The 120,268-nt window shown below is 40.4% G+C and overlaps 3 protein-coding genes and 2 non-coding genes across 7 annotated transcripts; 2 read left to right on the top strand and 3 right to left on the bottom strand.

Annotated features, from left to right (window-relative positions):
- Nucleotides 1-41,110: 41,110 nt before the first annotated feature.
- NANOS1 (nanos C2HC-type zinc finger 1) lies at nucleotides 41,111-45,169 on the top strand. Its single transcript, XM_067561310.1, has one exon. It carries the CDS (start codon nucleotides 41,394-41,396, stop codon nucleotides 42,177-42,179), a length of 786 nt encoding a protein of 261 aa, XP_067417411.1. The 5' UTR covers nucleotides 41,111-41,393; the 3' UTR covers nucleotides 42,180-45,169.
- A 2,222-nt stretch (nucleotides 45,170-47,391) lies between these two features.
- On the bottom strand, nucleotides 47,392-94,712 carry EIF3A (eukaryotic translation initiation factor 3 subunit A). Its single transcript, XM_067561309.1, is given in 23 exon segments — nucleotides 47,392-48,976; nucleotides 50,508-50,695; nucleotides 51,173-51,347; nucleotides 52,749-53,297; nucleotides 53,300-53,784; nucleotides 58,288-58,379; nucleotides 59,338-59,522; nucleotides 60,908-61,061; nucleotides 64,083-64,205; nucleotides 64,551-64,664; nucleotides 65,072-65,176; nucleotides 65,697-66,044; nucleotides 70,811-70,996; nucleotides 72,832-72,948; nucleotides 73,676-73,774; nucleotides 74,618-74,722; nucleotides 76,644-76,815; nucleotides 77,903-78,111; nucleotides 79,539-79,738; nucleotides 81,162-81,325; nucleotides 83,283-83,419; nucleotides 83,791-83,981; nucleotides 94,257-94,712. Coding segments are annotated over 23 exon segments (4,425 nt in total). The 5' UTR covers nucleotides 94,306-94,712; the 3' UTR covers nucleotides 47,392-48,698.
- LOC137161842 (small nucleolar RNA SNORA19) lies at nucleotides 70,567-70,698 on the bottom strand. The gene has a single exon (XR_010922193.1). It is a non-coding gene; the product is annotated as a small nucleolar RNA SNORA19 (small nucleolar RNA).
- Nucleotides 73,169-73,299, bottom strand: LOC137161843 (small nucleolar RNA SNORA19). The gene has a single exon (XR_010922194.1). It is a non-coding gene; the product is annotated as a small nucleolar RNA SNORA19 (small nucleolar RNA).
- Nucleotides 94,713-98,990: 4,278 nt separating the features above from the next.
- Nucleotides 98,991-112,430, top strand: DENND10 (DENN domain containing 10). 3 transcript variants are annotated; one of them, XM_067561314.1, is made up of 9 exons: nucleotides 98,991-99,203; nucleotides 101,640-101,856; nucleotides 104,037-104,116; nucleotides 105,236-105,384; nucleotides 105,639-105,750; nucleotides 106,118-106,218; nucleotides 108,217-108,324; nucleotides 109,487-109,581; nucleotides 110,393-112,430. In XM_067561314.1, the coding sequence occupies exons 2-9, from the start codon at nucleotides 101,719-101,721 to the stop codon at nucleotides 110,567-110,569; spliced, it is 960 nt and encodes a 319-aa protein (XP_067417415.1). In that variant the 5' UTR covers nucleotides 98,991-99,203; nucleotides 101,640-101,718; the 3' UTR covers nucleotides 110,570-112,430. The 3 variants fall into 3 exon arrangements, with proteins under 3 accessions (XP_067417415.1, XP_067417412.1, XP_067417414.1); XM_067561311.1 differs by having other exon boundaries at nucleotides 99,031-99,203; nucleotides 101,660-101,856; nucleotides 105,639-105,756; XM_067561313.1 differs by having other exon boundaries at nucleotides 99,033-99,203; nucleotides 101,660-101,856.
- The last annotated feature ends 7,838 nt before the right edge of the window (nucleotides 112,431-120,268 follow it).

Here is a 120,268-nt window from a genome sequence, read left to right on the forward strand (position 1 = left end):
TAATTAAAGAAATTAATCAGAAATGGACTTGATGAAATCTCAGTTTGGAAGATATGCAATTTCCTGCTGTGAATATGGATTAGGGGTGGGTGGTCATACCCACATGGGCCAGACAGGTTAGAGATAGCCAAGCCAAACACAAAAGTGCAAATTCAGTCACAGTCAGCACTGAAAAAGGAAGGGGAAGCCAAGATGTAGTCCCAATGCATGAGCAACTTCATGGAGGAAGCATGAAGAGTCCCATTTCATTGCTGCCTGAAGAGCATATACTGGGGAAGGTGGTGGAAGTTGACTTTAGGTCTCAGGCAATTTTTAGCTACTGCAAGTTAGCTGTGAGTTCAAAGGAAACAGGAGCAATTAGGTTTTGTCAGTTGTAAGCCCTTTCACAAGCCTGCTACCACAATTAATCACAACTGGAGCTAAACCCAGCCCAAATGGCAAGATCAGGTTAACCCTCAATTTTGTGGTTCCAAGTCTGTCTCCAGAACCAAGTTTTGTGACCATCTCTAATGATCACTTACTTTTATAGAGCAGCTTTCATCCCAAAAGGCTCCCGTCCTGCTCCCGCTGAAGTCAATTAACTCAACTTGGATACCTAATGCTGGGCTTTTAAATCAGTCTGTAGCTACCCAGATAAAAGTGTCCTAATTTTCTGAGGCGGTGAAGAGTGCTGCTGGGGAAAAATGGGACAATTTCTTTTTGCAAAATTCAGTCAACGGGAGTTGTGTGGTCTAGCTCTAATGCGGAGCCACATAACTCTCATTGACTTTACTTGGAGTTGAGGGTGCTTTTATGTGACAATAGTAATGAATCAGAGGAGTCATTTTTTATAACAAGGAACCACAGTATTATTGGTAAAGCTTATCTTTCTGTTTCAGTGTAGACGTCTGCCTAGACCCTTCCATTATTCTCCCTCATGCCTGGTTGTTCTGCTACAGTTTTAAAGAAACAGAATACATCTTCACATGTGCCCTTCACCTCTGAAAATCCACATCTGCAGAGACATAGTCATGAAGCAATATGGCAATACTCCTCTGTGCTTGCTTATTATTATTATTTATTATATATCTGGGGTTGCAATATATGCTCAGAAATATTTAGGCACCTTATTAAGGATTTAGATGCTGATATTTAGGCACACACATTTTAAAGTTTGTGTCATGTTTTGATATTACTCACTTTCCTAAGATTCAAAAAAGTTTTAAAAAGCAGGAGTGTTTACATGATAAATAAAATCAGTTGCAGAAACTAATTCTGAGAAAAGATGTTATGTGCAAAATAGATTCCACAATAACATGTATGGAAGTCAGTTGTATTGTGCACAGGTAACTACTACCTATCTCACTTGTAACAAGTTTTATTGATGTCTGCAAGATAATACATTTAATTTGCTGGCTGAGTGTGCATGTAAAAGAAAAGGCTTTCGTAAGCAATTCCATGTATTTTGCACCTGGCTGTGCTAGACTGTGGTTGAATGAAACTGCATAAAGGATATAAATACCTTGAAAGCAGTGACACACCTCTCTGGATGTTTAATCTGAGACAAGGACTGAATTTACATCAGCTGCTACATATTAAAAGCAATATTTTGTTAACAGTTACATTACAACCTCTTGGTAAACACATTGTAAACATAACCACAGACCCTACAGCATTGTCTGATGAATATTAAATCAAAAGAGCCCAAGGATCTTCAATACAGACAAGAAAAAAACCATACATCTTGATTTAAAGATTTTGAATGCATCTCCTCTAATATGTTTTTTAGTTTCTTTCCAAAATATTTCCTTACGTTTTCCACTACAATGTATGCTGTTAAATGGCTAATACAATGAAGGCATAGTTTATTTGTTACATCAGTTTAATCAGGTTTTGCACGTTCCACAAACCCAGGTTATGGTTCAGAAATGACATTGTGCACGTCCATCTCAATTTCTCAACAATCCTCTTTCTCCACTAGCAGAAACGTTTAGTCAATAAAATGTAATGACATTATTGTGGTAAACTTATTTTAGAGTTAAGTGCATGGCTCTCTGTCTCTGGAATTTTACCAAGAGTGAGGCCTTCCTGTGTGGAAAAAAAGGCTGCAATTTTGTTTTGTCTTTCATTAAAAGGAGGAGAAAAGCTGTATTTAATTTTTTTTTTCGTCTAACGACCCAATCCACATCTCCCACTCAGTGAGATTCTATTGATTCTAGTGGGACTTGGATCAGATGCCAAAGAACTAGACTCTCTCTTCACATAGAAAGAACTTTCATTCCTTTTTCAATCCTTCTTTCCACTAAATACAGGGTAGGAAAGGGAACACAAGGCCCAGATCCTCCAAAGTATTTAAGCTCCTAACTTCCATGGAAATCAGTGGATGTTAGGAACTTAGGTAGATTGGAGAATCTGGGCCAAAATGTCTTACCCACGCTTGCTCGCCAGGTCAGTGGCAAAACCAGGAACAAATCCCAGCGCTCTTGACTTCCAGGCCAGCGCCTTATGCCTCACATCAGAGCAAAGTGTTCTGAAATATTAGCTGTGAGACTGACAGTTAAACCTGTGAACCTTGAACAAACCTCATTCATTGTTTAAAGGCAGACTCTAGTTCACATGGTGATAGATAGTTTAGGTCAGGAGAAGCCTGTAGACCTGACAGCTAAACTCAGAAAAATTATAGGGGGAAACACCACCATGCATAGCTAGAAACCAAATGCTTCTGCTCTTTCTCAGTGAGATCCTGTTTACCAGCAGCAAACTAGATTTGAAAAAAGGGATTTATGCAAACATTCTTCATTTAATAACTTTGATCAGATATGGTGCTTCGACCATGTAATTTGTGTAATACAAATACAGCACAAGGGTTTTTTCCACCGTAGGAAATGAGAATTATTAAACATGTCACTGAAAAACAAAGGAATGTGTTTATTGACATGAAAAATGATCCTGCAGATACAAAAGCCTTTGTATGTTAATTGTTAGATGCAAATGCAATTTAGAGACTGGCTACAGAAGGAAAAAATTCTTTTCCAAGAAGCACTGGTTTTTCCTCAACCACCAATCTGATTCAAGACTACATCTTGAAAGTATTTATGGCTGTGTTTTGAACTGTGACACTGGGTCAATACCCAAAAGCATCCTCACTTCATATTGATGTGGTTACTAGCTAGGAGGCATAAAGGAAGTAAAGGATTTCCTCCCAGCTTTATTATTGAATGCTCAAAATGTTTCCTGAAGTAAACAACACTAAAGCCATCTGGTTTTTCTAAAACAAAAAAAGGGCAAAACCAGTAGCAGCCGGTGAATGGAAAAATACAGGTTTGTAGCCATATAATGAAACTTGTCTTCATCTGAAAGGAAAAAAATATATACACACTAAACAGGATTAGAAGCCTTTAAGTGTTATGTCTCTGGTATTGTATATCTCACCTCATAAAAGAGAAGAGAAAAAGAGAGCATGACTTAGTTGCCAGCTAGTTAGAGGCACTTTAGAGAAGCGTCATTGTATGCCAATTTAAAGTACAATTTACTATGTTCTTTAGCCACAGCCTATTGAAGAGAATCTTTACACTCCTAAAAGAGAGAGGGAAGTCAATGTAATCAAGATTTCTTAGGTTTGCATCCCTGTGACTGTGGAACTATGAAACATTTCCTTAAAGAGGTGACTGTCTTTCACCCCAAAGCCCTTCAAAATTTAGTATATATAGAAACGAAGTACAGCAGCCAACTGGCACACTCCACTAAGCCAAAAGGAAGAGGAAGTGTTTGGCCCCCAGAAAGGCTGATCCCATTATGAACTGTGCTATGGGGTTTTTACTGTCCATACAACACAGATGGAACATCAACGTTTAAGGTCAAATCCTGAAGAAACGCAGTTGCTTAGACTCAGTTTATCTACTTCAAAAGAACGGTGGCTCGACACACCTAAGGTTCCTGATCCAGCGAACACAAGGCCGGTAAGCCATCCTTTCACATATTAAAGAAGGGTGATAACTCTCACTAACAAGCCATGTCAAACATTACCTTCAAAGGCTTATTTCAAAGATGGTACAAAACAGCCTTTGGGGAAGTTAATGGTGGAGGATTCTTGTTTGAAATCATAAATAAAGACAAACATAACATCCGAGACAACAAAGGTGAGAGCCAGAGGGGAAAGAGGTTGGCCCTTTCCTCTTGAATCTCTTTTAAAATGATTCCAGGGCTTCTGCAACAATAGGAAAAGAAACCTGGGTGCTGAGAAGCAGACATGAAACCCAGTGGTTGATGAGAACAATTTGCTGATCTGTTCCAAACTGAGCATTGCTGTCCAGGAGAGGAGAAAATATCGGCCCACAGTTTAGTGAGCCGTCCTGCAAAAAGCACCCAACTGCAGCTGGTTGAGCGATTAACCTAAATTCAGGATTATGTAAAGGGGAAAAAACATCTTACTATGATGGATTTTGGCTTCTCACCAACTGAATAAGATTCACATAACACTGAGGAGGACTGAAAAACAGGTTTTGGCTGAAATTTTGTACAGCATGTGGTATCCCTGCTAATGTTTGTGGCTCTTCCTATTGTTGGAGAATTAGTTCAATTTTCTGTTTTCTTTGGAATTACTGTTATGTTCTGAATTGTTGGAATCTAAATTTGGTTGAAAAACAACATTGTTTCATGGAGCATTATTACATTTATGCATATGACAGACTCGAGAGTTGTTCATATGTTTTTTCACTCTTAGGTTATTGCTAGAGGTGCTTGGGAAGTGATTCCTCCTCTCTTCCCCCCACAAAATGTTGACATTAAAAAAAGTTTGTCATAATTTTGAGGTTTTTTATTAAAAAAACAAAAGCGAAACATTTTTGTTTTCAGCAACCGTAAACCAAAAATGTTTTGATTTAAAACAGAGAGATTTGGGGTTTAGTTGCCAGAAAAACAAAGAACAAAAATTGATTTGACAAAAGTTTGTGTGCAAAAACATCCATTTTCTTGTAAAGCCATTTTTTCAACAACAAAAAATAGTTTTGATGAAAGATTTTTTGAGTAGCTGAAGCTGGGGTACCATTTTTGAGCTCTAGATATGTGGGTGTAACAATTTAGGTGGCTGACTTATTTCAGTGAAAAGAAAAGATTTGTAATTAAAGCAAAGAACTGGGAAAGGGAGGCGTTTTTCCTGGCTTTACCACAGATTGCTTGTATGACCTTGGACAAGACACCTACCCTCCCTGTCTGTGGAAGCAGAGTAAGATTTTAACCCTGGAAGGTAAGTTTTTTGTGATTTAGTTCCTTTGTATTTGTAATGGAATTTCCAGTGGATGGAAGGTCAAGTATATAATATGAGGAGTTGAAATATTTTTTCGTTTAGTAGCTTGAGAAAAACAGTTAAGGTTATTGAACAAAGTCCCTTGATCTGGAATAACTGTGGCTGTGATTTTCAGAGGAGCGTAAGGCAATTAAACTCCTCTTGAAATTCAATGGAACACAGGCACCTAAGTCTCTTGGGCCCTTTTGAGAACTCTAGCCTATGTGTTCTTATACAATACCCCATATTCACCTGGTCATGAAGGGTATGCTTAGGGCTAAATGACTGTACCGTTACTATGTGTTTCTATTTGTCTTTACCTCCTCCTTCTCTAAGCATGGGTTTGTTGTTGCTGTCTAGCATTTGTCCTTTTCCTTCCTACTCTCACCATATTGGTAGATAAATAGGTGGTAAGTGGATTGAATAGCTGTATCTCCCTCTCCACCTGCACTTCTTGCTTATTAGATCCATGCACCCAAATCTAATATAAGGCAACTGTAAATTCATCTCAGCATTAAGGGAAGTAGGGGAGGTGAAATATAACACAGGTCTTATTTTCTCTATTGGTTTAAATCAGTAAAAGATTTGAAAGTGGAAAGAAACAAATAAAGAGAAAGTTAGTTATTGTGTCCTGTAGCAAAGACAGCAATTTCATGAGCACCTGGAAGTTAAGACTCTTAGACAGGGTGTAAAAAATAGAGCTTTTCCTGTATTAGCACTATAACGTGCTAATAAAAGAAAGACAGTAGTTAAGAAACCGAAACACTAGTCATTAGGCAACATGACTTTCATTAATGGAATAAGAATACTTTTATCTTAGATGAGTTGGTCTCAGAAAAAAAAAAAAAAAGATTATTTGCTTACGGTGACGTTATTTTTACTTCTATTAAATAGCCACATTGATGCATTGAAATCCAATAAAAGTAAAGCACAGAACAAGGAAGCGCTTAATCTAAGCACTTTTGAGAAACTCACTATAAGTGAGTGGGACACAGAAGTCTTACTGAAAGTCAGCCACTTTGGAAAATCCCACCTCTAATTTTTTGGCTAATTATACAGGAAGCCATTCATCTAGATATGATGGTGTTGTGCACCTCTACATTCTATAGCATGCTACCAATAGTTTGCAAGTTGCCGATCAAAATACTGGTGTTTGGACTTATTCATGCTAATGGAATATGAAATTCAATTTCATGTTATCATCAATGTCCAAGCAGTCTCAAGTTCTTGTTGTTTGCAGTGTCGTTCTGAACGATTTTGAACACCTTCAGTTTGTTTACTCAGTATTAAGTTAGAAAAGGGTTATGCCCACCTGTCTGTATGTCTTCATAGCCAGGTTTCGGTGTGGAATTCAAAAATAATGTATTTACATTGAAAGCTTTAAGGGGGCTAGGGTGGGATGAGCATTATGAACTTCTGGAAGACTATGAATACATTCATAAACAGGACAAGTGATCTTGCTTATGTATCTTATTTAGCATATCAATTTGGTGACCTGGAAAGGCACCAGCCTGACAGTCCCATAGCAGCATAGACTTTGCTCTGTAGTGCCTCAACTAGGGCATAAAGGGAGGATCTAGCAGTATGGAGAAGTTCAGGTTCCATATCAATTTACTCCTTAGCCTTAATGGATTTGGCCAATGAGGATGCCAATTCATGCTCATTTTTTCTGGTTTTACATTGCCAGCACTTGTCCACTAGGAACTGGATAGAGACCAACTACTCAACTGATCATCATTTAATGACATTCAGTAATTCAGGGTGAAGTCTCTCATTTCCTTTAAGCACAAAAGTTTAGAAGACAGAATCAGTCCATTTTACTTCATCTAAGGCCAAATTATGACCAGACGCTGGCTCCATGCATGTCACAAATGGGAGGAATGAGTTATGCTGAAAAGTAGTAAGTCTCCAGAACCTATGGGCCTTTATAAATGCACTCTATTTCACACCAGCTGAAAAGCCAATGAACATGTCTATTTGCCACTCATCTATAATTTCTGGGATGCATGCAGAAGAGAGACATGCAGGTCTTCCCAAAATTGGACATGTAATGCCCACTTCCCCTTTCCTCCTATTCAGCTTTCACACGAGAGCTTGCTGAAAAAATCTTAAATGGAACCATTTTCTGTTGGAAACTGCAATTCCATTGAAATATGTCATGAGATCATGTCAATTGGGTCCAAATTTCATTCTGGAAAAACTGGAAAAAGCTCCAACAAGGTCAAAACATCCTGTTTTGACATTTTTGGTAAAGAAAGTTTTGATTTTTTGGTTTGAAACGATTTTTTTGTTTGAAAAAATATTTATTTCATCTTACTATAATTTGATCAATCCAAAAACAAAACTTTTTTTGGAATTCTTCACAAAACAGAATTCCCAATATCCACACAGCTCTAATGGAAACATATTAAAGCAGGTGCAGAGCTTATTCCAGCAATAAGCCAGCAGACAGGGTGCCTTTGATTCTGTTCTGGCAAGCAGAGATGGGGGTGCAGAGGGTGGGTATCTTTGTGTGTACTGTGCAGCCAAGAAAGGGAGGAAGTGATACAGGATAATACCTCTCTTCTTTTTGCTGGCATAATAAAGAAAACTCAGTCCATACTGAGTCTGTTGTCTCTTGTATCCCCTGCCACAAGCACTTTGAAACAAGTACTTCCTTCTCTATCCACCCACAACCAGCCCTGTTCCTATTCCAGTGCATGTATGCCTCCTCAATCTCTGGTGCCTTCAGGCCAGATGATGGACTGTCTTTTAGTGCAGAGCTTTCCATCTGTGTTTTGCAGACACAGGAACTTGAGAATTTGGCCCATTAGTCTTTCTCTCCAACATGCAATTTACAGACTACACCTCACTTAAACACTACCAGCAGAAGCTAGGAAGCCTCTCCCTTCATTTAGTATCTAATGATCTTTTCAATTATTCTCTCAATTGCTTAAGAAATTGCTTCACAAATTTGTTTCTTACGAAAATAAAGTATGTTAGAGCATTTTCCACTAATGTTTGGAATTATTACATTTTCTACAGTTCTACCTGATTGTTAGGTACGGTTGAGTATTTGATGTGTAAAAATATTTATTGAAAGGGTAAGTGGAGATATTGGGAGTGGGAGGGGGGACAAGAGATCCAAACCTCAAATGTATACCCTACATTTACATAGCATTTCAGTTATTTATGTTACAGTAGCACCAGGATGCCTCCACTGAGGACAGGATTCCACTGGGCTAGACATACAGTGAGAATTCTTGCCCCAAGAGTTTACAGTCTAAATAGATAAGACTGACAAAGGAAGTATAGCCTCATTTAACAAATGGGAAACTGAGGCATAGCAAGATTAAGTAATTTGCCCAAGATCACACAGCTAGTCCATGCTAGGAACTTAATCAAGCTCTCATGAATCTCAGTCCAGTCCTTTCACCACAAGATCATCCTTCTTCCTACCCACCAAGTTCATCTAACTGAGAATTACTACAGTAAGCGTCCTACCTCGCAGATAAGGAGAGAAATCCATGTCGTTAGTGTTAAATCACAGTCACTGGATTTCATGTTATAGTGGTTGTGCCAGCATCTGCATTGCCTTTTCTGAGAAAGGCCTGAAAGAAAAACCCATAAGTGGGATCGAAGATCATCTATGTTTGAGACAGAACAAACAGTTGTCATTCTCGCCACATTCCCAATAATGGGATGACAATCATCCCAGCTGGTGAGGAGGAGGGGAGAGGAGTAAAATAGAGCAGAGAAAGAGGTCTGCCTAAAGAGGCTGTGCTAAAATCTCTTTTCTCTCCCCTCCTCTACATCTTCAGCCTTGTTATCATTTAAAATGCTCTACATATTCTTGACACCATGGACCTGAGCTCCCCACACCACATCCCAGAGACAGCATTTTGCAGCTAGGGGAAGGAGAGGCATTCCAGAAGCCCCTCACTGGAGACAACCCCCGGCAGCCATTTATACAAATTGCCCAAGCCAGAGCTGAAACAAGCAGTCTCCGCCCCTCTCCTCCAAATATGCTGAGAAAAACAAACTGGATTTTTGCCGGTTGGCAGAACAGCTCCACATGGTCTCTACAGCTGCGGCAATAGGATTCTTTCCACTCCCCGCCTCTCCCAGAGAAGCTGAGCGCACAGCATAGTTCCCAGTGCAGTAGAGAGACAGGTCACATGGGCTGCCTTAGGCCCTGCTGAAAGTTCCTTTCATTGTCTAAGTGGGAGTCCATTTTAAAGAGGTGCAAAGCCAGGTTATGCGTCAAAGTGCTTGCAGAGTGCTTTGAGACCTTGGATCAAAGGCACAGACTGGAAACTCAGAGGATTATTATACAGCTACTTTCTCTTTGGCTCGTAGCAGTCACCTTCAACACAGAAAAATGCACTGGCAACCTGCCATATCCACAAATACCACTTGAGCAAAATTATTACGAGGGGTGTAGCCAGAACTGAAAGTCAAATATTTATTGGGAAATGCGGCTATTCAGTAGGTAGGAGGTGGGAGGAGGGTGCAAAGCAAAACTTTTAGCCTCTCTCCCTGCCCTCACTAAGACTACATCTGAGCCTAAGAATTCTTCTCTCTCAGGCTTACCTTAGTGCTGTGGTGGTTACCTCATTATCCAGCTTTTTGTCTTCAGGCTTTGCTGATGCTTTGTTTCCCCATCCATAATGCTGCATTGGAAATCGTCATGCTTCCGTGAGAGAATAATGAAGAAAAAATTGCAGTCTGTGGCTTCTGTGGAGCCCCTTTTGCTTGCATGGGCCATGCTTGTTTTGCTCTTGGTTAACTCTTGTAGCACTTCCCTCTGCAGAATGAAAACAGAAAACCGTTGTTGAGTCAGGGGCATCAAGCAACAGAGTCAGGCAATGCTAGCCAGGAATCGGCGTTGTTACCATGCAGCACATTTTTACACTGAAATCGGGAATGTACAAGAAGCCACTGGGACTAGCCTGGCATGTGTCTGCCATCACCGTGATCACTTCTCTCTACATACAAATAAGTGAGGATGTTTGCCTCACGACCTTTTGTCAGTTTTGTCTGTTTGAACTGCAAGCTCTATGGGGCAGAGATCGTGGCTTCCAAAGTGGTTGTATGGCACCAAGGAAGGATGGTCAGTGGGAAGGCACTAGCCTAGGATTTAGGAGACCTCAGTTCACATCCCTGCTTTGCCACAAACTCCTTGTGTGTTCTGGGACAAGTAAAGTAAGACTGGGAGAGAAGAGCTTTTAGGCTAAGATTTTCAGATGAATATTTAACTTTCCCTTTGTGGTTACAGCTCTCTCTGTCCCTCAGGATCCCATCTGTAAAATAGGGATAATAGCCTCACAGGGGTATCTCTGAATTTATGTGGTAAAGGTTGAGGCACTCAGTTACTGTTTTAATGGGGGGGCATACGTGTCTCTCTCTCTCTCACACACACACACACACACACACACACACACACACACACACACACACACACACACACACACACACACACACACACACACACACACACACACACACACACACACACACACACACACACACACACACACACACACACACAAAGGAATCCAATCCTGATCAGAAGCTTTGTCTGCTAGCACAATTCACATAACTGAATTTTCTGCCTCTAATGTGATTTTGTGAGCAATGTTAGTTCACCTGATCCCTCACTGACCGTGCAGAGAAGTCATATATCAGGCAGGACATGCCAGAAAAGCTCTAGTAATAAGAACTTCCTGTGATACTCACAAAGCAGGGCTGCAGACAGCAATTTCACTGATCACTAAAGCAGTAACTAAGAATGCCAAGCATGCACAACACCAAATACCAGCTGAAGCTGATCTGAGAAACCAGTTCATGTACCTGCGGAGTCAAGCCTGAATCCAGGGCTTTTGGTTGAAGCGTGGATTCCCGTAAACACTATGAAAATGGATTTATTTTATTTATGGGAGCAACCTAAAGAAGCCTCTCAAGAAGCAGTCACCTCATCAGTGAGCTCTTGCTGAGAGCAAAATACAGTAACATAGTTATATTCCTGAATTGATAGTTCTTATGCATTTTGTGGGCACATCAGTAAACATCTTTTCTCCCTTTCACCTCTCTATTTGAGAACTCCTTCATAACTGCCTGTCTTTTCTCTATTCAGCTAACATGTTTACATATAGAGATTACGTACGCCTTCCCCTTCACTCCATGAAGCCACCAAAAATGGCTATGCAGAAATTTCACAGCTTCAGTGCAGACTTCCAGCTTCAAGCCACAAGCAAGTGAAACTGACTATATGCTTTGCTTTTGGCAGGTCTTATAAGCAGGCAGTGTATGACAGGTTCAAGCTTTCAATAATGTAATTAGGAAAAAGGAGAGTTTTTCCCCCTATCCATTTTGCTTCTTTCCATTGCAACAAGATTTCTCTATTCCTGGAAAGACAAACTGGTAGGCAATTTGCAATACGGCTACTGACCCTTGTACTTCAGCATAATTATAACTATTAGCACAAAGTATTCTTCCTGCTTGGTCAGTCTGTACAAGCCTTTCACATATGGTGATGGCATAGAATATAAGGCCCAATACTGATCTTTTTTAAACAAGTCTAACTCCATCAACTTCAATGGAATTACACCTGATATACAACAGTATATAGTAAGTAAGTAACTAAGTAAGTAAGAACAGACAGGACCATATCTATCTTCAGGTAAGTATCTTAAAAATAGCTCTAAGCTTTTTTCTCTTTAACGATTTCACATGCTTAATTGGCAGAACTTGAGGCACTATCTGTTCTAGTAGGAACACTTCAAGTCACACTCATGTTGAAGAGATAGATCGAGCCCTGGTCTACACTTAAAATTTAGATTGACCTAGTTATGTCTCTCAAGTGTGTGAAAAAAATCACACCCTTGAAAGCCAGAATTACACCGACCTAACCCCCAGTGCGAATGTGGCTAGGTCAATGGAAGAATTTTTCCATCAACCTAGCTATTGCAACTCGGGAAGGTGGATTACCTAAATCAATGGAAAAACCCCATCCGTCAATGTAGGAAGCATCTACACTACAGTGGCATAGCTGCAGCCCTGGCAGCGTAGCACGCATTGTGTAAATATGCCCCAAGACTAATCATGGTTCATCCCTACTAACTCATCGGTCTAAGGCCCAAATTCTGGTTTACAACTCAAAGTGAGTAAAGATCTAAATTTATTTTGTTTATTCTGCAAATTGTAACCTTGAAATCAATGGGACTACTCACAGATTAAGGCACTACTCTGGATTATGTGAGTATGGGTACCAAAATCTGGCTCTAAATTTGGGGCCCTAACAAATTCTTACGACCATCACCCCTTAGGTGGTCTCTTCTTCCAAGGCCTCATCCTCACATACATGTCGCTATTTCCCTCTCTCTAGGCTCAGGTCTGACCTGTATCTAAATGACTTTAATCCATTTCAGATGATTTGGCTAGTAGAGGGAGGGGACATTTGCTTTGTTCCTCTCACTCAGCCTCAATAGCCTCAAAGATTAATGGGACAAAAACATGGACTAAAACTGTATTTTCATAGTTGAGCAAGTTGCCTACTTCTGATTATCTTAGACAGACCCAGCAGTCTTGTGTGACAACCCTCCACTGAAGTCAGTGAGGTTACAATAGGGATAATTTCAGACCCATCATAAACTAAGGGTTCACACACTTCATAGCTTCTGCAGACCAAGGTCATTGAACACAACGCATCCCTCCATTTCCACCCTAAAAAAAGTTCCCTGTGTGCCACCCTCCTATCCCCCTCTACAGCAGGGACTCCCTGCAACCTTACATACCACCTCTTTATTGCAAAGACCATTCCCCATGAATCCAGGGGTTCTCTGTGCCCTCCCCCCACACACACTCTCACTGCCACCAATTATTATATCTTCTCCTTCTACCTGGGAGCGGTCATTCAGGGTGCCAACATTTTAAACTATTTTGGGACAATGGGCAGAGCTGAGATGGGGATGTTGTTATGTTGGAAGGCATTAATGGCAGCCATCAGCGTGTTCTTTGATCCATAGACAATTACAGACTGGATTGAAGCTGCTGAGTCTGCTAACCAGATGCCAGTTGTTCCATATGCCCCCTTTCCCCTCTCCAGACATTCTGATTTTCATCAAAGTCAATAGGATTCCTTTCTTTGGTGTCTAGAAGAGTCCCTGAAATTTTGCAATTGATCAGATGTGATGTTCAAATGTTATCACATTACACCCAAACAGAGAAATGCCACCAAGTTGTTGAAGGACCTCACTTCATACTATGGAAAGATGGATGTAAGAAAGAGAAAGAGGACATTGAGCATGAATCTGGGGAAGAGACTAAAATAAAGTAGTCTAAAAATTTGGCCCAAGTAGTTTGAATAATTATCTACGTGCTCTTAAATAGAAGATCATTAATTTTCGGGATTTTGCTCTTATTAATGAGGAAATAGCTCACAAAAGTGCATTTCCCTATTTACATGCAGTCATGTAACAATTCTACATAGCAGTCCATCCATCCATCCACCAACCAGCATAATAGTCCCATTTTTAGAGGGGTGTTATTTGGGAAGATGAGAGAGGTATGTGAATCGGTAGTGAGATATTTAACATTTCTGCTATGGTATATTATTGGTGTTATCATGCATGACTACAAGGCTTTAGCATAAGCAAAGGTACCATAAACAAACAGCCAAGCCTGCTGGTTTTTGCTAACAATATACCATGGCATTAAAACTCTTCATATGAATCCAGTAGTTATGGAAGGAAGCAGGAAATTATTCGAGACTGCAGAAAATGGGCTGTGCTAAATGCTGAAGCAGAATCTGCAATGTTCAACTATGCAAGTAATCATTACATCTGCCTCTAGCTAATTAACTCTTTCTCATCAACTCACCCAATGAAATCTTAGAAGTCACCACTACTATGGAACCAGTAACATTTCACAGTAAGACATCCTCAAATTAACTAGCATTTATGTTGCCTTTAGGAGAATTAACATCATCTGCTAGATAAGGAACAGGACAGCCAGAAGAGCCTCAAGACACGATGGACTTTGTGCAATCCTTTATTCAGTTTAGGATCAGCAGTGTTCAAAACCAACCACAAAGTTTCTCATGTATATTTCCTCAAGCCATAAGTCACTGCAGGGTGGCTCTTTGCTTAGCTCAGGCTCCCAAAACCCAGAAAAGTTTGCAGCAAGATTTGTTTCAGAACAAAACTCTAAGCTAGGCAACTTTCACCTGGCTTTGAGTTGAATTACTGCCCCAAAATTGGCACTCACCAATCTTCCTCTCTTCTCTAGAGGAAATACACTCCTTTTCAAAGGAAGCTGTTAGGAGCTATGTGAAGAGCTACCCAAAGGAAGCCACTTGCTGTGCACAACGCCATATTTTACTGGTCCTACACAATCTAGGAACTATGCTACATATTCTTGAGCACCATCTACCGCCACCTTATCTATTCACTATTTACAGATATAGAGCACTCTCATAACAGAAGATCTCCTCTGTGCAGGAACAAACAATCATAAACTAGGTATGTTCATGGTGGGAGATGGGACACTGGTCAGTGAAGGCCAGGTCTTTGAGATGGGACCAAACATTCTCTCTCTCAGGGCTTGGGCTGGCTGGTTTTGCTCAGATGCTCACAGCCAACTGATCACCATGTAGGGTCAGGAAGAAATTTCCACCCCCCCAGTCAGATTGGTAGTGGCCTTGGGGGTTTTCACCTTCCTCTGCAGCATGTGGGTGCAACTTACTTGACAAGATTATCTGGGTATATCTCACTCACTTCCCTGCTATTGCAAGGGCCATGGACACGGATGTATCTTGGTCCCTCCTATTCTCTGCCTGTGGCACATGACAGTTAAGTCTCCTGTGGGACGTGATACTTTGGTCTTATTTTGGTTGTTGGGTGGTGTTGGTGGCCTGTGATATACAGAAGGTGGGTCATGCTACATGATCACAATGGTCCCTTCTGGTCTTAAAATCTATGAATCTAGGGATCAGTATCAGTTCTTTTCTAGAACTTAAATAATGTGTATACACATGTATGTATGTTATATACACTCAGTCACACATAAGCCCCAATCCTGGAAACACATCTATCTTAAGCATGTGTGGTGCTTGCAGGAACAGGGCCTTATATTATATATAATATATTGCAAAGAGTTGGGGTTATATCCACAAAAAGCAAGATACTTGAAGGACAAAGTTCTGTTTTTAACTCACTGCATTTTTGCCTAAATTCAGATGCTCTGTATGATATTATGTGGCAATGTCAGGATTGCCAGCACTGTAAAATTTAAATGATGGTTTTTAATTGAAAAGGAAAGTTAGAAGCTAGTACGCTACTGAAGTCTGTGGCTGTCCTGCAGTCCTAATTTTAAGATTGATGGGAAAGAGTACAGCAGGGATGCGGGGGCTGCGAGTACACCAGGAGACGACCTGTAGAAGTGAGACAGATTTAACTTTATACCTATTTTATACATATTAAAATGCCCACAGTTGTGCCTGAAATTCCTTCCCTCAGAACTTCTATAAAAAGAGATTTCCTGTCATTTTAACAACAGATTATTCCATTGATTTCAGGGAATGATACCGTTCTCTACACTGGGGCCATTGTCTGTCCCTTGAAATTGGTATTTGCTGAGAGCCAGAGAATCCCTAGTGCCATGGGGTCGGATTCCCCATATCCAGCTCACCCTCATTGAAGGCTCTTCAGGAATGTGTTTATAATGCGCCCGTCATCTAGCCAGGCTGTGGTGATGCCGTATCACTTAGACCCTGATCCTGCAATGGACTGCATGTGGATGGAAACTCATTGACATTAATGGGGGCTCCATGAAAATGCAAGGATCTGCCTAAGTAGAATCAACCAAACAAAAACAAAACAAAAAAAAAATCCATGCATCTGTCATGCTCAGATCTCAAACTCAGATGATAGGAATCAGAATCAGATTTACAAAATAACAAGCCCTTTTGCCTCTGGGCTGAGAGTAAGCATGAAAAATGTCATCCCAAAGAGTAATTTTCATAAAGATATAAGCATCTGAAACCAGAGACTTAAATGGAAGCACGTCCTCCACTATAACTATAACATCATTAATACATATGTGCTGTTGGGAGAGAGATACACACACATATAGCTATATCCAGTTCCTTTTAACCTTCATTAAATTCTAGTAAAAAATAAACAAAATAAATGTCATTTGCATTTATGATGTGAATTAGACGAGCCTGCCAGATGGGTAGCCATACTCTGGCAGGGCTGTTGTTTTCAAGGAGAGAAAAGAACTAGCATATCCCAGCTGTTTGGGGCCTGTGATGTTCCCACACTTAGAAAACCACAGCCCTTGGCTTTTCCCTATAATTAGTTAGTGTTAATACCCTTGGTTAGTCCAGGGAAAAGTCACATTCTGAAAGATCACCCTTGTGAACAGCTGTAATCACGAGAGGAAACGTCACCACTCCAAGCTGTCAGCAATTCATCTCCAGCAAAAGTCAACTGGGCCATAAATTGGGAGTTCTTTATCTCAGGACAGCAGACAGAGCTTGATTTAATTGCTGAGGTATGGTAATGAGCTTTGTTTGAGACACAAGGTGCTTCATGGTGGCTCTGTTTGAAAACATGCTATTGTAACCCCCCTGAGGGCATACACAATCAGGCTAAAAACACTGCCATTTGGATACAGAAAAGAAATCGTGTAGCAGTCCCTTCAGCATGGCACATTATCAAAGGCATCATTAACAGCTGCTTCATGTAATGGCCAGAGGCCCTCCTGGGTGTGCTTTGTTCATTTAACTTTTTTTTTTTTTTTTTAAAGCCATGAGTTTTGGAAACATGGTCATCAAATCAGCTACCAGAGAAACATGAAGAAATCAAGATGTGTATCTTTCCCAGCAGAGAAGGACACCTCGGTTTTTAAAAGGAGACAAAAAAATCAAAACATAGAAGAGAAAGAAACAGAGGCAAATTGTCACTCTACTGACTTCTTCAAAACAAAATCAATCGCAGCTCAGATTTAGCTTTGTCAATTTAGAGTTAGGAGCTGTAGTTTATCTTTCAAATTTAGGGAACAAATAACCTGGAAGGACATGATGCTACAGATTTTCCTGTCCAGTTATCAGCTGTTATTTGGCAACACTGTTTGAAAAGGAATGTGTGTTAATCACTGCTTTTGGCAAAATAAATAAATAAAATCACAGGACAGGTTTTCCACTGGGAGCTCAGCATCTTTAAAATCAGACTACTTATTGACATGCTTCAGACATTTTCCCTGATGATGATAGGGAACACCTGGTAGCTGGACTTTGTCCTGACCCACAACTACTTCAGATTTGGAGGCAATCTATACCTTCAAGTCAGTGGCACAGCTTTGGGCACCCTCATGGCCCCACAGTGTGCCAACATTTTTATGGTTGACCTAGAACACCGCTTCCTCCAAACTCGTCCCCAAGCACCTCTTCTTTACCTATGCTACATTGATGACATTTTCATCATCTGGACCCACGGGAAAGAGTCCCTCGAAGAATTCCACCGGGATTTCAATCATTTCCACCTCACCATCAACCTCAGCCTGGACCAGTCCACACAAGAAATCCACTTCCTGGACACTACAATACAAATAAAGGATGGTCACATTAATACCACCCTATACTGAAAACCAACTGACCGTAATACATACCTTCATGCCTCCAGCTTCCACCCTGGACACATTACACGATCCATTGTCTATAGCCAAGCCCTAAGATACAACCGGATTTGCTCCGATCCTTCAGACAGAGACAAACACCTGCAGAATCTCCATAAAACATTCTTAAAACTACAATACCCACCTGGGGAGGTGAAGAAACAAATTGACAGAGCCAGACGGGTACCCAGAAGTCACCTACTACAGGACAGACCCAACAAAGACAACAACAGAACACCACTGGCCATCACCTACAGCCCCCAGCTAAAAGCTTTCCCAACACATCATTAAGGATCTACAACCTATCCTAACAGATGATCCCTCACTCGCTCAAGCCGTAGGAGGCTGACTTATCCTTACTTACAGACAGCCCCAACCTGAAGCAAATACTCACCAGCAACCATACACCATACAACAAGAACACTAACCCAGGAACCTCTCCCTGCAACAAACCCAGTTGCCAGCTCTGCCCACACATCGACTCTAGTGACACCTAACCACATCAGCCACACCAACAGGAGCTCATTCACCTGCATGTGTACAATGTGATATATGCCATCATGTGCCAGCAATGCCCCTCTGCCATGTACATTGGCCAAACCGGACTGTCACTACACAAAAGAATAAATGGACACAAATCAGACATAACAAATGGTAACAGCTATAAGCCAGTAGGAGAGCACTTCAATCTCCCAGGACACTCTGTAGCTGACTTGAAAGTTGCCATACTTCTACAAAAAACTTCAAAAACAGACTTCAGCGAGAAACTGCAGAGCTGGAACTCATACGCAAACTTGACACAATCAGACTTGGGTCTGAATAAGGACTTGGAATGGATCTCTCATTACAAGAAGTAATTGTCGCTGTTCACACATTCTCCCCTTCTAATCAACAGTTGTGAATAGGCCTCATCTACTCTAACTGAATGGACTTTGTTAGCACTTGCCCTCCCATTGTTGTTTCTTACCCTTGGATGTATATATATATATACACACACCTCCTATCTGTGATTACCATTTCATGCATCTGACGAAGTGGGTTGCAGCCCACGAAAGCGTATGCCCGCAGAAATTTGTTAGTCTTTAAGGTGCTACAGGACTCTCCTTGTTTATGCTTCAGTATGGAACTGTTATTACAGCAGTGCCTCAGGGCTGCGGTCAGGGATCATGGGCCTTTGTGCTAGATACTGCACAAACATTCAACAAAAAGACAGGCTCTCCCCTAGGGTCTTACACCACAGGGCCCCAACCCTGCAGATATTCGCACACCTGAGTAACTTTAGGCATCTGAGAGGCACCATTGAAATGAATGAAACTGCTGAATGCTATGAACTCAGTAATTATCCATGTGCTTCATTATTTGCAGGACAGGGGACTCAGTGCTTAATTTTAAGTTTCATGCTTCAAACTGTTGGCTTTAATCCTTCTGAGCCTCACTTTGAGCTCAGTCCTGCAAGGTGCTGAGCGCTCTGGTCTGATTAAGCAAAGCACTTAAGCAAGTGCAAAACTTTAAGCACACGAGTAGTTCTGTTGACTTTAGTGTCATGTGCTTAAAGTGAAGCATATACTTAAATGTTTTGTTTGATGGGTTCTCAGCACCTGGCCAGGATAGAGCTCTTTATCCCTGCCCTCCCTTTAATATGGGTATAATAATACCTACTTGATGAGGTTGTTGTGAAGTGCAATTAAATCCTCTGGTGAAAAGAGACACTATGCAAAGGATTTTTTCCCCCCATCAGTAAAGGGGTTCCAGCGTTGTGCCTTTTTTTACTTGTTTCTCAGTTTCTATTTCTGGATAACTTTCTAGTTTGCACCCATTCTCCAGAGCTGGAGAATTAGAATTGAAAGATGAGCTGCAAATATTTCTTAATGAACAAACTAAAAAAATTTATGCCCAAGAGACGGGGAAGGTGGCTCTTTCAGCACATCACTCCTTTCACATCGATTTGTTTTCCCTTCATTTTAGCTGTCCTGAAGTTGTGCTGGCCACAAATCCTGCTCCGCTGTGATGAAATAATCCTGAGAAACCACAAATACCACTGGAGTTCTACTGGAGTATGGATCTTGCCAGTGGGTAGGAGGTAAAGGGACCTTCCTTTTTATTACGTAGCTATGCTGAGTGGCAGTATTGTCTAGGACTCTGGATTGGAACTCAGGAGATTCTGTTGTACAGCCTTAGACTTGACACTCCTCTGGATCTCTCTCCCCACTTGTGAACAAGTTTCCACTGCCCCATACCACCCCGGGGGCCTACAAGCAGTCCCTCACTTCAGTTTCCCCTCTTGGTTTCTCAGATTAATTCTCTGCATGCAGACATTTGGGGGCCAAAAAATACACCTCCTTGAGGTCTGGGCTTATGACCATAAAAATAAACACCAAATAAAACTCTAAACCCCAAATTAAAGTCCACACAAAATGAAAGTTTAATTTCCTATTCCTGGGGTACCTCGTCCTGTTACACCCTTTCTGGTCTTTTTCTATTTAGATTTTAAACTCATTGAGACCAAGACTATGTATATGTACAATGTAGAGCCCAATGGGGCCCTGATCTTAGATAAGGCCTCTGGGGTGCTGCTATAATACCACCAAGAATAGCTTGGTTTTGCAAAGTGTTATTTTTATGACCTTCAGAATATCAAATAATGAACACACCCCTTATGGAAAAAAAAATCCCGCTGGATTAGTTCAAAATTGCTGATTGCCCCACTTACTTCCTATGTGGGGCAGCCAGTGCATAAAAATACACTGGGCTCATTTCAGAGTCATTTGCTGTTCCCTTTAAAGGAGCCAGTGGGGAGACAGCTAGTTCCTTGCGAGACAGCTGGTGGGTGTTTGTGCTCAAATTTCCAGCTGAACCCTCCCCAAGGTGCTGAGTAGTAGCACGTTTTGTGGAGTTTTTTCTGAGTGCGTAGGCAGAAGGAAGTTTGTGGAAGAAGGCAAAAGGGGCCCTCCCTTTTTTTGGGAAAGGACCAGCCACATTGCCAGTGCTTGTGCTCCCTGATTACAAGGATGGGAGAGGTGAACGACAACGCTAGCCTCTCCACATGGAGAAGATAGGACTAGTTCGCCTCCACTCAGCAGAGCATGAGGCACCTGGTTAAGAGGAGTTGCAGTGACAGGTCACACCCACACCCTGCCTGTCCAGGACAGATAGGCACTGAGATGCCTGCTGCAATCCACACACAAACGCCTCAAAAGGAAATACATTGTGAGAGCAAAACTCCCCCTCAAGTGTGACATTATTACCATAATCTAATATTAGTATAAAACCTGACCTCTACACAGAAGCTCAGAGGAGAATGCTCCCCTGGAGACCTGTTATCAGCCCAGGTGAAAACCTGCTGTAATAACTCATTAGAACTTAGAGGGGAATGTTACAGTTACAATGAGATTTTTCCCAACTGAAATAACATTTTCTGACATTGCAGGCTAAGCAATTGCTGGGAGAGATGAAGAAGTAAGGTACTTTCACCCCCCCCCCCAAATTGCTGATGTAATTTTAGCCATTACAGAAGCCATTCCTAGATTAGAAGATAATCTCTTTTAAGGGAACAAAGATTCAAAATACTCTCTTTCCATAGACCCAGCACATACATTTTTTTTTAATGCTGCGCTGTATTCCTATTTTTCAACTCAAAGCCATTTTTTGCCCACACTAATAGATTGTTCATTATTTTGTAGTTCATGATGGGCTTTGAAGGGTTCCAATTCTGACAGCATCTTCCCCACTGATGTATAAACTCCTCTGAAAACTGTATTGGTTTTGACTAAAAAATGTAATGCGTGGATGAACTGGCTGGAAAAGGAAATATTCACTAAATCTGAACGCATACCCAAAACGAGAGGAGAAATAAAGTTGCCCTTGTAACATGGAATAAAGCCCTAAGAAATGAAGCAACAATCTATTTCAGTAAACAAAATTTACAGGAGTGACTGTTTCCCTGTACAGATTTTTCCCCCCCTAGGGGCATGAAGTTGTGTTGTTTTTTCACATGGCATGTTATTCCATTTAAGTGCTTGTGCATGTTTATTAATCGGGAAAAAATGAGTGAACAATGAGCTACTCCAGGGCAGCTGAAAGCCTGCACAACAGCAGTGGATGAAAGGAGCAAAATCCATTTAGCAAAATGCTTTTTAAGAGGTGTTCTTTTTCCCACTTGAGCTGTCTTTCCCCTGCACCCCAAACTTAATTATAACCTTGCACCTCAGGCACCGAATGCATCTGTCTGATCTGTTCCTCTCTACCATTTATTGATAAACTCCATGTATATTGGCGTACATTGAACAAACAGAACCTCCAAGACACACACTGCCAGATACTAGCATTGGGTAGGCAGCAGGGGACTAGACTACACAAGATTCAAGGCAGTGGAAAACTAGGCCCAATATAGTCTACCACTGTTGGTCCTGAAAAATGAGTCAGAAGAAGGCAATAGAAAGCAACAGTAATTCAAGGAATGACCGAGGGAGAGTAAAACCTGTGTATTGCTTACCTGCTATTAAAATGAACAAACACAAGGGAGGACATTTTCCAAGGGAGATTTCACCCTCATCTCACCATTACACCACAACCCAGTTGAGAGCATCTTTATCCCAGTCTCCCACAAGTCCCATTCAGCTATATTACAGATACCTAGGGCTATTCATTTAACATTTCCAAAAGGGTTTCTTATCCATGAGCTGATAATGGCTGCTCATCCATCAGTCTCAGTTCTCTGGTGGACTTGCTTACCCAATCTTCCCAAGCTTTCGGCCTGGTCCTGCATCATTGCAGTCAATGGGAGCTTTGCCATGGATTTCAACAAGCAAGGATCAGGCTCTGCTGTACAAAAAAATGTGCAGAAGGCATATGTCCTATCAAAGCAGCTCTCTAGCACCGGATTTTGGCTGCTTACCCGAGAACAGTTTCTGTATTCATCCCAATGGGATTAGCCAATTTCAAACAGCTCCCAATGAAAGCGGAGTTTTTCTAAGCCAACATTCCACTTTCCAATGAACAAACACAAATCTGGAAAATTGGACTGGCATTTGGATTGGATCATGTGACTATTTTATGCAGGAGGCCTGTGAACTAGAGGACTAAGCAGTGAGTCACAGAAAGTTATCTGATGTGATTTCAAATGATTTTTTTTCTTTAAAGAGGAAGGACGGTCTGGTGACTAAGGTACAAGACAGGGAACCGAATATGGGCTGTATTTTTGACTCTGCCAAAGTTTTACTACGGGACAGCAGGAAAATCACTTACCCACTCTGTGCCTCAGTTTCCCCATTTGTAAAATAGAGATAATACTCCTTTGCCTTGTGGGTGCTGTGAGGTGCTGATGGGGGTGAAGGTTGTACCGATGCCTATAGAACAAACAAATATCCTAGGCTTGAGAGACCTGCTGCTCTAGCTTTCAACGCCTGGGTGCAATAGCTGGGATTTAAAGTTATTGTGGGAAATATATTATGGCACTTTATCTTGTAAATAGGAAGTAGGTGGTGAGTTTGTTTCAATGCCCTCCACCATTCTGACAAACAGCAGTTATTTGCCTGATGTAGAGAAGTTGTCTCTACTACAAATACAGCAGCTGTGTTAGAGAAATATGTAGGGCTGGTTTGTGACATGGATTTCCCCCCCAAGGCCCTAAGGGAGGTAAGCCCTGCATTGAGGACCTGCACTTTGGCCTTATGGGAAGAGGTGCAAAAGGTGCTTCAGACTCACTACTCCACCATGTGGAGCAGGGGGATGGGGTGGGGCATGTGTGCAGCCTTGGCTCCACACACTTAGTGGCAGGCTGACCAGCACAGCTGAGCTGGCCAAGACAGGCTAGCAGCAAACCACCGTCCTTTGGGAGCACTGAGCAGCCGGGGTGGGGGACACTGTACAGCAGAGGGGGTGGCTCTGAGGCATGGTTAGGCTCCTCCTTTGCTCAGAGCTATGCTGACAGGCACAGTCCTGCCCTCTCTAGTTAATGAAGTAAGACAATCGCATGAAAAGGTGCCATCACACAGCCCTGAGGACTAGAAGTATGAGTGTTTCATTTTGACCTGCATGTTTCCCTAAATGCCAGCCTGCCAGCAAGGGAATTTGGGCAGACTCGGCATGTATTAAACCTTCAGATTTACCATCAGTACTGTGTCAGCAGGGCAATAGTGGGAAATACCAGGGGTACCAAAAGGGTGAACTGACCTCCTCAGAGAGATTTTTCAACAGATGCTTTCAAACTCCAGCTCCTTATTTTCTTATGCACGCAGGGGCGTCATCCTGTGAATTCTGTGTACGTTCCAATGCACTGAAAGCATCAGAGCTGATTCCACTATGCTGGGCTAGAGATTAAGTGGTGTGGTCCAATTTGTTAGTTGTGGGGTGGGATTTTTGTTTGTTTGTTTTTTACTGCATTTTTAACCTTCGATTGTTTCTACCAAAGGAATCCAGCATGGTTTTGCATTATAATCAGTAGGGAACTGAACCTGCTGAGTACTCTGACACTCAGCAGAAAATTACTTAAGTGCTTAACTTCAAGCCTCTGAGTAGTCCCACTGAAGTCTGGGGGAGTCTTTCCATTCATTTCAATGGACTTTGGATCAGGCTCTAAAAGATCTCTCGCCCATGGAATTTACCAAAACGGCCTGCACTATCCACCAAAGAGAGGCCAATCTGGTACTCCTTGCACAAGACTCTCTCTGGTTGGCCCATGCAATTGGGCCCCACGAGTGGCTAGGCAGGGCACCTTAGCCCCAGGCAGTCCTCCATCTTGACCCCTTTCCCCTTCACGGTGCACAGAGCACAGGGAAAGGAGGCCAGAGGCCATGCAGTGTGGCAGGGAGTTTTCCATGTACATGGTTTTATTGTTTGCACTTTTTCATGCATTTTTGGTTTGTTCTGGAAGGGTTCTGTTGTAACTGAGGTTTCGGTGGGGTAATGGCAGCAGGCCAGAATGTTGCACTGGTTTAATACACGTTTATAAATAAGGCTTTTTATGTCATCAAGAAACATTGGTGCTATCACTGCATCTCATCTTGCAGTCTGTATTTGAAATCACAGAGGTAAACACATGATCAAGAACAATGAGGAATTAGTAAGCAAACACTATTCCTCTAAAGAGTTAGGTACAGCAATCCACACTTCAATCACTGCCTTATATGAATCCATCCGGCTAATCACCCCACCACCACCCCACATTTCATAATGTGTCATGTCATTCACAAGTACGCTGCATGTCAATCAAGCCCCCTCTCCCCAGGCACATTCAGAAAAGTCTTATTCCCCCTTCTTCCACTGGGCCGTGCAAGTCCCTACGGTGACAGCACAAAGCATCTCTGACTTCTGCTGCCCAGACACATCCAGCTCCAGCTGTAGGGTTTGCACTTTCTGGCTGATTGTACCGATTTAGCAGCCCTGCACTATCATAGGCCCATTCAGCCATTCCCAAGCAAGATATGCCAGCAAAACTTAACGCTGGTGCGGTCAGTGCCGTGTTGGTGAGGCCAACATAGCTACTGCCAGTCGTTTAGGTGGTTTTATGATGTCGGCAGTAAAGCACTCTTCTGTCGACAGAACGTAGTTACCCAAACGCTCTTACAGAGGCACTGCTGTCCCAATACAGCTGTGCCTTTTAAGTATAGACTAGGCCTTAGTGGGTGAACTTCAGTGCTAAAGTTGGGCAGGAACGCTGTCCCCCAACAAGTGATTTCAGCTCTAATGATCACTTAACAAAATAAAAGACTCCGAAGGGAGCTTTAATTAGCTCTATCTTTGACCCATGGGGAGAGGCAGGTTAAACCATGCCCCACTTCCTCTGTCTTTCACAGGGGTCTGGTCTCCGACCCCCGACTTCTTATCGAGTTCAGTTCAGCTGACTGTGACCCACTCAATCAGGACAGACCGAGCACAGTTCTGCTGCCCTTTGCTCATACAATGAGGACACAACATTTCATTACTCCTGCATTCAACTGAAATGAATTTGTAAAGTGATGTGTAACCCAAACAGCAGCCAAAGTCAATCACTTCGACAACACAGCTCTGTCTGCTGGATACCTGTGCAGAGTGGGTGTGTTCATGTAAATACAGTTTGGGCCTGAAGCCTTCCCCCAGTTCGCTCAGCGGAGGCTCATTCAGAGCCTGCTTACATGAATTTAGCCTGTCTGTTGTTTCCAAATTGCCTTTGCTTTTATTAATAAAATGGCTAAAATATATATGAGAACAGCAAAACAAGGACACTGAACTTCAGAAAGGCAGGTTTCAACCAACACAGAGAAATAGCAGTCAAGATCCCATGGAAAGACCAATTAGGAAGAAAAGGAATCGAAAGCGGCTGGCAGTTCCTAAAAGAGGCTCAACCCCAAACTATTCCGATGCAGAGGAAAGATAAGAAGAGCCCCAGGAGGCCAATGGGGCTGCACAAGGAGCTTTTTAGCTATCTAAAAACCAAAAGGGATGCACACAGGAAATGCAAGGAGGGGAAATGCAAGTGACCAAGGAAGTATACATGGGAATAGCACGAGCATGTAGGGAGAAAAATCAGGAAAGCCAAGGCAAAGAATGAGTTACAGATGGCAAGAAATGTTAGAGATAACAAGAAGGGGTTCTACAAGTATATCAGATAAAAAAGAAAGATCAGCGACTGTGTGGGTCCGCTGCTCTATGCAAAAGGTGAGCTGGTAATGGAAGATGATAGGAAGGCAGAGCTGCTCAATGCCTACTTTGCTTCAGTCTTCACACAAAAAATAACGTGACTGGATGACTACCGAAGTTACCATAGACAATTAAGGGGAAGGGATGCAGACTGGGATAAGTAGAGAACACGTCAGAGATCTTCTGACTAATCTGAATGAATTCAAGTCAGCAGGGTCTGATGCTATCGCCCGAGGGTGCTGAAGGAATTAGCTGAAGAAATCTCAGCATCACTGGCAATAATATTTGCAAACTCATGGATGATAGAAGAGGTTCCAGAAGACTGGAGAAGGGCTAATGTAGTGCCTGTCTTTAAAAATGGGGGGGAGGGGAGGAGGAGCTGGGGAACTATAGACCACTCACCCTGAACTTGATACCTGGGAAGCTACTAGAGCAACAGGGCAAGGTGGGGGCAAGCCAGGGCACAGGCCCCCAGTAATCAGTGGGGGCACAGACAGCTCCTCCCGCCTGGGACTGCAGCAGGAGAGCTGACGCCAGGGCGGCAGGGGGGAGAGCGAGCTCCTCCGGCCCTGGGGCCACAGTGAGAGAGGCAGCTCCTCTGGCTGTGGGGAGAAAGCCGGCCACAGGGTGATAGCCGGCCCCTCTGGCCGCGGGGGAAGCTGACAGCTCCTCATGGACTGAGGGGGATGAAGCTGACAGTTCCTCCAGCTCTGTGGCCTCGGCCATGGCATAGATTGTGGCCCTCCAAAAGATGTCAAATTTTTATTCCTGTGCACACCCCTGGAGAGCAATGTATAAAACATTCAATTTGCAGATACCTGGAGGGTGAAGGGTACTCACTAGCAGCCGGCATGCATTTACTAAGAACAAATCATGCCAAACCAGCTTGATTTCCTTCTTTGACAAAGTCCAAATGAGTGGAGATTTCCCATTTAAAGTGTCACCCCTACTTGGAGAAGGTGTGATGGACCACACAAGCTGCAAGGCAGTGGAAAATCAAACTTAAAGGCTAATCTGTTCAAGAGCGCCCTCTGATATTAAGCAACTCCATTTGGGGGATCCACAATTTGTAACACCATGTGGGGACCCCAAAAAGGTCTCCAAACAAAAATTAGCAAGCACATGAAAATTGTGGCTGAAATGACATGCCCAAAAGAGTAAAAGAAGTTTGTCACACAGCTGGAAAGGAAGCCAAGTTCCCTGACTCCTGCTTCTGGGTCTCCTCTTTTCTAAATGTAGGTCCATTTTTTAACATGGTTGGCAGCATCCCTAGAGTATCTGTAATGCTTTCCATAGAACTTCATGTCTTTATAATATGATAAAATGTGTCTGCTGATATGAGTTTGAGCATCCTAGCAAGTAGTCAAAGAAAACTGTCGCAGGAGATATACTGGGAAAATCTTTACACTTGCTGCTGTTTTTGCATAGGCATCAAAATTAGCAATATAAAAATGAATATGTAACTAATACTGTAAAACAGCTTAAACTCAAGGGCCAGATTGTGTAAAGTACTATTCACTAAGAATGGCATTTTACACAATCAGCAATCCCATTCAAGTCAATGGGACTACTTGTGGAGTAAAGTGCTACTCCATGTGAGAAAGGATATAACACTCTGGCCCTATACTGACGTATCTCACTTACAAGGTTGAGTTTCAGATAGCATTTAATACAATTCAAAGGTTCCAGTAGCATTTGACACAATATGCACTATTTATAGGAGACAGTCTCCCAAATGACTTATGGGAGGTGAGTTGAATTTTTAACCAAGTATGTTCTTTTAAAAAAAAAAAAAAAAAAAGTTGCGGGTGATATTTTATCTTTGTGATTCCAGGAGGAGAATGACCAACTGAAGTGGGAACACAGGGTAGGGTTTCAGAAAATTGAGTGCTCTAATAAAAAAATAAATGTAAATAAACCAGAAACATCCTCCATGCACAAAATGTTGGACTGATCACATAGCCAAAAGGGGGAACTCATGTTGATCCCTTATATATTAAAATATTAATAGCAGGGTCTCTGTGGCACTCTCAAAGCAGATACGAATTCCAGCTAAATTACACGCAAAGGCACCGAGTTCCATTCACTGGGCTAGATTTAAGGACAGTTAATGAAATTCTTATTTGTTTCAGTCCATGGTAACTCTAACCCTCAGATATTATTTGATTTCTATTTATAAGATCATGCTGTAAAACGTGCTGAATAATCTTACATCTTTGAATTCCTGTGCCATGATGGTTTGTGACATTTCCCAGGCCTCCCGCAGCAATGCAAACAGCTAGTTTAATCTGCTGTTTGAAACAGCAGTGGTGGAAAGCAGAACTTGTGGCAACTATTAAATCAAACGAGTTGTGAGACATCTCTGTTCCACAATGGATTTTCAACTTCCCTTTCATTATCAGATGAATGAAATCTGTCATTGCTGCCATCCTCATCCTTCCCCCACAATTCATCTGCATCTACAAAGACAATGAATAAGCCTTAATATTCAGACACAGTGTAAGTAGCTGAATGAGCCTATTATTATTCTGCAATGGTGAACTGATGAAAGTTCACATTAAACTCATATGTTCATCTCAACTATGATGTATTAACAGGTGACAACACAAAATTCCTGCTCGAAAGTCAGAATTTCCATTTTGGGGGAAACTTTGAAATTCCTTTATCCCGTATCAGAAGAAAAAGTCAAAATTCCAATAAAATACATTTTCTAAAGATTTTTGGTTTTGAAATATTGAAGAGAGCTTATTGAAGTGCTGCATTTCAACAACATCAAACCCCCCTTTTGTTCTGACTTTATTGCCTGAATGTTTATAATATATGTATGTTGAAACCAAGTTGAAATGAAGGGCTTTAACCTTATCAAAACAAAACATTGATAATTTTTGTCAAAAGTTTCAATGAAATAAATATGTTCCCATGAAATGTTTTGATTTATATTTCACATTATGCATTTGATTATTTTTCAAGGGACACAGTCACCTTAAATATTACATATTTCTTTACCTATGCTACCAATACCACCAGAGATTGTTAAAAAGGAAATTTTTTAAAAATCCAATTAATCATCACTTTTTTTGTTTGCTTTTTACATTTTTCTGATTTTGGGTAAATGAAAATCAGTTCATTCAGCTTCATTTTTATTGATAGTCGGTTTTACTTTCAGGCTCTTAGTGCTGTAACATTTGGGTTTCAGACTTGGCTGGGAGCTGTTTATTTGTTTAAAACACAAACGTGTTTATTGGAGCTCTTTTTTTAAAAGGGGGGGAAGTGCATATTTTTATTAGTCTTAAAAGCTATAAAAGTTTGTGTTTAAAAAAATGTAAAGCTGGAGCCAAATTTAAGTGGACACTCCAGACACTTGCAAAGGGATCTTCTCAAATATGCATGAATAAACCATCTTTGCTTTCTACAAACATTTTTGTAAACCAAAAATTTGCCAATACAGATTTTCCACAGAAAATAAAATTCTGCGGTGCATGGGCCATGTGAATTTTCTCAAAAGCAACTAAAGGAAGCCATGAAACACCAGCAAAATGGAGGCACAGTTTCTGTTCAAAAATATATTCATGAAAGCTTCTTTGCCACATTCACCCACCTCTAAACAAGAGCTAAACAACAGTTCACATGGAAGAGAATAGCCACTGCCAGCACATTCCTGAGAATGTGCATCAGAGCCTCACCATGAAAGACCTCTCAAGCTTGTCACACAAGGCTTTGGGTATATCTACACTGGAATCAGAGGTGTGATTGCAGTTTGGGTTGGCATGCCCCTACTAGCTTTATGCTAGCTAGCACAGCTACAAATACCAATAAAGATGCAGTGGCATGGAGCCTGACATGGACAAGCAAGGGTCCTGGGTGGGCTTGTACAGCCTGCACTCAAGCCTATGTTGCTGCATCTTCGTGGCTGCATGTAGCTGTGCTAGCTAAAGCATGTATGCCCCGGGAACTGTAATCACACCTCCGACTGCTATGTAGACCTACCATTTGAGACAACAGACTGTAATGCTAATACAAAGCTCTGTGGATGATTCTCTGCTTCGTTATTAGTTTCAACTGATTCTTCCTCTTGCCTGGGTCGTAACTCAGCCCAAAGTGCTATGTCCCCCTTTCTCTTCCCTCTCTAATGCCTCGGTTGTCATTTTCTTCAGCACAATCAAGATCTTGTTCTGACATCTCCAGAGGAGCATAGACTTCCTTCCCCTATTACCAAGCAGTGGGTGTTGTTTAGTGGCACTAGCCCTTCTGTAGCAGCTCGCAGTTATTGTTCTGGTTAGGTCCATTTTCCCCTTTGCATGTGTAACAAAACAAAAAGAGTGAAATGTTTTGGCAGTATGGCCATAATTTGCCTTGGCTTGTATTAATTACATTGATAGTCTGATAAAAAGAATAAGGTGACATCTTGGCTCCATTGAACTCAATGGGAGTTTTGCCATTGACTTCAATGGGGCCAGCATTTCACGCAGCTCGCTTCTTCAATGTGTCAGGGCTTCATGGGATCTGTTGGTAGGTGGGAAATTAAATTTTATGTTTGTATGTTTTTTATTATCTGCATCTGCTGTGCAGGTAGCACATGACATCCAACTTTCTGCCTATTTAAAGAAAACTGCCTAATGTTGCATACAAACAAATCTTCCATATTTCTCATCTGTACATTCTTGCTGGCTTCATTCAGCAGCAGTCTTAAAGCAGCCTTTAAGTCTTACTTGTTCCTATAACAGTGGGATCCATTTTCTCGTTGCCATCCCTGTTCACTCGTAGCATTACTATGTCTTACGTGATCTGTGCCCGAGCAACATCTTGGAATGTAAACGTTAATATTCCACACAGATGACATATTTCCATTCCTTTATCTCTAGCACTGAATATATCTTTTGCAGACTTGTTTTTTCCTCATGAATTCCAGAGGAGCTTCCGTAACCCAGCATTCTGGAACACAGTCATCCACATCTTTACTCTTGCTATGCTGCTCCTTGAACTATAGAAAATATCTATCCTTCCATCTTTCTAGCAACCCACTGGTTATAGTGAAATCTGGAATGCCTAACTTACAAACTAAACTCTCAATTTTCTCCATCAATTGCCTGCCAGTGAGATCTTGCCAACTTTCTGCCCAGATAAACCAACATAGTAGGGCATCTTCCACAACCCCTCCCCTTCAAATTCACCTTTTCCATTCATTCCATCAAAAATTCTGGAGATTTGGCTCTAATTTTGTTCCAATCTCTTTGGAATTTGTTCAGGCAAAATTCTGGTCTCAGATCTGGTCTATGTGTTTGTAAAGCACCATGCACGTCTGTGACCCAGTATATTATATAAAAGTATATATAATTATCAATAGTCTGCTACCACTGCATATGCAAATATACACTGAATCAGTGTGTCGTCCATGCTTCCAGAATCTCAAAATCTATCATGCATATTTGACTGGAGAGTTTTGCCCATTTTTTAAAAATCACATCTACTTTCTCAGCCACACAACATTTTGCATGTTCTTAACACAATCCTGAAAGTTTCCGGTCCTAAAGAGATTCCATTGCATACACGCCAAGAAACCTCAGTGTAGGTTGTGCTAACTACATTAACAGAATGCTTATTAATGGCTGAAAGGTGCAATCATGCATGTAATCTTACCACCATTACCAGTCATTTCTTAATTGCATTTATATTGTTAAGAACACAATTTGAGAGACAATTTTGGTGTGTAATTAGTGCTTTGTGTCATTAGGTGCTTTTGAAAATTTCCTCCTAAGAGATTTAGGAGCACAATTCTTATTGAAAATCAAAGGGACTTGTGCTCCAAATCCCTTAGGCACTTTTGAAAATCTCCTCATAAATCAGAATGCATTTAACCTTAGGAGAAAAATATTTAATTAATTAGACAGAGACAGACTGGGAAAGGCTATCTGCCTTCCACATGACAGGCAAAACTGAAGCCCTAAGAAGCTATAGTTATTAAGATCCAGTCTCAGATGCCAGAGTAGGAGATGCCAGACCAGGTGCACTGATCTCGCCTGGTTTTGCTGGAGGGCCTATTAGGGTATGTCTACCCAGCAAAGAAAACCCCACAGCTGCCTTGTACCAGCTGACTTGGGCTCACGGGGCTCGAGCTGCAGGGCTGTTTCATTGCTGTGTAGACTGTGGGCTTGGGCTGGAGCCTGAACTGTGGGACCCTCCCAGCCACAGGGTCCTACAGCATGGGCTCCAGCCTGAGCCCACAGTCTACATAGCAATGAAACAATCCCATCGCTCGATCCCTGCAAGCCAGAGTTGGCTGGTATGGGCCAGCCACAGGTATCTAGTTGCTGTGTAGATTTACCCTGAGATTAGAATGACTAGATAGCAAATGTGAAAAATTGGGACATGGGATAGGGTGTAATAGGTGTCTATATAAGACTAAGCCCAGAATATCAGGACTGTCCCTATAAAATTGGGACATCTGGTCACTCTGCCGTAGATGTCCCAGAACATGTTTACAATGAACTCTTAGGGTGGTGGTATTGAAGCATTAACAAAGGCTTCCTTTATCCAAAGTGTTCATTAATCTTTGAAGTTTAATGTCTGTTAAAAACAACACCATGAGAAACAAGAAAATAAATGCAAATCATGGTCTGGTTGAAAATGCCTTCCCTCTCAGTTTCATAACTTGAACTCTCTTGACCTCTGCGATGTAATCATTTCACTAGTTTTCCCATCAGTCTTCCATGACTGACAAGACTTGCATTTGTAATGTAAAAACAAACAAACAAATAAAGAAATCTTACTTTTTACACCATAAAGAAGCAAAAAAGTGGGGCATAAATTTATTTCCTTTGCAGGTTATCTTTATCCTGAAATGTCCTCAATTGCCAGTGAGTTTGGGAGGTTGGTTTTTTGGTTTTTTTTTTAATTTCAGTGTTTTTCCCTCTTAATAATATGTTTACCCATAGCTAATGATTTAATAAAACTTGGTGTGGGACTTTTCATATGATTTTAAAGAAGTTGTAATGGAAAAATACCAATATAAATTGTAAGTTAGATTGCTTCTCTATATGGCAGCTCAGTTAATTAATTAGCATATATTGGTCACCTGCCTGTTAGAATTGCACCAAAAATTCTTCAAAGCTAAATATGCAGACTTCCTGAAGTCTTTTAACCTGGCCGATTCTGCTGAGGGGCACTGCAGGAATGCCCTTTGCATGTAAGCAGCCATACAGTACTCTAGAAAAATTACAGGAGTCCTTACAGACATTAGAAATATACATCAGTATTCAGTGAAGTTCAGAAACTAGCAGCAATAAATCCAAATATATGCATCAGACTTTCCCAGAAACTCTCCAGGGCACTAATTTTCACAGCAGACAGTTGAATAAAAGGAATGTGGAGTTTCTAAGCTAAACATTATTTGCAAAGAATATATCAGACAAGACATCCAAAGACTTAAAAAACTGAAACCCCTCCGTTTTTTTCTAACTCCCTTAACAAAAACACATCAGGCTTGATTTGCCATTTCCTTGAACTTTGTATTGTCATTTAGGCCCCTCTTCAACAAAGCATAAGCATATGCTTAAATCCCTTTGAAATAAATAGATAGATGAAATCCTGGCCCCACTGGAATCGAGAGTTTTTTTCCATTTACTTCAATGGAGCTAAGATTTCACTCAGGATCGCAAATCAACATTGTATCCCTCTATGCCTGAGAAATTCTGCAAACTTCTGAAACCAAACAGCTTTATGAATCTGCCAGACTTATCCCCAGTTCAGCAAAACACTTAAGCATGTACTTAAAATGATTTGCTGCACTGGGGTCCTCCCTTCTATCCCAGAGCTAAAAGTAGAAGTGAAATGTCCATGACATGCTGATAAGTCACGCTGACATTCCTAGTTCAGAAACTTGAAACTTCCAAAATATGGCAACCTCTCTTACCAAAAATTCCAAAAAGGCACTAACGGTTGCTAAGATGCAAAGCTTCCTAGCCCTCCCTGTTGCAACATTGAGTCTGACAGCTGATCATCATAATCATTCTGCCAGGATAAACTCTCTGAAGATGAAATCCTGGTTTCACTGAAGTCAATGGCAGAACTCTAACTGACTTCAGTGAAGATATTATTTTACCCTGACATTTTTATATTCTCATGGGCCAGATCCTCAGAGGGAGTCAATTGGCATAGTTACATGGTCTTCAGTGGAGCTATACTGACCTACAACATTAGCTGAGGATATGTCAATTGTATCTCCTCATTGGCTTAGCCAGTTCACCCCAAGTATCCCTTCTGGGCCCCAACTTGCAAACCAATTTGTATGATGAAAGGACTGTCTGTAAGCATTATAGAGCGGTAACATTGTGTCTTCATAATGGAAAGGCTGTTGTGTCCTTACAGTCCAGATAAATATAAACACCTTTTGAAAACCAGAGCTATATATAAAAAACGGAAAATGAAAAAGCCTTGCTATATCCTTGTAATGTTATAGCATACAGAAATACATCATTGTAATAATATATGGTTTTATTGCCATTAATTTTAAACTTGTAAAATGTACAGCAATATTATGCTATTTCTAATTAATGGGACCTCTACAAAGGACTATTTTTTAAATTTCAAACTAAACTCATTTTCTTTAAAACTAAAACCATATTCTACATTTAAGAACTGACATGCTTATAGAATTTGTCATGTTTTTGCACCTCTGCAAAACGCATAAAACACAAATTGCTCTGAAATAAGAGATCCTTTTCAATTTCCATAAAGACTGTTTGATTTTCATTAGAACAGAATATATGAATTTCTATGCTACTTTCATATTCTCCCCCCTCATCCCCAAGCTATCAATGTGAGTTATAATAACCTCAGGAAAACATACTTCTGATGATAAACATTAGCTTGTTGGGTTGCATTTATGTTGTGCTGTAGCTCAGGTGGATAAATCTGAAATTCTGTTAGTTTTAATAACCTATGCTTTCTTCTTTATAGTCAATCTATATGAAGGAGCAGGAAAAAGAAGTTAGTGCGTGTGTGTTATGGGGGGGCTGGTAATAGTTCCTATATTTAAGCTCACTAATACTTTCCATTATAAAGGATTTTTGTGACCTTTTATTTGACTAGTGCTACATCTCCATTGTTTGCAGAAGGCCTTTGAATTTTGGCAGGGAGAAAGCCATGGGGGCAGAGAAGCGCCTTTTCTTTGTCCCATGAACTTCCATTCCGGTTTAGCTGAGCAATAAATTTTTGAAAATCACCATGTCCCTCTGTGTTGCCACTTGTGTTGCCAACAAATTTTTGGCATCATGCCAGAATAAGTGAAGGTGAACGTTCTAATCTAAGGTCATGCCCACACCACCGTGAAAACAGTGACAACAGAAGCATACACAGTACCGGGAACCCCAGGAGCAGACAGGCTCTCCAGAAGGAGGTTATGAGAAAGCCAGTCGAAGCTCCTCCATCAACCTCTCCTGGATCCGTCACATGGCCCCAGTAGCCCAACCACCCACTATGGGGGCACCAAATGGGGAAGGGAGCTCCCCCAACCTTCTGAGAGAATGAAAGAGAGTCCCCCGGGACCCACCTTGTAGCCTCAGAAATCCAGCCTCATAGTAATAACCTTCTGATGCATGCTAATGCTATTACTTCCCTAGCTCAGGCTGGGCAGCACTGCTAAAGACTCAAGTTCAAACCCTGTGCATGATGTGAGCAACCTCAATTCTGACATATACTCACTGTCAAGTGCTTGACTTCACATTTCTGTCTGAATTGCTGTTTAGGTTGCAATTTTCAAGTTGAAGCTGTCACTTCTCCTAAACACAGGTAATTGTTTAAAGCATCAATTTTCTCAGATCTTTTCTGTTTTGCAGTGTGTAAAGCAAAGGCGTTCAGACTGTGCTCTGTAGAAAGCTGGCTGGTCATATGGTGCTGTGCTCTGCTCCATGTTTCCAGCTGCTGAATAAAATTAAAAGCTAGCTAAAAATACATTTAATTTCTTATTGGTGTTGCTCATGCATGTTAGCGATTGCTTCAGGTGCAACAGAGTTGTTATGCAGTTGCAAGTGGGAGTCCAGGTGGATTCAAATGATTGAGTGAGATGGGTATGGTCCACGCTAAGAAAAAGTTTGAGAATCCCTGGCATAGAAAGCTCAGCATCTGACCTTTTTCATCACCTTCCTTGTCTATAAAGAAATAATACCATTGTTCAAACATGAGTGAGAAAAAGCCTAGGAGTACTGTTAATGTTTCTGTTCCAATCAATTGATTTGATGGGAAAATGACTCTTCAAAGGCATGCGAAATAAGACTCTTGGAGCAGGGACTGTCTTTTTGTTCTGTGTTTGTACCGCTTCTAGCATAATGGGGTCCTGGTCTATAATGGGAACTCAGGGGTACTACAGTAATACAAACAATATATCTACAGAGAAATTTTAGTCAAGAATGAAGATTGTTTACAAGGGCCTGTATTATAAGTTAAAAGCCAACTGCAAAAAAATCACTATTTCTGTAGAGAAAGAGACATTTAAATAGGGTCTATTCTTTACCCAAATATTTAATATTAGAACTGGAGCAATTGAAAATATTCCAATCATTGAGTCCTTGCTTTCATTGCTCTTCTGTTTATGTCTTTTATAATAAATCTAACCTATCTATTTTTGTCACACCAGCTGTTTCCAATCTCTTAAACAGAAAGGTAACTTCTCCATGTCCAAACAATGCATGATCTGTTAAACCAAAGGCTTTAAACAGGGTCACTAAATGCTACCCCAGCAATCCTATCAACAATATTATATGGACACCTAATATATTATTAATTGCTGACAGAAACATCTCCCTTGATCCTTGGGGGGTGGAGAGAGGTGGGGGAAATCATCAAAAAGTGTCAGTGAATCTAATATTTTAAAATATCCTTTCAAGAGATCTCCAGTCTCTTGGGTGTGCTTGTCAACATCTCCCACATTAAATAAAAGCAGCTTCATCATCCATGGAGGTTTCAAAGAAAAGCCTGAACATATCAAAGTTGCCAGGACTGCAGACTTCATAAGATACACAATATATCACCTTGTACAGACACTAAATCCTCACAAGCCAATCCCCTCCAAACAATCCCCTGGGGTAAGATCTCTCCCCCAAATGAATCTCCAACTTGACAGTTCTCCTGGATGTGCTCCAAATATATGTATATATCTCCTTCAATCATTCTAATTAAAAGAATTATTAGATCATTTTTGCTTTCTGATATAAAGATTTCATTGACCAATTATACAGGACTGCAAGATCCCACCGGCAGTGATATTGAATCTTTGTAGGATGGAAAGAACTCATGGACTGCCAGCAGTGCATGGGCATTCTTCTCTCACTGCATGCTGGAAAACACTGGTCCAAGAGGATTCTCTCCCTGGCAGAACAAAGTGTGATTTGGTGCTGGAATGTGTCCAGTGGATCTAAAATTAGTTGGTTCACCCTGTGGTGGGGCATTTAGCAGGCTCTGGTTATTACTACAGGCTAGGCTGTGCAGCTGCTCCTGGCACCGACTCTGAGTCAAGGAAAGGGGGAAGAGAGTTCCATCTCCCCAGTCCTTGTGTTAATGTGATGATCCCAGATGGATTTGTGAATGGAACCCAGGACCTCTGGATCTAAAAGCAATGGGCAGCTATTCCCTGAGCTAAATAAATACATCTATTAGCTGCACATGTATGAATTAAATACCAGACCTCTTATAGTGCCAAGGTTTGGCTGACTGCACATACGCACTTGCTGGCAGAGTAAATGTACTTGCCTACTATTTTATTGTACCATATGTTGAAAGATCTCCATTCCAATCCCAGCTATGATAGATGAGAGTATGCCAGGATGGGGCTTAGAAGTCAAAGGACACGTTTATGTGCACATGCTCCCGCACCCAGCAATGACTTCTCTGCACAACCTCCCAGGCAGATTACTCATGCCCCTTTCAGGAATAATCCACTCTCTGTGCATGGAGCCAGAATATGAAATCTCTCTGCTTTTAGGGGACGAATAAACCACCCTTCTATGCATTAGTTAGAATTTGGCCCATGGGGTTACATTCACAATATCGAGGGCCACTTCCTCTGCAGTCTCCAATGTTTCAGGGTTTCTGTGCGCTCAGCCACTATAAATCACATGAAGATGAACCAAGGCACCCCAAAAATCCCCCTATTGTCTTACATTGATTAAGCCCTTCCAGGGCTGTCAAGGAGGCGTTTTGGGGTGGGTTCAGATATAGGCTTCAATCTACATTTAAAAATGGGGGCAGGGATGATTCATTTTAAAAATGGAATTTTGAAGGCCCCTTTTGTCCTTAGTGTCTGTTGGTTTCATGTTATCAGGCAATGTTAAGCTGCCAATTTTTCATTTTGATTTCAAGCTGTAGCTCCTCATCCAGCAGCTACTCTTCACCACATTGTTTGTTTGCAGCATGAAAATGTCCAATGAAACTGTTAGTTCCACTGACACACTAAGTCTTCCAGTGCCAATAGAGAGGTTTCCTATACTCGGAGTGACCAGACTTCCTGATTATTGGTTCTGTCCCAGTATTAGGGGCTTTGTCTTATATAGGCAACTATACACGCCCATGCCCCCCACCCAGAAAAAAAAAGTCCCAATTTTTAACACTTACTATCTGAACACCCTACCTACGTTTGCACTGGCATAGTAACATGGCACCCAACAATCCAATCCAAGGTCTATAGAGAAAGCGATTCTAACGGTTCTGAAGTTGTATACCCATTGATCTCAAGGGGTTCTACATCAGACCCTAGCTCCTGTCTCTCTTAGACTTTGTTATAGCACCAGTCAAAGCAGCACCCTACACCAACCTGACACAGCTGATTGTGAAGCAGATGCTCTGAATCTGCACATACCCAGCTTACTGAGGTGACACCCTTTTCCAGACCAGTCCCACCCACTTTCAAAACTGCACTGCTTTTAGGTTCCTTGATGTAAGGAAAGTTACAGCTGTTTTCTGCAGATGCCACGATTTCTTCTCCCTGCAGACTTTCTTCTTGCTTCAGTACATTCTGCCAGGGTCCAGGCGGGCACTAATGAAGCACAGAGTACATAGATAAAGTCCCAGGCTGCTTACAAAGAACGTCATTGTTCTGTATTTTAACCAAATGTTATTTTTCTTCCCATGGAAGAGTTTTTTCTTTAATGGTCACGCTAGTATTAAGAAAGATTGGAAACTAACTTGAGCTGTTGCAAGTGACGTCTCTTCTGCAAGATGGCTATCAACAGCAGGCAGTCAAAAAAAGGCCAACTGTAATTAAAAACGTTATTTTCAAAGCGATTTCATAGTTTCTTCATGGCCAGATGGGTTCCTGACCACTCCAAAGTTGTAGAAAGCTACATTGCATAATCTGGGAGGAAGAGTTTCTCAGTTCTACAAACTTCTTATTCCCTTTGTCTGTCTTCCTTATAGTTTATATAACAGACACAGACTCTAGCACTATTTATAGGGTTTGTTTAAAAAATTGGAATGCACCTTTCAGCTGCTCAGACAGTGGGCCCAAGAAAGGGGGGGAAATAGTGATCTTGATTTGTTTCTCATGCTGAATTAAAACTAATGTCATACTGTTGATTTCAGGGAATTGATCCTCATTTGCACCAGTGTAAGTGAAGTCAAAAGCTAGCTAGCTTAGGGTTTTATACTGTCACCCATCACCATAGTATCTGAGTGTCTTCCATGTAAAATCAGTAACAGTAGTGAAGTCCCTAGCAGGTTTCATGGAGTCTCTGGCACTTCTCCCTTTCTGGTGTAATATCTCAGTTTGTGATAGAATCAGACCACATATTTTTCTACCTTTGGAAAGCTCAGCTCACTATGCAATGTGCTTAGTAGTCTGCCTGAGGCTGATGCTGTATTGTTGCTCACATTAGTATATGGACTAGGACAATTATGTTTGGGCGTCCCTGTGAGATGACTTTTGGGGATTTTTTTAAAAAGGTTGGTATACAGAGATACTTAGCATTTCACTCCCAGCTTTTTATATATGAGAACCAGCGAGTGCTTTGCAGATCTTAATTATGGCCTTGCTCCTGCAAGCTTTTCCAAGCAGGATGCTGGTACCTGCCTGGGACCTCACTGAAATCAAGGGGGTGGGTGCAAGAGACCACCCAGGCCGCGCAGTTCTGCAGGATCAGGATCAGGACCTCTTACGTCTCACAACGCCCCTCTGAGGTAGGCCAGTACCGCTACATGAATCTTCCACGTAGTGCAGCAAAAAGGAGAGGGGCGATACCTAGCGCAGGGTCCTCACTCCGAGCCCCGCCCGGCCCCACGTCGGAGTGAGGATGCTGATTTTTGCAATGCCCGGGAGGGGGGGGTGAAAGGGGCCGGGCCGGGCCCGTCTCTCGCTCCCCCATGTGACGCGGTGTGAGCGTGGGTGCACGCCGCGCAGCTCGCATTCCCCAAGGCACCGGAGCTGGGGGGAGGGGGCGGGAAGGGGCCGAGGCCTCCCTCACCTGCTCCGAATCAAAGGCGAGGGGCGGCGCGGCGCGGGCGCGCACAGCTGCAGGCGAGCGAACGCCGCTAAACGCCATCAACCAATCGGCGGCCGGAGCGGTCGAGCCGGAGGGGGTTGGCGGGGGCTGCTTTGGCTGGCGGCCAATTAGAGCGCGGCCCCTGGGCTGAGCCGCCTCCTCTCTCCCCTCCCCCGCGAGTATCTACCGGCCGCGGGGCGGGCGGGCCCAGCAGCCGCGCAGAGGAGGTTGGTTCTTCGCGTGGTTGGGCGGGCGGGCCCCGAGACGGCTGCTGGCTGCAGCAGCGCGCAGGAGGAGGCGGCGGCTGGGACTCGGGTCCCACGGCCCGTGTGCGACGCAGCCGCCCGCCCGCGCGTGTGTTGTTGTTGTCGTCGTCGTCGGGCCGGCCCCCGATGGAGACTTTCCACCCGGGCAGCAAGCGGGAGACCCAGCCGCCCGTGGAGTTCTTGCCGGGCGGCCGGTGCGGGGCCAAGAGCCACCCTCACGGGAACGCCTTCAACTCGTGGAATGACTACCTGGGGCTGGCCACGCTGATCACCAAGGCGGTGGGCGAGGAGAAGGGCTACGGCGCCCAGCCTTCTTCGCTGGTGGTGGCCGCCGCCGTGCAGCAGGCTCCGGAGGAGGAGGAGGAGGGGGAAGACGAGGAGGATGAAGACGACGAGGCGGGGGCGCCTTATTTCGAGGGCGCGCTGCACTTGCACGACTTCGACCTCTGCGGCCGCCACCCGGGCGAGAGCTTCCTGGAGGAGCGCTTCGCCGACTTCAGCCCCTTCGCCGGCCGCGCCGGCCCCGCCGCCGCCGCCGTCCTCTTCGACTGCTCCCCGGCTCGCCCGCCGCGGGACCGCTCCCCTCACGCCTGGGCCGGCGGGCTGCTGGACGGCCGGCTCCCGGCGCCCCAGAAGGCCGGCTCCCGGCTGCTCAAACCCGAGCTGCAGGTCTGCGTCTTCTGCCGGAACAACAAGGAAGCCGTCGCCCTCTACACCACGCACATCCTCAAGGGGCCCGACGGCCGCGTCCTGTGCCCGGTGCTGCGGCGCTACACCTGCCCCCTGTGCGGGGCCAGTGGGGACAATGCCCACACCATCAAGTACTGCCCCCTCTCCAAAATGCCGCCGGCCGGCGCCGCCAAGCCGCAGCTCAGACAGGCCAGGACCGTCCTGGGCAAGAAACTCCGCTAGGGGGCCGCCGCCCGCCCCCGGCCTGGGGACTTGCTGGTGTTTTTGGGGAGCGATGGGTTGGGTTTGGTTTTCTTTCGACTGAGGCCGCTTCAGTAGCAAGTGACCCGCCGGCAGGTTTTGGGTGGCCCGCAGAAAAGCCCCTTTCCACGTCTCTTTTGGGTTGGCTTTTTTTTTTTTTTTTTTTAAGTGTCTTAAAGCGGATTACGTTTTGTTCTCTCTAATACAGTAATATAATAAACCTGGAGACTGTAGAATGTAAAGAGCCCCTGGGATTATATGTACGATGATGATGATGATAGTTTCCAGTTTGTATACTTAGCATCCAGGGGCGCTGGGCTCTGACTTTAACTCTCTATATTGATAAATCTGCAGTTTAGATGCACTGTATTTGTTTATTGTATTATAATAATATATATATATATATCTCAATCTAATTTTTAAAAATGGATTAAATTGAATGGGAGGGAGCTCCCCTGGGGACGCTTATGTTCATTTATTGGAGAAAATGAGGCGTTTTAAAGAATTATTTTATGGAATAATCTGAAGAAAAGGCCTCTGTACTGGCAAGCAAATGAATTTGTTTTTACAGTATCCCAGCCAAAGGAGGAGTTGATGTTTTTAATTTTATGTTCAAAGATGCGCTGGACAGAGAAGGGAGAGGAATTGTGGTGTTTGACCGGCTGCTTGGGGTTGTGTGTTTGCACTGTCCTCTTAACAAACCAAGCTGTGTGTAGATAGTAAGAATTGTGGGTTACTGATGTTTGTAGGGGTTTTGAGATCAGGAATGATCATATGACACTTTTCAGTGTGAGGGGAGTTTTCCCTTTTGTGTTCACAAGTCCTTTTGTATTGATCTAGGGTTCTTGTTTTACTTCTGTTTTTTTCCCTTCTGGCAGCCTGGCAATTTAACTTTTATTTCTCAAAATCCTGTTTCCCTCTCTGCCCTCCCCTAAAAAACCAAAACCACTGTCAAGATTGTAGAGCCCTATGCTGGCCACAGGTGGTGCTGTTAAAATTTGAATTTTTGTTCTATAAAATGAAGTAAAGGCAACATACATTTGACTTGAGCCTGTTCTGTTTTCCTCCCTATCCATGCACCTTGACCTTGTATAAAGTGGGAATGTACAGCAAGTGGCAAGGTATCTTAAACAATGCCAGCCATGTTTCCTGACTTATGCTTTGCTACCCTGTAGTTATTTATAAACATCACTCAACACTCTTCATTTTGTTGGACCATTTTATAGTAGCCCCAATGCACTGCATCCCTGTCGAATGTATTAGTGGTCCGATGTTTTTGTTGCCATCCTCTCAGATCTGTCATATGGATTCCAATAGCTGGCCTGCGTTTTGGCTTGTGAAGAAAACAAATCTCCTTTTAATGTGGATGGGGGAAAGAAGGGCCCTGGCTTTGATTTAAATGCAAGAGGGCTCTTCTATCAATCAATCCTTTATAAAACAAAGGAGAATACGCCCCCTGCTGCTTTCTCTGTGCAAGACTTTTTTCCAGACTACCTCAGATCTATGCTGAGATTCTGTTTAGAATGGAGATTATAGCTAGAAAATAATTGTTCTAAAGCCAAACTATATTCTAACTCATGTAATAGTCTTAATTCAGATTGTGTAACAATATTGGACAACATTATCCAAAAGGTTGGTTAAGCAGGGTGGAAGTTTAATCTCAGCATAGCAAATTTAGATCCCACCAAACAAAACATTTTCCCCTTCACTGCTTACACTGTACAAGAATGGGGAAAAGCCTTTAACTAATGTTCCATGCAGTGAATCCCTCTTCTTTTAGTGATGTACTATGCACACTTCATTTCTCTAAAGGTAGAGAGCTGATGCTCTAGAATAGTAGAGCATAACTGCATTTAAATTAATACCATATGAATGTGGCAACTGTTAAGTGAGCCAGAGTAAAAGCACCTGGACTACATATAAGATTTTAAGGCTATGTACCATCTTCCTTGTATGACAAGACTGTCAGAACAATTACTTATGTAAAAATAACATTTACATTCTGAAAGGCTCATTACCTGTGAACCATTTTCTAAAATTCTTAAAAGCTAAGAATCTAACAGAGCGAGCTACTACTTGTTTCTAACTGGAGAACAGTGTAGGCTGCGAATTCTTCACCTAATAACTCTAAAGGTAGTGTGGATTTTTTTGATTAAAGGAAGATTCTCATTAACTTAAAATCAACACATTTAACCATGTACTGGTAACACTTCTCTCTCTGGATGTGTTCATGTACTGTAGTTTGGCTTTTAGGTAAATAGTTACATCCCCATCTCAAAGCTGTACTTAAGACTCCAAACTACTTATTTTCTGTAGGATTTCACATCTGATCTTTGTAAGAGCACCTCCCCAGTAGAATGTACATTTTTCTAAGGGAGTTTGCATTCATCTGTAGGTGACCATTTAACTTAATAAAGTGATTTGTAATGCAAAAACTTTGCTTATAGTAGCAGATATGGCCAGTGGAATGTACTCTTAAGGGGCTAAGCACTAGTTTTAGATAACTTTAAATAAACTTTTAAATAACTTGCCTTTTACCAGACCAACTTGACCCATGACCATTTTACTAGAATGAGTATGCACCTGCCTGTTTAAATTTGGGTATTTACTGAGCGTGAACTTTAAGTGTACTGACAATTTCCACATGCTGTACACAAATGAAGTCTATAATGCACTACAATCCAATGTTAGAATCTAAGCTGCAATCTTTATTCCATAGGAAGAATGAATTCTTATAGCTGAGAACTGTTTTCTTAATGTTCTTACTACCTTTATGCCAAATGAATGTTGTAAAGTATCAGTGTTTCCTTCAGCAATGTTTTAGCCATCAAGGTTATTGCAGCTACCATGCTGCTGTAAGCATTAAAGGGGGCAAAGTGAGACCCTGTGAAAAGTGTTCTTGGTTTTACATGTCCCATATACAGAGAATTTAGGACAATGCTGTGAAACTTGTAGGCATAGGTGCCCACAGCCTGCTAGTGTGACCGTTACTACATCATATGGTATATAGAACAAGCTACTTTATGCCAAATTCTGTAACATGTCTGCACTCTTCCAAGGAATCAGGATAACACCCTTCTTACTGAAGCCACTGCTTAGTCACAACACACATTCCTCCCTCTGTAAGAGGAAAAATTACTGGACTATGCCATAGCAACCTCCATAGGTACATGCCCATTCTTGACTTTACTCTTACTATAACACTTAAGCCTGGCCCCTGTGGAGGCCAGAGTTGCTTGTAATAGTAATTAGAAGACTGACAGGTAAGATTAAACTAATTAAATAACTTGACCTAGAAGAGTTAAGGTCCAACATACCAACTCCAGAAGACATTAGTCAACAAGATGCATGTTAGGGTTGAAGGTTTGAGATTAGGATCATTCCTCTGAACACTAATTATTTAAAGTATTTTATCCTCTGCAAAATGACACTTTAAAACTAATTTTATAAAATATAGCTGTGGTTCCACTTCACTCAACTGTCTTTCCCAACATGCATTCCTCCCCTGAGCCACTTTTTTCCATGCCCCTGAGGGTGCTACTGAGGGGGGGGAACTTTTTAAAATTCTCCCATGAGAAAGTTTATTCCACCATTTTATACTTTGCAGTTTGTCAAGTGACTCTATTTAGATTTCTTAAATTACCTGTAAATACAGCTAAATAGTAATCTAAATCCTAGGAATTACAGCAGGGTGAAAATATGAGCTCTGCTCAAGAATTGCTTTATGTTCAAGAAGTAACATGTCTGGAGTACAGAAGTTTTTTGGCATGCAATGTAGTAAATGGAAATACATTTTAAATTAAGTCTCAAGCTGGCTCATGTGAGAGGGATTCATACAAGATGAACAGTAAACTAGTTGGACAGTGACAAACCTGTGAAGTGTCTTACAGCTAACAGAATGACTCAGCACTGTGCTATCATCACTACATTAGTGAAGTGTAAGATTAAAACTGTTACATTAAATTATGTAAACTTTTAAAACAATGTAAAATTAATGTAGCAGTATTTTTATGCAATGGTAAAGCTTCTCAAATGTAAAACATGCCCTACATTATCTGCACCCCAAGTATTCTACTACTACAGGTGAATCAGGAATGAATGAAGCCTAGTTTCCAATCTGTGAGAAGCAGCATAAACAAAGTGATAGCAGTCCTGGTGCAGGCTCAGTGTTCCACTACAATCAGAAATTATATATAACTTGCTATTAAGTGATTTATAATTCTTCTAATTCACACCTTTGGTAGCATTTATTAAACATTGAATTAAACACAGCAGTTTGTGTAGTGAGATTTAGGAAAACAAATGTGGGAAGTAATACAAAAAAAAATTTTTAATGGAATTTTGATTGCATCTCTTCACACAACTAAGATGCAGGGGCAGTGATTTAGCAGTGAGCTGCACTTGTAGAAGAACCTATCCACCCCTAAAAACAAGCAAGCTGGACCTACATCCTGTAGCAGTTTAAATGATAACTTACCAAAATGAGGGTTAGTGATGAAAGTGAATCAGTACAATAGCTTTTAATTTGCATTAAATTCAACTTGATATCACAATTAGGTTTTTTTAAATATACAATTACGTATTTGCATTAATAGCTGTCAGGGGGGAGGTTTCAGCAATTGGAGCTGGTTAGAAGTCGTGTAGCTTTTGGCACCTGGAGAGGCACATTAGAGAATGGTTCTAGTAAAATGACTAGTAAAAACTAACATTTAAAGTTGCCATCTTTAAGTTTGAATTAACAAGCCACTGAGATGAATAGGAGCAGTTCATATCTATCAGAACTCCTTTTGGTTGTGCACAGACCTGAAGCCAGTGTCAGCGCATACTTGATTCATGCGTGCAAGGCTGCCACGGGCTCAAATAGATTTTTTTTTTTATTGTAAACTTTAGATTCTGAAATTGAATTCTGCTGGACGGGAAGTGTTCCATGGCAGAATCTTCTATTACACAGACCCCAAATAAGTATAGTTTCCCTCAGAAAAGACAGAAAATAATTGGTCTGTAGAGTCACTTTTCAGACTGGAAGTGCACGTTAGAAAACTGAATCTCACCAAACTGCAATGAATACTCGTAGGCAATGTTATCACTAAGACCTCCGTCCTATTCTCTGGTTCTCTCTCTCTCAGGATAGTAAGAGGCTACGGAGGCAGTCCATGCTCTCTTTGCTAAACAGCACAATATTGCTTTGAAGCAATTGCGATGGCCAAGCAAGGAGCGTGGACTCCAAAGACACTCCCTTCTAACCCTCAAAGGAAGATCACTGTGGAGGTGAAGGTTTTTCATGTAGGGTGCAGGAGAAGGGACAAGAGAAGGAGCATAACTTAAGTTCATGTTTGTAATAAATCACTTTTTCCAGTAAGAAAACCATAAGAGGCAAGTTACATTTTCTTTCAATGAGGACAGAAAAGGATGGGTATGGAGGAAGGGACTAAATTAATCAGCTTGCTTTTTTTGTCTAAAAATACATCAGTAAAGTCATCAATACACTACAGAAGCTAATCTTATAAGTTGTTTATTTATCACTGAAGGAACACACAGCAGCAAGTGGTGTTGGCTTCAATAATAGTTAATCATTAACATTACTACTGCACCCCAAAATCAAAGTCAGTCAACACAGCCATTACTACAAATCACTTGTTGAAAAGGAAAGCATTTACCCTGAAGACTAAGAGTTGGGGGGAAAAAAATCTGAACAATTCCTCCAAAACCACACATTTTAATTATGACTATTTATAAATGCTTGAAAGGCATGAATTATCCAATAATGGAAAAAGCAGTTATGCTACTAAGCAAAACAAATAGCCATATATGGACCAAAACGCTTGAGTTCTAGAAGTGTAATGATGTTTTGTTGTTTTACACTGCAGCAATATTCCTTATTAGAACAATGACTGCATAGGCATATGCATTCAAGTAAAATCTATAGAAAATATCCCAGTGTAGCTAATGTTCATAATGTTTATTGTAATTGATTTAAAGTTAAACAGCTTACTGAATTCAGATGATAAAATACCTCCTGCCCTCAAGAATACTTAAGTAAGGGAGGGGTTTTTACAGTTCTTGTCCAATTATGGAAATTAATCCAGCTCTGTATTTTCAATAATGTCACCACTTTATGTGAGACTTGTTTTCAACTGCATGTTCTGTGATCTAATCATACCCCATTCCAAATTAAGAAATATTTATTTAAAAATAAAAAGGTTAGTTTTAGTCTGAGATGTGTTACTCAAGATAGCTACAGAGTTCACATTTTTATTTTAGCAACAAGTGATCCATGAAATATGTAACATTTGAAATTTCAGAAACCGGCATTCAATTTCCAACCTTCTGCTGCTAGTTTTGTGCATGATCAATCTACAGGGATAAGTAATACAGGCTCATGCTTTCATGTTACCTCAAAACATTTGTCAAAGAATACCAATTCCGAATGTTTATAAGCACAAATATTATAATCTGTCGATTTGACCAAATCAACACAAACACCTGTGTTTTGTTTTTGACTTAACGTCGTACAGTGGTCCATCCATCTTCATCTGTTTCATTTTTAGTGCGACGAAGAGATTCTCGCTCTTTTTCTGTTCTCCAGGACCCCTTTTCTCTCTCCGCATCTCTCTCCCTATCTTTTGAAACAGGAGCAGCAGCAGCAGCAGGAATAGGAGCAGCAGCAGGAATAGGAGCAGCAGGAGGAATAGGAGCAGGAGCAGGAGCAGCTCGCCGGACAGTTTCACGTTCTTCTCCCTGTTCTTCTTTTCTGTCATCACCACGCCGCCATGAACTCGCTAAAAACATTCAAGCACATTAGAAACCACTTTTATTTTTTTGGTCTTACTACAGTCCCTTACAAGAGTTTAAAATCACAAAGCCCAGCACAGAGTTTAATTCAATGGTTCTCAATCTTTGCCGGTTTGCAATATATCAAGGTGGTCGTAACACCCAGGGTCAGAATCCAAGGGTTAATTTTACAGTACTGTAATGAAAGCCTATCAATAGTGACCCATTTTTTTTTTCAGTTGCTTAGAACCAACCTTAATCTGGCTAAAGCTGTCTAATGTACATTATAAACTCACTTTTAATGTAGCTAAAACACAAACATGAAATAAAAAAATGGATAATTAGCCAATAGTACCAAATCTTGACAATTTAAAATATCTGACTAGAAAACTGTTTAGTTTCATAACAAAATGAATCCTAAAAACCAAAAAATCCAAAATTTATATAAATGTGGAGAAGATGATTTTAGGTATGCCCTGTCTCAAATTGCAAATTTTAACAGCCTGTATGCAAAGTCAAAAATAGCAGAAGTTTCACTGGGTTATACTTCATTCTGCACATAACAATGCTCTGGAATGCTAAACTGTATAGGAAACTACTTCTTTCACAGTTGAGATAAGAAGCTGAAGAGCTTAATCAGTTTTTTAATAATGTGAAAAATTAAACTAACAGTATAAAAATCTCAAAGCTGAAAATATTCCATCTCCTTTCACTTGTCAGGTCTTGCACTGCACTTTCTGGTCCATTTTATGTTAGGACCAGATTCAGGGAAGCATCCCTATTCTGGATTGAAGCAAATGGGATGTAAAGCATATGCTTGAATGCTGTCCTGAGTTGTAGCCTTAATCTCACCTGGTGAGTTAGAGATGTGGATTCAAATCCCTCCTCTGAATCAAGCAGAGAAGATCTGAAGCCACATCTTTGGCTCAATGAATATTTCAATAAATAGTCTACAAAAATGGAACTGCTTCAGCAGGAGAAACTAAGAGCAACCTACCCCCAGAACAGCCTACTACCTTATGTGGGTGAAGGGGTTTAAGTTTCTGCTTCAGAATGGGGATTCAAACTTGGATCTCCTGCATCCCAGGCAAATGCCCTAAGCACTGGGCTTAAATGTTGTAAATGGGGATGGACAGACAGTTTGCTGGCCCTGAAAAACTTTTCATTGGCCACCTCTACTGGATCGAATTTGTGAAGTTTCAGGTCAGCCAACACTGTACATTTTTTGGTGAATAAACTAGTTGCCCCAAAATATTTCACCCAGCACTACTAGTGACATTTTTAATAATCTCATGCTTTCATTTCTGATCAATATTCCAAATAACAGAATTTACTGGGATTAAAAAACTGAAAACACAAGATTTGCATTTACACCAAAGCTCCTACCACTCCGACAGTAAAGGGAACCTTAACTGGATATAGATATAATTTATTCCACTTCACGTCCCTTTTACATCACTCTGGCAATGTAAAAGGGCCTTAAGTGTAAATGAGCCCTCAGTGACAAATATTTAAACTGGTAAGGGGAAATAAACATACTTTCTTCACGGTCTGTTCTCATGGGTGGTCCTCTTCTATCTCTATCATCACCACGCCGATCTCTCAGGTCACGACTACCCCGGTCATCTCTCAGGTCACGACCACCTCTATCCCATTCATCTCGACGACTTGAATCTCTCCAGGTGGAAGCTTCCTCAGCTGGTCCTCTTCTCCAGCCAGCCTCATCTCTTTTGCCATTTAAAAATAAATAAAAGACTAACCCTTTATATTCTGGCTTCTGCTGCAGTGAACGCAATAGTGTTAAAAATGGCAACTGTTAGTTGAAATGCAGACAGTTTCAACATGATGGTGTATTAGACACACAGGGCACCATTTAAGAGAAAAATTTATTGGAGTGTTTAAAGTTAAGATCTTTCATTTTAGTGGAACCTAAGGCCAACTCTTAATTTTGACTAAGAAAAGGACTGCAATAATACTTAAAAGTGAATAGTAAATCATGTTGTGGCTGTTTCTGGGAACAATTAGGGTTTTCTTCACAATATGAATAATCAATATAATTTGTTTACTGCTTTGAAGATGTGACTAATTTCATGAAAGGAAAAAAGTCAAACTTGTTTTTTTCCCCTTTAAAAAAAATCAGGTGCTTACAATTTTTACAAAACAAAATTCCTACAAATATTGTTAAAAACAGAAAAAAATCAAACCTTGGACGTTTGAAGCGATCATCCCGATCAAAGTCACGATCTTTGTCAAACTCATGATCCTTTTCGTTCTCATCACGATCTTTATCTCTATCCCACTCGCGGTCTTCTGAAGGTCTAGAGTCTCGCGGCGGTCCCCAGCTATCTTCACGAGCTTTTTCTCGTTCTCTCCACCCGCCTATTAGTAACAAAAGGAATCAAAATTTTTTCTGACTAAACTCAGAATAGTCAGAGAATGGTTCACCTGCCTTCACAGTAACTGCTTCAAGTTACTTCAAGTGAGATTCACAAAGACTTGAAGAACCTGTGTTTAATGTAGGTTAGGTGCCTCACTCCCATGAAGAAATCCATACTTCCCATAGTAGTTCAGCAAAGGGCTGAACAAAATCTGTACTTTTTAGTCAAATCTCACACACCTAATGGAATGCCAAACATCTCAGAGAGCTCACTGACAGAAATGTCAAAATAAGCATTAAGTAACAGGTAATTAGAACAACCTAAAACAGCCAAGGATTCCTCAGCCCCAGCCTATAAGGGAGATTTTAAACAAGTTGAACTTTATTAGAAATCATTATTGAATTACTATTTCAAATAAGATCAATCTGTCTGATGGCTCTTGTGATACCACTTAATGATCTATGATTCTCAGTTGCATATAGTAGTAGTAGTACTCCTCTATTATACACTGTTCATCCTGTCTTCTGTAGGGAGAAAGGAAAAGCTTTTGGAGAGGGATCACTGGAGTTTATTCACTTATGATCATTCAGGAATTGGACTGCAGAATGATTACATTAGCTGTTTAAATATTTCCATTTAACATCTGTGCTTCTTCTTAATTACAACTTTAAAAAAGTGACCAGGAGATAAAAAAAAAAAGTATTGGTCATATACTCAACAGTTCAACAGTGCTATCTAAGCAAACACATGCAGGAAATCAGAAAACCACCATTATAGCCAGTATCAGCTAAGATTTCAAATAACTGACTGAGAATATTTCTTGCATGCTATAAATAAAAAAGGTGCACAAAACCACAGAGTACCAAAGTCCATCTTCTTGGATGATGAATTCAAAATTCTTTTAAAAAATGGTTGAGCTCTAGGACCATTTAAAACGGAAAGGGAGTCAAAGCTGCATTAATCTAGTAAAAAGCTGATTCTCTCCTAACAGGGCATTAAGTTTTTATTTCACATGGGTTAGTCCACAAGACAAATGAATTCCAAGCATTATTATCTGACCTCTACATATTTTCTATAGAAGCAATAAATATTGAATTATTAAAGATAATTTAAAATGAAAGGAGCATCCAAATTAGACAGATTGATCCAGTCATTTGCAACAGAAAATTAATAGATTCATACTAATTCCTAGTTTCTAGTTTGACCTAAAGCGTATCTTTCAGAAACACATACAATCTTTATTTAATACACACACACACACACACAGCTAGATCAAGTTATTTCTCCTATTTCCAGTATCTAGTATTTAATACACATCTTACTAAGCTCAGCAAATTTGTTTTTTTGGAAGAGGAATAAAATTATGAAAAAATCTGAAGGTTTATTAACAAAAATATTTTACCTGGTTTACCAAACGGTCTCCAAGGACCAGGTCTTGAATCATCACCACGCCTAGGCCCTCTGTCATCATCCCCACCACGCCAAGGACCCCTGTCTTCATCGCGTCTTGAGAGTCTATCCTCATCTGCATTACGCCAGGGTCCTCTGTCCTCATCTCGTCTGGAAATTCTGTCCTCATCCAGGCCCCGTCTAGGTCCCCTGTCCTCATCTGCAGTGCGCCACCTCCCCCTGTCCTCATCCAGGCCGCGCCTGGGCCCCCTGTCCTCATCCAGGCCACGCCTGGGCCCCCTGTCCTCATCTGCAGTGCGCCAACTCCCCCTGTCCTCATCCAGGCCGCGCCTGGGCCCCCTGTCCTCATCCAGGCCGCGCCTGGGCCCCCTGTCCTCATCTGCAGTGCGCCAACTACCCCTGTCCTCATCCAGGCCGCGCCTGGGCCCCCTGTCCTCATCCAGGCCGCGCCTGGGCCCCCTGTCCTCATCTGCAGTGCGCCAACTACCCCTGTCCTCATCCAGGCCGCGCCTGGGCCCCCTGTCTTCATCCAGGCCGCGCCTGGGCCCCTGTCTTCATCCAGGCCGCGCCTGGGCCCCCTGTCCTCATCCAGGCCGCGCCTGGGCCCCCTGTCCTCATCCAGGCCGCGCCTGGGCCCCCTGTCCTCATCCAGGCCGCGCCTGGGCCCCCTGTCCTCATCCAGGCCGCGCCTGGGCCCCCTGTCCTCATCCAGGCCGCGCCTGGGCCCCCTGTCCTCATCCAGGCCGCGCCTGGGCCCCCTGTCCTCATCTGCAGTGCGCCAGCTCCCTCTGTCCTCGTCCACTCCCTGCCTGGGTTCCGCATCCTCGTCCACACCCTGCCTGGGTTCCGCATCCTCGTCCACACCCTGCCTGGGTTCCCCATCCTCGTCCACTTCATGGTTGGGGCCTCTGTTTTCATTTGCTTCCAAGGAAGAAGACTCTTGTTGTTCAGCACCACCACGTCGAAGTAGATCATCTCCTCTTCGGAAAGGTCTTTCATCATCACGCCCTTCTCCTCGGCGCCATTCCCTATTAAACCACATGATGAGTGAAAAGTGAAAGTTTACATGCAAGAAAGCTTTACATATTCAGAGTAATGGGTCCAATCTGTGGACTTCAAAGGTGCATGTTATGAAGACAGTGTGCAATTGATTACAAGTTGAAAATACCTTCCCCAACCTGTCTCCTTGCTATTTTTAACTGGAAGAATCTGAATCAGCTTCATCACTATCTGAAACAGGTAGGAGGTGTCACCTCCCTGAGGACCCACGAACTGCTCTGATCAGCTGTTGTCCCCTCCAGGCTATAGAAATTGCAAAGAGAGTAAGTCTGGCAGCTCTATTGCCTCTTCTATGCTGATTTGTGGGAATCCAAGAGCAGGAAAGGAATTTGAGAGGCTCTTCCAAAGTCAAAGAAAATGACTGTTAAAGGACAGCTCCCATCTCTTCCTCCTACCCCCCACCTTCTCTCTCTGCCTCACAGGTAGTCTTGAAGTTGGAACCATCAATCAGATACAGGTCCATCACAGCAGCCTTGGGATGCTTTAACAGATCATAAGTCAACTTGGAATGGTCAGAGGACAGAATGCACCCACCACTCATTCTCCTCACCCTCTGTACTAGGAGGCTGCGAGTAGGGAGTTACAGGAGTATGACAGACTGACTATGCCCTCTGAGGACTCCCCAATCTTGGAGTGATACAAAGGGAGCACAGCAATGGCAAAATCTGCCCCATAATATTGATTGTGGCCCCCTGGCCTTTTGAAACGTTTAGACCTCAAAGCTGAAAAGATTGGATACCGTTGGATATAAGTGTGAGCTTTCTACCCTGTCATTATTCAAGACATGTTTATTTTGATGCTTCACCTAGTTCTCTATATACATTTGGTTTGTATACTACACTTCTACATTCACAACAGCACTGAATGTGGTCAGGATCGCATCTATTTTACCTATCTATACAGGTCAAAAGCCATGGTTCTGTCAAGTGATGAATGTTTCCTCACAATTTTAGGAAATTAATCCCCATAAAATATATTCACTATTGGTGGGAAATAAGGGACAGTTTATTATGAAGATGGAGGGTGGGGTGTGTCTTTTAGGAACTAGGAATTAAGGTGTTAAACTGGATTTGAACTTCTCATGACTTTGAAAAGAAATGAAACAGTAGAAATGCACATTACTGGGCTGTTAGAGGTGAACTACCAAGATCTGGTAAAAAAAAATTTAATATAGATTTCCAACAAGAGGGGAAGAGCATGTAGATATTAATTTGACACAACTCATACCTCAACAATCGAAAAATCTGAGCTACAGCTTCCTATTTCTTCTTCCAGAATGAGGGAGTGTACAACTACCTTTAACTCACGAGACAGTAATTCTATTCTAGACTCCTATTTGCACTTAAATTGGGGAATTTTCTTTCACGCTAAAGGTTTTCCTACTCAGTCTCTGGTGAAAGGTGACTGTTTAGGAACACTAATAAAATTAGCTGTATGGGTGTTCTAAAGAAGTGTTTAAGTTGACAGAAGTTGTGATAGCTATCACGGTAGCAAAAGAAAGTCTACAACTCAGATTCCTCAGAATTTTAAGAAGGCAATTTCAAAATACTGTGTGGCAGTTACTTTTGCTAATCTTTGTACTTTCATGACTGTAAAAGAATTCTTGAGATGGAAAGAAAAGTCAGGTAATAGGCGCTGATTAGGGGCATGGGGGCGTTTTCAACTGTGAAAGTGGCTCTCTATTAAAGTTCCCTTTGGAAATTAAATATGTTTATTGAAATTAGAAAGTGAGCTGTAATCTCAGTCAAACATACTAACACACAGGAAATGACATGCACACTTGTGTGAAGCTAATATGCAGAATGTTTTATAGGGGATAACTTCTTGTAACAACAAAAGCAATGATCACACAAGTTTATTATTCAGTTCATTACAGAAGGGCAGCAGCCATTCTGTAGTCAAGGTTGCAACCCAATTTCCATTATAAGGTTTATGGGGCTTAAAGTAGGATGCCTTTGCAACTAAGGGAGAATTTTTCCTACCAAATTTCATACTAATCAAAGGGGACGGGGGTAGGATCTAGTACTAGGATCTCTGACCCTTTCTCATAACAGTTTGAGAATTCTTAATGTTTTTGCTCACTCTTAACTCAAAAAGTACATAAGATACACACATGAAATACACATCAGTGGGCTACCCTTAGGCCTTTTTCTGTTATCAGAAGCACACAAAATAAAATATTTAGGGCTCCTTTGGGAAGCAATGTATGAGAATGACAGTTGTAATAAGCCATGCTAAGCCATGGATCACCATCATTGGTAGTTTTTAAGAACAAAGTAGACAACTACCTATCAAGGACGGTCTGATATACTTATTCCTGCCTTGGCACAGGGGGAAATACACTAGATAACCTCTTGAGGTCCTGTCCAGTCCTACATTTCTATGACAGCTGAAATATCATCATCCCCTTTGATGAATACCAAGGTCTTCATCTGGTCTCTCTCAAGAATTAGAAGTGCTTGTTGTGAACAATCTCTATGGATTTTCCCTAAAATGCATGATCTGGAGACTGACATTCCTGTTAAAGACGCAATCTAGTGCAACTGCCATCCTTCTGCCAAGCCAATCTGTGTTTTTGATTAAGTTAATTTTTTATATAATGTTTTTGGGGATGATAAATTGCTCACTCAATGACACATTCTGCACAGCCTCTATTTAGTAATAAACTTCTTTTCCTCCTTGGCTGTCTTCGCACATTACAGATCATATTATCTGGAAGATTACTAATTTTGTTGCCTGTGTTTTATGAGGGTTATGTTTTCTTTTGTTTCTTATGTTGACCATCTTCCTTATACTGTGAAGTGATGAAGTTTGACTCTCCAATGACAAGACCACAGGTTCTCAACCTGGGATTTGTAAACAGGTCCAGCATATGTCAGGACTACCCTCTCTTTCTTTATGGCTAGGGAGGATAAATCTTCAATTGTTTGCTTTTGTAACACAGGGTCATGGTCTGGAAAAGGTTGAGGACAACTGGAACAAATTGACAGCTAAAATGACCACCCTGAAGTCCTAGGCAATCAGTGAGGTGCCTGCTAGCACTTTACAAGTAGTTCCAGGATTACGGACCGTTATATCTCTTTCAGCACTTGAGTGATGAATGACGCGGCATCAAGTGAAAAGTCAGTGTTTGCAAGACAATCTCTGAAATTCCTTACCTTTTCTAGTGTCCAGGGGATGATTCCAACGCATGACACATTTTGTGCTAGGAGCTATAGGCAAACTAAATGTGTGTGTTCCTGTTGCCGATTACCCACATGAAGCCAAATGTTCTATCAAATATTCTGCCCTCTACTTAATTCAGAAATAGATTTCTGAACATTTTATTCAGTTGCAGTCTAATTGACATTACTACACTAGAGCCCAATATATAAATTAACACAGTCCTTGTACAACACCCAGACTACCACTAAAATCAAAGAGACGTTTGGGTGCACAATGAATACAGGAGCCCTACTTTTCATATCAAGCTAAGTCAGAAAGTATTACCACTAAATTTGACTTCAATTACTCTCTGGGGCCAAATTAAAAGATTTAGTCAAGAAAACATTCAATAGCCTTGCATAAAGTTTCACAGAGGACTGTACTGATTTTGATTCCCACCTAAACATTTTAACTGTGTGGAAGAAAAAGAGAAAAGTTCTAACAAATGCATAAAGTTTCCAAAGACCTATATTTTCCTTTCTAAGCAATCATTCTCAAAATCCTTTCAATTATCAGTGAACATACCCCAACACCCTAATATAGTCAGACGTAGGATTAGCAATTTTACCAAAAGAACAGCCTCAAAATTTTCAGTCCTTAAACTCTCCATTTTCAGTTTGTTTCCCCTCTCAATCCATGACATTTCTTTAGATCTTGGTTTCAGCTTGCACACACATTTTCAACTTCTGTAAATTATCCTGGATTTTGAGTTTCTTGCAAGGCTTTGAATTTTTGTTACACAGTTCTTCAGGATCTCTCCCAATTCCTTAATGGAAAACTCCTAATATGATAGGTCATCCACGAAATCTATATTTAGTCACTCTCTTTCTCTCATTTTGAGCTCTGCAGCAAATCATTTAAGTAAAGATGATGGTTGATTAGGCTGCATATTTAGCAAAGGAAAAATTATGTGGCAAAGGAAAAATTGGTGGCATCAACTGGATTTATTCTAAAGGTTTAACTAAACCAGGAAGTTTAACTGTATTCAATTTTCTAGATAAAAGGATGCTTGGATAACAGTATGATACAGTTGGGATGGGTGTTTCTTATCACAAGTCCACTCTCCCCCATTTGCATTTTTAAATAGCTATATACCTTCTGTCTCACTTTAGAATCCTTACAAAAGAGTTTAAAAAATCCTTGAGGATTACTTTCAAAAATACAAATGCTAGACATAATAGAGGGAAAGGCTACTCAAACTGACAATGGAAAGAGTGCCTACAATTTGTGGGCCCAACACCCATGGTGCTTGATTTCCCTCTATTTACCTTTCTGGTGGTGCTCGTCTCCATTCTGATTCTGGCTCAGCGCTTCGTCTCCAGGTGTTTTCAGAGTCTCTATCACCCCAACGAGATGATTCCTGTATTAACCACAGGTAAACAGTAGCATCATCATGGTAGCACAAAAAGACAGAACTTCAAATATTTGCAATCCATTCACTTAACACCATGCTCTGGCACCAATCAGTCTGAAGTTCTCTACAATGTAACACTTGAATAACTGAAACCGGCTAAGCTAAGGATCAGATAATATGATACAATAATATTTCTTTAGATTTAAATTCTAGATCAACAAAGTACATGAGCAATATTGTAGTATGACTTTAAGCAGCAGCTAAATTTTATAGCTAAGAAATATATTAGTACTCAAGCCACAAAGGTATTTTAAAGGAATGTACTACCATAAATAGCAGCAAACATCCAATCACTTCAATCAGATCTTTCTAAAAATGTTCTTTATTCATTACATGACATGACCCACTATGGGCAAGTAAAACCTTTTATATAATATATGTTTACAGATACTCAGGATATAGAGTACTTTTAAGCATTTATTATATAAATTATTTCAAACAGGTTAATGATCTAAATTCACTGCCTTCACTCTTCTAATCTGATACACTGAATGGATTTATTTTTACGTTTAGACTGGAGTTTCCCTTTAATAATTATTCTTATTCACATCTTTAGCATAAGCCATTACAGTTTTATTCCTCATTGGTCACTTCCAATTCATTTGTGCTTATCATAAAAAAAAAATCTATTCTCTACCCCTTTAAACATATTGGTGCAATATGATTAAACTACTTTTTCCATGGCAGCAATAACTAAATTGTCAATTGCTGACACCCAAATATTAACTTCTGAACTAGGCAAGCAACTAACCACTCAGAATTTAACTGCACCTACTTACTTCCTTACTGGTTGTACATCTCTACACTACTTTCATTAACACACCTAACCTGCATTTTCAACTCCTTACAAAACATATAAAGAAGAAGAGCAACCAGCCCATTTAAAAAAAACAAAAAATAATACCCTTCTTGAAACTGAATCATCAAGACCTCGCCTCTCCTCTTCTCTGCGACGCTCCCTCTCCTCAATTTCCAATTCTCTTTGACGTTTTTTCCTCTCTACTTCTTCTAGTTTTCTGACACGCTCCTGGTATTCACGCTGTTCCTCCTCACGTTTTTCACGCTCAACACGTTCCTTCTCTTCAAGCTCTGCAACAAGAATTTGTATTCTTTTGAAAAAAATAAACAAACTACCAATATAGCAAATCCTCTCTGACAGCAGTTTATAACTGGAGGAAAAAAAAGAGAAAGGGTACACAATTGTCCACTTCAGGCCCACAAAAATCAAGTAACTATTTTAGTATTTGTGAACAGCAGAATTCTTCTTTTGAAAGCAATTAATATCCAAGTGACAGAAAAACCAAAAAATAGTTTATCAACTTGATATCTGGCACAACAGCTGTTGGATATTTAGCAAAGAAACCATACCTATATGCAGATACCTATAAACCTCTGCATAGATGAAATTTATTAATATTAAGGTGTGACATACAAGTTAAAACAATAAACTTGATGTACCTCTTAAGTCAGGAAAAGCGTCACAAAAGTAACTAGTGATTTCATAAGTGAGGTACAAAAATCCTGAATAAAGATAAGATTTTGAGTAGTTTTATAAAGGATACAAACCTGACACTTCAAAGCCTTCAGCCACTCACTAATAGGGGGTTGGGGAAGATATTTGCCTTATGGGAAAGTTATTTTAATTAATTGTTCAATCTAAGGGTTTCCATTCATCTTCTTCTGAAGTTTTGGGTACTGACCACCAGACAAATGATACTGGACTAGACAGAGCACTGCACTGATCCAGTATAGTAATTCTTGTGTTCTTAGTCTGGCAGCAACATTCCCTCTATTTTTCTCTCCCATGTACAGAAAGAGACTGTCAGATCTCAAATTTGAAACCTATGAGCAGAGACTCTCCAGCTTCCATTCTTATTCTATCCCAGTGGTCCCCAAACTTTTTCTGTCATGCCTCCCTTACCTGTAATGGAATCTGTCTTTGCACAACTGGGAACCGCGGTCAGGAGAGGGGCCAGGAACCCAGGCTGGGGCTGGAGCTGTGGCTGAGGGCAGGACTGGAGCCAGAGCAGAGCTGGGGGCAGAGCGAGGCTGAGTGGCACTCCCTCCTCACTCCCCGGGGGGAGGGGGGCAGCCTAGGCCCCTCCACGCCCCTCCACTAATGTTCCTATGCACCCCCCTTAGAGGGGTGCACTGCACTGTTTGTGGATCACTGCTCTATTCCCTTCCTCATTCATTCATTATTGATTTTCTCTTCATCCCACATACCTCTGACCCCACTTTCACTGTGTGTACGTGTATGCAAAAAGGATGCCAGCAGGCTGGCTACCTGCACAAGCATGCAGCTCACAGGATGCACTGTCTGGTTGCAGTGAATGCAGAGGTACAGAAAAATATCCTACAATCCTGTGAAACTCAGTGACCTATACTTGACCCTGAAAGATTTTGGGATGGTTTAAGAAGGAATGAGATACAATATCAGTCTGTTTACTCAATGCAAGTCTCTTAATTTTTACCTTTAAGCATTTTTTCTTCTTGCAATCTCTGTTCTTCCTCCTCCTTTTCTCTGTAATAAGTAATACGCCTCTCCTCTTTGCGTTGTTTCTTGCGTTCCTCCAAACGATTATGTCTTTCTTCTGCTAACCTTTCTTGGAACTGTTTGAGTTTTTCCTGAAAAATAGCAAGTGTACAAGTAAAATCTTCAGAACTCAATCTAACAGCTGAACAGTTGTTTAGGTCACTGAACAAACATGAAAAGAATCACAAAATAATAATGTGAACAAATTTTGCAGTAATCGTCTTCAGATCCACTGGCCATTTTACGGGGTGATGGTTAACCTTTCCTCCTGCCAACCCCCTTCTGAGAAGTTCAGAGTAAAGGATGCAATGTCTACCTCTGAAAAAGGGAATCAGCATCCCCAATGCTAGTGCTTTGTTTTCTCAGAAACCCAAATATGATAAACAGATGCCCAATCTCACAGAAATCACATACAGTGCTACAAAAAGTCATATGTTGCTACCAGAAGCTGCTAAAACCTCTTCCTTCTTTAGTAGTTCTTATTAAAGCAACAAAATAATTTCAGTGCCTACTTTTGAAGAATATTGAGTTTGACAGTTTCTCCATATCCCTAAAATTTTTTAGGAGAAAACAGTGTAAAGATAACCCCAAAAGACAATAGGCAAATTTTTAGCATAATGACTTTCCCTTCCAAATTCCACTAATGTCTATGGGAGGAAAACTGCTAAATCTCTAAAACACCACAGAAAATTCAGTGAAGATTTTAAAGTACAAGAACAGGAAACTAAGTCACAAAATTTCTATTGTATCCCTTCTCTCCTTTCATTTCTCTCTGTCTTCACAATCAAGGTCAGCTCCCAGACTACTGAACTGGGCAGCACAGAACTGGGAGGCGGTGAGCAGCCCTCAGTGCTGAAAGAACAGGTTCAGGACTATTTAGAAAGGCTGGACATGCACAAGTCCATGGGGCTGGAGGCAATGCATCTGAGGGCGCTGAGGGAGTTGGCTGATACGATTGCAGAGCCCTTGGACATTATCTTTGAAAACTCGTGTTGACTGGGGGCGGTGCCGGATGACTGGAAAAAGGCAAATATGGTGCCCATCTTCAAAAAAGGGAAGGAGGAAGATCCAGAAAACTACAGATCCATCAGCCTCATCTCAGTCCCTGGAAAAAATCATGGAGCAGGTCCTCAAGGAATCCATTTTGAGGCACTTGGAAAAGAGGAAGGTGATCAAGAACAGTTTGCATGGATTCACCAAGGGCAACTCATGTTTGACCAACCTGATTGCCTACTATGATGAGATGACTGGGTCTGTGGATGTGGGGAAAGCGGTGTACATGATATACCTTGAATTTAGCAAAGCTTTTGATACTGTCTCCCACAGTACTCTTGTCAGCAAGTTAAAGAAGTATGGATTGGATGAATGGACTATAAGATGGATAGAAAGCTGGCTAGATCATCGGGCTCAACAGGTAGTGATCAACAGTTCGATGTCTAGCTGACAGCCGGTAACAAGCAGAGTGCTCCCAAGGTCAGTGCTGGGGCCAGTTTTGTTCAACATCTTCATTAATGATCTGGAGGATGGGGTAGATTGCACCCTCAGCAAGTTTGCAGATGACACTAAGCTAGGGGGAGTGGTAGATACACTGGAGTGCAGGGATAGGATACAGTGCGACTTAGATAAATGAGAGGACTGGGCCAAAAGAAATCTGATGAGGCTCAACAAAGACAAGTGCAGAGTCCTGCATTTAGGACAGAAGAATCCCATGCACTGCTATAGACTGGGGACCGACTGGCGAGGCAGCAGTTCAGCAGAAAAGGACCCAAAGGTTACACTGGACAAGAAGCTGGTTATGAGTCAACAGTGTGCCCTTACTGCTAAGGCGGCTAATGGCATATTGGGCTGCATTAGTAGAAGCACTGCCGGCAGATTGAGGGAAGTGATTATTCCCCTCTATTCAGCACTGGTGAGGTCTCATTTGGACTACTGTGTCTAGTTTTGAGTCTCCACTACAGAAAGGATGTAGACAGATTGGAAAGAGTTCAGCGGAGGGTAATGAAAATAATTAGCAGGTTGGAGCACATGACTTATGAGAAGAGGCTGAAGGAGCTAGGCTTGTTTAGTCTGCAGAAGAGAAGAATGAGGAGGGATTTGATAGCAGCCTTTAACTACCTGAAAGGGGGTTCCAGGGAGGATGGAACTAGGCTGTTTTCAGTGGTAGTAGATGACAGAACTAGGAGCAATCATCTCAAGTTGCAATGGGCGAGGTCTAGGTCGGATATTAGGAAAAACCTTTTCACTAGGAGGATAGTGAAGCACTGGAATGGGTTACCTAGGGAGGCGGTGGAATCTCCATCTTTACAGATTTTTTAAGGTATGGCTTGACAAAGCCCTGGCTGGGATGGTTTAGCTGGGGTTGGTCCTGCTTTGAGCAAGGAGTTGGACTAAATGACCTACTGACGTCCCTTCCAACCCTAATCTTCTATGATTCTACATATAATCTCACAAACCTAGTCTCACATCTAAAAAGCAGACACTTCTAACGTATAGTGTTCTGCTGAATCAAGTAACAAGACACAGAACTGAAACACCTCTGGTTTTTTAGATTAGAAACATTTTGAAAATTACTCTAACAAGGCCAGCAATTCCAAATTGTGGTCTGTGGATTACTTGTGGTCTAGAATAGCAGACTGGTCATATGGTGCTGGCTCCCCCTCATTTCCAGTTTCTAAACCACATTAAAAAGCAGCATTAAAAAGCTATCAAATATTTTAATAATTACTTTTACAGGTAAGCAACTGTGGTAGATGCCACTGTAATTTTAAATGACAGTGCCTGGGAAGGGACAGCGTCTGCCAGATCATCTTGTGGACATCTCCCCTCCCATTCATTAATGTAATTCTGAATGAAAGAACGAGGGCTCTCTGGAATTATAAAATTGTTCTTTTGTCTTTAAAGGCTCAACTGTCTGAATTTAAATTGTTCTAGATTGTCAGAAAGTGGTTTTCCCCCAAAGATTCAGAAAAATAGTATGGCAACATCTTTGTAATTTAAAAAGAAAACAGACATTTTCCAGCTCCATTTGTTAGTTCATTCTTACTTTTCCAGCTCACAATTTAACTGCCATACTTTATGGAAATGCTTTTCCCACAATAACACATGATATTTACCTCATAAACTGATTGTCGTGCTGCTTTGAGCCTAGATACAAATAAGTCTTTATCCTCCAACATCCTTGACATCCTGTTCTTATGCTCCAGGGCTTTTTCACGTTCCAGCTGCATTGTCGTGATCTGTAAATATGCAAAAGTCAAAATATTAAAAAATAAAACATTTTATATAATATTTGTCTTTATAACACACAACAAACCCCCTCAGGTTGCTCAGTCCTCAAAGCCCACACCCAGAGGAAGCTTATCAGATAGCTGCTTCTTTCTCCATCTGGACTAACACAAAAGACTGCACTGCAGTCCAGTAGTGGAAAAAAATAACGAGAAACTGAAATAACTCCATCTGAACTAAATCACATCTACCCTTCTTAGATTGAACTAGGCAAGGAAAAGCGTACAGATGGCACAGACCCAGTTTTTATACCCAGCAACAAATGATGCTGCTATGTGAAACCAAAATATCCTTACCCTTTCTTCTTCTTGTTGTTCCCACAAGTCCATATCTCGGATTCTTTGTTCTTCATAGGCAGTCTTGATTAGAGGAATTTCTTCCAAGCGCTTTGCTCTTTCAAAATAGTCAATCTAAATATAGAAAAAACAAATGTATTATATATACTGTATATAATAAAGACCAAATTTGGTATACTAAAAAAATATTTCTACTTCACCAATATATTTTTGCTACCTCAGTATTCCCAGCATATTGGTCTTTGCAATTTATGCCTGGGCTACATGTGAAATTGCACCAGTTTAATTCAAGGTGTGATTTTAAACCAATTTAGTTGAATTGGTGCAGATTTGCATGGGAATACAAGTCAATTAAAATCTGACTTGTATGAATTCAGCTTGCTTCTTATATCTACAGCAGCAAGATAAACTGATACTGTTTTAGAATCAACATAAGTGTATCCACACAGGGGTCTGCAATGGTTTAATTAAACTTATGTACATTTCTATGTAGCCAAGCCTCTACTCTTATTGCTTTATACCTTCTTTTCCTGATTCTTCAGACGTTCTTGGAGTTCCTTCTTTTCTTTCTCCAGTTGTTCAACCTGTTTAGCCATGATGAAGTCGGGGTCCAATTCTTCAAGATCCTACCATCAGACATTAAAGTTAATAAACAGACCAGAAAGCCAATGGTTATTTCCTGACATGAATGCAGTTTCCTACGTTTACTTTAACTTTTCTGCTATTTCTCATTTAACTTTCAAACTAGTTGACTTTCTGAACATTTTTAGGCTCCTGTTAGTGTCTGTTGTGCAACTTGTATTTTACTTTGAAGATATCTCATGGATTTTTATCTGAATTCTAACTAAGACATAGTTCAGTTATCACCACTAGAATTTGGACATCTATTTCAGGTTTTACTACTAGGTAGATAATCTAGATGGAAGAAATCTTCAGTCCCCTCACAAATGGCTAGACTCTTTCCTACATGTAAACAGCTCCTATCCCAACTTTGTTAAGTTTAAATTGCCCAAACTGGTAGTTTCCTGTTTTTAGGAATGTCTTACTGACAAAACAAACAAACAAGTGGACAATCCGAAATTTAGGCAGCTAAATAACAGTATAAGAATCTAGAATAATTCGATATTCTAGTAATAAATTGCTTACTTCAATATCAATATCTTTGAATGCCTTGGCTCCCAGTTCAGTCTTCTTAATCTGCTCCAAGCGTTCACGAACAGTTTTCTTTTTGATTTGCTCATGTTCTTGCAGAATACGCTCCTTCTCTCTTTCTTTTGCCTCCTGGCGCAGTCTCTCTTCTTCAGCTTTACGAACTTTTTGAAGTTCAGCTTCACGCTGTTCCAACTCTTCTTTCTCACGCTGAATGTTTAGGCTTTCAAGACGTTCCTTTCTCTCCTCTATAGTTTGACGACGAGCAAGGATACGCTGATGCTCTTTCCTTGAATTTTTTGAGTAAGCAGTGACAGCCAACTGATGTTGTTCTTCCTTCTCTTGCTGAATGTAAATTAAGAACAAGACAGCCAATTGGTTGGCATCTCTTTAAAATGCCCAAGTCATGGAAAAGTTAAACACTGTAAAACAGACAACTCAAAAACATCTTATTTCCTATATTTGGTAACTGCATGAAAAACTTTACAGCCACTGAAAACATAGTTCCAATCCTGTAAACTAATACAAGTAGTAGTCTCAAAGGGATTACTCACATGCACAAAGTTAAACATGTTAAACATTCCACAGTATCAGATCAACACTCTACCAAGTGTGTCCTAGGCGTGAAATTTTTGACCTTACTTAAAAAAAAAAAAAAAAAAAAAATTGGTCTGAAAATATTTTACATACCATTGTAACAAGTAACAGTCATGATTCTATAATTGAGATGAAAAAAGAACACTTTTTTCAGTTCATTTTTATACACTAAACAGCACTTTATGTATAACCAGTTTCACTTATATGATTATTTAATCAGCTTCCCATGTTTGTATGGATCTTTTATACAGCAACAGGGGAGAGAAAGTTGTAAGACCACAGAAACTGACAGCATGACTCAGAAGCAAGTGCAGTATCTGAGTCTATCTTTAATTCCTTTATAAAAAAATAACTAGGTTTCACACAGACTGTGTCCTTTAAGGATCTTCTGCCCCTTTTTCTTTACTCACCACTGTTCACCACCACCACACCCTTAGCTAATCAGCCACTGCAGAGCCTCAAAAAGAGAACAGGGAGAAGCACCATCTACATTTCTTTGAAGCCCTGAAACCACTGATAAGTGCTGTAAAAGGGGGAGATGGCAACAGGAGCATGTGGAAGAAGAAAGGGGGGGAGAAAGGAAAGGCTTAAGATTTTTTTTAAAATCACCCATATACACTGCAGCAAATTTGACACAGTTACAGTCTGTTCTTATATAGTAGCAAAGTACTGAATGTAACAACAAAGATGTCTGCTTGGTTTACCCTTCCCCAAGCTTGCAACTGTAACTATAAAGGGTGTTTGATTTTAATATCAGAACTCCACATTTCTGAAGTTACAATTGCAAGCATTTATATGTCTAGTTAACTAACTGCACCTGCAAGCCAAGCAGATGTCTAAATTGCAGACTGGATTAGGCCCATTCATAAACTGGCCCACAGTCTGTTGACCAACATCATAACAAAACTATATTCTTTGGAAAACATTTTTAAAGGACTATATAGAAATATTTTAAGAACAACATTTCAGGGTATGTTCGGCCAACAAGAGTATTTAGTAACTTGTATTATACAATATGCACTCGTGGCTGATGAGCATACACCCTGGAATACTGCGGTATTGTTTCCATGATACTTATATGGATGGAAATACTTGATAAATCATGGTTGAAATGTTAAGATGACACCACAGACGCAGTCATACTGTAACTTTTACACATTGTTAAAGGACTTCTGTCCCTATGGAGGAAACATTTATTATTTGATAAAGACTGACAACTTTCTGAGACTGCTAAAAATAAAAGTACACATTCAACACTATTTTAATTGACAAGTTAATTTTACCTCCACTATATAAATATGGGTCTAGCTTAATGGGTCATAATATGTGGGTCTTTTTAAAAATACTGATTGTGTAATGTGACTATATCTGGACTAAGTATGGCGAATAACTATATATAAAAATATATATGAGCATGACCTCAAAGTATTGTGTACAGCCACAATATCTACTAGACACAATTAAATGTTGATCAAACCGCATCTAACAAAGAACAGCAATTTAAAGAATAGAATGTAAAAGCCAGTCTCAAATCTAGTGCAATTCCAAACTTATCACCTAAAAATAATTGGCATTTTCACTAAATGCTTGTAAAGTCAAACAAGTTTAATGTGAACATTTTAGTAAGTCTAAACACATCAATAGTACAAACTTGCAAACAGAAAATGTGTTAAATATCTTTCAGAAATTAACCATGTAGGGTTCTATTTCTCCCTGGTGTACACTAATTCAGTTACCAAAGACTACTAAGAATTTAAAATCTGAGGGACAATTCGAGCCCCATTTAGCTAGGCTTTGAATCCAGCCTTAAGAACGCTTTGCTAACAGTCATCATGACAATCAGTAGTAGTGCTTAATCATGCAGTTAGCAGTCACCTCTAAATAATTTATTTTGTAGTTTACTCAAGGCTGAAACACTACAGGTATAAAATGATTACTCTGAACACAGCGGAAATATCTAATGACGACTTAGTGCTCACTCAATACACATTACTTTACATAATGAAAAGCAAACTAGGGAAATGTTGTCTAGATGAAATTACAATAAGGTGGGTACAACACTGGATGAAAGACAGTACTCAAAGAGTAGTTATCAATGGTTTGCTGTAAAACTGGAGGGATGTATCTAGTGAGGTTCCAAAGGGGTCTGTCCTGGGTTAGTATTATTCAATATTTGCATTAATGACTTAGATAATAGAGTAGAAAGCAAGCTCATAAAATCTGCAGATGACACCCAGGTGGGAGCTTACAAGTACTTTAAAGAACAAGATTAGAATACAAAACAACCTCAACAAATTAGAGAACTGGTCTGAAATCAACAAGATGAAATTCCACAAAGACAAGTGCAAAGTACTATACATAGAAAGGAAAAATCAAAGGCATAACTACAAAATGGGGGAAAATGGCTACGCTGTAGTACTGCCGAAGAGGATCTTTGGGTTACAGTGGATCACAAAGTGAATATGACTCAGCAATGTGATACAATGCAAAAAAGGCTAATATCATTCTGCAGTGTATTGACAGGAGTGTTGTACGTATGATATGAGAGATAGCTGTCCTGCACTGGTGAGGTCTCAGGTGGGGTAGTGTGTCCAGTTTTGGACATCACACTGAAAGATATGAACAAATTAAAGAGAGTCCAGATGACAGCAACAAAAAATGGTAAAAGGCTTAGAAAACATGACCTATAAGGAAGGATTAAAAAAAACTGGGCATGTTTAGTCTTGAGAAAAGAAGATTGAGAGGGGACCTTATAATTGTCTTAAAATACTTTAAAGGCTGTTATAAAGAGAAGGATGATTAATTGTTCTCCATATCCACTGAAGGTGAAGTAATCAGTTTAATCTACAGCAAGTGAAATTTAGGTTAGATATTAGGAGAAACTTTCTGATTATAAGGATAGTTGAGCACTGGAATGTAGAAGCACTCCAACGTGGAATTCCCTTCACTGGAGGTTTTTAAGAACAGGCTGGACAAACACCTGCTGTGGCTGCTCTAGGTATGTGTCATTCTGCCTCAATGCAGGGGGCTGGAGTAGATGGATGACCTCTTGAGCTCCCTTACAACCCTATATTTTTATGATTCTAAATGTCCACTCTCAAAATGCATTATGCAAAGCAAAAAAAAAAAAAAAAAAAAGTTTGCCCTTTTTTGCTCCTTTATGATAGGTAAAGATTAACTCAAAGATCTTGCTCCACCAAAAACAACCAAAAAAAATATTTGAAAGATCAGGCTCTGAGACTTACTACTGTTTCCTAGAGGACTCTGGAGAACCTGAAGAGTGACATCACAGGCTGGATGTTGAAATCCAATATGCAACTACCAGCCCCAATTGAGGGGGAGTTGGTTCTTAGGCAGGGAGACCTTTACTTAAGGTATCTAGCTTCAACTGTGAAGTCACATTCCAGGTCCTTTACACTGACAGTCATCCAGGAAGAGGAGATAAATAAGAATATCTTTAATTATATGACAAAAAATGTGAAAGAATGTCAAGGTTGTAAAAATCAAGCACTTAGAAGCAAGGATATGCCACAGAATTAAGATTGCTCAGACAATCTTAGTTCCGCCCTCTCATATGTATATACTGTGATACAGTCATTAATTACATGGCTACATAGTAACTGCTTAGATACATATGGAATTTTTGGCCTCCCTCAGAAGTGTCAGTAACTGACTACTGTCAGATGAAGACATTACCAGACAGACCAATAAACTAATTCAATCTGACAAATCACCTAATTCCTTAAATTCTAAAATTTATAAAACATAAGACTGACAAAATATCAAGTTCTTAGCTTCTTATGTTTTTACTTAATTCATAAGTACATAAATATAGCTCATCATTACAACTAGAGGGCATTCAAAACAAAAGTTGGCACAATGCTATAAGAACAGTAATAATATCTATAAAAAAAAAAGAAAGATGGAGCAACATATTACTGCCAAAAAAAAAAAAAAAATGCAACAGCCAAGCTTTGGGCTGCTCAAACCTAGTAATGCCCATTAATTTATTTAACTTCCTATAGACAGCCAAATGGTTTTCATGTGCCATAGGAAAGTAAACAAAACAAATGGTTAATGCTCAGAAAGATACTGACAGCTTCAAAATAAGTATATCTGGCTAACCAAAAAAAATCTAGTGGAATTAGAAGGGCGAGGTTCATATAACTAAGATGGCAAAAGGGTGCTTAAAACACATTTAACCATCTGGCACTAATAATCACTTTACTACTACATTAAAATGGTATACACTGACCTTGCTGATCAGTTGTTTTGTTTGAAGGGGACTGGCAACAGTAACTGCATATAGTTATGCTGCTAATTAACCTTCACCAGTTTGTTTAGCACATCAGAAATAACACTGCTCACCAATGCAATGAGAGCAGGTAAATGAAATGTGCATTTGATGAGGCAAGAAAAAAATTGAACAGAAGCTGTACAAGAGACAAACACAATTCACTTCATGGAATGCTGATATTTTTGTCAAAAAAATTCAAAAACTTAAAAACACTTACCACTAAATGAGGCGGTTTAATGACTTCAAGAGCCTTAGCAAGAGCAGAGGACATAGCAGTCAGTTGATTTCTAATTTGCTCAGAAGGCATACTTTGCAGCTGAGGGCCAAGTGGGGCATCTTCTCGAGTTGAATAATTTAAATCTGATCCGAAGCTCAGCGTTCGAGAAGTATGATCAAGGCGAACCTTTACGAAATAAATTGAAATAAGATTCAGAAGATCAGAATTAGGGCACCACTGAACATTTAAAATGAGACATCAATTTGAAATGCAGTCAGTTTCAAAAGGGGAGATAAAAGTAGCGGCTTGTATCTGAGTCGCCTTCCTTACTGTGGTTTTATAAATTTTTTTTAAATTATTACATTTAAATAATCTCTCTCCATTGTTGTGCCAGTGACCCACAGCTGCACAAATGACAATACATGGGAAACAATAACATTCACTACACACAAAGTACTATCAAATGTAAAAATTAAACTGAAAAAATAATTATTTCTTACAGCTATCATAATGTAAGTGGTACTTGTAACAACAGGTAAATACAATTCTATTGTCATAAATAACCACTGCTCTTGCCAGAAGCATGATTTTAAATTGACTGTGCCTCTGAGGCCTGATAAACACACAAAGATGCACCAATTTAACTGGACGTGTGATTTTAAACTGATTGAGTTAAAGTGGTACAACTGCACGTGGACCTTCTTAAACTGGTTTAAATTTGACTTACACTACAGGTGCAAGCTGAACCAATATAAGCCATTTTAAACCAAGAGAAGTTTGTCCACAAAGGGGTTTGCACAAGTTTAACAAAATGTGTTTGTAAATCAAGTTAAAAAATGGTGCAACTTCAGCATGTAGACAAGCTCCAAGCATAAGTTATATTTAAAAAAAAAAAGCACACAATTGCCCTAGATATAGGAAGTTGATGTTTGAACAATGAAGGAACAAAATTGCTGCTACACTTGGGCTTATACTCAACAGAACAAAATGTCTTGTAAAAAAGCTCACCCTGCTAAAGAGGCAACTCTCCAAAGTCTGAATAAATATGGAAGCATGGTTGTAAGATAGTCTTTCAATGATTCTATGTAAGGAACATTGCATGAGGTGAAAACCAACTACATTAATAGTTCTTGATACTTCCTCTTCATTACAGACAGATGATTTGCCCTGCTTCATTCCACTTAATTTTGGCAGTAGGCACCAAGAGTGAAATCCTAACGTAGCCAATAGAAGCTTTACCACTGACTTTAAGGAGGCCTTCAATTGCATGTGTTTTATTTTAGGTTCTAACTAGTCTCAACGTCTTCCCTAAATCAAATGAATAGATGTAAAGTGCTCTGAAACAGGAACAGTTTATTTCTTCATCATCATCATGCAAAAAATATGGTATTCTAGACTACAGCTCAGGTTAATGTTTAATAAATATGTATACACATTCTATTGACAAAACATGTTATTTACAGTAGAAGTTAAAATGTCTCAAGTCATCTGTTGCTTTATTTCTAGGTCAACAACTGGACAAAGTGTGCACCAATTACAGCTTTTGGAAGTAGACCTAAGTGATTACTTTGGAGCGTGCCCAAAGTTTCCAGTACTGTTGTTAGACTTTTGGTTAAGGACATCCTGTATTAGACTGTGTTTTTGCTGATCCCTCAGGCAGTCACTTAAATAAGTTTCACTGAAATTTATTTATTATATTTATATACTGCAGTCCTCTTCATTACTGGAGGTGGGCAACACAATTTAAGAACATGAAATAGTAACAAATTAATGTATCAAAAAGATCACTTCCACCATTTACTCTGGTTGCACCTTCTCTGTTCATCAGCAACAACTCTGTATTATCAGACCTGACCTCAGCCAGACATTGGGAAGCTATAAACACACACACACACACACACACACACACACACACACACACACACACACACACACACACACACACACACACACACACACACACACACACACACACACACACACACACACACACACCCTCTCTCTCTTTTTATGGCACTTACTTGCAAGTCACAATGTCTGGCTGCATCGACAATAGCACGCTCCAACTGGAAAGCATCAACAAAAGGAACCAGGGTAGTCAGACGAGAAAAGTCAATGCTCTGATAAATCTGCGCCACCTGCACAATATATGAACATTCAGGTTTTTTTCCATTAAAAACCAGGTTAACAGAAGCTAAAACTATTGCACATGCTGTAAAGTTAGCCTGATTTGACAGCTGGACAACAGGTTGACCAAGATGTGCTTAATTATTATCCATATTTTACCAACACTTCAACGTTTTCTTCCAACTTTTATTTAATCTTAATCTGGGATCAAGTGACTTTCTTGAATAGGTTCTTTGTAAGAAGGAGACTGGCAGCAGTAACTATATTCAGCAATGCTGCTAATTAACCTTCATCTATTGTCTGGCACATCAGAAATAACACTGCTCACCACTGCAATGGGTGCAGGTCAATGAAATGTGCATTTGAAAAAACAAGCCTGTTTCAAATTAACTACAAGGAGACAAAGGATTTAACAGATATGATAAGATTGAAAAATAAAATAAAGGAACAAATAAGTCTAGATAAAATCCTATATCAGTGTATACAGCCACAACTTAAAACAGGATAGCAGCTAGAGTTGCGTTTAACAATGCAGCATAAGACAGGAAGGATGGGTTATTTGGATGGGGAAAAAAGATGGTCTCAAAGTCATACTAAGTGTATTTACATTCAATGGCAAATTTTTACTTAGACAAAAAATAAAACGTTACATTTTTGGCTTTGGATTCTTCCGAAACAGTCTCAAACTCAGACACCTCTGTGAACATACAATTTTTATTTTTTTTTTAATAATCATACCTGCTGAAGAAGACGAAGGATTGTGTTGTTTTGCAGATGTGGGACATACAGCTGCAATTCAGGTTCCTTTTCAGCTTGATCTTTCACCCAGTTTAGAACCTGTCACAATGCCCAGAAAGTTACAATATCTATTTCATCTGAGAGGCCAAAAAACCCTTCAAATGTCAAGTTAAACAAAACTCTCCAAAATAAATCCACTTTAGAATTCATGAAATAAAGCACTGCCTAATTATAAATTTATTACTGATGCAAATCTTTTTATAAGTACACTACTGTTTTTTACACAATGGATACCAAGATTTTGTATGAAGGTGACTGGCAGCACTGGCTATATGAACTACATTGTAACTACCTTCGGTATTTCTTTAGCACATCAAATATTCCTGTTCTTACAGACACAAAGACAATATAATGTGCTTCAATTGTGGAATTTAGAAAAACTCAATGGACCAAATTTACAGTGCCTACTTTATTCTCACTGTGGTTTGAATTCCACCTAAACGTAAATGCAGATGGCTTTTGCAGTTTCTCCCTCTCCCATATAACCATTTCAGTAGCTTTCCAAAAGAGGGTGAGACAGAGGTTGTGTGTAACTACTTAAAGTCCACCCTCAAAAGCTTAGCTGAACTACCTCCCCAATGTCATCTTCACCAGTCCAGAGACCAAGAATTTCAAGATTCCTCCCAAAACTCTCTCTCCTTTTCAGGGCACTTTAAGTGGTGTCAATGGATACTGCAGGTTAAAAATGCTTTTGAAAACAACTTTATATGCTATTTATATAGCAACATAAGCATACACAGCAGTTTATAATGTAAACACACAGCAATAATGAAAATAGGCCAAATGAAGTCCCTGACCCAAAGAGCTGACAATCCAATCTAGCTGACAACTAGTATCATCTGCCCAGACTAGTGTTTTTCTATATACTGCTAAAGGACTCACCTTGGTTACACGGCCACATAGCTTTAGTGGATGGAAATCTACTTCAAGCCAATTGTAAAGTTCCTTCACCTCTGGAACAACATGCTGCACTACGTTGAACCTCACCTAAAGTCAACATAATGAAAGAAAAAAAAATATTTGCTCAAGGTAACTGTAACTCCATGTTAATAATTACACTCAGCAACTTTGTACCCAAAAAATTAAACATACAGCCAATAAAATGCTTAATTCATTATGCTTTCATTAATTCATTTTATGATTCATCAAAAATATAATACATTATTTAAATTAGATTGCAGAAATTATGGAATGTAGTTTTCAGTTGCAAATGGTGGAACAGAAGAAAAAAAATGTAGTCTATGATAAGTATTTAGATTGGGTTAGTGTGCATGGTATGTTAGGCACTTTCCAGACACAAATGAAGACAGTCCCTGCATGAGTATATTCATGCTTGGATCTGAACTATACAGATGTACATCTTACAGTTTCTTGGTAAATTCCCAAAGTTCTAAAACTAAATATGGCAAAAAAATTGCTAGAGGAAAAGCAGTAATGCTTAAATAGTGAGAGGAAACAAGTTGCATGTAACTGATTTCAAGGAAAGCTTTTTTTTTTTTTCCCATGAAGATGGGAAGGTCTCACCAGAAGACAATTTGTATCTCATCAACTTCCCCTCAAATCAAATGAAGGCAGCAAGTTTTCTTAACCGCTTAGGTCCTTGTAAACCTTCATTAAGATTAATCATAGGCGGAGTTTGACCATCTTATTTGGGGGGGCAGCCACCATATGAACCGCCTGTTTGGGAAGGCTAGCCCCCGGCCCCAGCCCTTCTGCCTGAAGCCATGCCCCCTCTCCTGTCACAACCCCCGGTCCGCCCTGAGTGGTCCAAGCACCAGGCACCAGCCAGACCGGCTGGGTGGGCGCAGTGCTGGAGCACCCCAGCACCACTGGTGGGCAGCCTGAGCAACCCCGGAGTCCAGGCCCCAGCGTTGCGCCGCCCCAACCCACCCTAGCCCCAGGCTGGCTGGTCCATTCCAGCCCCTGGAACACTGCCAGCCCACCCCAACCCCAGGCTGGCCAGTGGCCGACCACCCCCGGCCTCCGGAATGCTGCCGGCCAGAGCGCCCCCGGCCTGTGCCATGCCACAACACTGGCCCACCCTGCCCCAGGCTGGCCCCAGCTGGTCCACCGCAGTCCCTGGAGTGCCGCTGGTCCAAATGCTCCCAGCCACTGGAGCACCACCGGCCCGCATCGTGCTGGCTCCCCACCCCCAGGTTGGCCTGTAGCCAGTCAGCCCGCCAACCCACCTCGGGCTGGCCAGTCCGCCCCAGCCAGGAGGTGGGCAGGCAGGCTGCAGCGACCCACCTCCTGGCCAGTCCCAGCACAAAGCTGGGACCCCGGCGGCGGCAGCCCCCTCCCACCTGGTTCCAGCACGCAGCTGGTCCCCACTCCCAGCCATCAAATATTGGGGGGCAATGCCCCCCCCAACTCCGCCCATGAGATTAATGTACTAATCTTACCTAAATACAGATTGAAAATATTAAATCATCTGATCTAATTAAATACCGTCCAATTTCAATACGGTGAGTCAACAGAAAAAACTGAAAGTTCCTGGTCACCACCCTCTCCAAAGCCATTGCAGGATCATTCACCGCAGGCCTCTGATTTGCTTGTGTCACAAAATGGACAATATTTATCACTATATTGAAACATTAAGTTTCACTGAGTATAAGAAGAAAGAGTTAGGTTTAGTCTACCAATGTTGTTCTTTGGATTGAGAAAGTTGCTCTCCTTGGTCTGTATTTTTAACTGTAACCTGACTTTCTAACACATCAGAAGAAAGTATATTACTACACAATTAAATTATAAACATATTTACAGTTAATCATGTTGAATTCTTTTACTTTAATGGACATTTTAAATTCACTGGAATATTTTGAATTGCAGCTCCGCATCTAAGTACTGCAGTTTTTGAGGGAAACTAAAGATTGAACATAAAGCCTGTCACTCAAACACCATTACTTACCATATCATTAATAAGACTGATGCGTGTAGGTGGAGCCTGAAGGCCCAGCAGCGTGGCCAGACGTCGCTGCTTTTCAACAATGATACCATCCATATCCAGAAGACGAGCAATATCAGTTCGCTCAGGAGTTATAGGAATTGACAGGGTAGCCAAAAGGACTCGGGTTGACATCCTGTTGGTAAAGTATAATCACAAAAGATGAATTATAAAAGAATAGAAATCTCAGTGTATGTGTTTTCTTTTGCTGTTTTTTAACACACATACTTCAGTTGTAAAACAGAAGCCTCCAATCAGTGTAACAGCTAAGTGAATGATTTTATATTCAAAAACTTCTCCATGTCAAAATACAGGCAACACCAGCAAACAAGACATCTTGGCATTTCAGTGTTCAGATTAATTCTAAGTGCTTCTTAATACCTAGAGGGGAGGGTTTAGTCAGTATCATCCCTGTATTGATCAACTTCATTAAAAAAATCCTCTCCAAATACAAAAAAAAAATCCAATAAAGGGATGGTAGCCAGAACCATTTTATCATCCCTTTATTGATCAACTTCCTATAAGATTAATTGGATGTGAAAATTCACAAAATCAATTCAAAATAAGTCTAATTTAAATATGTTACTGCAGAAGCTGGCATTAAATAAAATTTGAATTATGTGCTGAATGCCTAGATAAGTAGGTTTAAGTGGAATGTAAACATATTCCTTAAAACGTACTTTCCCACCATTTTTGAATTCACAAAGATTTGTAGGTGAACTTTACAGGTTTACAAACTTCAAAAATCAGCCATGGACTGCCAACTGCTGCTCACCGAGTGGCCCAGCATGCCTAAAAAGCCTTTTCAATGTCACATCCAGAACTGAGTGAATGGATACGTTTGTCTGTCTTATCTTTCATTCAGAGATCTCACAGTGCTTTACTAACAATAATTAAGTCATGTGAAGTAAGTATTCACCACTGCACAGAATGGAAAACGGACAGAGGTTCAATGACTTGCTCAGGTCTCAGTCTGTGGCTAATATGGGAATATCACCACCTAGTAGGTACCACTGTTCACCTTCATTACAATATTTGTTGAATATCCTTCTTGCCCTAATTATTGGGGCATTCTGTATTTATCCCTTTAAGCAAAGCTGTTCAATATCTGATGCCAACCACTCAAATACACATTCCATCTGCTTCTTATTACAGGCTAAATTTAATTCATTTGTATGTAAGTGGTTAAAACCAGACAATAGGTGAAAAGCATCTCTCCACACCTCTGCATCTCCTCTTGTGTGAGATTCTTTCGCATTTCTCTTGACAGGTGGTACAGTCGGTGAAGTGTGGATGCATGAAAAAGAGCATTTCCTGATTTCCAGAAGACAGTTGAAACTTTGTGATAGTAATTTGCCATCAGCTGGGGTTTGGGTGGTTTCTTAGACAAGGAGAATAGCCCATGAATATCCTCCACTGCTTTGAAAGCTTCCTAAAATAGTAAACAAAAAAATTACTTTCAGTATATTACTTGCAAGCAAATTAGAAAACTAAAAGCTAAAGCTTTTAGTCAAAGCATATTTAATATACAAAGTTACATAATTGTAATATATAACTTTAGCTGTAAGCTATAATTTTCAACTTTGTCAGTTACCCAGAAATAAATACATTCCTTTCTAACAAAGAAATGACATATATATTGCAGATGCTTTAACACTATTTGCTAGAGCTGGGCAACAAAGGGAATTCTGTTTCATGGAAAATTTTGGTTTCATTCCAATTTGGCACAAAACTAAAAGATTTCAAAATTCTCTATAAAGGGAATGAAACCATGGATCTGGGGCAGTCTGCCTCGTGGACTACACTGTAAACCATAGACCCTGGAAGCCCAAGGCTACAAAGGATCAGCAAGCCTCTAAGGTTATTGGCTCTCTATCAACCCACCAGGCAGGCTGCAAAGAAGCCAGGTGGGTGAGCTGAAAGGAAACCAGGCAGACAAGATTTTATCAGAAGCCAGCCTGGTTTTCATCAGAACTTCAAAATCAAACAATCTCTGCAAAACATTTTGATTTTGACAAGTTCCAACAAAAAATGTTTTGCCAAAAAATTTTCAGCCTGCTCTACTATTTGTCCGTCTCTCCATCTCCCATCCAATCAATAGTGATCAGAAGTGACTAAAGTATTTTAGAAAATCTAAAATACTCTCGGAAATGCCTTAGATTTACTATATTAAAAGCATGACAAATCTACATCTGAAAAGGGAATATAATAGAATAAAATATTTTCCACATTAATGTAAAACAAAGTAACAAAACTTGCATTAACAACTGTAATTTTGACTTTAGAGAGATGCCGAAGGAAAAAGACTTGGGAGTAGTTTTATTTTGAAATAACAAAATAAGTTAGTATTTAAAGAATGGATGGTCGCAATCCAAAATTTTAGGACCTCAAATAGTTGGAATGGGGACCCGCACCACAGATTTAGGTCCCTGCTGAATGCCTCCAGTTAACCAGATCTCCCTCTTGAGAAAGCAAATTTTCAGAGATTTTTTGGGGGCGGGGAGGCAGTGTCAATGAACTGATTTCCTTACCATTCACCTACACACCAAGCAGCCTTCAGCAACTACATCAATGCTCATGAAAATTCATTTTCCATTACAAATAATGGCTTATTTTGAAGTGCTGCTTCTAGATAGCAGCACGAGGTTATCAGATGATTGATATTTAATATGCATATAACTATGAATACAACACTTTACAATTTCACTCTACATCGTTGCATCCTTGTACGTATTTTAGATCTTGGAGTACAAGCCATGGAATTCACAATTTATTGCCAGTTTAGGATTGGGGGTCTCTGGACCTTGGTGAAGTAAAGTATTGTGGGTCCTGTTAACAAGCACAAAATTAAACACATACCTGCCATAATTCCATGCTAATAGCACTGTCCAGCTGTACAAGCCTTGTCTCCAAGTGCATAGACTGGCTCTCAGGATTACTGAGGTTAATTGCTGTACTTTGGTTATGGTGGCGTTGTATCTGCCCTAAATGCATCCTCAGGTTATCGCAGAGTTTGCGAAACTCAGCCTTACGAGTGTACTGCAAGCAGAACTTAAAAGCTGAGAAATTGAATGATGTTCAAGTTAGAAATATTGACTATTAATGTTAACTATCAAATAATTATAAAATTAGCTAGTGTCAACCTGCATGTAAGAAAATCAAGTTGCCTAAAGAATCTCTATTTGGAGAAGTCCACTGAAAGCCTCTCATGAGACAAACCAGAGACTATTCAGGATAATACCATTTGGAGTGTTTTTGCAGAATTAATCAGTTAAAAACCTGAGAACACCAATTTATTAGACTTTTTAAAATGTTTAACAGGAAAAGGGTTTCTTTCTTTTATTCTGTACCATTCTTTCACAAGGTGTCCAAAATAATTCTAAATAAAACTGTCGGGGTGGTAGAATCTAAAAGTTTCTGGTTCTTTGAAAAACAGGAAAAGATTCTCATCAAACTCCTACTACTTAAATTCAGATTATCCCAATGTGGCAAGTTACTGCAAGGTTCACATAAAGGGGTTCAGTTCTAGTTTTCTACCTCACCCTCTTATTTTAAAAAGAGAAGAAAAAAAAGTGCTTGCATTGGGACACATCTACCCTAACTTTCTACAGATTAACTATCCTTTTCTCTCCCAGTGATTGATGGGAAAGTAATTCTGGATGAGACAAATCAGTATGGCAGGGAACACTGGAAGAACGACAGGAAGACCCTCAAGGAATACCACCCACCCACAATATGCACAATTTTGGGATAGAAAAGAATGTAGTAACTTGGAGCTGTTTCTTTCAACAAAGGATACAAATATCCATGTTATCATGAAAATGGAGGAAGATAAATAATCTAGATTATTTTTTAAACAATCCCACTCAGAAAAACCCAGAAGGAGATTATGTATATACCCACTCCTCTTCTTTCAATATTAAAGCCAGAAGGACCACCCTAATTTTCTCATCTTTCCTCCTCCTCCTCTATAGCACAGGCCATAGCATTTTACCCAGTTATTCCTGCATGAAGCCCAATAATTTGTGATTGAAATAACAATTTCAGCTAGTCAGTTATGGCACCTAAAATTAGTTGCATGTCGCATCTCATTGGGGGACAACATTTGCCATAATGGATAACAAGAGGAAAATGTGCCTCTTGTGATTAAGAAAATAGGTTGGAGATTAATACAGGTACAACACTATTAAGTATTCTTAATAAAGGGAACTCTCCGAAAAATTAAAACTGCTCTTGAAAGATTTGTTATAAGAAACTACTTGCATCAAGATAGATATTAACTACAGGTCCAGCAATGCTGGAATCCAGGGGCCTCCAGAATTACTAAAATACTGTGTGCATGCACACAAGTGTGAGGGATTAATGTGTATTCCACCAATAGCTTTATTTAAGCAAAAGTAACCTGAAACCTTTCAGTTGAGGGTGTTCACACACAGATGTGCTAAGGCACACTGTAATTTACATTTCATGCTTTCACTTTACCTTGCTGTGCAATATCATGGTAAAGGCGTTCCACTCTAGAATTGTTTCGAAGAAGGTCCAAACACTGTCTGTATGATTCCCATAGAAATTTAACCCAAGGAGTCAAAAGCAGCCGATCTGTACGATCTTGAGTGTCTTCCCCACTTACAGCACTTAAGAGAACACTATAATCGAGAAAAAAAAAGACATTTTTAGCCCCCACAATCCCCACCATCTTCTCTCCTTTACCTCTTTCTTACTAAGGCTATGTCTACACTGATGGCAGCAAAGTTGCCGCCGTCAGATAGACTTATCTGAATTGATTAAGAGGTCAGTGAAGCCCCGCTCAGTCGATCCAGAAGTCGACACTATTAATCCACCCCCAAAAGTGGCGTAGCACTGCGTCGATGGGAACGCAAGACAGTGCGCAAAAGAGAAGCATAGCAGTCGACGGTAGTTATACAAGTTTTCTGCATAGTTTGCGTAACTTCCATTAACTGCCTCCGAATCGCCAGGGTAAGAGTAGACCAAGCCTGAGATCTACAAAATAACCCAATCAAACTTGAAAGGCTAATAACAGGCATGTTTTTTACACATGTTCCCAAGACTTTGGCTGTCATGAAGAATTTAAAGAGAAGTCACATGCTTGTCAGTGAATTTCAAAGCTAGTTCCAGCTCAAGATGCATCCTACGTAGATAGCTGATGGTTCTGGCTGGTGGCACAGAAAGGCCCAAGCTTCCTTGCTTCTGGTGTCCCTCTCAAAACCTGACAAAAAGACAGTTTTGGGAACACCTCATCTACGAAGTCTTTTCCCCTCCCTCCAAGATAGCAGTAGACTCCTCTACCAGACTCAGACATCTGGAATTTAGTGATCTGCTCTCCTACCGGCCCAGACTTCCTCCCCAACTACCCTGCAATGCTACCAGAGGGACTAGAAGCTGCTTCAGGTGTTTTCTTGTATTTATTGACATGTGACAAAGCAGAAGTTTATGCTCTGACACTTTTTGGAAAACAAGGAAGGTCACAGTCTGTGATTTTTAAAACCTTCACAAAAGAATACCAGCCTTAAAATGATGTGTGTAAGCAATATGAAAGGATACATTTTCTAAAAGTCTAGAAGATATGCAGATAGTGATATCTTCCCTCGGTACTTGCTCACCATCCTATTCATTTAAAATTTGTTTTTCTACTTCTAAATCCACCATTTCTTAGTCTGCAAGATATCAAGTTGTCTGCAAATACAAGGTAAGTTTACACTTTCAGGAATCTCATAACAAATTTTCAACTATTTATGAATTCACATGCCTATGCATGAAACCAAATAATTACTGATTTGCCCATACATGACCAACTACATATTCCATGGTACTGAACAGGATGATGTTTGATTAAATAATCATTTTGTTAGTGTTACATTTGTCGCAGGCTGTTAAGACCATTTCTTCCCCACCATTCAGCCAATGGACAAATCCCTTTAATCACCATGTAGTTTGTTTTTCTAAAGGAGGCTTTCACTGACGCTTCAAATAAAAAACACCCCAGAAACATTCCTTCTTAAAATCTGAATTCGGAGAACTGCCTAATTATAGATATAAAATGATGTCATAGAAATAAGATTTGACAGCATGGTCAAGCGCTTTAACCTTTAGATAGCTTGAATTAGGTTCCCCCAACTCCCAAACACCCACAGAACCATTTAAATTATTAAATACATAATCTGCCTTAATAAAGTTACATCACAAAGAATATCTCTGGATATTAATTGAGCAAAAATTACATTTAATCTACAAGAAAAGTTAGATACATCATTTATACAGTAAAACCACTTTTTCTAATATTGATGGTTAATTTTACTCTAAACCTCTTATCTCAAACCTAATGACAAATCCAAAACCAGGACCCAAGGACCTGTACATTAATTAGAAAATCTATTTTAAAAATGTACAACTAATAAGCTAAATTAAGACTTATATAAAAAGACAGCTGAAGCATAGCCCTTAGCAGTAGTAGTAAATATTTATATTATGACAGCACGCAAAGGCTCCATAGGGGATTAGGATAGCCTTGTGCTAGGTGCCGTAAAAACAGAAGAGAGAAACCCTGCCACAAAGGGCTTACAAATGAAAGAAAGACTTTTTTACCTTTCTGGAGTTTGAATATTATCCAAGTCTTCTATATCCAGCACCATCTGCTGGGACTCTTCCTTGGCTGCTTCAGTTTTTTCTTCAGCTAGCTTCAAATAGGCTCGAACAACATCCTCCAAGGATTTGATGTTTACCTAAATCAAAAGCAGAACATTTCAAGTGGCTTTCTCCCAGCAGTGGGAAGCAAATACTCTATAAGTAGGGTGGTAAAATGTAAAGCAGGCTTATACAGAATAAATCCATAAATCTAAATTCAAGTTAGTATTTATTACTTGGATTAAATTTATAATAGCACCCGAAAATACCGATCAAAACTGGAGCCCTATTATGTTGGGTGCTCTAATCTAGACATTAACCCTGCAAGGCAGAACTCAGCGACTTGCAGGACTGGGGCCTGGATACAAAACAATTACATGTTTTAGCAGTAATAAAGAAGTTTTAAATATACAACTCCAACGTACATCATACTGCGGGTAGTAAAGAATGAACATTTCACAATCCCTACCTGCTGGCAAATGTTCTTGTACTGATACAATCCTTCCTTTGCTAGGTGGCTCTTGCGGAGGTCCACGCAGAGCTCCAGATACTTCAGCATAATTGGCTCGTGGATTTTTTGCCATGTTCGATGTTTTTTACTTTTCATAACATCATAAAGAACATCGAGGGCAGGTTGCTTCTTGCCAACCTCAAGAAATTCTGAAAATAAACTCTTCATTAGACCAGTTACATGTGCAAATCAAAAGAAGATCTTCCATTTAAGATACATATTTTCTATACATCAACATTGTAATTTAGAATTAATCATTAATTGTAATAGTCAAAGTAAATCAGTGGTCACATTTAGTTGGCTGATCTTATTCTCCTAACCAGAGTGAAAATATTATTTAACATAATCATGTCTACACTACAACGTAAGCCCAGGCTCAGACTCAGGTCCAAGTCCAAACCCAGCTTCCATCCACACACAAATCTGTCTGAATCGGACCAGTATGCCCTGAGTACCCAGGCCTGATGGCCCAACAGCAGGGTGAGTTAGGGGGGCGGGGGTCCTGTGCCCAAGTCCCACTGGGACTCAAGACCCAACTCTATCATTCTGTAGTGTGGAACAGGTCAGGCCCAGAACTGTGTGCTGAGAGTGCCAACGCTAACCCACAATCTCATAGGCCAGTGTTTCCTGGCCTTTCTATCCCAAGACTAGTCAGTCAACTCCCAGGAAATGGAAGCAACCACCCCCCCGCCCCCCCCCAGCTCAAGTATAGCTTGTTTAACCCTTTCGTTTTATTCTGACTGCTGAACTGAACACAGATTGAATCACCTCCTGCATTAATTATGGCCAGCAACAAGAAGTCCTTTGCCAATCATGCTGATACCTGGTTACAGGACCATAGTCAGATTCTGGTACATCTCTGATGTGAGGTGAGCAAAACATTCGATTTTGGTAAGAATACCAGAAATGACTACGTATATCAAGAAATATTAGAGAAGCTGACAGCACTGGGGATTCAATGGACAGGTGAGTAATGCAGAGAGCTGATTCAGACAGACTATCAGAAAATCAGGGATGGGAATCGCACCTCTGGGGAATCACCCTGCCTCTTTTATAAGGACTTTGACCAGGTGCTGGGAACTGTGCCAAGCACTGAGCCAATCAATCAGCCATGATGGTGACCCCTGAATCTATTATAGCACCAGAAGCAAGACAGCAGCCACCTGATCAGGATAGCAAAGTGACTCAGGTAGTCATGCCAGTCCATGAGGACGCTTTGCCCCAAGGGCAGCTACAGCACATCCTGGAGCCATACTCCCAGGAATTGTTTGATGACTCCCCAGAGGAGCAGCCTGCCATAGAACCAGCAGCAGAAACAGAAAAGGCAGAAGTAGCCCTGAGGCCTGGTAAGTTTCTGCCTCTATGTTTGTTATTAATATTCAAATGAGAGGTTTCTGGCTTATGACCAATGAAATTGTTATTGCAAGCCACAGGTAACAGAGTGCATCTGCTAACAGCAGATTGATACAAAGATGCTTTGGAGTGTTAAAAGCAAGAGCCTCACATTGCCTTCCTTGACAGTACCCTACATCATACAAATCAGCTATGACAGAGCATAATGAGCTGCCTTTAAACTGCACAGGGGGAGAGGAATGTAGTGCATGGATGATGAATTAACTGTCTGAAATACATCAGGGTGTTGTATGAAGTCCAGACATGTGCCAAGGATGGGGGGGCACTTTGAAGTTCCGGGTTACCTAAGAATGCGGGGGAGGGAGGAGAGAATGGTAAGAGGGTGTAACGGTGCACTGCATTCCCTGTTATGATTCCAGGCAGTCCATGTGGTATAGATATATATCAAGTATGCAGTATTAAGAGTTCATATTGTCCAAGGTATTTGCATCTAGTGTATAGATATATGTAGTCCAAGCAGGCTGTATCATATGCATTAGCTGGAAGGGGTAACTAACTGTATGAATGCCAAAAGCTTTCAGCATCTTACAGGAAAGCAGCAATCCATGTGGAAGCTAGCACAGAATCTTGCTGATTTCCCTATGAATTTGGATCCAATCCTGGGTGCTGATAGCTGCAAACTTTTCCCATAATACAAACTCCAGAAGGGTAGTCACATTTCAGAGCAGGGTGTTTCTGGGCCCTCTTCTGCAGGCCACCAGCCCATTCCACTCATAGATGTGTTGCTCACTCACTTCAAGTTTGAAAACCTCTTTGTAAATTTCACCTTTCTGTTATGTGTGAAGGCTTTACACATACTAGCTCTTAGTGGTCACAGAGAATCTAGGAACTAAAATTTAGCTCTCAGAATACACTGAAGCAGTTTTACAAAGTATCATTTTTTTGGCCTGGAGATTCCAAAGACACTTCTGCGATGATGTAGACTTCTGAAATACTGAGACAATACTTTTTCATTTCTGTTAGTGCTGTTTACATAATCTGCCATATGCACATTCAACCACCATTCCAAACCTCCTGAGAGTGTAATTAAACTTTCTTTTGCCAGGGTGTCTGAGATCAGGGTACGGTTTCAAAACTATGCAAAAGAGGACACACAAATCCCATAAAACAACAGTAGGGACAATTACTCCATTATGACAATGTCATTCGGTTGGTCCCAGCCTGCCCATGAAGGTAAACTCCCAATCAGCGGAAAACCCTAGCATCATGCACTTTTCCAGTGCAAGCCATGTTGATGTCCATGAATGGTCTCGGTAGCTGAAAAGAGCCTGCATAACAAAAGAGTAATACCCTTTTGCAATTTATGTATTCTTGTGTTCTTTGCAGAGGACCAACTATGGAAACATGAGTCCCATCGATGGCCCTAGTGCAGTTTGGAAACACCATTCTCCCCAAACCAGCAATTATTTCAGGGACATTCATGCTCACTACTTGTGGATAAACCACACACCATATTGCCTCAAGTACTTCCGCCACGACAGTCGACTTGCCAGCAACAAACTGGTTAGCAACAGACCTGCAGAAGTCAGGAGTAGCTAGCTTCCAGATGGTTATAGCAAACCACTTCTGGACCAGCATGACCTTCCTCATGCACATGTCCTGATGCTGAAGGGTCAGGGCAAACTGCTCACAAAGTTCTAGAAATGTCACTTTCTTCATGCGCACGTTTTGGCCCAATGGTGGTCATCCCAAGTCTGTACAATGAGGAGATCCCACCAGTCTCTGCTTATGGCCCTGCTCCAGAAGCACCAATCTACAGAAGCAGCAGCTATACCAAGAGTCACAAACAGCATCAGCCAGTTGGAGCCTGCACTGTTTTAATCACAGAGGTGATTCGGTAGGACAGAAAATGCCACCCAAATGTTCACCAGTATCTTCTGAATGCTCTGCCCATTTCCTGAAGTAAAAGCACAAGCAGTACAAGTTCTTCAAATGGTGCTTTCAGTCTGGCTCCAGACGCCTGGAACGTGCAGACCCAAAGACAGCTCTCATCTGGATGTGTTTGTAGGCAGAGGCAAGTACTGGTAAAGTGCTGCTGGATGGAAAATCAAGTTTTCCCACAGTGCACTATGAATCAAGGGCTATTGGGGCTACAGCTGGGAAAGGCAGTAGGAAGCCTGAGATAGGCTGGTTTGACTCAGCTCTTCACAGTACAGTTTGAACACATAAGCACTGCTGAGAGACCCAGGTCCAGAAATTCTAAACCCACAGTCACTAATAAGTGTAGACAGTCAAGCATGGGCTTAGAAACAGTCTGTGGACTCAAGGCCCACTTACCCTGCAATGTAGACTTATCCTATGCCTTGATCCTTCTGTGACATCAGTGGGAGCAGACCCTCACATTGCAGTCAAGAGTTCCACAAAGCAAAGCAAAAGTCTACCTCTGTGGCTATCAGTGCAGGATGGGGGTGGGGCGGTCTACATAAGTATTATTAATAATATACAGGGAAATATATACACCCAGTTTTAAGGATCATTCTGTCAAGGAGGACTGCTATCTACCCCTTTATCAGCCTTCAAGTGCAGAGCCTCAGTGGTTGCAGTTATTAACAGGACCTCACATTGTAATCATGGCTCAATTCTGCCCTCCCTATTGTAGCTGGTGTAAAGTGGTGCATGAAATACACTAAGCCATTCAGGAGCAAACTACACTGGATCAGCACACAGAATTCCCATGATACAGCAACACATTAAAAAAGACATTTTTAACCTGTGCAAGAGCAATAAAAAAAACCCAGGAAAAGGTAGGAAAGAGAGAGGCGAGGATGAAGAGAACAGAAAAATGATGAGAGAAAAAAGGCAGAAGAAATGCAGATTGGGTAAAAGGCAGAGGGAAACAGGTGAATAAAGGGATCAATATTTCCCAAAATCCTTAAAAACTCTTAGTATCCCCCACAACAAGTGAGGAAAGAGGCAAAGGAGGAGGGGATCACAGAAACAAAGAAATGACAGAGTGGTAACACAAGAACAGAAGAAAATCCAAGTTGCCAGAAGCAGCACATCACCTGCTGTATCAGTCTAACAGGCAGAGCTACCTTTTAAAAAAAAAATATCTAGTTGTCAGAAAGTGCTGAAAGAACTAACAACCATATGGGAAAGTTACATGTGTATTCAGTACTTATCTTTCAAGAGATCAGAACTTTCAAATGGAAATAAGGTTATAATATGGCTAATGGTTTCCACAATACAAATCCAGAAGAACAAATGTGGCATTTCAGTTCTGGAACCATGCTACTAAATGATAGGCAACAAGTTTATGTGAACAGTCATTCTACAGAAGAGGAACTGACTCCTTTGTAAAACAGTATATAAATTACAGTGTTACAAAATCTGAAGATCCCATGACATTCAGAATAATTTTAAACTCACCATGATGGTTTTAAATAAAACAACTACAGACAGTATAATTTAGGTTGTTCTTATTGCTGAACACAGCGTTTGGGGCAATTACTGCTCAGCTTTGGAGCTTTTAACCTATGAGAATAAACATGACAGACTAGTTCAGTCCTGAAACAAGAATGCTAGTCTGCCCAGTCATGATTCCCAGTGCTGACTACAGCACACAATTAATGCCTATGATTTTGCGGCTTTTTATTTTAAGCTCATGTAGGGCAAGTTCTTGCCAGTAGATCAAGTAATTAATGGTAATTTAGCAGAAATCTTAACAGAATCAAGAGCAGTGAAAGAGTTCCTGAAGGGCCAAATTGCAACACAGCCCTTCTACATCACTATACTGGAGATGTGGAAGATTAATAATTCTAACAGGCCAAATTTAAATTATTCATTCTTCTATGGCTATGTGAATGCTCTACTTTGTGTTATTCTGTTTTCTGTCCTATTCCCCCAAAATCCTTTCCATTTTTTTCTTTCTAACTATATCACCTAAATGAAGAAGCTACCAGCTGACCAAGACAAGGGCTGTACTATCTCTTCTCATATGATATGACCCAGCTGGTACATTGGAACGAATGATCCAGTTCTTATACGAGTTTGGGAGCTGGTTGAGGGTCAATCCTGACAAGACCGAGATAAAGTCAGAAAACTAGCAAAAGACTCAAACTAACAAAAAATGTGTTAGGTACATCAGAAGCAGGAAGCCTGCCAAACAACTAGTGGGGCCACTGGACAATCAAGGTGCTAAAGGAGCACTCGAAGATAAGATCATTGTGGAGAAGCTAAATTAATTCTTTGCATCCATCTTTATTGCAGAGGACGTGAGGGAGATTTGCACATCTGAACTATTCCTTTTAGGTGATAAATCTGATGAACTGTTCCAGACTGAGGTGTCAGTAGAGGTGGTTTTGGAATAACCTGATAAAATTAAACAGTCACTAGGACCAGATGATATTCACCCAAGAGTTCTGAAGGAACTCAAATATGAAATTGCAGAACTAATAAGTATGGTACAAAACCTATCACTTATATCAGCTTCTGAACCAGATGATTGGATAGTTAACGTGACACCAATTTTTAAAAGAGGCGATCCTGGCAATAACAGGCTGATAAGCCCAACTTCAGTGCCACGCAAATTGGTTGAAATAGTAAAGAACAGAATTATCAGTCACATAGAAGAACACGGTATGTTGGGGAAGAGTCAACACAGCTTTTGTAAAGGGACATCAAGCCTCACCAATCTATCAGAATTCTTTAAGGGTGTCAACAAACACATGGACAAGGGTAATCCAGTGGATATAGTGTACTTGGACTTTCAGAATGCCTTTGACAAGGTCCCTCACCAAAAGCTCTTAAGCAAAGTATGCAAACATGGGCTAAGAGGAAAGGTTCTCTCATGGATCATTAAATTTTTATGAGACAGGAAACAGGGTAGGAATAAATGGTCAGTTTTCACAATGGAGAAAGGCAAATAGCAGTATCCCCCTGGGATCTGTATTGGGACCAGTGCTCTTCAACATATTCATAAATGATCTGGAAAAAGAGGTAAACAGTTAGTTGGCAAAATCTGTAGATGATACATATTACTCAAGATAGTTAGGTCCTAAGCTGACCGCAAAGAGTTACAAAGGCATCTTCTAAAACCAGGTGACTGGGCAACAAAATGGCAGACCGAATTCAATATTGATAAATTTAGTAACGCACATTGGAAAACATAATCCCAACTATGCATACAAAATGATGGGATCTAAATTAGCTGTTACCACTCACGAAAGGGATCTTGGAGTCACTATGTATTGTTCTCTCAAAACATCCGCTCAATCTGCAGCAGCAGTCAAAAAAACTAATAGAATGTTAGGAACCATTAGGAAAGAGAGAGATAATAAGAAAGAAAATATTATAATGCCTCTATATAAATCCATGGCACGCCCACACCTTGAATATTACAGTTCAGGTCACCCAATCTCAAAAAAGATATATTTGAACTGGAAAAGGTATAGAGAAGGGCAACAAAATTGATTAAGGGCATGGTGATGGAACAGCTTCCATATGAGATGAGATTAAAAAGACTGGGACTTTTTATCTTGGAAAAGAGACCACTAAGAGAGGATTATGTTAGAGAGCTACAAAATCTTGACTGGTATGGAAAAAGTGAATAAGGAAATGTTATTTACTCCTTCACATAACACAAGAACTAGGGGTCTCCCAGTGAAATTAACAAGCAGCAGGTTTAAAACAAACAAAAGGAAGTACTTCTTCAGACACTGGCATAGTAAACCAGTAGAACTCATTGCCAGGGATACTGTGAAAGCCAAAAGTATAACTGGGTTCAAAAAAGAATTAGGTACATTTATGGAGGGTAGGTCCATCAATGGCTATTAGCCAAGATGGGCAGGGATGCAACTCCATGCTTTGGGTGTCCCTAGCCTCTGAGTGCCAGAACCTGGGAGTGACCAATAGGGGATGGATCACTCAATGACTGCCTATTCTGTTTATTCCCTCTGAAGCACCTGGCATTGGCCACTGTTAGAAAACAGGATACCTGGCTAGACAGACCACTGATCTGACTCATTACGGCCATTCTTATATTCTTAAAAGCTGGGCAACACCCTTGACTGAGGATGTCCACTATTTGAAACATAAGATCTCACTAGAAATTGTATTAAATCCTCAAACATTTCTCAGTTCTCAGGTTTTATTTAATATTTATATTACCATAGTGTCTGGGAGCCCTAGTCATAGACCAGGAGTCCATTGTGCTAGCAATGTACACACAGAACAAAAAGACAACCCCCGACTAAAAGAATTTACAATCTAAATGTAACAAAAGAGACAACAGGCGGACAGACAAGGGAGTACAAGGATACTATGAGACACTACTAGTCAGTTTGATTGGTGGTGGTCTCAACACACCGGTGGCCAAACCATGGTCAAGTTTTTTGTAGGCACTATGACAGAGGAGAGTTTTAAGAAGAGATCTGAAGGAGTATAACTGGGTAGCTTTGATGATGTTTAGGGAAAGCTCCTCCCAAGCGTAAGGGGCAGCACAGGAGACACAAAGGTGACTGTTTGAAAATGTAACAAATTAGTGATGAAGCCTGGCAAGTGGGAGTTGACATTTTGATAGTGAATGAGAGATAAGTAGGGCTGGCATAGGTTATGAAGGGTCTTGAAAATGAAGACAAGCAGCTTACATTTGATAAAGGGGCACCAGCAGAGGGATTCAAAGAGAGAGGTGATACAGTCTAAGAAACTAGAAACAGTCTAGGAAAATGATATTTGCAACATGTTCTGAATGGAGCAAGACTATTTGTTAAGACCAGAGAAAAGGATGTTGCAGTAACTGAGATGTGGTATGATGAGGGCCTGGACAAGAATTTTAGCTGTGCGGGTGGATAAGAAAGCCGTATCAGTGGCAGTGGCCAAGGGTGACTTTTATTCCATCTGTAATTAGATATGAAAAATATCCTTTTTTGACATAGATCTTGCTACAATTATCCATGCCTTTGTTTCTTCAAGATCAGAGTACCGGAACATGTTCTACAAATGGCTATATGTAGAGCCCATTCAGAAACTGAAGCAAGTACAAAATGCAACCACCCACTTTTCTATAATTACATACAAAATACAAACACCAGATCTTCCCTCCCCCACTCCTTGAAGTTGTGATCATTTGGTGGGCTTATTTCATCATGGCAATCCTATAAATGCGGATTTATATCTTAATATTAAGTATTATTTAATGTGTGTGAAGCACCATAAAAATCAAAACAATGATATTGTGAAGTTTAATTAATATTTGTGAAGCACTTTTAAAATCTTGGAAGGTGCCCATGCACTTTCCCATCATGTGAATGACTACGGCTGACCTGCATCTTGAGTGCAGGAAATACAGAACCTGGGTAGTTTGTCTGTCATTCAGACAGATGTAACTTAAAGATTACTGTAGTAATTATTTTGGTGGGCAGATGAGTCTTTTTTGGACAGGATTTTCAAAGGAGCCTAGGAGAGGTAGGTGCCTTTGACAATTCCAGACTTCATTATTAAGGTGAAAAAGACGTGCACTAAGGACCATCTTCAAAACACAACTCTAAGGTGTCACGTCAAACCCCAGGTAGCATCCAGAAGAACTTTTTGCTACCTTTAGGTCCAGATACTGCATATTACTGTTTTGACGCAGGAGGGCACCTAGCAGGATCACAGCATTAGGCAGACCCCATCTATTCTAAACAGATTTTTTTGCTGGCTATTTAGAACAGGTTACACTGAAAATAAAAAGTGTTAACTCTCGATATCCAATTTGGAAGGAGTCTGTTGATAACCACAGCCAGTCAGGCTTTGTAGGTGGGAACTGATAAGGGGTAGTTCAGCAGTAGTCTTTAGGGATATTAGCCTTAAAACTGGGTGTGTGCATATGTCCCAGCATATCTCTATTTATTCAGTGAGTTTCATAACTGATATTTTTACTGTAATCTATAAAATAAGATCAGCCAAGTAGGTTGTTAAATATGAGTCCTGTAAAGAACAATATGAGGGGGAGTAGTTCACTGTATATAACTCTCTCAAATTCCAGGACTGGTTCAGCCAAATGTACGGAGGAAGAAATAGAGTTCTATAAAGTGTATTGTGCAGACATCTCTAAGCCAAGATCTTTAATAAACCAAGTTCTGTTCACTCTGCATCAGTATTAAAAATACCATGGCAGTTGCCCAGTGACTAATGGGTGTAAATGAACAGTGTGTAACATTCAGCAATTTGTCAACCGGCTAGGCAGGTCTGCGTGATGTACAATACTTCGCTCATTCTACTGTAACTTTGTCTCCCCTCATCCCACCAGTTTGTCTCATCCATCTGTGTTTTGTCACACCCTTTATTTGTGAATGTTTAGTCAAGGGCTGTCCTTCTACTGAGCGTCTGCAGAGCACCTACTACAACGGAGTCAGGCTGTGGATTCATGGGCCAAGATGCTGCTACTCCAATACAAACAGGTAAGTTGAGTGGAGGGTGCCCTTGGCCTGCCTTCGCCCTGGAGCCACGCAGCGCGCCGTGCAAACAGCTGACGGCTCCCCTTCGTTTCATCAGAAGGAGCGAGGCTGTTGCGGCAGCGCTGTGAGATACAGTCTAGGAAACGCTGCCGCGAGAGAGGCGGCGTTTACATGGGCTCGGCTGAAGGCCAGCAGCGTACTCGGTGCTGCGCAAAAAACCGGGCCGTCCCCGTCCCAGGGCGCTTGGCTTCCCCTCGAAATAGGACACAGGCAGCGCGGGGCAGCCGGGAGCGTTTATTGTCAGACACGTCCCGCCCGCGCCGCATGGCAGAGCCGGGGCCCCGCGGAGGCGGCGAGCGCCGGGCCCCCACGCGGCGGGGCAGCGCCTCGGCTGGCTGGCTGGCAGCGGCTGCTGCGGCCGCGCAGGAGGCCCAGCACGGGGGAGATGCTGAACGTGCCCCCTGCTCCGCGTCCTGCCTTGCCTCCCCGCGTGACGATCCCTGCGCCGTGGCCGGGCCTGGGCCTAGGCCGGGGCCTTTGCCAGCCGGCTCCAAGGATAGGCCGCGAGGCGGGAGGGGCGCACGCCGCCCGCCAGGGGGAGTGGGGCAGGCCCCGGGCCCCGCCCGCACTCACCGTTCGCCCGCTTCAGGGCATTCTCGGGCCGCTGGAAATACACCGGCATGATGGCGGTGGGGGGGGGCGGCAGCAGCGGCAGCTTCTCCTCACAGGGCGGCGGCGGCTCACTCCGTGCGCCCCAGCCGGGCAACCTGCAGGGAAAGGGAGAGCACCACGTGACCCACACGCACCACGACGTGTCCAGAATAAGCCCCGCCTCCTTCCCGCCGTGCAGCGCGGGGCGGGGGAATACGGGGCGGGGTGGGAGCCATTCATCCGCTCAGCCCTGGCGGAGGGGGTAGCGCGCTGCAAGGGACCCCGTGTGGACGCAGGTTCGAACCTCTCACCTTGGGGGTAGGGCTACGTTTGTGAGGTGAAGGGAGGATGACGTGCTTGTGGGCCAGCCCGTAGGTATATGTAGGTGGCTTATAAGAGTTGAATGACTTTGCTTAGGGAAATAAATAAGTTGCTATATAATTAACTTGTCCTCAGACCTCTAAATACCTCCCTGTGCAGCTGGGAGCGGGCCTTAGTTTCCTTCCTACCTTTTATTATGAAGCCTATTCCAGGTAGCGCTTTGGTTAACATGGGGGTGCATTTCCTTCCTACCTTTTATTATGAAGCCTATTCCAGGTAGCGCTTTGGTTAACATGGGGGTGCATTGACTCAAGCAATTACATAGGGTGTGCTTATAAGCATCAGTGTATACAGTGTCTTCATGAGAATCAAGATACTGTCTTTGCACACTGGAGGCAGTGCTTAAAGTTGTAACCAGTTTTGCACGTAAAGGAGTTCAAGTTCTTTGCTTTATGTGAAAAAACACTGTTTGCCACAGCTTCTCAGCATGCAACCTCTGCGCAAAGCTTGCGTTTTTCAGTTAATTTGATTTCTTAGTGCTGATCCATTAAAAAAAGGCCAAAACAAAGTTCATGCCTGAGTTTCATGCTTTTTTAAGGTTCCTCTTGCTTAAAAACTACAATCAGTAGCAAGTTAAAAAAAAAATTATATAGTGAGAGTTTGGCGGCTTCTCAGGAGTTACGGAATTGTTTTGTAAAGTAAAACTTGGGGAAAATAGGGTTTTACAACATAACTGGTGATTTATATCACAGCGGTCTAAGACCATGGTTTAGTTGTTTTTAGCAGAGGGAGACCATGGTTTATGATGATCAAGATCTTCTACACAGCAGTAGCTTTTGGTTCATCATAGACCAGCTGCTGTGTTCAGCTAGTTCAGGACACATCTGCTGAATTGGCCAAACAGTTTCAGGAATCTCTGGACTAGTAGCGGCTGTTGGCTTGCAGAGCTCCATGTAGCTGTTTAACAGGTTCATGAATGTGGCTTTTGAACCAGTTAAACAGTTTCATGGAAAACAGCATCTTTGATAAAGCAGCAGCCAAGAGTCTTGTTCTTTGTGAAGCTGTTTCAACCGGCTCAGCAGCTCCCTGTCTTCATGAAAGCTGAAGAGCCTGTTCTTCATCAAACTGTGCCACCCCTTCAATCCCAGTGCTGTGTGAAAGTAGCCATTGCTATGTCAGAGATCCTTTCTTAAACTAAAAAAAACCCTGGGAAATTAATACAGAAAAACACATTTATGTGAGTTAAGGTTGCTCTGTACATAACATATTAACAAAAAAACCACAAAAGCAAGAAAAAGACATGACAACATAAATTTTACTCCTGTGCCCAGATACACACACCTCACTAAAAGCCTTCCTGCACTCACTTCCCTGAATAAGAGCGTATTTGATTTTCCAGAACGATATAGAACAGGTAATAGGGGGAAGACTCAGGTCTGAAGTCTGGCTATTTATAGTGGTGAGGAGACAATTTAGTCTTGTCTTGCTATATTTTACTTTTGTAATAGAATAATGTTTTCTTTCTTTTGTTGATTTATTTTTATGGTGTCTTGTTGTTTCAGTATTGTAGAACCACAAAAACATATAATGTCTCAAAACAATTACAGTGTAACATACATAACAATATATTTTAAATGTTGGTTTAATAATTGGTTGACAGCCAGGCATTCTGTACTCTCTCAGATAGCTCAACTTTCCCGACAGAGGCCACACCATTGATTTACATAAAGGCATTATAATATTCTTTGTATTATTCACCATTCCATTCCTTATGCATTCTAACGTCTTGTTAGCTTTTTTTTTACTGCAGCTGCACATTTAGCAGAGGTCTTTACTGAGCTGTCTACAGTGATGCCCTGGTCCCTTTCTTGAGCTGATACAATTAGTTTAGAACCCTGTTAAGGTGTGCGTAGTTTAGTATTTTTCCTCCAGTGTGCATTACTTGGCATTTATCAACACTGAATTTAATTTTTTCATTGTGTTCCCCATTCACTTTACTTCTTTAGGTCTCTCTGAAGTTCCTCACTGTACTCTGTGGTTCTCACTAACCTGAATAACTTTGTGGAATCTGCAAATTTTGCTACTTCATTACTGATCCCCTTTGTAGATCATTAATAAATATACGTTAAACAAGACCTAGTATAGAACCTTGAGGCCCCTTATGAAAACTGACCATTTGATCGTACCATTTGCTTTCTGTCTCCTAGCCAGTTTTTGATCTATGACAATACTTTGCCTCTCATCCTATGACTGCTGGCTTTTTTAGTAGCCCTATTGAAGAACCTGGTTAAAGGCCATTTGGAAGTCTAAATAAATTATGTCAACTATTTCTCCTTTATCCACTACTTTCTTGACACATTCAAAGAATTGTAAGAGATTAGTGGGACACAATTTGCTGTTCCTAGAACAGTCAAGAAAGAGAGGTACACAATCCAGGGAAGAGATACTCAAAAGAGAAGAAAACAGGCAGGCCCTAATTCCACATTTAGGCATGTGCTTAACTTTATGCAAGATTTTGCAGGATCTGTATTTTGTATGTGTTCATACAGTGCCAAACATTCCTGGGCCCAGATTCTGTTTGGAGCCTCTGGACATAACTGTTATAAAAATAATGTATAATAAAATAAGACTTCTAAGCAATACAACTGTATTTTGTATAACATCTTGCATGTAAATTGTACCCCACAGTGATTTATAGAGTTAAATAACTCAGAGTTAAATAATATAAATAGTTACAAAGTTAAAATAGAAAATTAATAGCTGAGGAAGAGAGAAATTCAGTGATGGACGAAGTACAAAAGATAGTTTTCAACTCCTATTTGAAAATAGATTGGAAAGGTAGTGAGATGGAGAAAGCTGCTTCACGTGGTCACAGAGAAGGCTTTAAAGGACCGACCAAAGGCTAAATAAGCAGGAGACTCCTTCAGACCATGGCCTGATCCTGCAAATAGGTACATATTTAAGAGGATACACTGAAGGCTAGTCTAAAGCTGTAAGAGCGCTTGTGCAGTCGCGTTATGTCGACAGAAAAGAGCTCTCCAGCCAATGTAATAAAATCACCTAAACGAGCAGCAGTAGCTATGTCAGCAGGAGAGTGTCTCCCTCCAACATAGCACTGTCCATACAAGTGTTTATGTCGGCAAAATTTATGTCGCTCAAGGGGGTGTTTTTTTCATACCACTGAGCAACAAAAATGTTGCCAGCATAAGTGCTAGTGTAGACAAGGCCTGACACTCTGCAGGGAGGCATATAGGAATAATACATATCAACAATAATAGAGATCCATATGGATAATTATAATCAATGATACACATTTAAGAATAGGAAATGCCACACACACACACACACCCAAAGTGTAATTTATTAAAGCAACCAACCATATAATAAACATCAAAACACACTGACAATTCACCAGTAAACATGGGTGGAGTTTTCAAGTGGTGAAACCTGAGGGTGGGGAATAGAGTTGGGGAAAACTTTTCAATTATATAGTGAATTAGTTGAAAAATGCAGTTTTGAACAATGTTAGGTTGTTTTTTGTAAGTAAAAACAGTTCATTTTGACATCTTTTAAATGAACCATTTTGACATTTTGTTTTTAAATGAACCATTTCATTTCAAAATGTCTCTTCACATCAGCATTTTATTTTGACATTTCATTTCAAAACTCAACTGTTTTGTTTTGAAATATTGTTTTGGAATGGCATTCAAAAAGTTTCATTCAACCTGAATAAAATTTGCAGTTCTCCCTTCTGGCAACTGAAAAAAAAAACCGGTTTCAGTTGGAAGCTAAACTATTTTATTTATATATTCATTCAAATCGTTCACCAAACCGGAAAATCAATTATTTACTGAGCCATAGTGGGGAAATCACACAGAGGAGACCCGGGGGTCTAAGTAGGCAGCAGGGGAAAGGGAACCACCCAAAGGACTCAGAGGGTGGGGAGATCAACCAGAGGGGGCCCAGGAAGCGGGATGCAGCCCCAGGGGCAATTGGGGAGGCCGGACGGAAGGAAGTCCCAGTAAATCGGCCCGGGGGTGCAGCGGGCGCAGGGAGGCCAGGGCAGCCGGAGGGGCCCCGGGGGGAAGCCAAAGCCAGGCTAGGCGGAGAGGCTCAGGTCCACGCACACGATTTGAGACGGCCCCAGCCGAGCAGGGGAGAAGCCCAGCCCCTGCCTGGGCAGCTGCTGCGCCTAGATCCATTGATCTCCCCCGTCCCAGGCTTCTGCTGCCCGAGGAGCGGCGCCATGCCCCCCCCCCCGACCCCTTCGCACTCGGCTCCGCGGCTGCGTCCCGGTCCTGCGTGGGGCCTGCCGCCTGGGAGGCGGTGGGGACACCGCCGCGGCGCCGGGGCCGGGCCTAGGGCCGGAGGCGGTGCCAGGGCCGCGGGGCGGAGCCGGGCTGAGGCGGGGCAGGGCCTGCGCGCTCAACTCAGGCGGCAGCAGAGCAGCGCTCAGCGGCAGGGCAGGGGAGGACCCAGGAAGAGGGGCAGAGGGCTGGGCCGGGCCTGGTGCGCTCTGGCCGGGCCGGGCAGGGAAGCGAGCAGAGCCGGGCAGGAGAAAGATGGCAGAACCGGAGACTCAGGTGCTGCTGGGCGTGGGGCTGATTGGTAAGGACCCTCCCCCCCGCGTTTGCTCCTTGTGTATCCCGCCTAGGAGCAGCTCTCTGTGCTGGGGAGGAGCAGATCGGGGGGGCCGCTAACAGGCAGCGCCCTCTGCCCCCTCCCCCCCAGTCTCCAGCTCCCTGACGGGCCCCTCTGCCCCTTGGACAGTAGGTGAGGGCTCCTGGGTTGGTGGGACCCGCCAAATAACTCCCTCTCTTGAGGTGCTCCCCGCCTTTCTCATCACATGTGGGGCCGGGGCAGTAACCTGCAGGGGAACTTTTCCCGCTTTGTCCCCCTTACATACCTGTAAGCTGGCTTTTGACACAGGCCCGCATGACAGTCTCATAAGCAAACTAGGGAATCGTGGTCTAGATGAAATGACTATAAGGTAGGTGCACCACTGGTTGAAAGACTGTACTGGAAGAGTAGTTATCGTTGGTTTGCTGTCAAATTGGGAGAGCGTATCTAGCAGGGTCCTGCAGGGATCAGTCCTGGGTCCAATACTGTTTTCATGAATGACTTGGATAAAGGAGTGAAGAGTATGCTTATAATATCTGCAGATCACTCTAAACTGGGAGGGGTTGCAAGCACTTTGAGGACAGATTTTAAATTCAGAATGACTTTGGCAAATTGGAGAATTGGTCTGAATTCAGTAAGATGAAATTCAACAAAGACAAGTGCAAAGTAGTTCACTTAGGCGGGAAAAATCAGATGCCCAACTGCAAAATGGGGAATAACTGACTATGTGGTAGTACCACTGAAAAGGCTTGGGGGGTTATAGTGGACCACAAACTGAATATGAATTGCTAATGTGATGCAGCTGCAAAAAAGGCTAATATGAGTCTGGGGTGTATATAAGACACAGGAAGTTGTTGTCCTGTTGTACTTGGCGCTGATGAGGCCCCATCTGCAGTACTGTGTCCAATTCTGGGCAGTGCAATTTAGGAAGGATGTGAGCAAATTGGGGAGAGTCCAAAGGAGAGCAACACAAATGATTTAGAAAATCTGACCTCTGAGAAAAGGGTGGAAAAACTAGACATGTTTAGTTTTGAGAAAAGCAAACTGAGAGGCTACCTAATAACATATTGGAAAACTGCTAAGGGCTATTATAAAGAGCACAGTGATCGATTGATCTGCATGTCCACTAAAGGTAGGACAAGAAGTAACGGGCTTAATCTATGGCAAAGGAGATTTAGATTAGATGGTAAGAAAAACTATCTAAATATAAGGGTAGTTAAGCTCTGGAATAGGCTTCCCAGGGAGGTCATGGAGTCCCCATCATTAGAAGCTTTTAAAAACAAATTGGACAAACATCTGTCAAAGATGGTCTAGGTTTACTTGGTCCTGCCACAGCACAGGTGGCTGAACTTGATGACTTTCTGAGGTCCTTTACCGTAGTACACTTCTATGAATCTATAACAGGTGTGAACCCCAAAATTGCCTAGCAACAGGTGGCTCTCTGTCATCTGTAACTAGCCACCCATAAAAATGGGGCTAAATCATATCTCTGACTCTCTGGGGTGGTGTTAGGATTGATTAACTAGTGGGCATAAAGTGTGTTTGGAGATGGAAAGTATCATATAAGTGCCATAGTGTTGCTTGTTTTTGTTATTTATGCCAGTTTATTTTAAAGCACATATTGATAAAGTGATTCCTGTATGCAAAAGAGCCAGAGCCTGCCCTCTGATATGAGCCATTGGAAATATGCAAAGGTATCTGAAGGCAACATATGGCAGGTACAGGATTTGGGGATGAAGCCTGCCTGTCTGAGCATTTATAATGTACCCCCTTCTGTAGCATATAGATGCCATTATTAAATTAACTAAAATTATTTTAGTTTTTGTTACTTACTGGAATACAAAGTGAAAGTATTCTTAATTAAGAGAGTTTATCCATTTAGAACGAGTTGAGAATTTCATAGTCCAAGCAAATCTGTTAGTTTAACGATAAACAGTTAATACTTAAATGATGCTTTACCACTTCAAAGCACTGTGACAGTGTGAATGATGGAAATTTGAAATGATACAATTTAGGTTTCTGTAAACACTTATGTGCATCCTTATTTTTGAATACGTAATTAATTCCATTGACGTTAATGGGACTACTTATGTGCTTAAAGTTAAGTAAGTGCACAAGAGTTTGCATAACTGGGGATAGCATCTTTGAAAATTACAATTCTTATTTTTTCCACATAATCAAAAACCTCACCTGGCTGGGACTTGGCATGCCAAGAGTTAGCCAAGAGCAGACTTGTACAACAAAATGTTATAAATACTTGAAAATAAGAGTTAATAACAGATGCGCTAACACACAACTTTAACAGTCGATGCAGGAGTGGGTACTGATATAGTTACTATAAAATGGGATGTTAAACTGATTCCAGTAAACAGATCTGATTAACCAATCAATTTACTTCCTTGCTGCTGTTTGGCATTCTCACAGTGAACATCTTTCCACCATAGAAAAAGACACCAATGGAGATGCTCTGTGGGTATGGTGTTATCCTTCCACAACAGCTGAAATGAGGGATCTATTGCTGAGAAAATGCTGCCTTACAGATGAAAATAAACTGCTTCACACCTTTGTATTTGGCCAGTATAGAAGATCATGGTTCTATATCACAACAGTGGAAGTTCAAGATTCTTCAGTCTTGAAAAAGGTGGGACTGAATCACCAATAAAGAGATCTACAGCAATGTTTTGGGGGCTAGTTTTGCAAATGCTTTACTATTAGCTGGGGTATTTATTACTGGGACTAGTTCTATTGAGAAGAATGGGGTTGTTCTCAGGAATAAGCACATGTTTAAGAGTAAATGTTTGCAGGGCTAATATTTTGCAGATTTGAAATTCCTGCATATGTTTTATGGTCTCTGTCAGTTGTGAACTTTTTAAAATTAATTTTTGTAGATTATTTTTTGGGGTGAAATACACTATGTACTTATTTTCCAGAAGCAACAGAGTTTAAAGGTCACTGATACATGGTCACAGAATGTATGTTTTTCATACAAATTAAAAACATTTGAGAGGAGGCAAAGCTATGGGTCATCTCATGGCACAAGCTTTTAAGCATAAATTCCTATTGAAAACAATTGAGATTTTTGCTTAAAAATCAAATGCGTAGTATTACCCTAAATCTTGGCAATAGAGGTTGAAAGAAGTCTGTAGAGTTCCTAGCACGATAGGGCTTGATCCTTGATAGTCTTTTCCTCCTGAAGTCATTGGTCTCTCCCCTTTGGTCTGTCTATGAGGTGCAAGAAAAGGGGATGTGGTGGGGTAAAAAGAAAGTGGGATATATGCAGCTCTTGAGTACTTTGAAATCAATGGGATTGCATCAGTTTACGCTTGTGGGTGAATTTGGCTCCTGAAGCGCTAAGGATACCTTCTATGTTATGGTCATAAGTTAAAGTAATGACAAGGAGAACTTTATTATTATTCATATTAATCATAGAGATGTTTAATGATAGCTTCCTTGCATTTACAATTTGAAGTTAGACCCAAGAAATAACAAAAGAATAACTGACAAGGATTGTTGTTGGGAGAAAAGTAGTAAAGAAATGGAGGAGGATTCAAGGTGAGAAGCGGAATTTCCAAGTAGTGATGAAAAGGAGAAAGTTGGGTGCCTCGTGGATTTTAGTTTTGGGGGTGTTTTAATAGACTTTCTGAAGGAATACATTTTGTTAGAATGGAAGATTAAGTTGATAGACCGGGAAGATTTGGACTGATTATTTGGATCAGAAGAGCTTGGTTGTTTAGTGTATGAGAACAGGGAGGCTACTGCAGGCATAATGAGCAATGTAGAAGTCGGAGTAAAGGAAAGAAGTGACATAGGAAGCTTTGGGTTGTGAAAGGAGAAGTAGACTGAGCTGAAGGCAGGAAGACTGTGCATGTCCTCGCTTATCTTGCATCCTGTTTGTTTTTCAGCAGTTTTCATCACTGCAGGATAGACTTTGTGGAACTTCCTTTGATTTGTCTTTTTTTGGCTGTAAATACCCCCTTTTCCTATTACATCCTCTCCTTCCTTTCCCCTCAGAGTGTAAAAGATTAATTTTGCACACTCACAGAATGCCACCTACACCCAATTTTCTGACCATCTTACACTATCTCTAATATGTCCAGCAGAACGGGTTTTGGACAGTTTGTTAGATATTACAAAAATGCAGATGTAAATGCTTGGGACCCGGGCTGTATGTAAAATGGGTCTTTGAACAGCATTGTTATATCTCACTCATTATTTGTAGCTATAATAGGTGTTCCATTGTTACATTATCTACATTTCTGCTAAAATATGTCTATATTTTTAAGTGTATCTTAGAATTCAAAATCTCTATGTTGGTACATGATTTATCATGCTTTTCTGAAGGGTTGAATTGTATATGTATTCATCTTTATTACTGATAATTGAAACATTGTAGATGCACTTTTATTTCTTCTGTAATTTGATATTATGATTCCTTAATGGGTTGTTGTAAGACTAGTAGCACTGTGGCATTCCATATTAAGTAAAAAGCATTTCAATGTGATGATTCCTCCTGTCCTTCTCCCAGTCTCTCCACCTCCACCAAATAACCATCATGGTTCTGTCCTCCTCACTCCATTGTAATCTATCATATCTGCAGTATGAGTTAATGGGGTGGGGAGAGGTAACTGTCTCATGTTTTGGATTTTTGTTGCATTTAATCCACCAAATATTGATAACTCTGACTCAGTGAAAGTGGGTCAAGTCAGAAACTATTAGCTATGTCTTCTGTATATAGATGAGATTTGCAGCTGTCTCACACTTTACCTGAATTAAAATGGAAATATATAAAACAACCATCATGTTTTTGTGTGTTTTGGACAGGTGACTCACTTTTCTATTGCTCTGACTGCCAAAGATTTTAACCCGGAGAAATATGCAGCCTTCACTAGGATATTGTGTAGGTCTGTATAAAAGTATATTAGTGCTAATGTTTAAATACTTAGGTCTTGCCAAACTGGGAGACTGATGTTGTCTATCAATATGACAGTTTGCTGGGATTCTGTACTACAATTCATGATTCAAACTATATAAATTCTAGGTCAGTGATTCATTAGAACTGGCTATTTTGTGCCCAGGTGATTTAAAATAAGAACATGGTCAAATGTTCAACATATCTTCATTTTTCACAGCTTTTTGTTCAAGAACATGTTTTACAAATACTGAAAGAGCCTCTACGATCATTCTGTTTCACTGTCACATAAACTATTTAAGTTGATTGTGACTTGGGGTTTTTTTTGGTTTGTGGATCTTTCTAAGCTTGTCCTATAAACTGATAGTCTTTCTAAATTATCTGAAAATTATAGTTGAACTTAAAAATAAATGTGACAGTAGCTTTGTAGGGAAACTAGAATGGAAGACAGCAGTTTACAACCATCTACTATTTTTGAAATATTTTGTTTTGAGGTTTTAGGTACAGTGTCTCTACTTCTGAATTCTTTTCTCTGAGGAAATTTAGTTGAAGTTCAGAGGAAGAGAAATAATTAACAAATGGATATAAAGAGGGGAAAGTGTTTTTTTTCCTGTGTACAAAAGACAGACTGAGAGTTTCACATTTGTCCCATGTACAGCAGGTCTCCTGTCAGCCCTTTTTTGCTAATGTTTCTTTGATCATGTGATCAGTATTTAAAAATCATATGAGGAATTTTGCACAAAAACAAATATTTTATAAAAATATTTGCTCATACTTGACCTCTGTCTTCACATTTACACAGTATGAGTCCTTGCAGCTAGGATTTTTTTTTTTTTTTTTTAACTTTTACTGTTGTTTTATACTGAAACTGTAGCTCCCACTCATTAGGAAATCTTAATAAGAACACGAGTTGACCCTAGATCCAAAAAAACCAGACAAGCTTTTGTGCTTATACTGAAAGGCTTTTTATTCTAGTATTTAAAAATAACATCAATCGTGTCTAAAATGAGAATTCTTCCAAATAAGTGTTTTGGTGTTACCATGACCTTTTCATATGCCTGTTTTGAACCGTCACAGACAAAAACAAAATCTTTTCACTTTTTTAATGCAGAATCTACTTGAAGCATGGGAATCCGGTTAAAATGATGGAGAGTTACATTGCAGTTCTTACAAAGGGGATCTGTCAGAGTGAAGAAAATGGATCTTTCCTCAGCAAAGATTTTGATGTCCGAAAGGCTTATCTTGCAGGTTCAATCAAAGGTTAAAAACAAATCTATATTCAACTGCTTTATATATCTTATTTAAATATGAAATCCACAATGCCATTCTGCAGCCATATAAAATAGATTTATGTACCAAGTTCCAAATTCTGTTCAAATAAGTAACTAATATGAACTGTTTATATATATTCTGAGTATAGCAATATTTTAAATAATTTTAAATAATAATTTTAAAGAAATCTTGCCAGAAGATATACTTGTGATACCATAATCTCTTTCTTTCCTGTCTCTTAGATATAGTATCTCAGTTTGGAATGGAAACAGTTATCCTATTCACTGCACTGATGTTAAAAAAAAGAATTGTTGTATATCACCCTAGAATAGAAGCCATCCAGGAGTTTACCAGGTACAGGTACATACCTGTAAATAAAAATGCATTAGGCCCTGATTCAAGAAAGCTAGTAGCTGGTCAGCAGCCTCTCATAAGGAAGATTCAATGGAACTTAAGCATGTGCTTAAGTGCTTTCCTAAACTGGAGCCATAAAACAGAATGAATAACAATAATAATAATAATAATGATTCTACCTACCACGATGATGTGAGGACTCTCAGTTCTCTGTGTATGTCTCTGTGCATGCTCTCACATTCAAGAGACTCTTAATGTCACAAAATTTATATTTCTTTCTAAAACTTTATAGTATGAAGTGCTAAGTCACTGATTAATACAAGGAAAAAAATATACTTAGTTTCAAATGCTAACTTCATTTCCTTAGGACTCTCCCTGCTTTAGTGTGGCATCGACAGGACTGGTCAATTCTTCATTCGTATGTTCATCTAAATGATGATGAGCTGGAAGCATTAAAGACCTGTACAGGTAGTGATAAATTACCAGTCAAACTTTGTTCATAATGTTGATTTCATCTGTATTAGAGCAGCACCCTTTAGCAATACTGTCATGAGAAGTCAGTTACTATTTCCATCACAAATTCATTTTTTGAAGATTTTTAATTCATACTGAGTTTAAATCTGTCATAGAAGTTAGACTACATTTTTTCTTTAAAAAAAAAAAAAGTGCATGTTTCATGTTAAATTACAGAGCAGATAAATAGTTTTACTGGTGGTTCTATCCAGATGGATTGGCCTTCTCTCCCTCCCACAAGCAGCTGTAAGTGATTTTCTTTAGTTATTAAGAAGATAGGGCATCATTAAAGAGTATTGTGATGTAATCTGTAACCAAATATCACAAATTCTTGGGTATTTATTACCAAATAATCTTTTGGTAATCTTGGGACCTCCTAGTGGAAATGGTCACACAAAAGGAAATGAAGAATTAATCTCTTATCTGCTAGTAGCTGCTTGGCTATTGGTAGCCTCACACAAGAAAAAAAATAGCTCAGTCATTGGGGAATGCTTAAAAAATATGGGAGGCTGTGGCTATGGAAAAATTAATACACTAATTATCTATCTAGCAAAATAGACAGCGGACAGCTAGATACTTAGACATTTAGTTACCTTCTATTCAGTACTCAAATTAGATTCACCTTCAAAAAACCTCACACCTGTCCATTTTTTTTTAATATTAACATTTGATAGCCATACATTAAATATGTGCATATAAAAATTTCACTCAATTTAATAAAATCACTAGGAACAACATAGGTGTTTGTAACGATGCTCACTCTGTAGTATGGGAACACCTTGTTAAAATAGACTATATTCCTGCAGAACGTCTCTTTTTAAACAAAAGCTAAGTGTTGTAATGATTGTTTTATTTTTGATATTTACATGGCAAGGATTTGTAAATTTACTCAAACTTCATAAATAAATAGGTTTTATTTTTTTAAAAAACTGAGGCGGGAGAGAAGTGGGCTCGGTTCCTTTTGATATTTTGGGTCAGATAAACTGTAGAGCTTAATGCAGTGTTACAGAAGGGGTTGGTAACATGCCTTCCACCCAAATAAGATTTTGATCTTCAAAGCATGTACATTGTTAATTATTCACTTTTTTCTTATTTTTTAGCTACAAAAAAGTAACTCAAAGTAATAATGGCTATTTCATTTAAATTAACAAGAAGCAATTCACTGTAAAATTTGAAATTCAGTTCTGACTGTGCTCCATTATGTTAGTTGGTGGCTGTTTGTTATAGTCACAAATGGACTTTACAAGCTATAGGAGTTTGATTTGTGACTTCTCTTGAGTGTAGATGTTATGTAATACATCAAAAGACCTTATGCTTATCTCCCCCCCCCAAACTGGACACAACAGAGTGAACAAAGGACTTAGTGGTAGTCTTAACACTGAATTTCTTCACTCTTGTCTCTCTCAGGTGATCAGTTTTATTGTTAACACATATTTTTAAAGTTTGACTATTTTACCATTAGTGTAGACCTCAGTTCATCAAAGTTACTAAACCACACTTCCATAGAGAACAGCTGCTCTAATGGGAGGCATACTGAAATGAACCTAGCTGGCATATTATAAATCAGAAAACATTCTGCTGCCACCACCATCATATTCCTGACCCAAATAGCAGCTAAGGGCACCTTGATGGAGTCTCTTAATCTATAGAACTTCCTGTATTTCGCCTTTGGAAAGTGAACACAGTTACATTTTAGGAATATTTTGAGTAACAAGAAAGCTTTGAAACTGAAAACGTAATCCTCCTCACGACATATAGTGTTTTGTTCTTAATTTTAAACTCCGTAAGTCAAAAATATACCAGGGGCCTAATCAAATGCCCAAAGAAATCAATTAACTTCAGTGGGTGCTGGATCAAGTTCTTAATTTTAAAACAGATTTTAGTTTATACTACATCTATTTTGTTTTTAAAATTTGTAATCAGAATTTATTTTGGTAAATCTCTACAACCTAGGTTACATTGCTGGATTTATAGACTCCAAAGTGAGCACTAGACCGGACCTGTATGATGTGTATGTGAATTTGGCAGATAGTGAAATTACCATTGCCCAGCAAGCAAAAGGTTGGTTGGCAGCATTTGGGGGGAGGAGGGTGGGGGCGCATTTGCTTTGTAACTCTGTGGACATAGAGCCAGGTTCAACAAAATCTTGCTCCTGTTTCCAGGCTAGTTCTGAGAGAGCAAATATTTTAGCACTTTTGTAGTCCTCCTCAGTTGGGAGCCTGAAAGGTCTTTGGTGAATCTGGGCCATAAGGTCATTATGTATAAATGCCTAAGTAATGGACTTAGAGAGGGGTGGTCATGTATATAATACACAAGTTTGAATTAAAAATATGTGACTGAGAAATTTCAGTTTTCATAAAGTTAACATTCTAAACCATGGTTGTGTCATGTGAACTGTAACTGAATCCAGCCCAGGACTAAGCCTTTACAAAAGTCTCTTCCCATTTTATACCTTTTGGGTTTTCTGTCTCCTCTCAGTGATCAAGAGGAAATGCTGCTTGCAAAACTCTCAGTGCATGGAGGATAAAACTGTTGGAGTAATAGGAAATCTTACCTTGGCTTTATTAAAAATACACAAATTAATTTCTCCATGGATGTCAAGCAATAGATACAGATCATGATAATGACTCAGTTTGGCTTGTCATCAATTTACCAGTTGACAGTTTGTCACTTAAATGCATTTGCACAATTCACTACTAAAAATTCATAACAATCCTTTAAAATATTTATCAACTCTTATTTTTAAAATATAAAGAAACGAGCCTGATGTTGGTTAATCTTTATTTATCTTTACTTTAAAGTTCTTTTATATAAAAAAACTTCAGCATACTTTCTGGAAACTAGCAGTATACTTGTATTTGTAATGCCCACTGTAGGATCTAAAATATTTTGTTGACTAATTGTACCTCTGCATAATAATTTTATCACAGTAAGAGCAATAAAGGAAATGTGATGGGAATACATGAAAATATGATAAAGTTCAAAGTACATTTTTTTGTGTAAAGTTCTATAGGCAGCCCTATTATTTCTCCTCCTACATAAATACTTTTGGGAAGCTCTATAAAGAGAGCATATGAGCAAAGGTGAGAAGTGCCATTGTTACAAAAGCTAGTGTCCTGTTACTACTGTTTTTGGATGAAAGGTGCTATATGTGCAAAATATTATGTTCTAGTTGGGTTAGATGGTCAGAATGAATGCATGATATATTTTTTTTACTCTCCAGAGGCAATGACAATGGGAAAATTGCACAAAGAAATTGGTCAACTCATTGTTCAGTCTGCAGAAGATCCAGATAAATCAGATAGTCAAGTCATTAAGGTTAGTCCGTTTTATGTTTAAACTTCTCCTTTCATTAACACTTAATTTTAAAAAGAAAAGAAAGAAATGCCATAATGAAATGGCAGGTTTTGCTTCCCCCAAAGTCAGTTGATATGTTGCAATCTCTAGTTTATAAATACCACTATACATTGAAATTCTTAACATAGTTCTGCTATGAAGACCTGGTTATAGTAGTATGTAAATAAAGTAACTAAAACAGTGTGTGTTGGCACACAGAATTCTATGATTCTATGATCATGTTGTTGAAGAAATTCCAGACATTCCTTAGAATATATTTAACTTGCTTTAAAATAAAATGATCTTACAATGATATAAGGTTTTATAATCAGTTATTTGTTTCACTTACAGTATAACTTATTGGAAAAATTCATGGCTAACATTTTAAACCGTGAAATATGGCTTTTCAGATTTAAGATTGGGTTTCAAAATGCTATATTTTTTCACTTGTTCTCATACTAGTAGAGTCTGTTAGCTATTGCATAATTGCATTGCAGTAATAATTTTAATAAGTTATAGGCCCTGTGAAATGCTGAGTACTCCCAGCTACCCCTGAATTAAATGTTCAGTATTTCATATGATTAGATCAGAGGAAAGAATCTTCCAAATTTATCTTTTTTAAATGTAAGTGATAAATCGATGCATCCTGACCAATTATTTCCCCTGTAGTATAAGATACTAATACAAATACAAATATATTGGTGTATATTACTTATACAAAGGTGTTAATTATGCTAAATACTTTTCCTAGTACTGTATTCATACTTGCTTATTTAACTATTTTTATTTTAAGGATATTTCACTGAAGACAAAAGAAATTTTGACTAATTTGTCATCATTTACTGAAGTTTCTGATGATGGTGAGAAACCAACACTTAACTTTGAAGCTCTGAAACAAAAGCGATTTCCACCAGCTACAGAAAACTTTCTTTATCATCTAGCAGCTGCTGAACAAATGCTTAAGATCTGACTTTGTTGATACACTTCAGTGTTGTGGACCAATATGAAACGATTCCCTTTGCCATAAACTATGACTATCCAATACTTATATAAAAAACTAAAGGTAGCAAAGAAAATGTTACATTTTTAATGATGTAATGCAAAATATAGACATTTGACCTGGAACATGTGACTGCACATTAGGAAATATTTCTAGTCTTTTTACTTTTCCTTGACTATTACTTTATACACACAAAGGCAGCTATTCAAAAGCACAGTGTGAGTTGGGTGCCTAACTCTTAGTTGTGCCTTTGAAATTTCCCCCTTACTCTTGGTGGGGGTAGGAAAGAGGAGCAGAAATACTATAGTGTTATAAAACTGGACATCCTAGTATAAACAAAATGAAATCAGATACATTGAAAGTAACACTGAAAACTAAAAAATGGTTAGAGCAGTAAAAATATACCTACTTGTCTTGTTGTGTAGCCATAAAGTAATAGTTTTTCAGTAAGCAGCCTGAAACTAACTTTGCTTTGTAATCTTCTGGGAAGAACTTAAATTCTTTGTATGGAAACCTACTTTCTGAGCCAAACATCCAATGTTTCTTCAGAAATGTCCATGAAACCAGTCAAAAGTTCTGCAGTAAAACCTTTGTTATATGAAAAATAGAACTCTTTTTCCTGGCCTTTGCACAGATGAGTGTAGCATGTGGTTTTACATAGAGATTTTATACTTATGATAAAAAGATTTAGTAATCCATATTTATACCATTAAAAAAATGAATGTTTGGTATCCTGAAGCTGTTAGAGCTCATCATTAACTATGTACAAACAATATTAATTTGAGAGAGATTTTTGTTTATGTATTGTAAACTAAGGAAGTCTATTTTAGAGTATGGATAAGGAATTAGGCATCTATCTATATAAAGCTACTTATTAATTAGTCTGAGAGAACTACTGCTATTTTCCCCTATTTTCAGGGGTGTATAATCCTACTTCAGATACTTACTCTGGACAGAAACTTTGCAGTTAGTCTAAACATAGAAGCATTTTTTTTAAATGAATAGCATGTGTCTTGTGTTTTACATATCAGTGCTCTCTGATTTTTTTCCATCTGTAGAACTTAAAGGTCGTTTTTTAATGGTCAAGATAAGTTTAAAGATCGTATAGAAAGAAATGCAGTTAAGGCCTGATCCTTAAATCCTTTGAAATCAGTCTTTCCATTGACTTCAACATGCTTTGGATCAGGTTTTTGGATCAAGCATCTATATAATAATAACTACAGGGTTAGTGTGAAAGATTTTTTCCATAGATTTTTTTCAAAAAGAAAAATGCAAGCTTTATTGAAATAACCTGAATAGTTTAGAATAACCACAAAAAAGCAGAGAAGTTCTCATTTGCAAACTAAATATTTTATATTTAATTATTTTCTTTTATGTTCAGTCTTTGGAGACTCTTTATTTGCAATTCCCTTATTGTTTGTCTCAGATCTTTCATTCCAATGTTTTTTATATAAAAACAAAGGAAACTTAAATTTGCACTTCAGGAATTATACACACAGCAAAGTTATGCCTATAAAATTATGATCTTATTTTTCCTGAACCCCCCCTGCCCTGGGTCTTTCATGTAAATTGTGCTTGAATAATCATGGTCATCAAAAGTCACAGGCTTCAGCTCTTAAATTACAATAAAATAATAGAAATATTTAGTAACCTGGTAGCCTAAAACATTTACAATATTTCAATCACGATGTCTAATTTAAAAAGAACTGTTGTGTTTTTATTTATGTTGAATGTACAATAAGGTGGGGTAAGCAAACTCTTGTAGTAGGTGGGAGATAGAATTTCAGTGGAAAGTGTGCAAAATTAGATATAAATTCTCTCCAACTTCCAGGTGATACACTTATTCTCTGAGGAGAGAATTGGGCTTCTGAACTTGTATGAAGTAGTGTGTCACCTATACTACTCCAACCTTTATTCCATACATAACAACAAAAATGGTCTAGATCATAACTAATTTGTTGTGCTAACTTTCAAAGGGACAGATTGTAATATCCTCACTGAAATTTAACTTATTCTTCCAGAAGTCAGTGAACTGTGTCTTTCTACTTTTATCTTTCTTCCTAATGATTTTTTTGACACCTACAGGTTTCATAAGGGTGAAAAGGAGGGTTTTAGTGCAACTGGTAAAATCAGCAACCCTTTGTTAACCAAGTATGGTTCTGTGATGAGAAGTTACAGTGTGAGATTCCATGTTAGTTCTGATTTCCATATTGTATATGTTCAGCCTACAGATTATACAAAACTACTCAAGATAGTTAAACCAAAGGCAGACTGCGAAGAGTTAGGCTTAGTACACACTTACCAGGAAATTCGGCAGCAGTCAATGGGAGTTACGCAAGCTCCGTAGAGTAGCTTGCACAACTCACATCAACTTACTAAATCCTCTACTGTGCGCTGTTTCCACTACACTGCGTTGACGAGAAATGCATTCCCATCAACACAGTGCTATGCCTTTTGAGGAGGTGGTTTAGTTGAATTGACTTCCAGATCGATTGAACGGGTCTTCACTGCCGCTCAATCGATCCAGATAGACCAATTTAACGGCAGCAAATTTTGCACCGTCAGTGTGTACATACCCCCACAAAAGGATTTCACAAAACTGGGTGACTGGGCAACAAAATGGCAAATGAAATTCAATATTGATAAATGCAAAGCAATGCACATTGGCAAAAATAATCCCAACTATACATATAAAATGTTGGGGTCTAAGTTAGCTGTTACCACTGAAGAAAGAGATCTTGGAGTCATTGTGGATAGCTCTCTGAAAACATCTGGTCAATGTGCAGTGGCAGTCAAAAAAGCTAACAAAATATTGGGAATCATTAGGAAAAGGATAGATAATAAGACAGAAAATATTGTATTGCCTCTTTATAAATCTATGATATGCCCACATCTTGGATATTGCATGCAGATCTGGTAACCCATCTCAAAAAAGATATATTGGAATTGGAAAAGGTACAGAAAAGGGCAACTAAAATAAGGGGTATGGAAAAGCTTCCCTGTGAGGAGAGATTAATAAGAGTTGGACTTTTCATCTTGGAAAAGAGATGACTAAAGGAGATATATGATAGAGGTCTATAAAATCATGACTGGTGTGGAGAAAGTAAATAAGGAAGTGTTTACTCCTTCTCATAACACAAAAACTAGGGGTCACCAAATGAAATTAATAAGCAACAGGTTTAAAACAAACAAAGGGAAGTATTTCTTCACATAATGCACAGTCAACATGTGAACTCCTTGCCAGAGGATGTTGTGAAAGCCAAGACTATAATGGGGGTTCAAAAAAGAACTAGATAAGTTCATGGAGGATAGGTCCACCAATGGCTATTAGCCAGGATAGGCGAGGATTGCTGTTTGCCAGAGGCTGGGAATGACCAATGGAACGGATCACTTGATGATTATCTTCTATTCATTCCTTCTGAGGCACCTGGCAAGATGGACCATTGGTCTGATCCAGTATGGCCATGCTTATATTCTTACAAATAGATAGCCTTGCAAACTCAATAGGTGGGTCTGAGAGTCAAGCTGTATCCTTCCTTACTCATGTATGATTCCTAGTAGTAAGGTTTTGCAGGTTAAATTCTGAGTTATGCCTTTCTTCCATATTGTCTTCTAGGAGACAGTTATGCCAGTGTGAAAGTGTTTATACCACTATAGCTTATTCCTTTACAGGAAACAGAAAGAACTGCATCCACAAGAGGGCTATACCGTTTTAACCACACCAGTATAGTTAAAGCGATACAGCATCTCTGTGTACAAGGCCTTAGTTTCTGTAGAGGTAAGTCTTAATTTGAGGTATATGAGAGTTAATTACATATACAAAAAACTGCATTAAAAACATTAAGGTTACAAAGTCAAGCACTCCAAAGTTAGGAAATGGCAGACTTAAGGTTGCCTGTAAAACCTTACTTCAGCCCACGTGTGTATGCATGATATTGTCTTTACAAGATCATATATTGCTTTTTCTACAGGCCCTCCGCCTCATTCAATGCACAGAACTTAATGAGCAACTATTAAATATTTTAATTTCTCCTCATTGTTCAGTGTGTGGCCCCGGGCCTTATTTACTGCACACTATTCAAACCGTGCTCTGTAGAATGAATTTACTCATAGACTTTTCTGTGGTTCTTATCACGGTAATAGTTGAATGCTTCACAAGTATTATTTTCTTTTCACAACACTCAGCTGAGGGGGGGCTATATAATCCCAGTTTTGCAGATGGGGAGCTAAGGAACAGAACCATTAAAACAAAATATCCACTAATTTTGGGTGCCTAATTTGAGCTGTGTGGGGCCTTATTTTTCAGAGGACTTCACATTAAATAGCACTTTATACGTTCAAAGTTACAGCTTCCATTATCTTCAACTGCAGCTGTGAGCGCTCAGCACTTCTGTAAATCAGAACCCAGAATATCAAGTTGGCACTCAGAAAATGAGAAATGCACAATTAGTGAATACCTGAGAAAAGATGGTGAGTGACTTGACTAGCATCACATATAAACTCTGGCAGAGGCAGGGATAGAATTGAGTTTTCCAAGGCAGCATTCAGCTGCCTCAACCATGAAACCATGCTTTTGTCTTCCTGTAATCCCCTGCCACATCCACTACATACCTTCCAACCTGCTCCTACAGACAAAATCTCCTTCACTACACAACCCTGTTCCATTTCCAGAGCAGGTACATCCTATGCACTTAATGAAGCAGAGGAAAAAATAAGTCTGTGATCATGCAATTTGAGTGTATCTTGATGCATATGCCTAAAGAGGTTGATTTCAGTTTGCACAGGCAAATTTTATTCTGATATTGTCCAACTTTGGACTGCTTAACTTCGCAACTTTAATGTTCCTTGTAACATAGTTTTGTGTGTAATTTCATAGGCTTTTAAAAAAAAGAAAATCTAAAAGACCAACTTCCATCATCTAGCATCATATTGACAACCCCATAGCTCATCAGTAGGGTTGGAACCTTTAGATTCACTGCACAGACCTCTGCCACTTGAGCTAACAAAGTAAAGGATAGCAGTAGTTGGCTGTCATGCCATATGTGGACCAGCATTAGAGAGAAATGGGACGTTTCTGCTACTGGCTTTCACGGATATTTGCTGACTGAGCAAAAGAAGGATGAGACTCAAGAATCTTGGCTTCTAGCCCAGGTTCTGGAGGGAAGTGTCTCCTAGTGGACCCAGATTCTTCTGCCTATTTCTTCTCAATCATAACCTCTTCTGCCCCATCTCTTCCCATCTGTCCCAGGCTTGTCTTTTCCCACCCCAGCTCCTCCTTCCTGTCACATTGTCTACACCTATCCAGTCTCAGTCTCCATCGCTTAGGCTTCTCATCACAGTCTCCTTGCCCAGTAAGTCCTAGCCTCAAGTCTCTGGATTCTCAGTCCCCCCAGTACCAGTTTCCTTGCCCAGCCAGCTTCCCTCACTGTAGCCTCGTCATACCTGCCCGTGGTGCCTGCTCCCCTTGACTCCCAATCTCCCTCCCCAGATCCTTGTCCAATCTCAATGTCTCCCCCCTGTACTATGCCTTGTTCCAGTCTCCGCACCCAGCCAGTTCCAATTTTCCCCTCCTACATCTCAGCTCCTCATCAGATCTGTCTCCCTCCCACACACACATCACCTCACGGGTTCTCACTCTGTCTCTTTGTCTCCCTGGCTCCTCATCTGATCTCAGTCTCCTCCCCTCACCAAGTGGCTCCCAGTTTCCCAAACCACATTTATTCACAATTAACTTTGAATCCCAGCCTGTTGCAATCCCTCCCTATCCTGGATTTCTAGCCCAGTTTGTCACAATCACCACTGTTCCTAGTCATTTTGCCTACCAATCCCAGTCTCCCCATCCAACTCCTACTCTCAGTTTACCTATCCCCCTACCAAGCTCCAATTCCACCCTACCCCCACACAAAAGCAGGTCTGTCTCTCAACCCTCTACACTTGAAGCAGGCAGCTTTCTCCCCCATGCTGTCTGAGTCCAGCAGAGGGTCACTGAGAACACAGTATAGACAGGCGTCCCTGGTCTCAGTTCAGGTGCCTAGACCCAACATGTGTCGTAGCAGCCCAGACCTGTATTTGTTGGCCAAGTCTTGCTCAGCCCTAGCCTCGAACATGCTCATGGCGGAAACTTCCGATAATTTTAGCTGTTAAAATGTAAGTCCCTAGTGAACGAATGCAAATGCAATTTTTCCAAGACTTATAAGTTGGCCAGACTTGGGCAGATATTCATTGAGATGGCAAAGGGCACATCCTTGACACAATGGCATTCCCTGCCAATTTTTTAGTTCTTGCTTCCAAGCATTAGAGCTTTTCAAAGAAAAGGTTGCCAGTTTTTAAGATTGCAAATCAATTAATTGTTCACTCGTTCTTGGTAATGCCGCAGTTGTTTTGGCTAACATTTTCCAATAGTCTGATGCACCACGTGGCATGGAAGATTTTAGCCTGAAATGGTTAAAGTTGGGCCCAGTTATAAGCAACTGAAAACAGTGTTTGAAATGTATTGGACAACTCTAATAATAGGTGATGCTTCTAGCTTTGTTTATAGTACGAGACTAACTTTCCACACATGAAGCTGCAATTGTATAATTTAGCTTACACTACATACTGTAACATTAACATGTGATGCCAGAGGATTTTAGCATGTTTAGAATTGCCATGGCAACTAAGCCGATTGTGTTATCTTCATCACTGAGCGGGTGTGTTTACAGTGGGGTCCCCCAGGAATTGGTTCTTTGTCTTATGCTATTTAACATTTTGATTGATGACCTGGAAGAAAACATAAAGTCATCACTGATGAAGTTTGCAGATGACACAAAAATTGGGGAAGTGGTGAATAATGAAGAGGCTAGGTCACAGATTCACAGGAATCTGGATCACTTGGTAAACTAGGTGCAAGCAAATTATGCGTTTTAATACAGCTAAATGTAAATATGTACATCTAGGAACAAAGAATGAAGGCCATGCTTACAAGATGGGGAACTCTATCCTGGGAAGCAGTGACTTTGAAAAGGATTTGGGGGCGTGATGGATAATCAACTGAACATGAGCTTCCAGTGTGATGGTGTGGCCAAAAGAGCTAGTGTGATCAGGGGATGCATAAACAGGGGAATCTCAAGTAGGAGTAGAGAGGTTATTTTACCTCTGTATTTGGCATTGGTGCAACTGCAACTGGACTACCGTGTCCAGTTTTGGTGCCCGCAGTTCAAGAAGGATATTTATAAATTAGAAAGGGTTCAGAGACAAGCCATGAGAATTATTAGAAAACATGCCTTATACTGATTAGTTTAACAAAAAGAAGGTTAAGGGGAGACTTGATTACAGTTTATAAGTTTATGCATGGAGAACAAATATTTAATAATGGGCTCTTCAATCTAGCATAGAAGAGTATAAAATGATCCAATGGCTGGAGAGTGAAGCTAGACAAATTCAGACTGGAAATAAGGTGTACATTTTTAACGGTGAGTGTAATTACCCACTGGACCAATTTATCAAGGGTTATGCTGGATCCTCCCTCACTGCCAATTTTTAAACCAAAATTGGATGTTCTTCTAAAAGATGTGCTTTAGAAATTATTTTGGGAAAGGTCTATGGCCTGTGTTATACAGGAGGTCAGTCTAGATCAGAGCTAATCAATTATTTTTTGTCAAGGTCCAAATTTCTTGGCCAAGGTTTAATCAAGGTCCAGACTCCAGAGAAAATAATACAAACATAACAATAAGTAAATAAAAAGATTTTGCAGTCTGTTCAAAAAGTGTCTGGCAATCCAGATTTGGGCACAGTCCAGCTATTGACTACCTCTGGTCTAGATGATCACAGTGATCCTTGGAATCTATGAATCTAGGTTTGTTTAGACCTGGTCCATTATAGTGCTTTTGCTTTCTAAATTGTTCATGCTAGATTTTACTGTGGCTAATATAAAACATGTAAAACAGGTATATTCTCTTGATAGTAATGGGAGTTACATATGTGCATCAAGAGCATCGGTCAACCCCGTCTGAGTTCACCTTTAATGTGTGAGTGTAATTGTAGGATTTATTAGGACTTTACTTTAGCAATTAAAACTGTTTCCCTCCCTTTGAAAATGATGGATTTTGAAAGGCCAAGGTACTAGTTTTATTAAAAAATAAATAAAAAATATATAGCTAATTGATCCCTAATGAGTGAGCTGGTCTAAATGTGCTACTCATTGTCACCACAATCCTTTTATAAATAGTCACATCAGTGAACTCTCACTATAATCCCTGTTATACAATATTTGCTGCCATTGCTGTATGAAAAGAGCTTTGTTTTTCTTTCTACCACTACTTGGGGTTTTTACGCTATGTTCCTTTGGAGAACTGTATAATACCATTGACAGAATACACTGATATTCTCTGTAGAAGTAGCAAAATCTCTACTGCCATTCTAAATATAATCAAGCAAGAGGAAAAATAAAACAGATTTTGGAATGCAGCAATAAGTAGTAGTAGTCAGGGTGCTGTGTGTAATATGATTAGTATGATATGAAACATTCCTTTGGCCTCCTGGTTTACAGTTTTGCTAACATGTCACAAAATCACAAAAATAGCTATTTTCCTACCAGCTTCTTTTGTGCCTTCTCTGATCCGTGCCTCTGCTTTCCTATAAGATGGAATTGTGAGGTAGCTACAACGTGAGAGAAAATGAGAACCTTCAGATAGAAGATGGCAGGGGTCTGCCTTATGCTATCTTCTCTTTGAGTCAATGGCAAAGACAGGGCTGAAGGTGCTAATTTGGGAGTGATTTTTTTTAGAGTTTATTTCTGTAAAATCTGCAAAATAATTGATAAGCTATAGGCATTATCACTTGGAGCCTGTGTAGTCCCACACCTTACAGAGCTGCTTCAGTAATGGAGTTGAGAGCCCCCTGCTAAGCATGACTCTGCTGTATTCCATTTGCCAGACAGCTTCATAACCAGATACCATGATAGCTGGATACTCTGCCACAGTTATCTGATGGCCTCCTATAACTCCTCACCTTCTGCCTCCTGAGAGACCTGTTTGTTTCTCCTTGCCACTCTGAGTTATGTGGGGAGACAGTGAATAAGGAATAATAAATAGGTTAGGGATTAATCTATGCTACCTTCCCTAAGCATGTTTTCAACATGTTCCCCTTTCCCACCATAGAAACTCCTCCACAGACTTAGAGGAGCAGCTCACACTCACCATCCTCTCTCTAGTAGTAGATACACATGTTGAAGTTGCTTGAAGCAATAGTAATGGAGGCACTGTGCCTTCATTCTTTTCTCTAGGGAGGTTTTCAGCAGGCACAGCTACTTTGGATGAATACAGCCACTTTGTAGAATGGGAGTTACATATGTGCATCAACCCTTCTCACCATAGAATCAGAATACAGCTGTGGTCTTCTTCAGGTCTGACCCAAAGCACTGCAGTCAAGGGAAAAGACTCCCTTTGATTTCAGTGGACTTTGAATCAGGCCTCAAAACTTTCATCTGAAGAGTGAATTTCACAGGAAGTCCATGAGATTTGTTTTGTAGTTCTTTTCTGAATACTCTCTCCCTGAACAGCTTCCCCACAAAGCTTAAGCAAAGTTGTGTTACCATCAGGGTTGTACTGTTTTTAAATCATTTAATTCACCAATAAACCCAACTTGATTTATTTTTTATCCCTTGATCAAATCTATTGAATTCTGCTTTTA

The sequence above is a fragment of the Emydura macquarii genome, unplaced genomic scaffold (genome assembly GCF_026122565.2).
Source record: "Emydura macquarii macquarii isolate MOO-44397 ecotype Brisbane River unplaced genomic scaffold, CSIRO-AGI_Emac_v2 contig_2372, whole genome shotgun sequence".
In the NCBI taxonomy this organism is placed as follows: Eukaryota; Metazoa; Chordata; order Testudines; family Chelidae; genus Emydura; species Emydura macquarii.

What these genes read in the sequence shown, in the direction of transcription:
- NANOS1 (XM_067561310.1), top strand. Translation starts at nt 41,394, where the DNA reads ATGGAGACTTTCCACCCGGGCAGCAAGCGGGAGACCCAGCCGCCCGTG.
- DENND10 (XM_067561311.1), top strand. Translation starts at nt 99,158, where the DNA reads ATGGCAGAACCGGAGACTCAGGTGCTGCTGGGCGTGGGGCTGATTG. An exon ending in CAGGAGTTTACCAGGTACAG is followed by an intron (nt 105,757 to 106,117) that starts GTACATACCTGT and finishes TCATTTCCTTAG; the next exon opens with GACTCTCCCTGCTTTAGTGT. An exon ending in AGCATTAAAGACCTGTACAG is followed by an intron (nt 106,219 to 108,216) that starts GTAGTGATAAAT and finishes TCTACAACCTAG; the next exon opens with GTTACATTGCTGGATTTATA.